The sequence below is a fragment of the Glycine soja genome, chromosome 10 (assembly GCF_004193775.1).
Source record: "Glycine soja cultivar W05 chromosome 10, ASM419377v2, whole genome shotgun sequence".
Classification (NCBI taxonomy): Eukaryota; Viridiplantae; Streptophyta; class Magnoliopsida; order Fabales; family Fabaceae; genus Glycine; species Glycine soja.
Window position 1 is genome coordinate 21,582,919 of NC_041011.1, and position 144,179 is coordinate 21,727,097.

Below are 144,179 nucleotides of genomic sequence, written 5' to 3' on the forward strand. Positions count from 1 at the left end.
AGATGTTGGTGGTCTAACAGAGGAGGACAGAATGTTGGTGTATATAATTATATATATTCTGTCACCAATATCCAACAATCATACTCAGGTTATTGATGACAACTTGCAGATTATATATGGGCTGAAATCAAGTATTCAAATGAATTGGGTACTGTTGATTGAAGATATTATGTTGAAAAGCCGACGACTAATGGATTATGAATTTCCATATGTTGTAGACTTTACCAAAGGCTCTAATGAGATAACTGAAAGGCATCTCAAGAAGCTTGGCATGACATATGTTGATCATGAATGGATCATGGTCAGAGACCAACCAGCAGCAACAAACAACAATCAGATGGAAGAAGAAGCTTAGTAAGAGCTAGCTTCTCAATAAAACCCTTTCGAGTCTCTTATGATTCAAAAGATGGATGCCATCCTTCATCTCCATCAAGAACACCAAGTCGAAGTTCATAGCTCATTAGAAAACATTACAACTAGGCTTGAGAACATAGAAACTAGGCTATCCCTTAGTAGCTTCCTAAACTCGGATGAGTATGAGGCATAGTTATGTTCGTCTGTTTGTTTGTTTGTTGTTTAATGGTCTATCTGTTATGTTAAGTCTTGTTTGTCTTAGTTTTATGATTTAAGTTTGTTTGTTTTTTAATTAATGATCATGTAATGCTTTAATTTAAAGAAATATGGTGTTATTTCTCTTTTTACTTGTGTGTTTTACACTGGTGCATATGCATATGTGCATATTGATTGCATTTCATAGCATGAGCACTGCGTTATTATATAGATAGATAGATAGATAGATAGATAGATGAATTCACATATATGATGATGATGAATTAATCTCTTCTTAAGTGTTAAGAATTTTTCAGGATAAGACTAAGTGATCACAGCTCCAATCTCAAGACTCTCCAATTGCACTCAATGTTGTATTCAAGTTTGGCATCATCATAGCCAAAAAGGGAGAGAATGTTAGAGATAGGGGGAGCAACATGAGCAACATGATGAACAACCTAAGGCTAAAGCTTGAAGCTCAAGGAAAAGTTTGAAGAAGTTTTTGAAGAAGTTTTGGCTTTTACATGCCCAACTACTTTGAGTGGCATTTGTATTGGTTGTTATCTGGATTGATGCATCTTAGTACATTTGATATCTGCTTTGCATCATCATAGTTTGTGAGAAGAAAATTTTCTATAGAGGCAAAAACTCTCTCTTTTAATCGATTACATCCTCGTTGTAATCGATTACAATAAGTTGTCTGAAGCTTGTAGAGTTAAGTCTCGTATCAATTTAATTGATTACCAATATCTGGTATTCGATTACATTGTTGTTTGAGACAAAGACTAATTTAGTCAAGAGTCTCTACTTCAATCGATTACCAAGTGGATTAATCGATTACTTCTTTCTCGTTCAGTTGTTCAGAGGTGAACAATAACACTATAATTGATTACTTAGGTTATCTAATCGATTACATTGTTCTTGAGTTGTTTTCTAGATGTTGGATGAACACTTTAATCGATTATAGACAATTATAATTGTTTTCTCTATAAATAACCAGCTTGTGTTCACATCTACACATCATGAGATCATTAGAAAATACTCAATACGTCTCAAAAATAACTTCTTAGCCTCAAAATGAGCATGATTTCGTGCTTTCATCATTGAATAAGGGAAGAGAAGAAAAGTGCTTTATAGTAACTCACAACTTCTTAATCGTTTTATTATGAAGATCTTTTCTTGAAAGTGAGTTGTGTTTTTGTTTTTATGCGTGAATTGCTTACAACATGCTAGAATAGGGTTTTCTAGTTTGGGCTAAGAGTAGGGTTCTCTTAGGCTTATATTCACAAAGGAATCGACCTCCTTTGTTTGAGGGTGAACATTGCGTGTACTCCTAGGCATCCGACGAGATTTTTCACTGATATGGTACCATATTGCATATAGGATTGAGTGTTAGTCTATATGTTGCATAACGCTTGTGTATTGATCGATATTGATTGATTTAGCGATATTGTGTTTTGATCCTTGAGTACGTGAATGATGTGAAAATGAATGAGACATGTTGTGTTATGATGTGATGTTACGCGACAAAGTGGTGGAATGACATGCGCTATGTTTAAGTAAGTTGTATTTCGTTTATATGATATGTATATCTACATGTTGTCTTATTTCTCTCTATTAGTTAGAAATATGATAACTCACACCCCGTGTGTTGTTTGTGTTTGGATACTGTGATGATCTCGAACTTTGTGTTCGTGGGAGCAGATGACTAGGTGAATTGCTCTAAGGAACCTTGTGCTGAAGGACGTTGGGATACAATGCTCTGATAGGTTGTGACATTGGGGCAAGAATTTTGTTTAATTACACAATGTTTTGAGCAAAAAAATGTTTCTGACAAGTTTTATTTGATAATAGTGAAGTGAATGTGAACCTTTTACCCTTTTCAAATGCTTTTATTTAAATATTTTAAAAAAATATAATTAATTCTGATTTCTTATTCCTTTTAATATTAGTACATATATGTGGGGGGTAAAGGGTGTCACAACGTGGAGGGTTGACACATGTCTCAAAGTGTCATGTAAGTGCCACATGTATTTTGTGAGTCCTGGACAGTACAATTTGTTTTAAAAGATCATTCACTAAAATTATAAAAATTATATATTAATTTTGAAAAAGTAATAAAAAATATATATTATTACTTTTATTTTAACAAAGTGAATACTAGTCATTGTATAGGTATTTAAAATAAAAATATTTAAAATTCATTTAAATATAATATATATTTTTTGTTAAAGAAAATAAAATTAAAATAATCTTCTAAAACTTTTTATTTTTTATTTTTTGTTATTCATTTTCCATAGAAGCTTCACAAGCAAGCTTCCATCACAGAATCCATCATTCACTTGGAAAATTTTGTTTTCCTCACAAATGGTTTTGAAAGAAGGTTTCAAATGGCGACTAGGGAGAGGGGATGATGTTGTTGTATGTGGACAACCTTGGTTATAATTTGAGGCCAACACACTTATATCATTACTCCTACTACTTAAGGTTTAGAACATTTGAAAGTTGTGGATATTATTGATTCGGAGACAGGGACCAGGAATTAAGATTTCATTTGGTGGATATTTTCTCAATGGGATGTTGAGGCTATTACTCAAATTTCTTTATTGGCTTTGAATAATATTGACATTAGACTTTGGAAGGCAGCTAGAAATGAAGTTTACACATTTCAAAGTGCCTATTATCCAATCAAGGACATATTTATTGATTATGATGATTTCAAAATGCCTAGGGATTGGAATCTTATAGTTCCCTTCGTTAAGGGGTGGAAATGGATTGGGCTGGTCAGACCTTACCTAAGCCTGGCCTAACCCGTTTTATATTTCTATAGCCCAAACTCAGGCCTATTACCCATCACAAGCCTATTTTTTAAGCATGATCCCAGCCTTTATAAAAGCTTGTCTAGCCTGTTAGCCGGTTTGAAGGCTTGCTTCATATTAAGAAGTGTAAAAAATATTTTTTTTCTTCAACAAAGCCAAAGATTTTCTTTAAAAATAATAAGGTAATTTTAAACCACAAGATGTGCCCAAAACTTGCCTACATACATTACATGTGACAAGCTACCAAAACCTTTTAAGCCCCTCCAAAAGAAAATTGTCCTTATTTTTGCTATCCATCTATACTTATAGGAATTAGCTTATTTCAAATATCAAAATGATTCAAATTGTTAAACCACTAAAACAATTTTGTAGTTTCATTAAAATAATTATAATATTATATATCTTATTAATAATAATATTTTAATTAAAAAATATTGTTGCTAAATAGACTGGCCATTAGGCTTAATAGACTTTTTTTAAGGCCTGTGACCTAGCCTAGCCTATTTAATTAAAAAGTCTTTTTAAAAAGATTGAGCTTGGTCTTTTTGATAAACGAGTCGAGCCAAGTCAGGCTTAAACGGGTTGGGTCATAGGCTGTCGACGGGCAACCCGGTCTACTTCCACCCCTACGGCCGCGTGTCAAATTGTTGTTGTAGAGATCGTGTAGAGATTGTCTCCCAACCAAAAACAGGTTGTGATCTAGACGGGTGGAATATTTTTTTGATTTGTCCTTTATGAAAATCAAATGTGGAGAATGTGTTTCATGTTTTTTTATAGGCCAATAGGATGAATATATTAATAATAAAAACTCAATATAAGTTGTAACAAGTTAAGTGATAGAACAATAGCCCACCAAAGTATCTTGTATAATTGCTAACATCATAATAACTTCCAACAACAAATCCCCTGTATGCTATCTATAGGTGGTTACAAAGTATTTTATGTTGTTGCCATAAATACTAAGTATCCATCCACATTCCATCAATAATAAGAGTAATAATATAATTTTTATCCCCCACAATAAATACCCTCCTCATCTTGTCCCTTGCACACACACCCATCACCAAAAAGCCATGCATATGTATAGATCCCCCATCAACCACACCAATAAACATGAACATTGAGTCACTATTTCATCATTCACATTTCACCCCAGACCACCTTGTCTCATCCTTGCAATTCCCTTACCTTCACCCTTTCGTCATCCTTAGATAGAAAGTTCGTTCTTTAAACCATTCATAATACAAGAATCCACTTTGCCTTGATCCATGCCCAAGCCCTAAATCTGATATCCTCCACAACCCCATCAAAGTCCAAGAGCTTGTCATCGAAGATCACGCTTTTACACAAGTGCCACAATGACCAAACAATGGTGCTCCACACTACCTTCCAAGCTTTTGTCACCCTTATTCCCAACCAGTGGCAATTATGTTGCAGAAAATTTTGCTTTGGATCATAATGGGAAACCCATTGTTCACACAACTACTTATAGCAATCATCCTAGACTCTTATACCAAACTTACACCAAAAAAAAAAATGCACCATACTTTCCTCCTCCAAACCACAAAAAGTGTAGGACAAATCCATACCAGTGAGCACAATTTGTCTCTGTGCCTGATTTGATTTGGTGGGTAGTTTATCCTTAAAAAAACTCTAGAGAAAGACAACTTCCAATGGCGATACCTTAAGATCCCATACACGAATAAAGTCTTGATGGCCATCTGAAGAAGTTAGTCCTTAAAGCACTCGATAACCTTCCTTAACCAAGTATGAGCCATTGGAGGCTGATATTTCCCAATAAGCCTATCCTCCCGATCCATAGGCAATACCAAATTTTGAAAATTTTGCATGAAGCTTTCCACCAATGATACTTCCCAACAAAACCATTCCCTCTACCACCCTATGCTCCAACATGTCCCACCCAATGTCCCACCTCCCCTATGGAAACATCCTTTTGTGTTGAATTTAGATATAAGCGTGGAAATCATTTTGCCAAGCATTCATCACCCACCCACACACTATGCCACATGCTCACTTTACTTCCACCCCCCACATCCCACAAAAGGTTATTATCTAATCATGAACTTTGACTCCCTCAACCCTCCCCATCAACCTCCCCACAAACCTTGACCAAGTCCCTCCACCACCACGAATCAGTATTTCATACCCTTTTCACAATAAGGAATTTTTTTTTTTCATATTTCGGTTTTAGCACCTTATATCCCAAGCAATCTTGATTGAAATAAATTTTCCACCTCCATTTTCCCAATAAGGCTATATTAAAAGACTTCTCGTTTTTTTATGCCAAGTCTTCTTTTATCCTTATCTAAACAAACATCTTCCCACCTCACCTAAGCTACCTTCCTTTTCTCCTCATTGCCTCCTCGTAAGAAATTCCTTTGTAACCTATGATCTACTTAAGAACACATGATGGAATTTAAACAAGGATGCAAATAACAAGGGTAAGGAGGAAAATACCGAGTTTATGAGAGTTACGCTTCCCTCAAAGGAAAGTTTCTTTTGTTTCCATATTACCAATTTGCTCTTTATTTTATACATCACTGACTCCCACATTGTTTCCTTCTTCGGATTTGCCCCAATAGGAATGCCTAAATATACAAAGGGAATCTTTGTACAATGATAATTAAGAATATCAACAAACTTAGATAAAGTGAGATCATCCACTCCTAACCCCACAAGGTTACTTTTAAAGAAATTAACCTTCAACCCGAAAGCTAGTTCGAAGCACACCAAGATGGCTTTAATACACATAACATTATTTGGAGACACTTCCCCAAAGAAAAGAATGTCATCCGCAAATTGAAGCACAGACACCTCCACCTTATCCTTCCCAACAACCAACCCTTGGAAATTTTTAGATTTGGAAGCTTGCCTCATCAACCCTGATATTCTTTTCGCCACCAAGAGAAACAAGAAAGTTGCAAGAGGGTCACCTTGCCTAAGGCCTTTATGCATAGAAAATTCCTCTATGGGGCTACCATTCATAAGGATTGAAATCGATAATGATATCAACCCCTCTTTTATCCACTTAATCCATTTCTCACTAAACCCCATCCGCCTCATCATGTAACAAAAGGAAATTCCAATCAATAGAGTCATAAGCATCCTCGAAATCCACCTTAAAAATGACCTCCTTTTTTTCCCTCTTCATCTCCTTAACAACCTCATTTGCAACAAGGACCCAGTCCAACATATTTCTTCCTCAAAGGAAAGAACATCGTTGATCATCAATAATTTTACTCAATACGCCCGTCAACCTCATTGACAACACTTTAGCAATGACCTTATATGTGAACCCAATGACAGAGGTAGGTCTATAATCAGCCACCCCTTGGGGCATCTACTTTTTTAGTATCAAAGAAATGAATGAAAATTTCCAACCTCTAGGGATACCCCAAACTCCCAAAATTCAATCATCATCCTCGTAAAATCAAAAAGCATAAAATGCCAACATTTTTTAGGAAATGAAAATTGAACCCATCGGGTCCCGAACTCTAATCTCCACTACACTCCTAAACTGCCTCCTTCACCTCCTCCTCCCTAAAAGGCCAACAAAAAAAGTCATTGTCCTCTTCTCCAACCTTTTCAAACTCCACCATACCTTCATCCATGAATCTATTTTTGAACAATTCATGAATCCTCTTTTTCACCAAGTTTGGATTTTCCACCCATACCCCATCTACCTCCACTCTTTAATCTCATTGAATTTTTCCCTCCATTTACACAAAGAATGAAAGTATTTGTGTTACCATAAGCTTCCTTAAACCATTTTGATCTTGAGTTTGGGTGGGTAATTGATTCTTGTCTTCTTGGTATCCTCCAAAAATTGCCTATGAGATTCCTCCTCCTGCCAATGTCTTTCTCCTCAAGGTCCCCTTCCTCATCTTTCTTATCCAATTCATTAATATTGTCCACCAAAGAATTGATTTGTTTTTGCACATCCCCAAATCTCTCTTTATTCTACTTCTTCAAGTCTTTTTTGAAGCAATTTTAGCTTTTCTTTGAGCATAAAGGCACCCCACCCTCTCACATCATAAGATACCCACATCTTTGCCATCATCTTTACAAATCCTTGCTCCATAAACCATGCATTCATCACCCTAGAGGGCTTCAGACCCCAATCCATAATAATTTTTTTCATGATCCGTAAAGCTCTTATTAATGACATATTGAGCACTCCCCAGCCAACAATCGAACCACTCACATGATATAAAAAATCTATCAAGCCTACTTTTGGAATGCCCATTAGCTCGATACCACATAAACTTTCTACCAAACAACGGTATATCATCCACTTCCATGTCACAAATAATGTCATCAAACTCCACCATATATGCACCACCCACCGGATCATTCCCCAAATTTTGCTTTCGTCCTTCCTCCTTATTACATTAAAGTCCCCAAGCAAACACCAAGCTTTCCCCCACCTCCTCTTCAATGCAAGTAGCTCACTCCACATGGTTCTTTTATCTCCTATATCTCATGAAGGTGTAAACATTAATTATTATGCAATTCACATCCCTTCTTTCAACACCCGCCTTTTAGCCCCAAAAGAACCTTGTCCTCTTACCTCCTCTTTTGCTTCCCATACCCATTTTTTCCACATACTTATAACACCACCAGTTGAATTAATAACTAGAACAAAACTCCACTTAATCTCAAAATTATCAAAAATAGATTGGCATATTGTGTTTGTAATAGCTTCCATGACTTTCTGTAGACATAGGGACTCAACCTCGTGCTTAGCTACCAAGGTTCTCAAAATCCTTCCTTTCACCTTCCCCCCTAACCTCCTCACATTTTGGCTCAACACAATCATAAAGAAACTTTCTCTTGTCCCAACCCAACATCCTCCTTTAGCTTAGTTAGCTTCATCTTGTCTCTACCCTCCAAGTTACCAAAATTGTTTACAATAACCTCCTCCTCCCCTCCAAATGATATCCTAAGCTTCTGCTCCATGTCCCATACTTTTTGGTTCTCCAGCTTCTCATTTTTATGACACATGCCACTTGTGACATCCTAGAATTTCCACCCGGAATTTTGTAAGCGTTACATTTTAAATAATTATATATACATGTATTATTCGGTGTATATAAACATACTCCTGGTACAAGTATGTACATTGGGGAAAAGATACGCGGGTTAGACTAATTAGTGAAGAGTAATCCATAACCGAACGGTTATAGATTAATTCTCAATTAATTAGTCTAAAATTATCGTTTTGTGTGCAACTTAAAAATTTAACAAAACCAACCTCTGAACCACGCTCAGGGTCTCATTTTGAGCATTTTGATATAGATATTGCCTACTTTCGAAAACGGGCCCCGACGGGTGCAAAGAAACGCGAGGAACTGGAACCAGAGAAGCGGCACGCAAACCGAGCCGGGATTTTAGCATTCAAAAGGTCAAATTTTTCTCTCCTTGTGGTTGAGTATGAAGTCACATCAAGGGGAAAAGGTGGGCCCCTTTTGCTCCACTCAAAATGAGACATGTGGCATTGCTTTTAGAAAAAAGAAAGAGAAAATCTTTTTTTGAAAAATAAAAGCCAAAATTCTCTCTCTTCCTTCAGCAAAAATTCAGAATCTTTTCCTCACCTTCCACGTTGGTTTTCTTCTTCCTTTCTCCTCCACCATTGTTGCCCTTTGAAGCTCCAAAATTGCTCATCACTTCTACTCCAAATTGCAAAGGGAAGCCATTTTCGGAGTTGTGAAGCACACCTCTACGTTGTGGGGCTTCGAAATTCAGGTATGGGTGGACTTCTTCTCACATGAAATTCGTGGGTATTGGGTTTTTGGGAGCTATGATGGGTAGTTCTACTAGGTTAATGCCTTATGGTAGTTATTTGTGAAGGAATTTGTTGAAAGCGTGCTAAACTTGACATGTTTGATGTGAGTAAAGATACCCATTCTGTTTTAGGGTTTTATGATGATGCTTTGTGATGTTTGTGTGCTGAGATTGTTGATAGAAAACTGGTAGAGATGATGGGGAAAGTTAACTTAGGGTTAAATGTGAGAATGACAATGTTGTAGGTAGAAAAGTGTGAGATTTTGAGGGTTAGAGAAGCCAAATTTGGGGTTAGTGGAAATTGGAGTCTAAAGTGAGTTGATTCTAGTTTAAAATGTCAATTAGGACTTGTAGGAAAGCTTGGGCAGAGCAAATGAGAAAAATGAGTGACAAATGTGAAAGAGGAGAGCCATTTCTAGGGTAAATTGGGTGTTGAGAGGTCAAATTTTGAATCGCTGGAGTTTTCGCCTTAAAACCAGTTTGAGCAAGTCTAAGTCAATGTTATAGACTTGATTGAGATGAGAGATTACCCCAAAATTAACCAATTCTCATTTTCACTTCTCAAACCTTGAAAATCCATTAAATTGATGGGTTTTGGATACCTAGATTTTGATTTACCTTGATCTGAAGCTTGGTTTTGGTTCAAATATGATTTATACATGATTTAGGACTTGTAGGATCCAATTTGAGCAAAATTGGATGTGGGCAAGATGGATTTCGAAATCTGCCCTATTATGCAGAAAAAGGCTGTCAAAAGTGTGCAGCAGTTTTTTTTTTTTTACATAGTGCAGAAAATGCTTGTGCATTGCTAGCCATGGGAAGAGTAGTACATTTCGGGTTCCAGGCATTTTCTAGTAGATCCCAACGGTCAAAATCTAGATTTATGTACTAGGAATCTCCAGAAAAATGTTTGTTTGTTGACCACAGAGTGGTACCTGGAGATATGTCGTGGGGGTCAAGAGACCTTGGGGACGTCAGGTGGGGTGCTATTGCCCAAAACCAAGCTTGACTAATCCCGACCCAACCTGGGCATAGTCAGTCAGTGAGAACCTGTGACGTACCTAAATAGGCGAGCTCCTGGCAGTCAACCAATAAAAGAACAAAGACCACGAAGCAAGGAGGCTTGTGTGGCGACTGGCCAGCTATGTATCTTACCAGTTTGGTGTAATCGATTACACAGTGCTACCTGCCACTGGTAATCGATTACCATTTAGGTGTAATCGATGACACAGTGTAAATTGTAGATTTCCATGTGCAAAAGCTGTGTAATTTGTGTTTGGGCACTGGTAATCGATTACATACTTTGGTAATTGATTACCAGAGAGGAAATCCCTTGGGAAGGACATTTTGACTATGCGTAGCCGTTATAGGACGCATTGTATTGTTATCTGTAGTTAGATTTCTTGTGAAAGAGTCTACCCTCCTCCTTTTATCTCTTGTAGATCGCGATGGCAGCGCAGTTGATCCATGATCGAGTTGTGATGGAGTGCCTAGAGGGTGTTTGGGAGACCCTCGAAGGCAACGAGAGGTGCCGATTCTGTGGCACAATTCGACTCATTGCTACTTCATTAGTACATCCGGAGGAACCCGCACGCACACTTCAGCAGCCTGTGGAGTGGATACTACCTACACCTACTCCATATCGACTAGTGGAGCTAGTTCAAGTGATAGAGGTGTCATCCTCTAAAGAGGATCCTGAAGAGGACTTAGAGGAGTTACCTCCTGAACCTATTGTGGATGCTCTTGACTTCCTAGAGGATGATGAGGACCCACTCCTTGATGTTGATTCTCCAGAGGATATCATGTCAGCATTTGAGGCAGACTCTACAGAGGAGAGCGGCCCTGGAGGGACAACGAATAGTGAAGACTCTTCATCATAGTAGACGGCTCCTTAGACTGGGTTTACATACTTTTTGTGGGCGGGTGTATGTAGTTCAGACTGCTAGGTTTACTCTTTTGATTTTTGGGTGGGTAGACCTATTGTATAGAAATTTTGATGATTGTATATATGTGGCTGAAGCCACCACAGTTGATACCTTTGCTCTGGATGTCACTATGTCATTTTGCAAACTCCCATATTTTGGACAGTTTTAGATGATGAATGTTATGTTTAATCTTGTTATTTGAAAAGGAAGTGTTAACAAACTTTATTTGAAAAGAGTTTACCGACCGCATTTTATTTTATTATCTTTCACGTGACGACCTAAAGTGATGACTGGTATATTTTTGAAAGAAAAAAATAGTTTCGAGGTTATGATTGATCAGAAAGAAAAGAATCCGAATAGAGTTGTGAACTGGCCATTCAGGACTCTATAGTGATAAGTTTCCTTCTGAATTTAATTACTATGAAATGAATAATAGTACGGAAAAAAAAGAGAGAGAGAAAAAGAAAAAAAAAATTCCCATGGTTTATGCTATTTAATTTATTACTATTAAACCAGTCATTATTTAGGGACGCCACACCGCTACAATGTCCCTCAATGATATTCTCTAACTGTTTCTAATTCACGCCACTTTCTTCTCCCATATTCCTATTTACATCTAACACTTCCCCTTTCTTCTTTTAGATACATGCTTGACTCCCCTACTCCTTTTACTATATAGTTTCTACTACCACCTCAAAAGTCCCTCTTGCATTAAATGTTGGAAGTGCACTTTTCGTACCTCTCGGATCTCCCGCGATCGAGTTTGAAATGTGGGAAGCACCAATGAAAGTTGTAATGCCCCTAATTATTGACATCTAGGCGACTCTCACACTACGACACTTCACATGGTGGCACTTCACTCAACTTCTCGTTTGTCAAAACCCTTTATCGCCAGAACCCTCCGTATGTAGCCTTTTTTGAGACCTCGACAATCATCCGTGACTGCTTTCAGATGAATGACTATCCTTATGATAAATTTCAAATTTACCGGATATTCATATGCATTTTGTGGCATTTATTTGGCATTTTAGTCAACTTTAGGCCTTGTTTTGAATTAAATTAGCTTTAAATTTAGTTGCTACTTTGTCTTAGGTAGGATTTTATGTTTTAGTTATTTTTAATGAATTTAGTTGATACTTTGTCTTAGGTAGGACTTGCACTTTAGTGAGCCTTGTTGAAACTTGAACATGAATCAAATACTTAGTTAGGATTATCTCTAGGGATAGAATAATCTTGGTTAAGTCTCACTAAATCTTGACCATTAATGATGATTGCTTGTGTCGGTATATCCAAGGGGTTGGGTATTAGGCAAGTAGTTTAGAATCCGCGATCATGCGGGACCTGAGGCAGAATACATCAGTGAATTGGGGATGAGCAAGAGAGATGAGTAGAGATTTGTGAAGTTACAAATTCGAAGTCCAAACCTAGACATTCATTCATCAAGATCAACGTCACTATCCAAGTCTAGTATTTCTATCTTTACTTAATTATTTTATTGTCATTTAATTTATATTGCAATTTACTTTATGTTATTTATTTCGTGACAATCACAAAACAAAAATACAAAAACCGAGTTCTTATTTAAATAATTACATGAAATATCTCCTTTATTCCTTTAGCAGACAACCCGAATGATAGCTTAGTTATTACATCATGATTGGGTTACACTTGACCTATAAGTTGAATCTAACGTGTAATAAAACCATAACACATATTGATCACCTCTATATATATAGATCAATTATCAACCATACAAAAAGACTCCAATATTATTCACACAATCTAAAGACAAAAGTGAAATATATATACTAGCTTCAATATAAGAATTTAATTAATTATCAGGTTACACGATCGACTACATTCAATGATTGTTCTATTCATAAATTTCAATCATACAAAACTACAATATATTAATTTATTCATAGTGAATCATACACAAACATATCATTATTTTTATTATTATTTGTTGGACAAGTGGTCTCAGATATCTTAAGAAGGAGGGTTGAATTAAGATATAACAAACTATTCCCCAATTAAAAATTCTACTTTTAATTTAACCCAACAACCCAAGATTCCTTTTAAACAAGAATTCCTAGATAATAATGCAAATTAATCTTACTAAATAAAAATAATAAGCAATAAACAATAAAGGAGTTTAAGGGAAGAAAAAATGCAAACTCAGATTTATACTGGTTCGGCCACACCCTTGTGCCTACGTACAGTCCCCAAGCAACCCGCTTGAGAGCTCCACTATCTTGCAAAATCCCTTTACAAGTTCTGAAACAGACAAGGACAACCCTTCCTTTGTGTTCGATTTCTTTACCACAAGAGACCCTCGGTCTCTTAATCCTTTTTGAGAAATAGAAAGAAGAGAAGAAAAAATCTCTCTTGAAAGAGATAGATTGATCAATTTGAGCACTTAAATAATTCCTTATTGAATTGCAAGTGGATTGGCCAAGGAATTCTTAAGAGGATAAAATGATTTTGCTTTTTGAGAGGATAAGACTTTTTGTTCTGAAAAACTCTAAGCAAATTCGTGTTCCAAGTCACATATAAATAGACCTTTGATGGCCATGTAAAAACCATTTGAAAAGTTGTGACCCTTGGAAATAATTTTCTGAAAATCTCCTCTGGTAATCGATTACAAGACTTGTGTAATCGATTACAGGCTTTAAATTTGAATCAAAATGTTCAGTAACTACTGGTAATAGATTACCATCCATGTGTATTCGATTACACAGTGTAAAATTTGAATTCAAATTTCTAATAGCTGTTATAAATCATTTTGGCCACTGGTAATCGATTACATCCATTGGTAATCGATTACCAGAGAGTAAATCTCTTGAAAAAAAAAACATTTTTGCTTAAATTTCTTGGCCAAACCTTTTATAGTTTGAATTTGGAATTCCCTTCCTAAAACACTAGAGATCTTCTTGATGTTGTATCTTGTATTCTTGGATTTTTGTCTTGAATTAAACTTGAGAAGCGCATTTTCATAAGGCATCAAAACATCACGATCATATGGCATCATCAAAACATCAAAGGCAAAAGTCTTTTGCTTCTACATTATTTTGGTCAAGACCGTGTAGTTTTTGGTTGGTGAATGGCACACCAACTTTGGATAAAATTAAGGGCAAGGCCCAAAACTACAATCAAGAAGGGAACAATGGCCCAAGTGTTGCTAAAATAGGTATTATACCTAAGGGCTAACTAAGTGGGTAAAGTTTTATGGAGATAATGTGTAGGTACCAATAACACAAGAAGGAGGGTTGAATTGTGTTTTTAGAAATTCTTAAACTTTTTCTAGGACTGAAAACACTTTTATTATCGTTTAATATAAATTTAACTGAAAACAAATAAGAGATTTTTAAGATAGGTTTTATTAGACGATGGGAAAATATTTTTCTTAATAGATCAAAAACAAATATAGGATCTAAAAAAAAATTTGAACCTTTTGTTAGTCAACACAGAGAAAAGAAATAACGAATAACACAAGGAAGTTATACTAGTTCATCTCTATATCGAGACTACGTTCAGTTCTTGGCAACCCACCAAGTTTCCACTAACTGATCAAAAGTTACAAGTATTCTTCATTACCACTTTTGACTCTTACAACGACAAGCTCTACTACCCCAAGCTTAACTTAACTGAACACTTTAGTCTTTTCTCTCAAGGTGTACAAGGTGTTTTGAGAGCTTAGTATCTACACAGAAATTTACAAAGATCTTTTTACAAGAAAGAATGAAAGAATAATTCGCAAGTAGATTTGTGTCTTGTATCTACAAAGCTTCTTCTATTTGTAGCCTTCATCTTCAAGTATTTGTTGTCTCTCAACTGATGGATTCTTCACTGTATTCTTTGTCTGAAGTCTTAAGTTCAATGGAGCAGTTAATGCTTTTATTAAATGCACATCCCTTCTCCATGCATAGATTTACAAAGAGTTTAGTGTCTATACAGAGATTTGCAAAACAAGAAACAATAAAAGAACAATTCACTAGTAGATTTGTGTGTAGTATCTTCAAAGCTTCTTCTATTTATAACCTTCATCTTCAAGTATTTGTTGTCTCTTAGTGGATGGATTCTTTACTCTGTTCTTCGTCTAAAGTCTTGAGGTCGTTGGAGCAATTAATGCTTGCATTAAATGCACGTCCTTTCTTCATGCAGAGTCCATGTTGATAGCATGTCTTACACTTCAGTAGGAAAGTCACTTCTTCCATCATAGCAAGCCTACACGAGTAGAGTGTACTTTTTGATGAAGATCAACACTTCCAGATTGTGGATTTCATTTATTATTCAAAAGACTTTGCTGAATCCTAGGAGAATGTTTTATGCAAGAGAGAATCTTAGACACATCTATTAAATGAAAGTCTTAAATGCACTATTTAATGCTATGTTAGACCATCTTACATGGATGTATTGTTTGAAAATTCATATGCAAAAATATAGACCATGATTTGATAGCACATAAAACATAACTGTTATCATTTTTATTTATTTGCATCTAATAATTAGAAAGCCTACTTCGTCTTAAAGTGTCTTTTGACTTACCATAATGCCTCTCAATCTTCACTTTGAGTCTAGCATATCGCCCCATATGAACTGGCACCAAGTAAGAACCCTTGGTAGTGAAGAGGTTGATCACTTCCTCGCCACTCCCAAGTGAAAAAAGATGATGGAACTCAATAAACCAAGAGGGAGGGGGTGAATTGGTTTTCAAACAAAATATACTTTTTAAAAATGTTGCAGAAAAAAAAAATTCTAATCGAATTGTATCACAAAACAAATATGAATCGAATGTAATCAATACTTAAATCAATTTTTCCTTACACATGATCCTTCATTAACTTCCTTTCTTTCATAATCATAAAACTTGAATCTTTAAAACCTTGATAAAACTTGAACGAGTTGATTAAACCTTGAATGAGTGAAAGATATGAACAAAAGAAAAAGACACAATCTTTTATACTTGTTCATTCTGTTTCTAGAGAAGCTAATCTAGTTATCTAATTCACAACTTGAATTAGATTTCCACTATGCATCAATAATTCTTACAAGCAATCACAATCAATTTACAATTCCTTTAACATCCCATTTTTCATGAAATAAATTAAAAAAATATTTTATTTAAAATAAATAGAATTTTAGGAAAATAATGAACTTTTTGTAATTAAATAAATAAGAGAAATAGTTTTATTAATTAAAATAATAGTTTTAAGGTAAATAAAATCAATATACGTTTTTAGAAAGAAAAAAAATATTTTATTTATTCTTTTGGCAGGGACTAAAATAGATTTTCTTTATATAAAATGATAAAATAAAAAAAATAAAGTAGCCTAGAGTATCTTAGCTATAAATAGAGACATAATAGGTCACTTTTTACATTTATGACACGTCTCTACACTCTTTTTTCTTCTCAAATGTGTTTTCTCTTCTTCCTTTCCCAAAACCCTCTCTTTTTCCTGCATACACTCAAAACTGTCTAAGTAAAGCGATGATCCTAGACTCGTTAACCGTTGCATCATTGTGAAATTTGAACACAAGATTTGGAACTCATATTGGCACACACCGACTGTTGGGATTTTCTAGTTAATGTCTATGGTGGAAGAAATATCCCTCGTTAACCGTTGGATCGTCCTAAACTTTGGACACCATCTTTGGAACTAATTTTAACACAATCTCACCTTTGGCATTTGAAAAATAATGTTTTTCAGAGAGAAATTAATCTCGCACGTTGACAGTGAAAAAGGCTACAATCTCTTCTCCTTCTCTGTAATGCCTGGAAATCCTACCAGAACAATCAAAAGAAAAACTTGAGGAGTATCAAGGAATCACTAGAGATGCTGCTATCATTATCGGACTACACCCGTGAGCCCAATTAGAGGTAAAGGATGGGTTTATCACAATTGGAGTTAGAATGAACATGTGTAGGGATCCTTAGGGGATTAAATTGAAGTTTATTTTGGGATGTTTATTTATTATAATTTTTCATGTATGATTATAATTGCGAGATTTTTATATTGGGATCATGAAATTGTGATTGAAATTGTGTGTAAGTGATAAATTAAATATGCAATGAATTTTGAGATGACATGTTGCATTGAGATCATAACATTGTTATTGAGGTTGAGTATAAGGGCAAAGTTGAACATGTGTTAATTTGTGAGATACACGTAAGCATGTGATGGTGGATTGTGACATTATGAGATGTTAAATTGTGAACATGAGATTTGGTTGTGAATAAGTGTGTGGTTAACACTAGATGTGACAATACTTGTGTTATGAGTTATGAATTATACAATAACCCGACTGGTGTTTATCATTAGAAAAGTGTTTGTGCGCAGTGTTAAAGGGAAAGTGTAGGATTCCTAGTTAGGAACCTAAAGTGTTAAATTATAGCACAATGTGTTAAACGTGTTTGAAAAATGAGTGTGAGGTGGTGGGTATTGTATAATTCATGAGCAGCATCTGCGTGCAAAAATTATTTTAGGGGTTGGACCTGAATCAGGAAGGTGAGGCCCTAACGGATCCTTCGGAGTCTAGGCCTTGGGGGTAAAGACACTCGGTTTGAGTGCTCCTTTAAGCCTATGTTGATCCCATATGATTGGAGCATTCTCTCAAAACAGTGTGACCCTGACTGGTCACCTTATGATTTTACTTAGTGAGAGTGACTTGACATACCCATTGTGTGGTGTGTCTTGTTATATACTCCTAAGCGCCTGAGTGTGATTTTTCACTGACATGATGCCACATTGCGTATAGGTTTGAGTCTTAGTATAATTGTTGCATAACTCCTGCTAATTCTTTATTATGAAATAGATGAGTGTTGTTACGTCTTGACCTGAGTGTGTGATTCATGTGTAATGTGATTGGTGATTGAAAAATGAATTTTAAATGATAAAGTGGTGAAGTGGCATGGATTATATTAAGTTGAGCTATGTTATAAATATTTCTATAATTTATTTTGATCATGCCTTGGTTTATTTGTATTTTTTAGAAATGTAATAACTCATTCCTTGTGTGCTATTTGTGTTTGGATCATGTGATGATCTCGAACCTTGTGTTCGTGGGAGCAGATGACTAGGTGGATGACTTTAAAGAACCACGTACTAGAGGACTCTAGGACACAATGCTCAGATAGGATGTGACATTGGGGATGAGTTTTTTTTTAATTGCATGATGTTATTTTATTTTATTTCACCTCTCTGGTTTAATAGAATTTCTTTTGTAAACTTTGACGACCTTGTTCTGAGTTGGATATGTTTTTAATAAGTTTTATTTGGTAACATTAAAGCGAATGTGACCATTTTACTCACATGAGCTCCTTTATGTTAATTGAATAAAATCATTTTAGTTAATTCCACATTTTTATATGTTTTTCTTATTTATATGTATGTCAGGATAGAGGGTGTTACAATCTCCACCCCGGAAAAAGAGACTAAGGCATCCAACACTAAGACCCTCTGTGAATATAAGCCTAAGAGAACCCTACTCTTAGCCAAAACTAGAAAACCATATTCTAGCATGCTGTAAGCAATTCATGCATAAACACAAGATTGTGTAAAAACCATACACATGAAAAAACCAAGTAGGAGAGATACAACCTGACCAATCTTTTCATAAACACCTTGTTGGATTAAGAAGTTGATCTTCTTCTACTAGAAAGAAATAATTCACTTCCAAGAAAACATGTGGGGATCCATGGTTAGGGAAAGAAGGATTCATGGGGATCCTCCAATAGAGTATTGGAATGACTTGAAAAGTGCCCTTAGGAAGAGGCATATCCCCTCTTACTATGAAAGAGAGCTTATGGACACCAAAGGCTTAGACATGGGAGTATGAGTGTTGAAGAGTATAGGCAACAAATGAAACTACTCCTTTTGAGAGTTGGGCTCAGGAAGGAGGAAAGAACAAGTATTGCTAGGTTCCTTAGTGGCCTTAATATGGAAGTGAGGGACAAGGTTGAGCTCCTTCTATATAGGGACCTGGATGACCTAGTCAAACTTTACGTAAGGGTAGAGCAACAACTTAAAAGGAAGCCTACTTCAAAATCTTATGGCTCTCACTCTTATCCAAAGAAAGACCAAGGTCAAGGCATCTTAGGGGCTGCACCTTCTAAGCCCAAAGATGATAAGGGGAAGACAATAGAAAAGCAACCCCTAAGGCTAGTATGCAAGAGAAGACTAGCTTTATAAAGTGCTTTAAATGTCTTGGAAGAGGACACATTGCTTCTCAATACCCCACCAAGAAAACCATGATTATAAGGGGCCAAGACATTTATAGTAGCCAAGATGAGGCTACTACTTCACCTTCCTCTAGTGAAAGTGGAGAAGCAAAAGGAGAATAATCTAGTGAAGAAATCTACCCCCAAGAAGAAGCATACCTTTTAATGGTCAGAAGGATTCTAGGAGGCCAATCTTGTGACTTGACCCAATCTCAAAGAGAGAATATTTTTCACACAAGGTGTAAAATTTTTTATAGCACATGCTCTCTCATTGTAGATAGTGCTTCATGTTGCAATTGTTGCAGCGCAATATTAGTCTCTAAGTTGAGCATTGCTATCACTCCCCATCCAAAGCCTTACAAACTTCAATGGCTCAATGAGCAAGGGGAGATGATTTTTAATCAATAAGTGAAAGCGCCCTTCTCCATTGGAACATATAAGGATTAAGTGATTTATGTAGTTCCTATAGAGGCAGGACACCTTCTCTTAGGTAGGCCATGACAATATGATAGAAAAATCATCTATAATGGCCTAAATAATGAGTTAATCCTCACCCACCTTGGAACAAAGTTTGTGTTGCATCCTCAAACACCTTCACAGGTGGCCAAAGATTAACTAACTATGAAAGATAAGAGGGATGAGGAAGAAAAACTAGAAAAACAAAAGAAAAAGAAGGATAGTAAGGCCTTGTCTTCAAAGGCCAAGGGGAAGGAAAAAGAGGAAAAAGATTCCTCCAAGAAGATTTTTAAGAAGGAAAATCATTTTGCAACAAAAGATTATATCAAAAGAGCACTCCTTCTTAAATAATCCTGCTACCTTCTCCTATCAAGGGAAACCTCCCTTAGCACTGCCACAATTCCTACATTTGAGACCTTACCCCCAAAGGTCCAAGAAATATTACATGAATTTGGTAATATATTTCCCAAAGAGATACCCCTGGGCTAACTCCTCTTAGGGGAATAGAACACCAAATAGACTTAGTCTCAGGAGCAAACCTTTCTAATAGGCCAGCCTATAGCACTAAACCTCAAGAAATAGATTCTTAGGTTAAGGAATTATTGGAGAAGGGATGGGTCCAAGAGAGCCTAAGCCCTTGTGTCGTGCCAGTGTTGTTGGTGCCCAAAAAGGATGGTAAGTGGAGAATGTGTACAAATTGCAGGGCTGTCAACAACATTACTGTAAATTATAGGCACCCCATTTCTAGACTTGATTATTTGCTTGATGAGTTGCATGGTGCCAACATCTTTTCAAAAATTGATCTTAAAAGTGGTTATCACCAAATTAGGATGAAAGAGGGTGATGAGTGGAAAACCGCTTTCAAGATCAAGTTTGGTTTGTATGAATGGCTAGTGATGCCTTTTGGGATCACTAATGCACCAAGCACCTTTAAGAGGCTTATGCATCATGTCTTAAGGGATTTCATAGGTAGATTTGTAGTTATTTATTTTAATGATATTATAGTATACAGTAGGAGCCTGGATGATCACTTGGGACATCTAAGGCAAGTTCTTTCAGTTCTTAGGAAAAACACTCTCTATGCCAATATAAAGAAGTGTACCTTTTGTGTAGATAATATAGTTTTCTTAGGATTTGTAGTTGGTAGAAATGGGGTCCAAGTAGACCCTGAGAAAATCAAGGCCATCCAAGAATGACCCACCCCAAAAAGTGTAGGAGATATTAAGAGCTTCCATAGGTTAGCAAGCTTTTACAGAAGGTTTGTTCCTAATTTCTCTACACTTGCCTCACCTCTCAATGAGCTGGTGAAGAAGAATGTGGCATTCACTTGGGGAGAAAGACAAGAGCAAGCTTTTGCTTTGCTCAAAGAAAAGCTCACCAAGGCACCTGATCTAGCTCTTCCAGACTTTTCTAAAACTTTTGAGCTAGAATGTGATGCCTCTGGAGTGGGTGTGGGAGTTGTATTGTTGCAAGGTGGGCACCCTATTGCTTATGTTAGTGAAAAAATTCATGGTGCCACCCTCAACTACCCCACCTATGATAAAGAGCTTTATGCCTTAATAAGAACCCTCCAAACTTGGGAACATTACCTTGTGTCCAAGGAATTTGTCATTCATAGTGATCATGAATCACTTAAGTACATTAGAGGGCAAAAAAAGTTAAACAAAAGGCATGCAAAATGGGTAGAGTACCTAGAACAATTTCCATATGTTATCAAATATAAAAAGGGAAAAACAAATGTGGTAGCTAATGCCCTCTCTAGGAGGCACACATTGTTTTGCTCCCAAAGAGCTCAAATTTTAGGATTTGATAACATTAGGGAATTGTATGCTTCAGATGAACATTTCTCTCCCATTTATGAGAGTTGTGGGAAAAAGGCCCAAGATGGATTCTATTTGGCTGAGGGGTATTTGTTCAAAGAGGGAAAACTTTGCATACCCCAAGGATCCATCAGGAAATTACTTGTGAAAGAGAGCCATGAGGGTGGGCTCATAAGCCACTTTGGGATAGACAAGACCCTTGTCTTACTCAAAGAAAAGTTCTATTGGTCCCATATGAAGAAAGATGTCCATAAGCATTACACTAGGTGTGTGGCTTGTTTACAAGCCAAGTCTAGGGTGATGCCTCATGGGCTATACACACCTTTATCCATTCCATCTGCACCCTGGGTAGACATCAATATGGACTTTGTCCTTAGGCTTCTTAGAACCCAAAGAGGTGTAGACTCTATCTTTGTGGTGGTAGATAGGTTTAGCAAGATGGCACACTTTATACCTGTTAGACAAGTGGCCTCAGATATCTTAAGAAGGGGGGGTTGAATTAAGATATTCCAAACTGTTTCCCCTAATTAAAAATCTATTTCACTTTTTACTCAAGTTATGAATTCCCTTAATGACAATCTTCTTAAATATTAATTCAAACGAAGCAACTTGAATATGAATATAAAGCAATAATAAATAAAAGAGATTAAGGGAAGAGAAAATGCAAACTCAGTTTTATACTGGTTCGGCCACACCCTTGTGCCTACGTCCAGTCCCCAAGCAACCCGCTTGAGAGTTCCACTAACTTGTAAATTCCTTTTACAAGTTCTAAACACACAAGGACAATCCTTCCTTTGTGTTTAGAGATCCTTTACAACAAGAGACTCACAGTCTCTTAATCCCTTAGAGAATGAGAAGTAGAAGAGGAACAAATCTCTCTTGAAAGAGATGGATTTTACAGATTGAGCACTCAAATAATTCCTTAAAGAATTGCAATCAAGTTGGCCAAGGAATTCTTAAGAGGATAAAATGAATTTGCTCTTTGAGAGGATAAACACTTTGTTGTACAAAAAAAAATCTCTGAGCAATTTCGTGTTTAAGTCACATATATATAGACCATTGGTGGTCATGAGTAAAGCCTTTGAAAAGTTGTGACTCTTGAAATTATTTTTCTGAAATTCCTGTCTGGTAATCGATTACAGTAATTGTGTAATCGATTACAGCTTTTAAAATTTGAATTAAAAAGTTTACTAACTGCTGGTAATCGATTACCAAAATTGTGTAATCGATTACACAGTCTAAAATTTCGAATTCAAATTTTTATAGCTGTTATAAAACGTATTTGGCCACTGGTAATCGATTACATCCTCTGGTAATCGATTACCAGAGAGTAAAACCTTTGAAAAACACTTTTTATTTTAAATCACTTGGCCAAACCTTTGCTAATTCAATTAGGAATTCCCTTCCTAATATTCTAGTGATCATCTTGATGTTGTGCCTTGTAATCTTGAAGTATTGTCTTGAATTTTAATCTTGAAAAGCCCATTTGCATCAATTGCAACACATCATCATGATCATCATCAAAACATCAAAGCCAATTGCATCTACAATACCATGCCACAAGATAGATGATGCTTCTCACATCTCAAAACTCTTCTTCAGGGAAGTTGTGAGACTCCATGGCTTGCCTAGGACCATTGTATCAGATAGAGATGCTAAGTTCCTTAGCCACTTCTGGAAAACCTTATGGGCTAAGCTAGGAACTAAGCTTCTTTTTCTCTAACACTTGTCATCCACAAACTGATGGGCAAATAGAGGTAGTGAATAGGTCTCTATCCATCATTTTAAGGGCTCTTCTGAAAGGCAACCATAAGTCTTGGGATGAGTATCTTCCTCATGTAGAATTTGCCTACAATAGAAGGGTTCATAGAACCACCAAGCGATCCCCTTTTGAGGTTGTCTATGGGTTCAATTCTCTAACACCCTTAGACCTAATTCTCCTCCCACTTGACACTTCTTTTATACATAAAGAAGGGGAATCTAGGTCAGAGTTTGTAAAGAAGTTGCATGAGAAGGTTAGGAACCAAATAGAGAACCAAACAAAGGTGTATGCAACTAAAGGCAATAGAGGAAGAAATGTTCCTCTCTAAGCTTCTTATCCAAGGCACTCTCTTGGTGGTGAAGCTTCTCCTTCCAAGGCTCATTTTCTAGTGGATGGCGCCTCCTCTAACCTCTTCTCCTTTATCTTCTGCTGCAACTCCATGGCTGAAAATCACCATTGAAAGACCTTATTGAAGCTAAAAGATCTAGCCTCCATAGAAGCTTCTCAAGCAAGCTTCCATCAAGTTTGATGCAATCCTACCCTGCAAGGGCATTGGATAGAAGACTCCAAGTAGATTGGGCCATAGATGTAAGAGAAGGCCCTAGGGTTCTCATGAGCCTTAGGGTAGATTTTGGGCCCATGGGCTAAGTATGAACCCACTTATCTTTGTACATATTAGATTAAGGTTTCATTATTTTTGGGTCTTGTATATAGGACTCCATAATGTAGGTAGGGTACCCTAGAAATGTAGGATTTTTCAGCCCTTGTATTTTAGGGCACCTGGACTAGTTTTTGTATTAGGGGTAGTTTTGTAATTTCACATGCATTAAGTGAATATTTGATTGTGTGTTGGAAAATAAATTTAATTGAATTAGGAGAATCCCAATCCAATTAAATTTTAGAGGGGAAGGTGAGCTTTTGCTTGCTACACCCCATTGCCACATCATATAGTTACACTTTGTGCATGTCCTTCATGCTTTACATGCCTCATGACACCTAAGCACACTTAGTGGAGAATCTTGGACTTGATCTTGGATTAGTGGGCTGAACCATAACTAATATTCACTAATCATAATTAGTGAAATTTTGGCTCCACAAATTCAATTTCAAATCCAAGTGAAATTTGAATAGAAATTCAAATTTTCCTCCAATTTTGTGTGACACTTAGACTATAAATAGAGGTCATGTGTGTGCATTTTTTTCAAATTTGATCATTTGAGAATTACACTTCAAAGTTCAAACCTCTTTTGAGGCACTAATTTCGTGCTCCTTCTCTCCCTCTCCCTCCTCTCATCTTTTTCTACCTTCAAGCTCTTATCCATGGCTTCCTATGGTGGTGAGCTTCTTCTTAACTCATCTTCTCCTTGAAGTGGCGTCTCCAACCATTATTCTTTCATCTCTATTCCGCTGCCATTGATCTTCAAGAAGCAAAGGACTCGATTGATGAAGAAGATCCAAGGCCTACACGAGAAGTAAGTACCTACCTCTCCGTCGACCCACGTATACTCAGAAGCATAATGGGATAGGCGAACACTTTTCCTTTAGCAGTGGATGCCTTTTAGGCCTAGAAGACATCCTTGCCAATGGGGTTGCAACGCTCTCCCCCACCTTTTCCACCGCATTAGGTGGCAACTGGCTCGGAAAGGCCAACAAGTCTAGACCCCTCGAATGTGGAGAGGTCAACCAAACTAGAAGAAGCCAATCCCAAGGAGTGGGAGTTAGACGACACATCAAAAACCTCTTCACCAAACCCTTGAACTTATGACTCGCCTCCAACCGACTCCCTCGATGATGAACCTCCAACCAAGACCATTATTACTACTTGACAAATGAATTGATTACACTACTTGGCTGAGAGTGAGAAAGCACTGTTCGACTTAAAACAAAGAAGCAAATATTAGAGGCGAAGAGTGAAGGGGGGACCTCCCCCTATTTATAGGAGTTGAACCTGAAACGAGACCCAACAATAATACTTCCCCACTGTTTCATCAAAACAGATCTACAGCTGAGAACACACGACGTTTGGATGCCCAACATGAGAAGGAAAAGAGACGTGGACAGTAATCGTTACGTCCATGATGTAACTATCACTTCATGGCAATAAAATTGCATAACTGTCAAGGGAAGTAACCGTTCTAACATGTCATAAAGCCCCTCTTTTTGGCCTAGGCTGAAAAGGGGCTTAAGGACTAGTATACCGAATAAGGTACCCAGTGAGGACAAAGGGACACCTGGCACACCCAAACCGAACACACCCTTCGGCCAAACCAAATAAGGTATCCACATATGCCAAACATCTCAACCTTCAGCATGTGCGAGCAACGAGCACAATTCGACCATGATTATCATCACTAAATATTTTTAAGGATAATTAATCAATTAAGGTACTTAAGCCTGATTAAGAGGAGTATTACTCAACTGGTAATCATGATGTGATAGGCCCATAGACTCCAAGCCCAGCAAGGTTAGTATAAAAAGGGGTGAATCCCCCAGATAAAGCATAGATTCATTCTCACCTACTTACTATATATCATTAATAGCTTTGAGCCAAACCCTCACTCGGTCATCGAAGTTCCTTTTACAAGTACCCTCCCCTCCGCTTTGCCAGATACTCATGCATCCAAGTCCTCGGCAAGGAGGAACAAGTACTCAGTCCATTTGTGATAGGAACACTTTTAGTTGTTAAGTGAAGACTCATGTCTGATTTATGTAACAAAAAGGAAACTAAATAACCTCATTCAGGAAAGATTCTAGAAGTTAGTTGGGGGATGGAAGGGTACAATTTCATAAGAAGTAGGATGTCTGCTTATAGCTATTGATGTAGCTCTATGTAGAGCTTGTAGGCCTTGGATCTTCTTCATCAATGAAATCCTTTGCTTCTTGAAGATCAATGGCAGCGGAATGGAGAAGGATGAAAGGTGATTGGAGACGCCACTTCAAGGAGAAGATGAGTCAAAAACAATCTCACCACCATAGGAAGGGGAATTAGTCCAAGGTGAGAGAGGATTGAACCCATAGACATCCTCAAAAGGTGACTGTCTGGTAGTTCTATGAACCCCCCTGTTAGGAAAGCCTTTAACAATATGGATAGAGATCTTTTAACTACCTCTGTCTGCCCATCAGTCTGTGGGTGACAAGTGGTGGAGAAAAAGAGCTTAGTTCCTAGCTTAGCCCATAAATTTTTCTAAAAATGGCTAAGGAACTTAGCATCTCTATTAGACACAATAATCTTAAGAAAACCATGAAGCCTCACAACTTCTCTAAAGAGGAGTCTTGAGATGAGACTAGCATCATCTACCTTGTGGCATGGTATGAAATGTGCCATCTTGCTAAACCTATCCACCACCACCACAAAGATAGAGTCTACACCCCTCTGGGTCCTATGAAGCCCAAGGAAAAATTCCATACTAATATCTACCCAGGGTGCAAATGGAATGAGTAAGGGTGTGTATAGCCCATGAGGCATCACCTTAGACTTGGCTTGTAAACAAGCCACACACCTAGTGCAATACCTGTGGACATCTTTTTTCATATGGGGCCAAATGAATTTTTCCTTGAGGAAGACAAGAGTCTTATCAATTCCAAAATGCCCAATTAGCTCACCCTCATGGCTCTCTTTGACCAACAACTTTCTAATGGATCCTTGGGGTATACAAAGTCTTCCCTCCTTGAACAAATACCCCTTAGCAATGTAGAATATATCTTGGGCCTTATGCCCACAACTAGCATAAATGGGAGAGAAGTACTCATTATAAACATACAATTCCCTTATGTTATCAAATCCTAAAATTTGAGCTCCAATAGAAGAAAGCAATGTGTGTCTCCTAGAAAGAGCATCTGCAATCACATTGGTCTTTCCCTTTTTGTATTTGATAACACATGGAAATTGCTCTAGGAACTCTACCCATTTTGCATGCCTCTTGTTTAACTTGCATTGTCCTCTAATGTACTTAAGTGATTCATGATCACTATGAATAACAAACTCCTTGGAAAATGGCAATGTTCCCAAGTTTAGAGGGCTCTAACTACGGCATAAAGCTCCTTATCATACATGTGGTAGTTAAGACACTCTAGCTCAAAAGTTTTATAAAAGTCAGGGAGAGCTAGAACGAGTGCCTTGGTGAGCTTTTCTTATAGCAAAGCAAAGGCTTGCTCTTCTCTCTCACACCATGTGAATTCCACATTCTTCTTCACCAACTCATTGAGTGGTGTCATACCCTAATTTCGTCTGGGGACCATCCGTTGTTGGGATGCGACCCTCCTTTGACCACTTCGAGGTACTTGGCACCCATCGTTAGGCAATTCGTGAAGTTCCGTGACGTGCCGGAAGTCAAAAGAAAGCATTGTAGCACAATCCATGAAGTTCCGCGACATGCAGGAAATTAAAAGGAAGTGGTAGTGCGCAATCCGTAAAGTTCCGTAACATTCCGGAAGGCAAAAAAGGGATGATTACGTAAGCTGTAAGGTTTCGTAACATTACGGAAAGAAAACAAGCATCGTTACAAAATTCGTAAAGTTTCGTAACGTTACGGAAAAAGAATCACCAAAAAAAGGCAGGGTTGTACTTAGTAAAAATGGGGGTGCAAATAGCAACCAGTCCCACTTGGGCCTTCCAAAAAATTCCTCCAGAAGGCGGTTGCTTCTGGAGGAAGCAACCTAGCTCGCCTGGGCGAGCTGGGTGGCAAGCATCTCCCCCATTTTCCTATAAATAGGGGGAGAGGTGAAAGGGAAAAATATTCAACCCTCCTGGTAATTCGAGAATCACTTGAAATTAGTGAAAAAAATTGTTTCCATGAAGAAAATCCAAGCCAAGGCGCTTCCGTAACGTTTCCGTGGGTGATTTCGCGAAGATTTTCAACCGTTCTTCAACGTTCTTCATCGTCCTTCGGTCTTCAACCGGTAAGTTCCAGAAATCGAACTTTTTAATTCATTCTATGTACCCTTAGTAGTCCTCATTTGTTTTCACGTGCTTTTATTTTCATTGCATTTACTTTTCATACCCCATTTTGACGTGCTTTAGTCATTTGCTTAAGTCATTTTCTTGCCTAATCAAAAAATAAAATAAATTTTCACCGATCATTTGAATTGTAATATCCATTAATTTCTATTAAAATGAAATCCGACCGTTCGGTCGTGACGTAACCACGTTGGAAACCAAAAAGAGGTAAAATAATAATATCATAATAACAAAATATCTTTTAGTAAAATAAACCAAAAAAGCAATCGGACGTTTCTCTTTGGGATTTCTCTTTCTTGATTGAATCGACTAATAACCAAAGCGAAACTAAGGCTAAAATCAATTCATAAACCGAACTTTTGTCATCGCCTAAAAAAAGCCATTTTCAAAGGTCCAACGCCTTGAAATGGTCTTCTACGCTTTTATTTGTTAAGTGTAGATTTCTAAAGGCCTAAAATCAACATGTAACTTTATTACCTCTTTCAAAAATAAAGAGATCATTAATGGTCAATACCTTAATGTCTTCTCTCTTTTCAAAGGAATTGAAAGATTGTTTAATGGTCCAACGCCTTAAATGACCTTTCATTCAATAAAAACATATTTTGCAAAAAAAGATAAAAACAACTTAACCAAACACTTTGTTCACAAAGAACTAGGTAGGTCTTATTTCCTTATCGCAATTAAGGAATACGTAGGAGCAAGGGAAACACCCTCGTCGACCGCAAAAAGATAAAAAATATGAAAAGGAATAAAAACATAAAAGAGAACATAAAATTAAAGTCATGTTTGCACATTTAATTAAAAGGTTTCCGTCTCTTGTGACGGACGTGTGGGGTGCTAATACCTTCCCCGTGCGTAAATACAACTCCCGAACCTTTCACTTAAAGTTCGTAGATCACGTCTTTTCCGGTTTTTCCGACGTTTTCCTCAAATAAACGTTGGTGGTGACTCCGTGCGTATTCCTTTCTTGGAACACGCACCCGCGAGTCACGCGTCGCTCTCCCTTAGGACATGATTCATTAGCCTCATGAAGGTGCTTGGTCCATTAGTGAGCCCAAAAGGCATCACTAGCCACTCATACTACCCAAACTTGGTCTTGAAAGCAATTTTCCACTCATCACTTTCTCTCATCCTTATTTAGTGATTATGGAAAATATGGAAAATATGTTTGCACCATGCAACTCATCAAGCATATCACCAAGCCTAGGAATGGGGTGCCTATACTTCACAGTTATGTTGTTGATGGCCCTACAATTTGTACACATTCTTCACTTACCATCCTTCTTGGGCACCAACAACACAAGCACAACACAAGGACTTAGGCTCTCTTGGACCCAGCCCTTCTCCAACAATTCGTTAACTTGGGATTTAATCTCCTTGGTCTCTTGAGGATTAGTCCTATAAGCTGGCCTATTAGGAAGGCTTGTCCCTGGGACTAAGTCTATTTGGTGTTCTATTCCCCTAAGAAGAGGTAACTTAGGGGGTATCTGTTTGGAAAATACATCACCAAATTCCTGCAAGAGTTCTTGGACCTTTGGCTAATGGTCTCAAGTGGGGGAATTGTGGTAGTGCTAAGGGAAGTCTCCTTTGAGAGGAGAATGTAGAAAGATTGCTTGAGAAGAAGAGCTCTCTTAATATCTCCTTTTGTTTCAAAATGACTCTCATTCTTTACAACTTTCTTAGAGGAACACATTCCCTCTTTTTCCATCTCCTTGACCTTTGGAGTTAAGGCCTTACTATCCTTTTTTTCTTTTGTTTTTCTAACTTTTCCTTATCCTTCTTTTCCTTCATTGTAAGTTGATCCTTAGCTACCTGTGAAGGTTTTTGAGGATGCAACACAAATTTAGTGCCAAGATGGGTGAGGGTAATCTCATTAGTTAGTGTCATACCCTAATTTAATCTAGGGACCATTGTTTGTCGGCATGTGACCTTCGTTTGACCACCTCAAAATGTTTAACACCCAACGTTGTGGAATCCGTAAAGTTTCGAGATGTTTCGAGAAGAAATCGGTCAAAAACACAAAAACGGGAGTGTATTTAGCAAAGTGGGGTGTGTGTAAATAAACTGTTACACTCTAATTTCATCTGAGGACCATTGTTGATCGCTTCAGAATGCTTAACACTCATCGCGGTGGAATCCGTAAAGTTTCGTGAGATTTCGGAAAGAAAACAGCCAAAAACACAAAAACGGGGGGTGAACTTATCAAGATCCTCCACATTTTGTTGAAAAATGGTTATCGGGGCTTCCGTGATGCTTCCATAAAAATTTCCGAAAACCTTGGGTAAGCATATTTCACTTGATATTGGTGAAAGGGAAGAGGAAAAAAGAAGAAAATCAAGTCCTCTATGCTTTCGGGGCTTCCGTAAAATTTCTGAAAACCTTGGGTAAGAATATTTCACTTGATATTGGTGAAAGGGGAGAGGAAAAAGAAGAAAATCAAGTCCTATATGCTTCCATAAGGCTTCCGTGACTTTTCCGTAAATTATGAAAGAGGGGTGAACTTATAAAGATGGGGGTGCAAATAGAAATTTTCAAATTTTCGAATCTAGGCTCTTCCAGAACATTTTGGAAGTTGGGTTACTTAAGGAGGAAGCAACCCAGATCGCCTGGGTGAGCTGGGCGGCAACCTCCTCCCCTCTTTTCCTATAAATAGGCGAAGGGAGGCTGTTCCAAAGGGTCCCTAACCCCTATGCTATGCATTTCAGTTGTTTTGGGTGAAAAAAATGGTTTCCGTGAAGAAAATCCAAGCCGAGGTGCTTGCGTAACTCTTCGGAGACGTTTTCGTGAGCAAATCCGTGAAGGTTTTCCACCATTCTTCACCGTTCTTCATTAGTTCTTCGTTCGTCAACCGATAAGTTTTCGAATCTGAGACTTTCAATTCATTTCTTATTTTGTTGGCTTTCATCTTTATTTCGTTCACTTTTGGTTTTATTTTCTTCCATTTTAAATGAGCTTTAACCGATCGGTTAAGTCGTTATCTCGCCTAATAAATGATAAAATGAATTTCAACCGATCATTTACGTTGTAATCTCATTTAATCATTGTTGCATTGTAATCTCGTTTAATCATTGTTAAAGCAAAATCTAACCGATCGTTCACCTTGTAACCACGGTTAAACCAAAAAAAGGCAAAATAATAATAAAATAATCAAAATATATTGAAAAAATAATAATAAAATAATCAAATTATCTTTGAATAAAATAATCATAAAAATCAATCGGACGTTTTTCTTTGGAAGTTTCCTTGAATGAATTGACTAATAACCAAAGTGAAACTAAAGCTAAAATCAACTCACAAATCAAGCTTTGTCCGCAAAAATCACTAAAAACCATTTAAGGTCCAACGCCTTAAACGGTCCTCTTTGCTTTTATCGGTTAACATGGACTGTTCAAAAGCATAAAATCAACATGTAACTTTACCGCTTTTGCAAGAACTACGTAGGTCTGAGTTACTAATCACGAATCAAGGATACGTAGGAGAAAAAGCCCCGCTTTTGTCGACCACCCCAAGAGATCGTTAATGGTCCAACGCCTTAACTTTTCTCTCCTTTCAAAAACCAAGAGACCGTTAATGGTCCAACGCCTTAACGTTTCTCTCCTTTCAAAAACCAAGAGATCGTTAATGGTCCAACGCCTTAACGTTTCTCTCCTTTCCAAAAAATCAAAAGATCATTTAATGGTCCAATGCCTTAAACGACTTTTTGTTCGGTTAAAATATATCTTGCAAAAAAAGATAAAAACAACTTAACCAACATTCAATTCTCAAAGAACTACGTAGGTCTGATTTCCTCATCGCAATTGAGGATACGTAGGAGCGAGGGAAACACCCTTGTCGACCACAAAAAGATAAAAAATACAAAAGGCATAAAAACGTAAAAAAAGGGAAAATAAAACAAATCGAAGACATGATATTGCACACTTGGTTAAAGGTTGTCGTCCTTTGTGACGGACGCGTAGGGTGCTAATACCTTCCTCGTGCGTAAAAACAACTCCCGAACCTTTCACACTTAAATTTTGTAGACCACACACGTTCTGGTTTTTCCGACCTTTTCCTCGAATAAACGTTGGTAGCGACTCCGCACGCCTTCCTCCCTTGGAAGACGCACCCGTGAGCCCCGCGTCGCCCTCCCGCCAAAGGGTAGGTTGGTGGCAACTCCACTGGGTACTATTTTTAGAGAGTTAGGCCTTCTAATCTCGTGCATTATGATGACTTCCTCTTTTGTTGGTTTCCTTTTATTTGTCTTACATTCTTGTATATAACTCTTTGATGCTTTTAGTGTGTTTTTGAAATGTATGCATGAGATAGATATTTATTCATTTGATGCACACAAACACCAACACTATTTGTACACACGGTGAGTTGAAAATGGGCCATATACCCAGGTCCATGGGAAACATAAGGAGTGGAGGTGAATCTGTGGTCATGCTGGGTCTCCGACTTGCTTGATAACAGTGATCCCTCATCTAGAGTTTTTCTCTTTGATAACATATTGTTGCTGGTAGTCCCTACTGCCGTAATATGTTTTTCCGAAGGGAATGATACCTCTAGAAACCATCAAGAGAGATATGACCACCTTGGGAATTATCACTAAAAGCCTTTTAGTTCCTCCCGTTTAGGTCCCTAAAATAGGGGTACAAAGCGAACATGTTGTGTGCCTTTTAAACACAGCCATGCATATAACTTAAATGTCATGTACGCCTTTGCTGTATGATTATTTGTGGATATTGTCATACTGTGTGCATCCCTATGTTGTGCTTTTGCGTGTCTGCATCATGTCGTCATGCACGCATTGTATGTTGGTCTCATCTTTTGTCACAGGAAGCCGGAAGATCCATATCACCTTCTTAACTGCACACATGGGACACTGCACCCCCAAATGTGCAAGTAAGAAGAGATGATTTTCCGGGCTCTCATGTCTGTAAATGCCTTCATATCATGCATCGCATAAGCATCTCTTCATGGCATCGTAATGGACATCTTGTTCCTGCATTTTTCACTTATCATTTCATGCATTTCATTTTGCATAAGTCATTTCATCACCATGCATCTACATCTTACATGCTTTTTGCATACCTTTTATTTTCATGTTTACTCATGCATGATCCTTGCGTTTTCATCTGCAAAACAAAAACAAAAAAAGGAAGCATGAAAGTTCACACTGCATTCTTAGTTGCATGTGTTAGGTACCATGAGCTAACCATGTTGGGATCATAAACATGTTTCTTTAAAAAAAATGATTGAACTGGTACCTAATGCATGGCTAACTAGCAAATGAGGTTTCTTCGGGCATCTCAATCTCATAATTACATTTGCCATGCATAGCATAAGTATGCCCGAGTCATTCATCTCTAAGAAATGTTGTCAAAGTATTGGCGATCGAAATTGCCATTCCTTGGATTATGGGGTTGAACCAAGCTCATGCTTTTACGAAAAAGGTTCATCAAGTCAAGTTGAAGTATGGAAGTAACCATCTTGCAAAATTGGGGCAAAAGATGGATCGGGTTACATCGCTGCTTCATCTACTGCCAAACACATTTAGGACTGTTGATGTCCTTGTTACTTCTAGTTTCACCTTGACAAAGATGTCATGGACCACGTTGAAAATCTAAATTGATTCAACCCCATGTCCTATGTAAAAATTTGCAATACTTCAATTGTGCATCATTCTCATACATCCATGCTTTTCATTGGTTGTATTGCTCATTACATTCTTTCCTTGAAAAAAAAATGAACTTAATCATTGTTATCAAAAGGAAAGAACACGCTTTACGACGCCCTTACCGAACCCGTGCTAGAGTAATGGGTGAAGTGGAAGAGGTGCAAGAGCAAGTGAAGGCTGACACGGAGGCCTTAAAAGAGCAAATGGCCACAATGATGGAGGCCATGATGAGCATAAAGGAGATAATGGAGGTCAATGCGGTTGCAATAGCCGCTACCAGCACCATTGCCGAGGTGGACCTGACCCCCCATAGGGCCTCAACCAAATAAATCATCCAACCTCAGATATGGTAGGTCTGGAAGGCAAAGAGTTGGGAAGTATGGGGGGGCCCCTTTTAGTGCAAAAACAAGCATGCCTTCCCACCATATGACTTGCCTCCCAACTATACACCACCCAATGTGGCATACACTCCCAGTGAGGATGTCAATAACTCCGCTCCCATACTCTTTGAAAGCCGACAACCTCAAACTGATCATGCACATGTCTCTCAAACCATGGGGGAGACACATGAAATTCCCCACCACAATCTAGCCGACTTCGAGCCTTGCCTCGGATATGCCACTGAAGGGCAAGCAGTTGGTGGTATACCCCTGCAAAACACTTTGGAGAGCCCTTAGTATCACCCTTAACCACACCCCTTGCATTCCACATGGCAGAAATGGGAAAGTTGGATCATATAGAGGAAAGGCTAAAGGTCGTTGAAGAAAGTGGAGGTTATGCCTTTGCTAACCTAGAAGAGTTGTTCCTGGTACCCAATGTCGTCACCCCTCCCAAGTTCAAGGTGTCGGACTTTGACAAGTACAAGGAGACTACTTGCCCCAAGAACCGTCTAAAAGATGTATTGTCGGAAGATGGGGGCATACGCAAAAGATGAGAAAATGCTGATACATTTCTTCCAAGAAAGTCTTACTGGGGCAGCTGCCACCTGGTATGCTAACTTGGAACCTTCCCGAGCCCATTCTTGGAAGAACCTAATGGTTGCCTTTGTTAGGCAGTATCATTACAATTTTGATATGGCTCTGGATAAGATGCAACTATAAAACATGTGCAAAAAGAAGCATGAATCCTTCAAAGAATACACCTAAAGGTGGAGGGATCTGGCAGCCCAAGTGGCACCCCCAATGATGGAAAGGGAGATGATAATCATGATGGTAGACACATTACCAATATTCTACTATGAAAAGATGGTGGGCTACACACCTTCAAGCTTTGATGATTTAGTTTTCACCGACGAAAGGATCGAAGTGGGTATGAAAAGAGGCAAATTTAATCATCTTGCTTGGACGAATGAGAAAACTGGGGCAAATGAAGAGGGCGAGAATGAAGGAGAAACCCATGTTGCGACTGCCATTCCTACATGGAAAATCCCCCACCAACTCAACAACATCATTACTCAGCCAATATCAGCTCTTCTCATTACCCACCACCCAATCATCCACAAAGGCCATCCCTAAATCAACCACAAAGTCTGTCTACCGCACTTCCAATGACGCACACCACCTTTAGCACAAACCAAAACACCAACCAAAAAGGAATTTTGCAGCAAAAATCCTGTAGGATTCACCCCAAATTCTGGTGTCATATGCTAACTTGCTCCCATATCTACTTGATAATGCAATGGTAGCCATAACCCCTGCCAAGGTTCCTCAACCTCCATTTTTCCGAGGATACGACTTGAACGCAACATGTGCATATCATGAGGGAGTTCCAGGACATTCCATTAAGCACTGTATGACCTCGAAGCGTAAGGTGAAAAGTCTAATTGATGCGGGCTGGCTGAAATTTGAGGAGAATCGCTTGTGAATCCTAACATTGACAAGCGACACCACACATGGGGAAATTTTGAAAGCTGTTGTTAGATGTCTCTAATGACTCATCAGGATTTTCAAGTTATGCCATTATTGTAAACCACAGTTACAAGGCTAAATAAAATAGATAAATTTGACATCTTTGTCCCTCATCTTCTCGTAATTACATCTTTGCTTCCACTGGAATGTGGGTACAAGCCTTTGATTTGTTTGCTCAAGCGACCTTTGCTCCTGAGTTTGGACTTCCAAGACCGTTTAATCAGAAATTACCCGTGCTACACATTTGGTGAGGATTCCGTAAACAACAAGTAAAGCAGAAAAGTTCAAAAAGAAAAAGAAAAAAAAAACATTTGATTGACTGTGTTTTCAAGTAAAAATATAGACATTCATGTAACCTCATTTTATCATTCTGGAAAGTTTGTCTTTTTAGAGAGAAGTAAGTTATCAAGAATAGGAGTCATTTGACTTAATCCGTCAACTGAAAAAAATCCTTCCACTATTTCTCATCCTTGAAAAATTCTTTTTGCGAGAATCAACCGCTTATTTCATTCTTCCTTGCTACAAGGTTGTGAAAACAAACAACGATGGATACCTAAAAGCCCTACACTGGGGCAATTAAAGGCACCATGCATAAACCTTAAGCGAACCTAGGGGTAGATTAGAAGTTCTCACCCAATAGGTTCCCTGCTACAAGGTCATGACGAAAGACAACGATTGGTACCTCAAAGCCTTACACTGGGGCAATGAGGGGCACCGTGCATGAGCCTCAAGCGAACCTAGGGGCAGATAAAAAATTTTCACTCGTCGATGTTTTTAAATAGAAAAAGGGGGGCAAACCCTGGGATTTCAATGGATTGATTAAATGTCAAACAGCTCCATTATCGTCACTCCAAAATGGTCAAGTGACTAAATCAAACAAGGAGAGATTTGCAAAAGATAGGATAAGGTTGCATGAATTATCACCTCTTAATGAGTCAATCTCTTGCTTTCTCATAAGGGTGGACCCTTGGGTACTAGTACCTATTACCTTCAGAGGACTACACGTCCTCACCTTCAGAGGGCTACACGCCCCCGCCTTCAAAGGACTACACGTCCTCGCTTTCAGAGAGTTACACGCCCTCGCCTTGCCTTCAAAGGACTACACATCCTCGCCTTCAGAGGACTACACGTCCTCACATTCAGAGGGCAACGCGCCCTCGCCTTCTGAGGACTACACGTCCTCACCTTCAGAGGGCTTCACATCCTCGCCATTAGAGGATTGTACATCCTCGTCTTTGGAGGACTGCACGTCCTCGCCTTCAGAGGGCTACACGCCCTCGCCTTTAGAGGACTACACGTCCTCGCCTTTAGAGGGCTGCAAATCCTTGCCTTTAAAGGACTACTAATACCCTCACCTTTAGAGGATGCCTTCAGAGGACTACACGTCCTCACCATCAGAGTACTACACACGTCCTCCCTTCAGAGGGCTACACACCCTTGCCTTCGTAGTGCTACATGTCCTCGCCTTAAGAGGGCTATATGTCCTCATCTTCAGAGGACTACATGTCCTCGCCTTCAGAGGGCTACACGTCCTCGCCTTCAGAGGGCTACCCATCCTCCCTTTCAGAGGGAAACACGCCCTCGCCTTCAAAGGACTACACGTCCTCCCTTTTAGAGGGTTACACGCCCTCACCTTCGTAGGGCTACATGTCGTCGCCTTCAGAGGACTGCACGTCCTCGCCTTTAGAGGACAACACGTCCTCCCCTTCAGAGGGCTACACGCCCTCGCCTTCAGAGGACTACACGTCCTCGCCTTCAAAGGGCTATAGATGCACCGCCACCACCTCCAAAACCCCTCAGCTCATCTACAAAGACTGGAGCGTTGCCTACGACCCGTGGCTGACCAGCAGGCGACCAAGTCCAAAGCCAAAGGTAAGAAAAAGTACTAGGTCCGTGACCAACAAGTCATCACGCGTCTAGCTCAAGACGTTAAAGAAGCGCTACTAGGAGGCAACCTAGTACCTTTTAAATCTCTGCTTGTTGTTTGATCACCTTTGTTTCTCAAGTCATATTAAGACACACCTAGTTGCTCATGATCATAGGAATTTAAATAAAACAAGCACAAGCTCGGAAGGTAGTCATACCTCACAAAATATATGTATGTGTGTTAAGGTAGCAAAAATACCTTAGATATGCATGTATGTAATTTAGGTAGCAAAAAAATACCTCACAATATATATATATATATATATATGTATGTATGTATGTATGTATATGTATATATATATATATATGTATGTATGTATGTATGTATGTATGTTTAGGTAGCAAGATACCTTGGATACGCATGTATATAGCAAAAATACCTCACAAAAATATACATATGTTTAGGAAGCAAAATACCTCATGAAAAAAACAAAAAAAGTAAAATAAAAATAAAATTGGTTAGCTAAAAAGCCAACATGCTTTTGAAAGGAAATGAACTTGTCATTTAGAACACAAGGTCTTTGAAGAAAAATGTGTATGCACCTGAAGGGTGAATGCTGTGAAAATTTTTCCAAACGCCCAGAATGGGCTCAGATGAATGCATGAATTGATAAAAAGACCATGTTTCGGAAACACTGGGTTAACTTAAATAGGAAAAATGGATCCTGAGCCCTAGTGTCACATGACCATAAAAACTTGATGCTTGAGTGTCCACATGGGTGCATGCATGACCAGTTTTGCATAAAATTTTCAAATCATCATTGTTGTATGTGTGTCATGGAAATAAATGTGGGGCATCCCCTTTATCCCTGAACCACTGGCCAAACCAACACCCTGACATACATCATGTCCGATCGTTCTGCAAGCCTTTTGACCCAAGACCTCAAACCACCATAAACCTTGACCCAGGATGAGAATTTCCATCCCTGTCCTCGGAAGAAGGAACAATGGGATCTCCCAAGAAAAAAAGTCATTCACTATTGAGCTGCTAACACGCTTCCAGAACAAAGAAAGTTCCCGATCAAAGATCGGAAGAAAACAAAAGAAAAAGAGAAATTCCCAATCAAAGATCAAAAGAAAGCAAAAGACAAAGAAAGTTTTCGATCAAAGATCGGAAGAAAACAAAAGATAAAGAGAAATTCCCGATCAAAGATAAGAAGAAAACAAAAGAAAAAGAAAAGTTCTCGATCCAAGATCGGAAGAAAACAAAAGAAATATACAGAAAGGTCTTCAGACCAGACAATATTTGAATTGTCACAAGCAAATAAGAAAAGAAAGGAAACCATGACTTGAAGTGGTCCTCTCCCTTTGATTGCCAACCAAAATCCTGTGCGTCGGTGACTTTTTTGCCTCGCACTAAACAAAAACAGAAAAGGAAAAGGCCAAAACACTCAAAGCCAAATTTCCCACAAAAAAAAAAACACACCATTCCCAAAAAAGTCCTATTGATCCATGATCACGTATGTAATATTTGATTTGATAGGAAATGATTTGCAAAATCAAGTCATGACATATCTATGGTTCGGAATTAGGATAAAACACTTACCTGTGTGAGATTGATACACTTTGAGTGATTTTCTTCTATTTTGTTGGACCCAGTGTTTCCTCTAAATGGTTGTTTATAAATGAAACACTAACATCCAAAATCTCATTTATGGTTATGAGAAAATTTCATCAGTATACTCTTCTTCCCCGATAGACACATTGTTTTTCACCAAAAATTATATGTTTCTCTGATCAGTTGGAGGTTTTGTTTCTTTACTAAAGCATGTTCGCATTTTAGTGAAAGAACGCCGAGACTATTTTTAGTCTCGCACCTTTGTCATCTAGAGACGGCGAGTCCAATGACATGCGGGGGTACCTTATGGTTATCCGCACCTTTTGTCAACCAAAGGCAAGCGAGCCCATTGACACACAGAGACTAACGTCATCATCTGCACCTTTTGTCAACCAGAGGCAAGCGAGCCCGTTGACACGCAGAGACTAACGTCGTCTTCTGCACCTTTCTCATCCAGAGACGGCGAGTCCGATGACATGCAAGGGTACCTCATGGTTATCCGCACCTTTTGTCAACCAGAGGCAAGCGAGCCCATTGACACGCTGAGACTATTTTTAGTCTCGCACCTTTGTCATCTAGAGACGGTGAGTCCGATGACATGCGGGGGTACCTTATGGTTATCTGCACCTTTTGTCAACCAGAGGCAAGCGAGCCCGTTGACACGCAGACACTAACGTCATCTTCTGCACCTTTGTCATCCAGAGATGGCGAGTCCGATGACATACGGGGGTACCTTATGGTTATCTGCACCTTTTGTCAACCAGAGGCAAGCGAGCCCGTTAACACGCCGAGACTATTTTTAGTCTCACACCTTTGTCATCCAGAGACGGCAAATCCAATGACATGCGGGGGTATGTTATGGTTATCCACACCTTTTGTCTACCAGAGGCAAGCGAGCCCGTTAACACGCAGAGACTAACGTCGTCATTTGCACCTTTTGTCAACCAGAGGCAAGCGAGCCCGTTGATACACAGAGACTAACGTCATCTTCTGCACCTTTGTCATCCAGAGACGGCGAGTTCGATGACATGTGGGGGTACCTTATGGTTATACGCACCTTTTGTCAACCAGAGGCAAGCGAGCCCGTTGACACGCAGAGACTAACGTCGTCATCTGTACCTTTGTCATCCAGAGACGGCGAGTTCGATGACATGCGAAGATACCATATGGTTATCCACACCTTTTGTCAAGCAAAGGAAAGCGAGCCCGTTGACACGTAGAGACTAACTTCATCATCTACACCTTTGTCATCCAAAGACGACGAGTCCGATGACATGCCAAGATACCTTATGGTTATCCGCACCTTTTGTCAACCAGAGGCAAGTGAGCCCGTTTACACGCAGAGACTAACATCGTCATCTGCACCTTTGTCATCCAGAGACGGCGAATCCGATGACATGCGGAGACACCCAAGGGTTATCCGTACACATATTTATGCTACCCCAACCTGTCAGAAGTCAAGTAGCATGCGAAGACGCCCTATATGGTAATCCGCACACATTTCGAAGACAAAAATGTCTTCAGTCATTGCATGCCTTCAAAGGCGACAATGACCCTCATTTGCATTTCGAAGATGACAATGTCTTCAGTCATTGCATGCCTTCAATGGCAACAATGTCCTCATCTACATGTCAAAAGCGACAATGTCTTCAGTCATTGCATGCCTTCAAAAGGCGACAATGTCTTCATTTGCATTTCGAAGACGACAATGTCTTCACCTCAAAAACTTCAATATCCTTTTTCCCTATGCTTTGTAGGACTCGACGTCCTTTGTTTGTACGCTTTTAAAAAAGGGGGGGAGAGTGAAAATGAAAATGAAAATGAATTAAACGAGAAAAGAAGGAATTCCAATATCTTCATGCCTTCACGGGTTTTACTGCTTGGATTTGCGCTAGTGGTTGGTCGGGTAAAGATTCAGCTCGAACAAAATTAGTGTCGTATCTTTACTTCCCTTTTATCTACAATAAAAGATAAGTAAATAGGGGCAACTTTCATACCTTAATTTCTTCCGGGGACCATTGTTTGTTGGCATGCGACCTTCGTTTAACCACCTCAAAATGTTTAACATCCATTGTTGTGGAATCCGTAAAGTTTCAAGATGTTTCAGAAAGAAATCGGTCAAAAACACAAAAATGAGAGTGTATTTAGCAAAGTGGGGTGTGTGTAAATAAATTGTTACACTCTAATTTCATTTGAGGACCATTGTTGATCGCTTCGGAAGTCTTAACACTCATCGCGGTGGAATCCATAAAGTTTCGTGAGATTTCAGAAAGAAAGCCAAAACACAAAAACGGGGGGTGAACTTATCAAGATCCTCCACGTTTTGTTGAAAAATGGTTTCCAGCGCTTCCGTAATGCTTCCGTAAAAATTTCTAAAAACCATGGGTAAGCATATTTCACTTGATATTGGTGAAAGGAAAGAGTAAAAAGGAAGAAAATCAAGTCCTATATGCTTCCGGAGCTTCCGTAATGCTTCCATAAAATTTTCGAAAACCTTGGGTAAGCATATTTCACTTGATATTGGTGAAAGGGAAGAGGAAAAAGAAGAAAATCAAGTCTTATATGCTTCCGTAAGGCTTCCGTAACTTTTTTGTAAATTACGAAAAAGAGGGGTGAACTTATCAAGATGGGGGTGCAAATAGAAATTTTCAAATTTTCGAATTTGACCTCTTCCATAACATTTTGGAAGCTAGGTTACTTAAGGAGGAAGCAACCTAGCTCGCCTGGGCGAGCTGGGCAGCAACCTCCTCCCCCTTTTTCCTATAAATAGGCGAAGGGAGGTCGTTCCAAAGGGTCCTTAACCCCTATGTTATGCATTTCAGCTGTTCTGGGTGAAAAAAATTGTTTCCGTGGAGAAAATCCAAGCCGAGGTGCTTCCGTAACATTTTCGAGACGTTTCTATGAGCAAATCCGTGAAGGTTTTCGGCCGTTCTTCATTCGTTCTTCGTTCTTCAATCGATAATTTTCGAATCCAAGACTTTCAATTCATTCCTTGTTTTGTTGGCTTTCATCTTTATTTCGTTCACTTTCGGTTTTCTTTTCTTCCGTTTTTAACGAGCTTTAACCTATCGTTTAAGCTGTTATCTCGCCTAATAAATGATAAAATGAATTTCAACTGATCATTTGCATTGTAATCTCGTTTAATTACAATTAAAGCAAAATGTAACCAATCGTTCACACTGTAACTACGGTTAAACCAAAAAAAGGCAAAATAATAATAAAATAATCAAAATATCTTTGAATAAAATAATCAAAAAAATCAATCGGACGTTTTTCTTTGGAAGTTTCCTTGAATGAATTGACTAATAACCAAAGTGAAACTAAAGCTAAAATCAATTCACAAATCAAGCTTTGTCCGCAAAAATCACTAAAAACCGTTTTAAGGTCCGACGCCTTAAACGGTCCTCTTTGCTTTTATCGGTTAACATGGACCGTTCAAAAGCATAAAATCAACATGTAACTTTACCGCTTTTGCAAGAACTACGTAGGTCTGAGTTCCTCATCACAAATCGAGGATACGTAGGAGCAAAAGCCCCGCTTTTATCGACCACCCCAAGAGATCGTTAATTGTCCAACGCCTTAACGTTTCTCTCCTTTCAAAAACCAAGAGATCGTTAATGGTCCAACGCCTTAACGTTTCTCTCCTTTCAAAACCAAGATATCTTTAATGGTCCAACGCCTTAATGTTTCTCTCCTTTCCAAAAAAATCAAAAGATCCTTTAATGGTCCAACGCCTTAAACGACTTTTTGTTCAGTTAAAATATTTCTTGCAAAAAAAGATAAAAACAACTTAACCAATGTTCAGTTCTCAAAAAACTACGTAGGTCTGATTTCCTCATCGCAATTGAGGATACGTAGGAGCGAGGGAAACACCCTTGTCGACCACAAAAAGATAAAAAATACAAAAGGCATAAAAAGACATAAAAACGTAAAAAAGGGAAAATAAAACAAATCGAAGACATGATATTGCACACTTGGTTAAAGGCTGTCGTCCCTTGTGGCGAACGCATGGGGTGCTAATACCTTCCTCATGCGTAAAAACAACTCCCGAACCTTTCACACTTAAAGTTCGTAGACCACACACGTTCCGGTTTTTTTGACGTTTTCCTCGAATAAACGTTGGTGACGACTCCGTGCGCCTTCCTCCCTTGGAAGACGCTCCCGTGAGCCCCACGTCGCCCTCCCACCGAAGGGTAGGTTGCAATAGTTAGGCCATTGTAAATTATCTTCCTATCAAATTGCCATGGCCTTCCTAAGAGAATATGCCCTACCTCCATGGGAACTATATCACAATTAATTTCATCCTTATATGTTCCAATGGAGAAAGGTACCTTCACTTGTTGGTTAACTATCATTTTCCTTTGCTCATTGAGCCATTGAAGTTTATAAGGTTTTGTGTGGGGAATGATAGTGAGTTTCAACTTGGAAACTAATCTTGTGCTACAAAAATTGCAACAAGATCCACTATCTACAATGAAAGAACAAGTTTTATCTAAAATTTTGCATCTTGTATGAAAGATGTAAGTTTGATGCACATGAGCTTGACCCACGTGGGCTTAACGTAGTGTAAATCCACCGATTCCCCCCTGCACATGCGATAATGGGCCGTGATATTGATTTTATTCATGACAACCACATTAAATTGCATTTATGTCTTTATCCCCAATAATATCTTTTTCTCCCCTATAAATACCGCTTTTCAAACCATGTTTTTGCCCTTGCAATTTTTGAAGCCTCAACACATATGTGAAGTTCCTGTTGTATTTTGGGGGATTTGCGTATGATACCGCAGATAAATCCTTTAGGCCAGTGCTCTCGCATGCCTCGAGAAGACTTGTTTGTGACCTTCATCTCCACCTCCAACAATCTAAATATTTACTATGGTTGAAGCCATAAATATCCATATTGCCACTCTGACCCCGACCCCGATGCAAACTCCTCTAGTGCCAAAAGCTACCTTTGACAAGCCACTCCTAGATGTGTCAAAAATCGGGGGGTTTTCCTTCCAGCATTTCCAACGTTGGCAAGAACATGACACACTGCTTGACATGCATTGGAGTAGCCTTCACTCTTATCACCAAGAAGCCAAACTCTGCAATACTTGCCAAAGAGCTTGAACATCGAAATCATGCGAATAAGGTATGTCATCACACCTTTCAGAGTGCATTATCTGACGAGTTGTTCAATGACTATTGTTCCTACAAGGAAGCAAAGGAGATTTGGGACTCCTTTGTTCTGAAGTACCCTACTAAGGATGTGGTCAGACAATGGTTCATCATCAGCAACTATTATCATTTGACAATGATCGAGGATAAGGACATCAAGGTGCAAATCAACAAATACCACAACTTGTTGGAAAACACAACCCTGCCTGATGAATTTGTTTTCAAGCTTCTGGTCGAGAAACTTCCTGAATCCCAGACTAGTTACAACAATAGCTGAAGCACATGCACAAACAAATGTCCCTGTCAAAACTTATCACTGACATCAACCATTAAGGATACCAACAAAAAGAAGCACACTACTACAAGAGCCAAAGCTTTATTTGCCAAGGAAAACATGGTACAAGACAAACCCACTCAGAATAGGTACGATCACAAAATTGATCACAAAAAGGATAAAAGTAAATTTACTTTCTCACATGCTTCTGCTTCTACACCTTAAGGAAAATGAAAATTATTTTGCTTATGGAAATTCAGGACATTATGCACCATAGTGCAGGAACCGTGTAATGAAAAATGTCAATCCTCCTAAGCCCAGGGCTAACTTGGCTGAAGGAGATGACATGATTGTTGCGGTCATTTCTCAGGTCAATGTTGTGACTAGTGTGACGAAATGGGTGGTAGACTCAAAGGCTATCAATCACATATGTGCTGATAGAAGTGCGCTTACCTCCTACACTGTTGTGGGGAATGGAATAGAACAAGTTTATCTTAGTGATTCCCGGACTACTCTAGTTCTAGGAAAAATAAAGGTTTTTCTCAAGCCCACATCTGGGAAGACACTGGATTTGAGTGATGCGCTACATGTTCCCACCATCAGAGTCAACTTGGTCTCTATATTATCATTGCGGAAGGTTGGGGTGAAAGTGTCATTTAAGTCAAACAAAATTGTTATGACTAAGAATACAAAATTGTTATGACTAAGAATAATGTGTTTGTGGGAAAGAGATATTGTGATCAAGGACTCTTTATACTAAATGCTTCTGAAGTGATTAATGGAAATGCATCTTCTTCTGCTTATATGATTGATTCCTATGATATGTGGCATGCTAGATTAGGACATACAAACTCTGCTTTTGTTTTCAAATTACGACAACTAGGCTTAATCAACATGCATGATAATCAAACTAAAATATGTGATGTATGTGTTGAATCAAAATTAACTAAAACCCTTTGTCCTTCTGTTCAATGTGAAATTGAATTGCTTGGCTTAATTCATTTTGATCATGCTGATTTAAAACAAACTATGCCTAGAGGAGGTAAAAGTTATTTGATTAGAGGTAAAACTATTTGTTTAATGACTTAAGGAAGGTGTAATCCATGAGGTAAACCCACCATATTCACCCAAGTCAAACGGATTAGCTGAGAAGAAAAATAGAACCCTTATGGAAATGATGAATGCTTTGCTTATACCTCCACACCTGATAACCTTTGGGGAGAAGCTCTTTTAACGGCTTGCTTTTTACAAAATAGGATCCCACATAGGAAAACATAAAAAACACCTTATGAGTTATGAAAAGGTTACAAAACAAACCCGAAATATTTGAGAGTGTGGTGGTCCTTAGCCAAAGTAATGTTGCCAAATCTTAAGAAAAGAAAAATAGGACCTAAGACTTTTGATTGTATGTTTCTTGGTTATACGGGACATAGTGTTGCCTATAGGTTTCTGGTCCTCAAGAGTAATGTGCTTGATTGCAATACCGTCATAGAAACATTAAGGGGAATGAGACTTAAGCCAATTGATAACAAACAATGATGGTAACCCAACCTTTGTGATTGGAGATCTCATAAAGAAGGTTCAATGGGAAAAACAAGTCATTTGTTAGTTTTACTAGCAATAAATTGATCCAATCATTTTTCATTTTTAGTCCCTTCCTATAGTGAGAGAAAGTGCTACATGTTAAATTATTGAGAGACTAAGCTTTATAGTTAGGTTTTATAAGGTCATGAGAAAACTTAACAACTTATAAAGCTTTTAATGATTTTCATATCCCTTATGGGTGGTGTATGATTTGTAACATACACTTTATGAAATCACCTTTATGAGTGTTAAGTAATAAACCACTAGCACACACCAAGTGTTTTTAGGTTCAATAGCTTGCTACACCTACTACATTGTGTATCATGTCTTACCAGTCTATGCCTAGTTCAATAGCTTGCTACACCAGGTTTGATGCATTATCCCATTTGAACCCAGGAACTCTTTTCTTCTATCCTTAAAATGTTTTTCTCACAATGGTTTACTTAGCCTTTTGTAATATGTGGGGGATTGTTGTAAAGGATATCACAAAAGGTCAAGTCCCACAATGATTGGGATAACTTTGGCTCATATGTTTATATACCATTTTGTGATATGGGCTTTCAAAGTGACTAGCAAAATATGGAAGCCTTATGCGTATGGGCTTGATCCACATGGGCTTGATTACCAAAAATTTAGGGATTCAAGTTTTCTATTTCCTTAAACACATTTTTTCTAAGTTATCGTTTAATCACAATTAAATTTGTTTTTATTCACGATAATCTCATTGAATTGTATTTATGCCTTTGTTGATGCAATCCTACCCCCAAAGGGCATTGAATAGAAGACTTCAAGAAGATTGGGCCAAAGCTGTTGAAGAAGGCCCTAGGATTCTCATAAGCCTTAGGGTAGATTTTTGGCACATCGGTTAAGTATGAGTCCACTTATCTTTGTACATATTAGATTAGGGTTTCATTATTTTTTGGCCTTGTATTTAGGGTTCCATAGTATAGGGAGAGTACCCTAGTAATGTAGTACTTTTCAGTCCTTGTATTATAGGGCACTTAGACTAGTTTTTATATTAGGGGTAGTTTTGTAATTTTACGTGCATTAGGTGCAGTATTTGATGTGTGTGTATTGGGAGAGAAATTTAATTGAATTGGGAGAAGCTTAATCCAATTAAATTTTGGACCTTCCTTAGGGGAAGGTGAGCATTTGCTTGCTACACCTCAGTGCCACAAAAATAGTCACACTTTATGCATGTCCTTCATGCTTTACATGCCTCATGACACCTAAGTACACTTAGTGGAGAATCTTGGACTTGATCTTGGATTAGTGGGCTGAACCATAGATAAAATTCACTAATCATAATTAGTGAAAATTTGGCTCAACAAATTCAAATTCAAGTGAAATTTGAATAAAAAATCAAATTCAAGTGAAATTTGAATAGCAATTCAATTTTCCCTCCAATTTTGTGTAACACTTAGGCTATAAATAGAGGCCTTGTGTGTACATTGTTTTGAACTTTGATAATTTGAGAATTACACTTCAAAGTTCAGACCTCATTTGAGGCACAAAATTTCGTGCTCCCTTTCTCCCTCTCCCTCCACTCATCTTCTCCTACCTTCAAGCTCTTATCCATGGCTTCCTATGGTGGTGAGCTTCTTCTTGACTCATCTTCTCCTTGAAGTGATGTCTCCAATCATCTTTCTTCCTTCTCCATTTTTCTACCATTGGACCTCAAGAAGCAAAGGACTTCATTGATGAAGAAGATCCAAGGCCTGCAAGCTCCCCATGGAGCTACGTCATGCGGTATCAGAGCATCTTCATCTAGGTGATGTTGCTTTGCGTCCTCTATCTTTTTGTTCGGTCAATTCACTTTAATTCCTTGTTCTTCATCTTCTTCTCTATGTATCTCCTCCATTGTCTTGTGGTTTGGTGTTGTTTAGAGTAGATTAAAAAAAAATAAAACCGATTTATCTTAGTTCTACACTTGTTCTTGCATTTCTATGGTTCAAATTTTATAGATCTACTCTTGAATCATGTTTTTGTGTTGATTTTAGGTTCTATCATTTTTCAGTCATAATATTCTTGTACTAAACCGTTAGATCTAAATTTTATTCCAAAATATTGATTAGAAAAAAAAAACACAAAAATCTAAGTGTCAATCACTTAATCCATGTTGTCTTAGAGTCATGTTTAGTCATAATAATTATCACATTATGTTCTAAGTTTGTGTTGAATTTTGAATTTGGTTGATTGAATTCTAGATACATTTGTTCGCGTTTTCTTGTCATTCTTAGCCTATCTTTTGAATTTTGAGTCTAATTCATGCATGTTATTCAGTTCATAACATGTTCTAAATCAATTCCTAGAAGTAGTCTTATTGTTGAACTTTTTTTTTGTTTTCTAAGTTTCCTATATGATGCCTATGAAGAAATTGAGTTGTGGTGCTGAGTTGTGGCTGGATTTGTGAATCAAAATAAGTCTTAAGCTCTTTTGAATTGTGTTATTCATGACAATCGAGCATAAGCAAACACAAATTGTAACTATCCAAGCCTTAAGCAACATAAACACTACTCTTGATTGCTAGGTTGAAATTGCTGGTGTTGATAGCTTGAACATACAAACTTGTAAAAATTACTAGGAATTGGTCATTATGAATATTTACCTGAAAGTTTTACTGAATTTTCTAGACATTTGGAACAAAATTAGAAAAAAAGAACCAAGTAATTTGGGTAAAAGGAAAAATACTAAAAATCACACAAGTTGGCAGGAAAATCAGTGTCCAGAAAAAATAAAGTGAAAGAGATGTGTGCTTGTTGTTTTGACTCGAAATTTGTTCTATAATTGGTGCCTATTTTTATACCAATCTTAGTTCTAAAATTTAAATTTAAAAGTAGTGTGAAAACAAGTTCCAAAACTAGAGATTTCTTGAGTCTTTTTTTTTTGTTTTTTTGTTTTACTCTACTTTAGAGCCATTCTAGGTTTCTCTTTGAGTCCTAGCTTGCTTTTATGTTCTTTTCATTGTTTTAATTGTTGAATAATCCTTGAAAATTTGTCTTTTTAAAACTTTATTGGTTTAGCTTTCATTTCATTTTTTGGTATTTGATTATTGCTTGTCTCTTTGTTTCCTTGTTTGTGAGTTGCCATATAGGAAATTGGAAAGAAGGATTGGTGTCATCCCTTGAAGAATTTGAGTCAAGAAGCAAGGGGTCGACCACCTTAAGAGCTATTGGACTAAGAAGCACTCCAAAATTGAGTGAAAACCAAAGATAGAACAGCCACAAACATTGAGGACTTTTTTGTAACCTAGTAATTGGCAATTTACTTACCTTCATTGCTTTCAAATTTTGTAACAAAAAAACCTTTCATTGGAAGTGTCTTGGGAGCCTCCAATAGGTTACCAAACTTCCATTTGTGTGTAATAATTTTAGGCAATTATTCCCTTAGGATAGTGAGTGTTTTTTTGGGAACCTTAAATGTGATAATCCAAACACTCTTAGGATCCGCCTAATTTACATTTCTTGCACTTTAATTTCTTGCTTACTTTCATAGCTTATTTTCTTTACTAGTCACGCTTATTTTATCTTGTTATTGCACAATACTTTCTTCTTGCTTATCACACTTATCGTGAGTTCTTTTGAACCCTAGCTTTTACCTTTTGCAAACCCCCAACAAGAAAGAACCACAACTTAGGAACCAACATGAGTCATCATTCATCTAGTGTTAATGGTGGGGGTACTAGTCATAAGGACTCTTTATCTAGAATCTTAGATGAGTTGAGTTCCCTCAAGTTATGGAAAGAAAAACTAAAAAGAAAAGAAAAAGAAAAAGAGAGGGTAGAAATAAATCAAGATGAGAGGGAACAAATAAGGAAAGAAGAAAGAAGGAAAATACTAAAAGAACTAAGAAAAGAAAAACATGCCTCCTATAGTAGTCATGACCCTTGCAAAAGCCTAAGTGAAAAACTTTGTGACTATTATGAAGGAAGGCATAGGTCACATCTTAGACCTCACTCCCATAGGATAGAAAAGGAAAGAAAATCTCAAGAGGCTAACATTAACCTCTCATATTTCCACGGGAAGGAAAATGTAGAGGCCTACTTAGATTGGGAAATAAGGGTAGAGCAACAACTTAAAAGGAAGTCTACTTCAAAATCTTATGGCCCTCACTCTTACCCAAAGAAAGACCAAGGTCAAGGCATCTTAGGGGCGGTCAAGGAAGTCTACATCATTTGTCCCCAACAAATTCTTTTTCTCCCCTACAAATATCACCTTTCAAATTATGTTTTGGACGCACCATGAATTTTCTCTCGTCTCTTCTTTTGTTTTCTTTGTTTCTAGGTTTGAGTTTCCACCTTGCCAATTTTGTAGCCTCAGCACATTTGAGAAGTTCATGTTGTATCCTGGGGGATTTGCCTGGGATACCACAGATAAATACTTTTGGCTTGTGTTCTCACATGCCTCGAAAAGAGTTGTTCATGACCTTTAGCTCCGTCCCAACACTCCCTACTACATGATGATTTTGCATTAATTGATTTTTACATGAATGTTCAAACATCATGAAAGTCTTTTCCTATGGAGACCAAGATTGATTTGGTTGATTTCCCATTGTTGCCATAGTTGATTTTCAAAACAAAGACTTGAGATTGGCTCCTCAAAATTATTTTTCTCCTACTTTTTTCTCTTAAAGCTTTTGAAAACACTTCATGAACCTTTGGAAGTGGCTTGGTTCCAAGGATTCTTCCACATTCTTCATCAAGGTCTTTTTATTAAGCCCAACTAGGAACTAGCAAGTCTTGTCTCTCTCGACTATAGTCGTGTATTGTTTGCTGTCTTCAAGCCACTTCCATTTGATTTCTTCATAAATATCAAGTTGTTGCCGATGGCATGTGATGGCATGAAAATATTCAAAAATTGTGTGGACTCACCTTGTGGAAAATCATGACGTATATTCTTACGAAGATTTCAAAAGTGTTGTTGTCCACGTTTAAATGTCTCTTATGTTGCATCTCATATTTCTTTAGCAATAATGCATGTACATAAATTTTTCTCTAGTTTCATTGCTTGAGCTTCAATTTTGAGATCGGCTCTAGCTTTCCCTGTGACATACTTACTCTCCCTTTCCTTGGAGAAAGATCCAAACAGATCCTGTCCATTGGATGAAATTATGGATATTCAATTTGTGGCTTCAATTATATTCTAGTATGAATGTTTACAAGGGAGATACATAAGAACCTAGGTCAATAATTATACGCTAACAGAAGGTATTCTCCTTTTAAAGATAGCAAACTAAAAAAGGAAAAAAAAAATATACAAGACCTATTCAAAATAATAAAAAGAAAAAGAATGTTCTAGCTATACGAATTAGAATTTTAATGCTAGAAATCTGAAATTAACATCCTAAACTTAAGACTCAATCACTAACATTGAAAACTGAACTCCAGAAGCTTTTGAATGTCTTCAAAAGCAAAACTTTACACTGATATCGTTAGAAGTTTGGTACCATCTAAAGATATTGTGTATAGATCATTAACCAAATGCCACCCATATATGATGAAAAGGGTTTTGCATTTGCATAGTTTGCAAGAAGTTATAGATTCAAAACTCAATAATGCTATGGTATATAAAAAGTACCAACCCTTGTGGCCTTGAATAATAATAACATATAAATGCAACAAAATACTACGAAAAAAAGGCTACATATCTGTCTATTATCAAGGAGTTCACGTGATGTTTATTGATAGGTGCCATGGGTACACAAGGGGTAAACCCTTAAGACAAGGTGGGTACAATTTTTGGTCTAGCTTTCAACTGTACAAGCTTCTAACTCCAGAACCACCAAACTAAAGTGAGTGAGAAACAAGGTGGGGAATATAGGTTGTGTTTGTAAATCTTGGAAAAGTGGGATAGATATATGTTGCATAAAGCTTCAGAAACAAATTCCTATCAGCCACTGCCTTCAACTTGCAGAAGCCCACTGAGGTCTGCTGATGGAGTTAGCTCATGCATTTAGGTACCATCAAAATATTTAAAGGTAACGGGCAAGAAAAAATAATAGCAACTGTGTGTACATTCTCTCAAGCCTTCTGAAATGCGCGGGAAGAAACCCCATGCAGAAGCCTGACAAATCCCAAGAAACTAAGCTTTCCATCTGAGTGCCTTATCCAATCCTGAAGTACTACATGAACAGGTACTGATGGACTAAGCCCAAGTTCCTGAAACGTGTCAATTTTAAAGAGCTCAGTACCATTATACATGTGATGAAGGATTATACTATATGCATCTGATAGAAAATCTCATTAGAGGTATATCTATCATGTTGATAAAATAAAGAGGGCAATTAAAACACAATCAGTTAACAAGCTCTAGGGAATAAACTAATCAGGTTCTTGGTTCTAACTTCTATGTATGCCCCGAAAAGAAGAAAGAAAGTAAAAAAATCATGGCAGCCTAGGCATCATGCACTATATTTAATCATGTAACAACATATTGGTGGTATATTAGACACAATGGGATGTAAAAGTACCGAGGCAAGTTCTTCAATCATAATTGGTCTATTTCCTTCCTTTTTAAAAAGCTCATAGGCATGCCTTGCATGTTGCTCCCAGGTCTCCATTCCCTCGAGTTGGTGCACACTTATAGCAGCAGCACAAAACTCCTCAAAATCTAATTTCCTATATTGGATAGAACTAACCTGCAACATAGATAACAAATTAACTTTTCAGTGAAGCTAATTTGTTAAAACAGTTAATGAGGAGTGATGATCCCTCAAACTTACCATACTGACATAATCTAAGACCCGTGAATCCTTTGAGGCATCTGTAGAGCTCCTCAAAACAGCCTGCCAATATAAACGTCAATGCTTTAAAGAAATTTGAAAAGGAACAATAACTTCTAACTTCAGATATGTGCTGACCGTCTTAAAGTTCTGCATAGAAATTAATCCACTTTTGTTTGGCCCTAACAGAGTAAATTGATCTCTGAGATAAGCTAGCTGAGCTACTGTTAATGTCTTTGCAAGAGCCTGAAAAAATGACAATTGGTATCAATAAACATCCATGTTTCTAAGAGCAATTGCTATAGGTTACTTCAAGAAAGGTAGAATAGTTTATTACACTTGCAAATGGTGACAGGCAAGTTCACAAACTCTTAAACCAGGTGATAAATTAACTTGTTATCAATTGATCAGTGCAGAAATTTCTATGATTCTCTCTCCTTCATTCTTATAATTTGGTCCTTTTGACAGGGGAGGTTTAATCCCTATCTGAAAACATTTAGTTTGAGTTTCTACCAATTTTAGCAATTCATTCATTCTGCTTTCCTTTTATGTTCCTATTGAGCCCTCTCATTATTATCATAATAGCTGGGAATGTTTATTTGGCTTGATCTAAAAAACAAAAAATACAAATATTAAAATTCAAAATAACCCATTTAAATTTGAATGTCTGATTGCACGCATTTTGCTGATGATATAGTTATGATTAAGGAATCAAGGGAAGCAGTTAAGGAGACAAACTTTGGAAAGGTTGTCGCTTACATAGGAACAAGACAAATATGCATAATAATTTTATAAAAAGATGAGGAATATGACGTGGAAATAAAAATGGGAGAAATATCATACCACAGGTTTTGAAGTTTAAATATTTGGATTCCATACTACAAAATGAGGCAAAAATTAATAAGGATGTTACATACATGATACAAGTAGGATGGCTCATGGCTAAAATGGAAAAAAGGCATCAGGGTCTAATTGTGATCACAAAATAACTACCAAATTCAAAAGTAAGTTTTCTCATATTGCTATACATTCAGCCATACTCTATGGAAGTGAATGTTAAGCTTTAAAGGGACAACACAAAAGAAAGGTGGGACAGTGGGAGTAGCAGAAAGGAGAATTTGAAGATGGATGTTTGGCCACACAAGAAAGGACAAGATATGAAATGATTTATGAGTAGAGAATGGTGTAACACCAATTGAGAAAAGATGACAAAAAATCGGTTAAGATGGTTTAGACACGTACAAAGAAGGCCACAAGAGGCACTAGTGAGAAGACTAGATTGCTTAGTTTATAGTTCTGTAAAAAAGAGAAGGGAACCAAGATAGACTTTAGAGGAATTAGTCAAGAGGGATCTCATGGTAAATAATATCTCTAAAACTGTGGTCTTTGTAAGAGTTAATGGTCTACATTTTTTAAGAACTTAGTTGAGTGTCTGAGTGTGTTGGGTTCCCCCACTTGGCCAAAAGAATTTCATATATATAGGCCAAAGGTCTTTGGGTACAAGAGAAGTAAGAGAGAAAAGAAAGATTACATAGGGTAGAAGCCTAAGTCTACTATGTCAGAGTAGATAAACTAAAGCAGTTTATTGTTGTCACTGATATATCAGAAAATATAACACAATCTAACACTCCCCCTCAAGCTGAAGCACATAGATTGTATGCTCCAAGCATGGAACATATGCACTGAAGCATCATAAATGAAAACAACTTCAAGGTAGAGGACTCCAGCATGTGGTAAAGATTCTTCTTCTAAAATGTTACAGTGAAGCTTGACTGAAACCCATGACTAATGCTCAGATGCTGAGTCATGATGAACTTCCTCTAATACTTCCTTAGACCAAAACAAGGAGGGTCCCTCAAACTCAGATAACACAAAGGGACTGGACTTCAAAAAGATTAGCACTGATTGGGAGACACAACCAACACACTCCCCCTCAAGCTAAAGCCTACTATGCTTTTAGCTTGTTACAATAAAAAAAGTGAAAAGACAAGGCCAAAGGAACTAGGGCATTTCTCTAACAGCCCCTTGCAAGAGAGTAAAAATGACTGAAAGCATTCAAAGACAATTGGAATATGGTTAACCATTAAGCAAAAGCCATAACACATGGCTTAACCACTTAACAGAAGCAAACACACTTAACCACCTAAAAAGCAGAAGCAAAACAATGAAAAATGCTTAACCATCCATGGCAGAAGCTTGACACAATGCTTAGCCACCTAAAAGGAAGAAGCGGACCAATGACAAATGCTTAACCACCATATAGGCAGAAGCAACAAAGCTTAACCACAAAAGCAGAAGCTACACATGATGCTTAACCACTCAAGACAAAAGCAAACCAATAACAAGTGCTTAACCATCATATAGGCAGAAGCAACAAAGTTTAACCATCAACAAAAGAAGCTAAACACAATGCTTAACCACTATAAAAGGATCATTGCCCTATCCAACTCTTAGCAAAGTTCGGATGATACTCCATAAGGCCAACCACGGAAAGCAGAAGCTCCATTCTGGGATCACAATCACCGAGACTAGGCAAGCAAAAATTATTGCAACCAGGGGCATTATCCACCTCGACCCAATGAGCAAACACAGACATTGGCCCGTGAAACAAGTTACTGGTCAAATTCACAACTTTGAGCCACAAAAGACCCAACAAAGAAGCTGGAACTGGACCAGTGAGTTTGTTAAGACTCAAGCTCAAAACTTGCAAATCCTTCAGGGCAGAAAAATCAGGCTTGGGAGATTCCTTATACTCTCTGAGAAGCTTCCAAACTTCAGAACTTCTCCGCCAACTCTGCCAACATCATAGGCTCCCTCCCTCCCGGATTTCTTCAATATTATCTCTGGCTTGCACGTTTTGCACTTGGCCTTCAACAACCTCAAGGGAACTTTACCCTTAAGCTTCTCTGTCATGAGGATTAAGTCTTTGTGATTGAATGAACAGAGAAGCAAAGACAGGTTCAGCGGCACTGTTGATGTTTTTGCATAGCATGGCTTACTTGACCGATGTTCTGTTACACTAACGCTTTCACGGGTCCCCTGCCTGATTTTTCTGCCCTGAAGGATTTGGAAGTTCCGAGCTTGAGTCATAACAAGTTCACTGGTTCTGTTCCAGCTTCTTTGTTGGGTCTTCCGTGGCTCAAAATTGTGAACTTGTCTGGTAACTTGTTTCAGGGACTAATGACTGTGTTTGCTCATGGGGTTGAGGTGGATAAAGCCCCCTGGTTCCAATAATTTTCGTTTGCCCAGTTCTGGTGATTGTGATCCTAGAGTGGAGCTTCTGCTTTACGTGATTGGTCTTACGGAGTATCATCCGATCTTTGCTAAGAATTGGAAGGGCAATGATCCTTGTGTTGTTTGGATAGGGATTAGCTATCGTCTTGATAGAATAATCGTCATTGATTTTGCCGACACGAGAAAATTTGAGTAATTTTCATCATTTGTTGATACATGATTGGAAATGGTTGACTTTTCAAGTAGTTGTCATAGTCAAACTCATTTAATGATTTCATGATGCATGATTAGATGATAGCATAAAAAACTTTAACAATATTAAAAGAAAAAATCCAAAACCATAGCCAAATAACACCAGTACCACATACCCGTAAAGCAGATTTGCGCAACGAAGACGAGCAAATGTAAGCTTTAACAAGCTTGTGGATTATCATATCCAAAGGTATCCTCATATCATCATGATGATTCACCAGCCATGGATGACCTATGCATAAAATCTGGCTATAAGCAACAGAATTAATGAGATAAAAAAGTAAGAATATTGATACCATATACACCACCATGGGAAATGGAAAGACATACTTAGTGCCTGAGCCGCAGTCAATCTTTTACGATAATCCTTATTCAACAACCTCTTTACAAAATCTTTGGCATCAACCGATAAAGAAGGCCAAGGAGCCTCATCAAAACTTGGATCTGCCTTCAGTACAGCCCGAAATATACCAGATTCTGTCCGGGCCCAAAAGGGACGGCTTCCGCATAAAAGAATATAAGCAATTACACCAATGCTCCACATATCTGCCTCTGTCCCATAAGATCTATGCAAAACTTCTGGAGCTACATAATAAGCACTTCCCACAATATCATTCAACCTCTCATCTACAAAAAAAAAATTCTGATTGTTAGCACTGGTTGATATATTCTGTCAATAAATAAAGAGAAGTATAGAAAGCAGGCAATATGCCCAACCTGGCTTTACATAGTCAGACAACCCAAAATCAATGGCCTTCAGCGTGGACTTGTCATCCTTAGAAGTGAAAAGAAAATTCTGAAGCATAAAACCAATATTCATGATTAGAAAAACATCAGAACAATCTAAATTGAAGGAATATATACACCCATGTAAAGAAATATTCAGCTGTCCTAAATCCTTTAGAGAGAACACAGCATTCAATTATGAAACAAGTGACTGAATAAGATTGGAATTGTTTCCAGTGATGATGATATCATCAACATAGACTAGGATGTAAACAACAGAATTTTGCTCAGAATAGACAAACAGAGAGGGATCACACCAGCTGGAGGAGAATTTAAACTGGAAAAGAGTGGCTTTAAGTTTGTCAAACCAAGCTCTGGGAGCCTGTTTTAAGCCATAAAGGGCTTTGTTCAACACAAGCTGTTTGTTGGAGGAGTCAAAGCCTGGAGGCTGAGTCATGAATACTTCCTCTTGAAGAGTTCCATTGAGGAAAGCATTGTTGACATCATCCAGCTGTTGTAGAGGCCATTTATATGTGAGGGCAAGAGAGAGAATTAACCTGACTGTGACAAGTTTAATGACAGGGGAAAAGGTTTCATTGTAGTCATACCCAAGCTGCTGGTGGAAGCCCTTGGCAACAAGCCTGGCTTTGTATTTATTGACTGTCCCATCAGGATTTTCCTTAACCCTGAAGACCTACTTGCAGACAATGGCTTTCCTTGAAGGTGGCAAGTCAACTAAGGTGCCAGTTCTGAGTAATGCACCATACTCAGCCTTCACAGCAGCAAACCATGCTGGATTTGAAAGAGCAGATTTGGTTGGGTTCAGGATGGGTGAGAAATCATTTTGGATTGATTCTTGGTTTAACAATGCCAGATTTGGCACGAGTACACATTGAGTGTACATTGCCAGGTTAAACTAGAGAAGGCTGTAAAGGAGGTTCAGAATGAAGAGGGGGTGCTGAAGTTGCAATGAGTGGTGTGGATGATTCAGGTTCGGTAGGTTGGAATGATGGTTCAGGTTCATTAACTTGTAAGGATGGTGAGGTAGGTTGACTTGGTGGTTGGCTGATGGAGTCATGTGTAGTAACAGTGGTGGGAGGAAGCAAAGTATGCTATGAGGGTGAGAGGATAGTAAGGGTTGATGGAAGAAGAGGGTAATTTCTGAAAAGGCCTTTGATACAGAACCTCATGGTTGATGGAAGAAGAGGGAAGCCGGTTGATAAGATAGTCACTTGAAGTGAAGGCATGATCACAATAATTAAGAGGCATGTTAGCTTGAGAGAATAAGGTAGACCAAGTTCCACTATATGTCGATGCTTCCTTTCCACTACCCCATTTTGGTGATGGGTGCGGGGCATAGTAATTCGTGCAGAATTGCCAGGTCATTGAGAAACTAGGTGAAGGGTCTCAACAAAAGTAATGTAATACTTAAAACCTGAGGGAGAAGGAATATGGGCAGGGCCCCACAAATCAGTAAATATAAGTTCAAAAGGTTTTGAATAGACTGATTTAGAGGAAGACGATGGAAGTTTGTGAGACTTGCCAACACAACACGACAATGATTGCAAAAATCAGAAACAGTTTTATTGATTGGTGGAATATTACAAAGTTTAAAGAGAATTCTCATAGCATCCACACTAGGATGACCTAGTCTAGAATGCCAAGTAGAAAAGGAACTTGAAATACAAGCAGCTGTATTTACAATGGAAACAACAGATTTACAGGAAGCTGTATCTACAATGGGAACAACAGAATCAGAAGTGCTAAGAGACTGAGAAGTCCGAGGCACCAAAGATTGTAAGGCAGGAAATTGGTAGAGACCATCATGTCCCACCAACCCTTGAAGAAGTATTTCCTTAGCGTTCTGTGATTTAACAAGACATAAAGAAGAATGAAATTCAAAGAAAACATCATTATCTTTGCAAAATTGACTGACGCTAATGAGATTTTTAGTGATTGAGGGAACAAACAGCAGATTACTTAAGACAAGACAAATTAGGTTTTAAAGGAGAGGGAAATGTAGAGACACTTGAGGAATTGATGTTAAGTCCTTGAGCATAACCAATAGTAATCTGGTCAGGACCTTCAAAAGGAGTTAACTGCTGAATGTTTTGGAACATATTGGTGACATGGTGAGATGCACTGGAATCATGCTCCCATTTGTGACACACCTGGCATTGAACATCAGCAAAACAGCCTCAACCACCACCACCACCACGTCCAAAGCTCCAACCACCGCGATTGTGTCTGCCAAAATCATGGCCACTGCACCCAGCCGTGCAATCATTAGCATTTTGAGAAGTCAGATGAACTTGACCTTGCGAATTGGAATTTGAAGGTTGAGAGGAATCATTAGCCCTAAAATTTCCTTCACTGAGATTAACTGAAACTAGGGAACGCTTTTTGGCCCTGTCAATGCGATATTCATGCTCCAAGAGCATGGTCTCAACCTCATCAGTCGTAAAATTGGCAACACGACTACTAATCAGAAAAATCAATGAATCGTACTCAAGAGAAAGTCCATCAAGCACAAGATCGAGATGCTCAGTGGACATTACGATTGTTAGATTTCAACTTAAAACAATTGACACTAAGTGAAGTTGTCCAATAGATATATAAGTTGCACCCCAAGAACTGAGGCAGGTGATGTGGGACTTCTCAACACCCCCCTTCCACAAATGTCTGCCAAAACAGGCGAGCCTACTAGAATAGGCAAGAACTAAGATAGACTATAGGTTCTGATACTATGTTAGATTTCAGCTTAAAACGAATTGACACTAAGTGAAATTACCTAACAGATATATAAATTGCATCACAAGAACTGAGGCAAGCGATGTAGGACTTCCTAACAACGGTCTCAACTCCATTGTCGCGATCTGCAATCATAAGAAACTTTGGCGGAATCACTGGATTTACAAGAAAATGGAAGAGTTTGTGATATTTGATGATTGGCTCAACTTGTTACACCAAAGGAGATAATTATTGCCAGCCAACTTCTAAGAGATCGAGTGTGAGAATGTTTTCAAAGACGAAGAAGATGAAAAAGACACCAGCAAAGTATTTTTTTTTAATCGGCAAAACTAATAATATATTATATTTAAAACAGTACTGGTAAGTATACAAGTGAAGGCCAAAATGAGCAGAAATGTGGTGCCCTAATACAAGCTTATTACAAAATCTGCATAACATGAATTAGGAAACCAAAAATCTGACAGTATTTTAGGCCCAGTACTACCCTCTACTTATATACTCATCCTCCCTGATTACAAAATGTCTCCCTAAGGTTACTATACCAAAAATCTGACAGTATTTTAGGCCCAGTACTAACAATCACATTACAATGCTGCCAAATATTCCATGTCAAGGATATCCACCAGCATTGTCATCGCTGGAACCAAACACCAAATGTCTTTCCATGCGCATGCGAAAGGAAATGTTATCTCGGACATTGGGAAAATGCTACCAATATGTTTATCCAAGACAAAGCTTCCCACCATAATGGCAGACTATTACTGCAGCTAAAAAATATATGTGCTGCATCTTCTTCGGAACTTCTACAAAATGGGCACATTGGATCACAGATTTCCACATGTCTCTTACGCAGGTTCGCCTTAGTTGGTAGTCCATCTCTCAATAATCTCCAACCAAAAAAGGAAACTTTGCTTGGAACCCTTACTTTCCACAGCACACTAAAAGCTCCATCCTGATTTTCATCTGTATAGTCGCCCATAAGCATCGTATACGCATTCCCCACAGTGTATACACCACTTGAATCTCCCTTCCAAGTCCAGTTGTCTACACGATCAAGATAAATGATGATACCATCCACTTCTTCCAAGAACTTGGATGCCAAATCAATCTCAGCATCAAAAAGTGGTTGCCTCCATTGGAAATTTCACTCCCACCTTGTACCTGTGATACCTCCCATTTGCTGAATGGACTATCGTTGCTGATAGGAGATAGAGTACAGTCTGAAGTATTTCAACATAAGTGGTACACCATCATCCTTCCACCCATCCTCCAGAATCGCACCCATGCTCCACACCCAAGATTCCACTTTATCCCTCTAACAAACCAACTCCCTTCTTTAGTGGAATGAGCTATATGTCTAATATCCTTCCACCATGATGATTCGATGCTGCCCCTCCTCTCCTTGTCCTAATTCCTCCATTCATCATATTTTGAGACCAGCACCCTAGCCCACAAGTCCCCTTGGTTATGGAATAAATTTCATCGCCACTTTCCAAGAAGTGCCTAGTTAAACTTCCTTAGGTCCCTGATTTCCAACCCTCCTTTCTCCTTTGGTAGGCACACTGAGTCCCATTTTACCCAAGCAAACTTCCTCTACTCTAATCCTCCACCCCACAGAAACCTCTGTTCTATCCTCACCAACTTGTCCAATATTTTATTAGGTACCCTAAAAAAAGAAAAGAGATAAATAGGAATGGAATTTAAAACTGATTTTATAAGAGTTACCCTTCCCCCAAATGAAAGTAGTTTTTGTTTCCATTTTGACAACTTTCTCTCACATTTCTTGATAATGGGATCTCAAACCTCAGAACGCCTTGGGTTTGTCCCAATCGGGATACCCAAGTAGAGAAAAGGTATAGCTAGTAGACTGCAATTTAGAAACATAGCGGCATCCTCCTTCCACCTCTCTGAAATCCTAGAAAATTGAATCATAGGCCTTTTCGAAATGAACTTTAAACACCAAGCACGGTTTGTTTCACCTCTTTGCTTCATGAACTACTTCATTAGCAATCAGGGTGTTGTGCAACAAATGTCTCCCCTCTATGAATGCAATTTTTCTTTCATCTATAATTAATGGCATCACCTCCTTCATCCTCCTTGCTAGTACCTTGGCCACAATTTTGTATATGCACCCTACTAAGGAGATAAGCCTAAAATCATTACGGTTTTGTGGATCATGCACCTTAGGAATGAGTGCTAGAAATGAAGCATTGCTCCCTTTTAGGAACACTCCATTGGCAAAGAACTCGTCCATAAATCAAGGCACATCAGCTTTGATCACCTCCCAAAATTCTTTAATAAATTTGAAATTAATGCCATCTGGTCCAAGAGGCTTGTCACTTCCACATTCTCACATAGCTTCCTTAACTTCCTTTTCACTGAATCGCTTCGTCAGTTTAACATTGTAGTGATGATCAATGGCCCATAATCTAACCCTATCAAGTTTGGGTCTCACCCAATCTACCTCCTCAAATCTGTTTTTGAAGAACAAGCGTATCCCCTCTTTCACCATTCCAGGTTCAGCAATCCAAGCACCATCAACAAGCATGCCCCTCAAGGTATTGAACTGCGGTTTGCATTTACAATCCTATGAAAGAAACTAGAGTTGCAATCACTCTCTTTGATCCACCTTGACCTTGCCTTCTGCCTTAGTAAAGATTCATGTGATTGAGCAGTTATCCATAACTGCAGTTTTTTCCGAGTCAACAACTCATCATCCGATAGCAGTCTTTCATCACCTTCACTTTCCAACTTGTTTAGCTCCCTCTCAATACGTTGTATCTTCTTCTGCATATCACCGAATTGTTCCTTATTCCAAACTTTCAACCTTGCCTTGATTGCCTTTAGTTTTTCTTTAAGCACAAATCCACCCCAACCCCTTATGTGATCTGCTGCCCAGCATTCTTGTACAACCTTTTTGAATGATTTATCTTGAAACCAGCAATTCAGAACCCTGAAGGTCTGAAAATGTTTTCAGATTTTAGCAAAACTTGATTGCCCAGTCAATGTTTTCAGATTTTAGCAAAACTGGACAATGGTCTTGAAAATTCCTCTCTATTATAAATTGGATACAGCCTTGCCATTTTTCAAAGCATTCCGCAGAAACAAGGACCCTATCTAACGTACTTTTTGCCGTCCCATTTGGCTTGTACCACGTGAATTTTCTGCCCACACAAGGCACATCTTCAAAATCAAGCTCAGCAATCCAATCACTGAATTCCTCCACATTACTGTCATACACCCCCCTTTGACATATCCCTACTCTCTCAACTAGGTTTCTTACACTATTAAAATCCCTATGTATACACCACAACCCTCCAAAGCTTGAATTTCTCAACTGCCTGATTTGCTCCCACAAATTCCTCTTCTGAGCCACATCGCATGGAGAATATATGTTGACTATGGACATCTTTTGCCCATCAGGAACCCACATGCCTTCTAAATAAATAAAGTCATGATCCCTTGTCTTCCTCTCCATTCTAAAGGAGGATTGTTCACTCCATAAGCAAAGTAACCCCCCTACCCTATTAAGTGTTGGCTGCAACTCCCAACATACCTCCAAATCACCCCACAGTGCTTGGCAAATAGATTTGTCCATTTGCTCCACCTTGGTCTCTTGTAGGCACAGCATATCAGTTATTTCTTTCTTTACCATTTTTCTAATTGCATCCTATTAGAGTATATGCAAATAATTGTCAAAACCGTTTGCAAGGGCAAGCTAACCTCACTAGTATTAGGCTATTAATCTACTAACAGAATTTCCCTCTTATTCTGTTATTTTGTTTCGTACTTAGGCTGAAGGTCTAGAGGCGTATAAATACTCCTTCTAACTTTCAGATTCAATAAAATCAGTTCGCTTTCTCTATATTTCTCTCTCTTTTTTTGTTCGCCAAGTCTAAAATGATATCAAAACATATTTAGTATTAATTCAAAGGGTCACCCACCATATTATCCATGCACCAAGCCCAAGAAGTGTTAGGTGTGAGGGGTGTATTGAAAAAAAACCCAAATCCCACATCGGCTAAAGATAAAGTCAAATTAAAGTACATAAGTGAAGGACAACCCTCACCCTTTGAGCTAGCTTTTGGGGTTGAGTTAGGCCAAAATCCTACATTCTAAGATGGTATCAAAGTCAATTTTTCATAGAAGTTCTTCTCTTCGAATTTTCTAGATCCTTCTTCAACATCCATGGCTTTTGCTTCTTAGAGTTTTGTCTCGCACTCATTTCTGGCCTCCATCGCCGAGAAGCTCGACGATTCCAAATACCTACACTAGCAACAACATGTCGAACCAATAATCAAATCGCACAAACTGCAATGGTTTGTCCTTAATACAATTGTTCCACCTCGATATCTCACAAAGGATGATCAAATAGCAGATCACGTGAATCCGGAGTACGAAGCTTGGGAAGTTCAGGACCAAACACTCCTTTTTTCTGGCTCCAATCCACTCTTTCAAAGATTGTTCTCTCATGTGTTCTTGGCTTGAATCACTCCTATCAAGTTTGGGAGAAGATTCACAAGCATTTCAGCCTTCACACCAATCACGTGCACGTCAGTTGTGAACTGTGATGTGCGCAGTTTCACTCAAAGGTAAATCGATGGATGAATATCTTCGTAAGATCAAAGGCTACATCGATGAACTTGTCAGTGTTGGAGTTCTGGTTCACCATGAGGAATATGTTGATGCACTCTTGGAAGGTCTCCCATCCAATTACGTGCTGGTGATCTCAGTGATCGAAAGCAAGAAACACTCTCCGTCCATCACTGAGATTGAAGCTCTGCTTTACGGACATGAGACTCGTCTTGTTTGCTACAACATAGACACTCAAGTGCTCAGTTCTCCATCCTTGAATTACACTCAAGGTTATTTGCACTCAAATTCATATAAATCTGGTGATTCTGGTGGCTATAGGGGAGCATATGGCCACGACAATGGTGGTCGTGGAAATCCTTCTGACCGAGGTGTTGGCCGCAATGGTTCTGGCAAGGGTCGTGGTGGTGGCCGATTTGCCAACTTCCAATGCCAAATCTGTCTCAAATATGGACATACTGCAAATGTGTCATTTTCGGTCTAACATGAACTTTCAACCCCATGAGTCACTTACTTTCTTTAATCCTGCCACACTTCAACCAATTCCTTATTCGTCTAGTTCGACTAGACCTTCAAACACTTGGATTAATCCTAATTCCAAGACAGTTGCTCAACCATCAAATCAATCCAGTGATATGCTTACAAACTCATCCTCTCATGCCAATGGTAAAGCTAATTCAACCTGGATTCCAGATTCTGGAACTTACTTCCATGTGACTGGTGAATCACAAAATATCAAATAGTTTGCACACTTTGATCAACCTGACCAAATCTTCATAGGAAATGGTGAAGGTTTAAGTATCTCTAGTGTTGGTTCCTTCTTTTTTGTGTCTCCTAATGACTCAACTTTCAAACTTCACAAGTTATTGCATGTTTGTTAAGTGTGAGTCAGTTTGTTAAAGATAACTGTTTTCTTTGAATTTCATCTTCACTTATGTCTTGTGAAATCTCAGGCGATCAATAAGGTCCTTCTTCAGGGTGTTGTTGGTGTTAATGGTCTCTATTCTTTTCATAACATCAAGCTTCAAGATAACTCTCCTCAGCTGTTGTCAACCTCAGTGTAGCTTCCAATTCTGTTATTTCTCCTCCTAGCACTGTTAGTCTTTGGCATGCTAGGTTAGGCCATCCCAATAGTCATGTAATGAAGTTAGTCATCAACCTGTGTAATATTTCCTCATCTAATAAAAAGTTTGGAGACTTTTGTGCTTCGTGTTGCATGGGAAAGTCTCAGGCTACCACCTCATTCTTCTACTTCTATTTACTCTCCCCGAGAACTTATTTTTATAGATATGTGGGGACCATCTCATTTAACTTCCTATTTTGGTTTCAAGTATTATGTATCCTTTATTTATGCCATTTCCAGATACACTTGGATATTTCCTATTAAAACTAAGGCTGAAACTACTTATGTTTTTCAAGCTTTTAAATCCATGGTTAAACTACAGCTTAATACTAAAATTAAAAGTGTCCAATCTGATTAGGGGGGTGAATACAGACCCTTTTTTGCTCTCCTAACCTCCTATGGTATTCCTCACAGACTAATTTGTCCCCACACTCATCATCAAAATGGTGTGGTTGAAAGAAAACATAGACATAGTTGATCTGGGCCTTACCTTGTTACATCATGCATCTTTACCCTTACAGTTTTGGGACTATGCTTTTACTACTATTGTCTATCTAATTAATAGACTTCCTACTGTTTCCCTCAACTTCATCATTTCCTTTGTCACTCTTTTCAACAAAGATCCTAATTTCCAATTCCTTAAAACTTTTGGTTGTACCTGTTTTCCCTTGTTGAGACCTTATCATACTCATAAACTTAATTTTCGTTCTCAAGAGTTTTTGGTTTTGGGGTACTTCTCATCTCATAAGGGTTACAAATGTTTGTCTTTAACTGGCAGAATTTATATTTCCAAAGATGTTTTGTTCAATGAGCTGAGATTTTCTTATTTTGATCTATTTCCCTCTTCTTCTAGCTCAGTATAAAACCTTGATTCCTATTTCAATCTTGATCCTAACCTGTTTCCTCCATCTATAGCTCCTATACCCCAACCTTCTCAACTATTTTCCTCTCACTCACCCTCTGCTCCCTCTGTTCCTCCAGGTCTTTCCTCTGTCTCCAATCAACCCTCATCTGAGTCTACTTCTGTCCATCCTCAATCATCAAATGCAAGGTCTCACAGTGAGTTTGTAACAGCACCAACTTCAATTCCTATTAATACTGATCCTATGCAAACTAGGTCCAAGTCTGGAATACATAATCCTAGACTGCATCCTTCATTGTTCCTTGCTGATTTTGAACCCAAGACTGTCAAACATGCCCTGAAAAATTCAAATTGGTTTGCAGCTATGCAAGAGGAGTATGATGCTTTACTAAAAAACAGAACTTGGGACTTAGTTCCCCTACTTCCTAATAGACAAGTTATTGGGTGCAAATGGGTTTTCAAAGTAAAAGAAAATGTTGATGGTTCTATGAACAAGTTCAAAGTCAGGCTGGTTGCTAAGGGTTTTCATCAGGTTCATGGTTTTGACTTTCATGAGACATTTTCCTCTATGGCCAAGCCTGTCACAATTCGTGTTGTTCTCACTCTTGCTCTTTGTCAAGGGTGGAAGTTATTTCAGCTTGATGTCAACAATGCTTTTCTTAATGGGTTTCTTGAGGAATCTGTATTTATGACTCAACCTCCTGGTTTTGAGGTTATAGATAAATCCCTAGTCTACAAGCTTAACAAGGCTCTCTATGGCTTAAAACTGTTAGGAAGTCCCACATCACCTGCCTCAGTTCTTGGGGTGCAGCTTATATATCTGTTGGACAACTTCACTTAGTGCCAATTGGTTTTAAGTTGAAATCTAACATGGTATCAAAGCCTATAGCCCATCTTAGTTCTTGCCTATTCTAGTAGGCTCGCCGGCAGGCATCTGTGAAGGGGGGATGTTAGGAAGTCCCACATCGTCTACCTCAATTCTTTGGGTGTAGCTTATATATCTGTTGGACAACTTCACTTAGTATCAATTGGTTTTAAGTTGAAATCTAACAAAAACAAGCCCCAAGACAGTGGTTTGACAGGTTAAAATCTACACTACTTCAGTTTGGGTTTGTGGGAAGCAAATGTGATTCTTTTTTGTTCATCCACACACATCAGGAGTATACTATCTATCTTTCAATCTATCTGGATGATATTGTCATCATCACAGGCAGTTCTGTCTCTCTGATTCAGCAGCTAACTTCCAAACTAAACACTGCCTTCTCTCAAGCAGTTGGGTCATTTGGATTATTTTTTGGGACTAGAGATTAAATACCTTCCTAATAATTCTATACTAATGACTCAGCAAATATATTTGTGATTTACTTAACAAAACTCAAATGGCTGAAGCACATTCTATTTCCTCTCCCATGGTTTCTAATTGTAAACTATCCAAACATGGTGCTGATTTGTTTCATGACCCAACTCTCTACAAATCAGTAGTGGGTGCTCTACAGTATGCTACTCTCACTAGACCCTGAAATCAGTTTTGTTGTTAATAAAGTTTGTCAATTTATGGCCAGTCCTCTGGACTCTCATTGGGCAGTAGTTAAAAGGATCTTGAGATATCTCAAGGGTACCTTCTCTCATGGTTTACTTCTTCAATCTGCTCCTATTGTGAAACCTTTGGCTTTTTATGCATTCTGTGATGTTGATTGGGCATCTGATGTGGATGATAGGCGTTCCACCTCAGAAAGTCACAGCCATGTTCAGTACTTAAGCTGAATATCACAACTTGGCTCAAACTTCTACTGAATTGACTTGGATTCGGGCTCTTTTAACAGAATTGTGAGTTTCCTTCACTACTCCTGTTCTTTATTGTGATAATCAAAGTGTTGTTTTCATTGCACATAATCCAGTGTTCCACAGTCGCACGAAACATATGGAAATAGATGTCTTCTTTGTTAGGGAAAAGGTTCTGGCTAAGCAGCTTTCAATCTTGCATATCCCGACTTTAGATCAGTAGATTGATGTACTAACCAAGCCTCTTTCTTCAGCAAGATTTGAAGTTCTTAGGAGAAAACTCAATGTGAAGAGATTTTCCTCTGAAAACTCTTCCCCTTGAGTTTGAGGGGGGGGGGGGGGTATTAGAGTATTTGTAAATAATTGTGAAAACAGTTTGCAAGGGCTGTTAGCTTTTGCTGTTAGCACCTCACTCACTAGTATTAGACTATTAGTCTACTGACAGAATTTTCCTCCTATTCTATTATTCTGTTTTGTACTTAGGCTGAAGGTCTAGAGGCCTATAAATACTCCTTTGTAACTAACTTTCAGATTCAATAATATCAGTTTCCTTTCTCTATATTCTCTCTCTTTTTCTGTTCACTAAGTCTAAAACAACCCACTTTACCCCCCTCCCCAGCCCTCTTATATTGTAAGTGACAATCTTCAGTATTCAGCCATCCTATTTCCCCATCTTATCAGCCTCGATCTTATCCCTTTCCTCCAGATTAATCATCGTAGTGATCAATGATTCCTCTCTTTCCCCACATGTTACTCCCAAATCCTGAGCCATGACCCAATATGATGTTACTTCTTTTATCTGATTACAGGTTTCATTATATTTGCTATCTGGTAGAGCACATGGTTCATGTTGTCCCTTATCTTGTTCTTCCCATTCTGTCACTTCCTTCAAACCACTGCCTCTTGTTACTGGTGAGTATTTATCACAAGTATTTGATGCGCTTCTAGCCTACTTTTGGTCATTTTTGTTTGACTTTGTTGATATCTCATCAACAGGCCCATCTACTCTGATGTGGCCCATTTGCTTACTGCACCCTCTGGTTCTAGAATAAACTTTGGAATAAGCTTTCATCACGCTGCTTTTCCTACCATATTACCATCAGCCCCTTCATTTATACCAGTGTTGGTGTTTTTAGTATGGCCCATTAAAGGCCTATCTCCCTCCTTATCATGTGGACAAGCATGAGACCCTTGCACCTTTATTTCAAAATTGTGACATCAGTGGATCCATTTCCTACCCACTTTCGTTGTTGTTCTTCACCCCGTTCACTGCATCTGACTGCTTCCAATTTTTCCCATTTTTGTCTTCTTTCTCCTTCGATATAGTAGTAATTGTCACCCCTTCTGTGTACTTTTCCCCAAACCTTCTTTGTTGGGTGAAGCTTCGATTGACTCCCGCTTCCGCTCCATCAGCCTCACTTTGTCCCCTTGTGACCTCCCCAATTTTGCTTTTGTCTGCTACGGTTGGTCCGCTTGTACCTTCCAATGCAACTAGGTTCTGACTTCGTGTCAGTAACCTAAGGTTATTACCCAGTGGTCCATGGCAGGAGTTTTGACCGCTGGTTTGCTGTCTCGCATCCTCACCCCTCACCTGCTCATCGCCGTCAGCCAACATTACGCTAAGCGCCGCTAGTGATTCATTTTCCAATATGACTTCGTCATCCAACCATGGGGTCCCGACTTTGCTGTCATCGGAGCTTAGTTCAATTGACACTCCTATCGAGCTTCCTGTCCACCATTTGCATCTGTCGGGGTTGTAGCAGGTTTCTTCGACCATGTATACTGTGTATTCCTCCCCGTTGATCAACGCTGAGACAGCGTGTTGGATTAGGGGTTGTCATGATGTCTTAATTAGCACCCGCGCCATATCCATTCTCTTAAATCGTTGACATCGTCATCTACTACCACCACTTCTCCTGCCACCAACACAATCTGCTTAATATATTCCAAATCTCATGCATGTGGAGGGATTCCCCAGCACAACACCCAAACCAGTTTATTTCAGGTTCGCATCTGCGGGTTCCACTTTTCCAGCGAATGGAACAAGGATGACCCCTCGTCTATTTCTTCCTTTACCAGTTGTACAGCTCTATCATCTGTGAGTCCCACTAGCAGTACCATGTCATCTCCTTAAGTATTTTGACTTGATGTCTTCTCCCCCTTTCCACAAGAGTTCGCCTCGCCATATCCATTCTCTTAAATCGTTGACATTGTCATCTACTACCACCACTTCTCCTGCCACCAACACAATCTGCTTAATATATTCCAAATCTCATGCATGTGGAGGGATTCCCCAGCACAACACCCAAACCAGTTTATTTCAGGTTCGCATCTGCGGGTTCCACTTTTCCAGCGAATGGAACAAGGATGACCCCTCGTCTATTTCTTCCTTTACCAGTTATACAGCTCTATCATCTGTGAGTCCCACTAGCAGTACCATGTCATCTCCTTAAGTATTTTGACTTGATGTCTTCTCCCCCTTTCCACAAGAGTTCGTCTCCCACTCTATTGAACATCGCCGGGTTTTTCAGTCTTCCAACCCAAGAATTACTGAGTCATGTCCATTTCTCTGCAAGTATGTTCAGATGCACTGACGAGTAAGAGCTTGTTCCCATTGGGCTCGCACGCATTAAGTTCGGACTTTACCCCATGCTTTGTTGCCTGACACCACCGCTCTCGCATACGAGGTTGTCATTTGCCTTCGTTGGGGCTGCTGTTCCGTTACACCTTCCAGGTTACCTTGTTATTTCCCCCCATCGCATGGTTTATCTAAGGTTACCCCAATCCTGTACTTGACATTTGCGTTTGTTTCTCCCCTTAACATCCTCACTCTTCCGTGCTTTGGTATGTTAACGTGTAGTTTCAACCCCCTTACTATCAGGTTATCCAATTGTCTTTCAAGTCTCCTCACATCGCCCACCCCCTTGAATCTCACGAAGCCATATCTCTTGCCAATCCTGTTCCTAGTTCTTGCAATGAACACCCTACGCACATCCCCCCATTTCTTAAACTCATACCATAGCTCCTTTTCACTCATCTCTTCTAGGAATCTTGTGAAGTAGAAAGATTGGACATTGGATACATCCCTTCAGTTTGTTCGTCTCTTCTCAGCTTGCTGGCCATACCCAGTGTCGACATTTTGATGTCGGGATCCCATTCTCTATTTCTCTCCCCCCCCCCCCCCCAACTCACTGTTTTTCTCTCTACCTTTCTCTCTCATACTCTCTCCTCAGTCACACTTATATTACACCAGCAAAGTATGCCGCTGTGGGGACGGAAGAGGAGAATTGATTGTGGAAGCAGAAGCCATAAATGAAAATCAGACCAGAATTGAGCTTTGTATACCATAATAGAGTTTGAGAGAGAGGAAGATATTATTACTCAACCCAGTTTAGAATCATTACATGCTCTGTTTATATAAGAGCTAACTAGCATAACAGAACAAACAGAGTAACAAACTAACAGTAGTTAGTTACTACAGCTGTCTACAGCTGTAATGACAGCTGTCAGCAGTTATACTAATGAAAGAAAAATAAATCCATCAGAGTAGGTATACTCTATTAGGAGCATCACTCCCTATGAGTGAGTTAAAAGGGAGCTGAGAATAAATTTGTTAGGTTTATGTTAGCACTAACTATGAAGTAATTAACAAAATTATTGAACATTCTAAAAAGATCACTGAATGGGATAAGGCTTTTGTTGTTGTTGTTGACTGTTGTTGTCATTGAAAATTCTAAAAAGAGGCTAACAAAAACATTCTTAATCCTTAGTTATAACTAACATGTTGGGATATAAATGCTACATAGTAACAGATAAGAAAATGCATCGAGTAATTACATGGCGTGGAAACTTGCAGGAGAATTGTGTTCATTTTTGTCCAGTATTCAAGTACAGCAAAAAATTTCCAGGACTGGCTGTAACATCCCAATTTTTCGTAAATAAATTTAAAAAGTTTTTTAGTAAAAATAAATAAATAAATAAATATAGAGCAAATAATAGGCTGAGTACCCTAGGTATAAATAGTTATGTTAAGTCAGCTGCCTCATTTTGACCTCATTTTCGTTTTTCCTCTCCTCCTCTCAAAACCCTTTCTTTTTCTCGCAGCCCACCAAACCTGTCTCAGTAAAACGACGATCTCGAACTCGTTCACCGTTGGATCGTCATGAAATTTGAGTATCATGTTTGCAACCCAATTCCGAACATTCTCACCGTTGGGAATTTCAAAATCATATCTGAGCTTAGAGAAAAGCCCTTCGCATTTTAACATTTTAATTTCCCGCAGAAACCCAAAACTGTCTCGGTAAAACTACGATCCCGGTTTCGTTAGCCGTTGGATTTTCATGAAATTTGGATATGTTGTTCGAAATTCAATTATGCACGCTTCCACCGTTGGGATTTGCGAGACAATATTCGTGGAGGAAGAAAAAGGAATCGCATGAAGACAGTACAAGTGGAAGTTTCAATCTCTTCTCCGTCTCTCTGACGTTTGGGAATTCTATCGGAGCAGTCAGAGGAATAATTGAAAAAATTTCAGGGAACCGCTAGAGATGTTGCTATCGCTGGCTGAAGACACGTGAGTCCGCTCAGAGGTAAGGGATGAGTTATTCACAATTGGGAATTAGTGAGAACATGTGTAGGGATCCTTAGAGGATTAAATTGGGGTTTTATTTTGGGATGTTTGTTAAATTACAATTTTTCCCTTTATGATTATAAATAAAATATTGATGTCCTAATGAAGATTGCTTGATAAATTGTGCTCTTGATATTTGTATGTTTCGACCTATGATTTTGATATAATTGTGTAATATTATTTGAGGGGTTTTAGTCCTCATGTTGTGATGGTCTTATATATAAATTGTTATATTGAGGATATGAAATGATGATTCAAATTGTGAGTATGTGATGAATTGTAGAATAACATGTTGCTTTGAGATTATAATATTGTTATTGAGATTGAGTATAAGTGTAAAGTTGAACATGTGTTAATTTGTGAGATACGTGTAAACATGTGATGGTGGATTGTCACACTATGAGATGTGAAATTGTGAATGAGTTCTAGTTGTGGATAAGTGTGTAGTTAACACTTGATGTGAAATTACTTGTGTTGTAAGCTATGAATTGTACAATAACCCGACCAGTGTTATCTTGAGAAAAGCGTTGATGCGCAGTGTTAAAGAGAAAATGTAGGTTTCCTATTTAGGAACCAGTGTTAAATCGTAGCGCAATTGTGTTGAACGTGTTTAAAACACGAGTGTAAGGTCGTGGGTGTTGTATAATTCATGAGCAGTGTCTGCATGCAAAAATTATTTTAGGGGTTGGACCTGAATCAGGAGGGAGAGGCCCTGACGGACTCTTCGGACTGTAGACCTTGGGGGTCACCGGGTTTGAGTGCTCCTTTAAGCCTATGCTGATCTCATATGGTTGGAGCATTCTTGCAAAACATCGTGACCCTGACTGGTCTCCATATGATCTTACTTAGTGAGAGTGACCTGACAAACCCATGGTGTGATGTGTCTTGTTATGTACTCCTAAGCGCCCCAGGGTGGTTTTTCACTGACATGGTACCACATTGCATATAGGATTAAGTCTTAGCATAACTATTGCATATGCTTGCTAATTGATGTGTTATTATATCTTGATCGAAGTGTGGGATTCTTGTGTAATGTGATTGATAATTGAAAAGTGAATTTTGAATGACGAAGTGGTAAAGTTACGTGAGCTATGTTTAAGCAAGTGGTATCTCATTTATATAATATGTATATTTAATTGTCTTGTTTCTCTATTAGCTAGGAATGTGATAACTCACTCCCTGTGTGTTGTTGTGTTTGGATCCTGTGATGATCTTGAACTTGTGTTCGAGGGAGCAGATGAATATAGGTGGATGACTATGAAGAACCTCATGCTAGAGGACACGGGAACACAACGCTCTGATAGGATGTGACATTAAGATATAGGTTCTATATTAATTGTATGAAGCTTAGACGACCTTGTTGAGTCGAGAATACTTTATTATTTATTTGGACAAGTTTAAATATGATGTAGAAGAAAATGAATGTGAGCCTTTTTCCCCTTTGAAAGACTTGTTTAAAAAAAATGTTTTAAAAATACTTTTAATTAATATTTAAATTTTTTTTTTATTCCTTATTAGTATGTATGTGAGGGGTAGAGGGTGTCACACTGGCTAGTGCAGTATCCATATTAAATGAGAAACATAGTGGAAATGTAGTTCTATGATGTAATTAATCCCAAAAACAAGAAAACCTCAATGCCTAAGTTTCTCAGCTACCAAAAAAAATAAAAGTTAATTAGCTTTATAACTTAATCACCTCTGGCTTGAGATCACGGTGAACAACACCCTGCAGATGACAAAAAGCTACCACACTCAATATTTGGATCATAACTACTCTGGCATCCTCTTCTGAGTACTTTCCACCCCTACACACCACAATTGAACTTGTTCGTGGTTAAAATGTTAATATAGGCATGGGTGAAATAATTAAATCAGAATGTCTTCGGACATTTTCCTACGCTTGTAGCACAGGAAAAGCAAATTGATGAAAATTGTTACCTGGAAAGAATCCTATCTAGCAATTCCCCTCCTTTGCACAACCTGAATCGCATAAGATACATAAGAATGTAAGATCTTTAATGGGTTAACTTCAATTAACCTCTTCAAGTTTCCTGCTCAATAAACCCAATATATATATATATATTTTTTTTTAAAAAAAACAGCATAATTGTTTTACTGCTTTGGGAGTAAATTCCTTATGTAAAAGAAGTCTGCTTTTCCCCAGAAAACTCATTCAGATTGAGATTATAATACCAATTGTTCAACAGCATGAAAGCTGGTAAAGGGGATTCACAACATGGTTAAAAGAAGAGTACTAGTATCAACTTACTCCATAACTATATAAACATTGTCATCATCTTCATAGGCTTCATAGAATTGCACCAGATTCTTATGTCCTGTTAAAGCCCTCAATATCTTCACTTCTCTCCTTACATCCTCTATAGCAATTGCTGTGGTCATCTGCCAATCATCACAATTTTTATAAGACATAAAAGAGCACACTACAGGATTCCATAATCAACAGACACAAGGAGAAAAATGATCATAGTTGTGACACTTGCACTTCATCCACAAGTCACCAAGAGAAAATAGATCCTTGGAAGGTACTTCATTAAGGGGGTGGGGAATGATTGTAGTAGAGTCAATAAAAACATCAAAATCCTATATATTAATGGTTCCAGATTTAGCCAATTAAACCTGATCATACAAGCAAAGGAAAAAAAAAAGGAACCAAATTGTCATACACACATGGACAGTTTTAAATTAGAGTTCAAAATACTTTGAATGTATTCCCAAAACAACTATTCCCACCAACTTTACAAAATGGTATTTTCCCTATAAAGACAAATCTTGCAATCATGAGAGCAGTGATGGTGAAAAGAACCAACAAATTCCTGATACCTGGCTTTAACTAACACACAACCAAGGTTTTAAATTACACTCACGGACAATGTAGAAGTTTCATCGCAATCCTTAATATTTATGGACAAGGGTTAGTGCGGTCACAATTGCAGTTAAAAAAAATCCAAAAATCTTGGTATTGCAACCTTAATTACTCCAAAAATCATGGTAATCCAAGCTTAATTACTTCAAAAATCTTGACATTGCAACCTTAATTATAGTTGCCAACAGTTTTTTAAAACCTTTCAGTATGCACACAACTGTTATATCTTTACGTGTGAAATACAAAAAATATACTAAACAAAAATATCCAAAAAAAAAAAGAGACTCAAAATGTGTTTCCTTAAAATATAAAAATTATTAAGTCATTCAAGAGATTAAAAATTACGTGTTTCCTTAAAAATATTTTTTTAACCGCTAGTTATCTGAGATTTTTATTTGGCATCCAACCAATTGCCTTTATCGGGTCGGCCTAAATGATACCTCCTCCAATCATGACTCGAGGTGTACTTTCAATTGCGACTCCATTTTCAAGCCAAGCCAGCAATGGAACCTCATACCCAAATATTGAACAGTGATCACAACTTTTTAAAATTTTATAAAAATTAAAACTAAATTTCAAAATATTTTAAATAATCAAAATATGTTTAAGCTCTTTAATCAAATTTTGTTTCAAATTCTTTTCTTTTTTTTTCGTTTCATGTGAGTCTCGATATATTGAAATTGAAATTTTTGTTTTTGAGATCCTGCCATCAATTAAGATGAGAGGACTCAAAACAAAAATTATAATACACTCACAACACACAACACACAACAGTGAAAAAAATTATTAAAAATCCAAAATAAAATTATTGTCATTTATCATAAACCTAAAATGAAAGTAGTAAAGAGAATAATTATTATAATGAGACCTTGGCTTTAGGAATGACTTTGACAGCAACATTTAAGCCCTTGAACGCCCCTTTCTTGCCTTTAGCGGAGCAGGTATACCCAAAATGCCCCCGGCCGACTTCGTCACTGAGCTCATAATGAGCCGAAAACTGCTTAGCAAAGCCAAAGCTCTTGTCGAGGCCGAGCTCACACTCGCTGGCCTCCGGTATGGAGGCTTCGTTCGGCTTGACGGAACCGTGGCGGCGGGCGAGCAGCGCGCGAATGTGCTTGGCCGGAGAGGGCGGAGGGAAGGGGCGCTTGAAGATCCGCAAGGGTGTTGAGCTGACGCTGCTAGGGTTTGAGTTTGAGGAAGGGGAGTTTTTGAACCAGCTGGGAAGGGGGCTTGGGCTGTAGAATGGGAATTTTGATGAGGATTTGGGGGTTTTTGTGGGAGTTTGGAGTTCACTTGGGAATTCTGATGGGGTGTTGGTCTCTCTTTGACTTTGTTGGGTTTCAATGGGTTTTCCATGGCAGATTCCCATCAAATCAGCTACAAGAATTGTAGTAATAAGAACAAGGAGGAGGAGGAGGAAAAGTGAAGTTTGAGATTAGGGAAGTGCCAAATTCAGAGGATTTTGAGTTTTGAAGCTCAGATATAGAGAATTAGGAAAATTGAAAAGACAAAAAAGTGAGCTGTGTACTAGAGAGAGGAAGGACCGTTTGGAGGAATTGAAGAAGAAAAAAAGGAAGAAGAAGGATGAGGAGAGATTTCACCAGTTCAAAACTTGAGACCAGGGAACTGTCCAATTCAAAGGCTTTTGAAGCTCAAAAATATTGAAAATTAAGAAGAAGAAAAAAGTGAGGTATGTACTAGAGAGAGAGAATGAACTTTTAAAAAAAAAAATTGGGGGTGAGAGGGGTTTATCAATGAAACCCAGAAAATAGGAGGGAGGGAAAATTCCTGAATGAAAATCAAGGAAATTTTTTAGGCTTTTTCAGGGTTGAAAATTGGAAATCTGATAGAATTGATCTACAGGAGAATCTTCTTTGGTCGGAACAAGGGATAGAATAACTTAAAAATAAAAAAACAAAAAAAGAATGATGGGTGGAACCAAAAGAAGAACACTAGAAAGAAAAAGGTAAGGGAAAGGAAAGATGCTGGCTTTGCAGAAGCCGTAAGGAAAAGAAAACAAGTCTCTTTTTTCTGCTTTTTGTAAGGCTTTATTTTATTTTATTCTCTAGCTGTTAGTACTTCCTTGGTAAACAGTTTCTATGTAGAAACACACTTTATCAAAGAGAGAGGGTGTATTGTGCCTTGTCTGACAATAATGGTGAGTGAGTGGGGTTGGCTTTGGATCCTTCCAGTCTGTCCTTATTAATCCCACAAAAACTGAGATGATGTATTACTATCCATTTCATATGGGAACAATGTAATTACAAGAAATTATGAAATTCAAGTTTTTATGCAAAAATAATACTACTAAGATTTTGCTAATATAAGTTTTTAAGATTTTAAGTATTTAAAATAACAAATGATTGAAAAAAAAATATTTATTACACTCTATATTTTAATGTAGTAAATATTTTAATAAAAAAATATTATTTTTATATATTTAATTTAACTCTAAAGATAAATGTTGATAATTTTTAGTATTACTAATTACTAATACTTATTATTAATACGATAAAAAAAATAATGAGAATAAAAAAAGAGAAAACTAAAGCTTTCATTATCCGTGCATAGTTAAACTCTTGACTTTGACCTTATCTTATTATTGGCTTTGAAAGGCTGTCTTTTTCTACTTTATTTATTTTTTGAATTTTTGCATGGTGGGTCTATTTGTTTGTTTTGCCAAATAAGTGGCTTGAGATCAGAAACACATTTCAATTGAGGGGAAAACTAAAGCTGAAAGCACATTTTTTTGGTCGTTTGACTCTCCTAAGAATTATTTTTCGTTGTCGTCGAAAGTTTTGTAATTTCTTTTAGAAATTATTCAGTGAATGAGGTGGGTTTTTTTTAATTGATGGTCAAATCTGGAAGTTAAATTATGTATACTATGCAAGAGGCAACAAAGGAAATGTTGTAAACAGTGAGTCAAACTTAATGCCAAAATATTTCAAAGCAACCATTTCATGACATAAAAAAAGCATTTCATCAAACCTTCAATTGTCTTGGGTACATTATTGCACTTCTTTAGTGTCATCTTGAACACAAGAAAAACAATTTTGACATAACTAGTAGAATTTATTCTTCATTAATTACTGATCTAAAATACTATTGACTAATTAAATTTTATTCAATGAATAATTTTGAAAATACTTAGTTAAGAAATTAGTATTTTTTATGTATGCATTGTATAGAATCTATTTATTTGTATATCATTTTATTTACAATTTACAAAAAATAAGTATTTTTAAATTTATAAATTATATTATAATTAAAATTCATAATAAGTAAATATTTTTAATAATATTAATAATGCTTTAAATTATTCTAAAAATAATTCAAACATTATTTTGTTGATTAAAAAAATTAACCTAAATTCACTCTTTTGATATTGAAATTTTTTATTATTTTAATTTCTCACTGTACATTATCCATTTATTTTATCCTGTAAAGCGTATATGATATTTTTCGATGACATATTCAATTATTATGTAGAATAAATATATTAAAAAGTTAGAAATTTTTTATATAAAAAATAGAAAACACTCTCACACATTTTTTTTAATAAACTATAATTTATTTGTTGAAATTTTTTAAAATCAAGAAATTTTGTAGATCTCGTGTTTTATGTAATGAGTTTTTCTTCTAATTTTATAATTTTTATCAAATTAATTAATAATTGAATATATATATATATATATATATATATTAGAAATAAAAAGTGTGAGTTAAAGAATATATTCTTATCACTATTTTTTATATTTTTTAATAAAATTAAAATTATGACTCATTAAATTAATATTTCTAAAGAAACATCTGTAGGACGTAGGTCAGAAAATTCCTATTATTATATTCATTTGAATGTTTACAGAGTTTGTGCTCTAATATTTTATTTAATCCTAAACTCTAGCGTTAAGCTGCAAAAGAAAATAGCTTCATAAAAAAATAGGTTCGCACATGGAGGGTCCCAATGGATCACTCATGAAAAAGGATAACACAGTTCGTTACGATCAAACAAAAAAGCACTTACATCACATAATTCGTTAAATATGATAATCTTGATTTTTTTTATTAATCCCAAACCAAACGAATTGAAAATTGATAATGATTAAATCAGGTATTGGATTCACATTTTCTTAATCCAAATCAACCCTCAAATTAATTATATATTTATTATAATTTTTTATTATTTAACTTACATGCTATTATGCTATTATGTGTCCTTTAAATTGTTTTCACTTACATACTATTATTGTTAGAGTGTGTGGTCTTAGTTCCTTTGTCCCACATCGCTTGGTCTGTAAAATTTGTGTGGGCTTAGTCCCACATCGCTTGGTTTGTAAAAACTTGTCTCACAAGTGTTATATATAGAGACACCTTGTAAGCTTTTATGTGCAAGTAATAAAAAGTTCTCCTAGTGTAGCCGTGGACGTAGGCACATACATTGTGTGTTGAACCACGTTAAACTGTGTGTCTTTTTCTTTCTTCCCTTTATTTATTTCTCTTCTTTTATTGCTCTATACTAACAACTGGTATCAGAGCTTTTGGTTACTCCACGGGATTTCCTTAGTTTAAAGGAATTAGTGGGAGTCTTCTCAGTTTAGAGGAGGCAGTGGGAGCAATGGCATTAGAAGAGGGGAAGGTGAAGATCGAGAAGTTCGATGGCAGAGATTCCAGCTTTTGGAAGATGCAGATAGAGGATTATCTATATCAGAAGAAGCTGTATCAGCCCTTATCAGGGGTTAAGCCAGAAGACATGAAGCAAGAAGAATGGAACTTGCTAGATCAACAGGCTCTTGGCGTGATCAGATTGACATTAGCCAAGAACGTCGCGTTCAACATCGTGAACGAGAAGACTACTGCAGGCTTAATGAAGGCATTATCAGATATGTACGAGAAGCCATCAGCAGCCAACAAAGTATACTTGATGCGCCGGTTGTTCAACCTCAAGATGGGAGAAGGTATCTCTATAACTGATCATATTAATGAGTTTAATACTATTCTTGCCCAATTGGAATCTGTGCAGATTAAATTTGAGGATGAGGTGAAGGCATTGATTCTATTGTCATCACTACCGGATAGTTGGGCTGCAACTGTTACTGCAGTTAGTAGTTCTACAAGGGAGAACACATTAAAGCTTAGTGACATCCGTGACTTGATCTTGAGCGAAGATGTTCGCAAGAGAGATTCAGGAGAATCTTCCAGTCATGTTTCCAATTCAGCATTGAATACTGAAGGCAAGGGAAGGACTACCCAGAAGGGTCAGAATGGTCGAGGCAGATCAAAGTCAAGAGGGAAAGGTCAGAGAAAATTTCAAAGTGACGTTACTTGTTGGAATTGTGACAAGAGAGGTCACTTTAGCAATCAGTGCAAGGCACCAAAGAAGAACAAGTCGCACAAAAACAAGAAGCGCGATGATGATGAATCCGCAAATGCAGCAACTGATGAACTTGATGATGCATTAATTTGCAGTTTGGATAGTCCTGTTGATTCATGGATCATGGACTCAGGTGCATCGTTCCACACTACTCCCTCTAAAGATTTATTGTCTAACTATGTTTCTGGAAGATTTGGAAAAGTTTACCTTGCAGATGGAAAATCTCTTGACATTGTCGGAAGAGGTGATATCAACATCAAGACCTCTAGTGGATCCCTATGGACATTGCACAATGTCAGACATATTCCTACCTTAAAGAGAAATTTAATATCTATAGGGCAGTTGGATGATGAGGGACATCACACCACTTTTGGAGATGGAGCTTGGAAAGTAACAAAAGGCAATCTCATTGTGGCTCGTGGAAAGAAGCGAGGATCTCTTTACATGATTGCAGATGAGGATATGGTAGCAGTTACTGAGGTTGTCAATAATTCAACCATGTGGCATCAAAGACTTGGACATATGAGTGAAAAAGGAATGAAGCTTATGGCGGCAAAGGGTAAGCTATCAAGCCTCAAGCATGTTGATGTTGGTGCTTGTGAACATTGTATCCTTGGAAAGCAGAAAAAGGTCAGTTTCTCAAGGGCAGGGAAGACTCTGAAAGCTGAAAAGCTAGAATTGGTGCACACAGATGTTTGGGGGCCAGCCCCAGTGAAATCTGTTGGAAACTCACGCTATTATGTCACCTTTATCGACGACTCTACCAGAAAGGTATGGGTTTATTTTCTTAAAAATAAATCTGATGTGTTTTCTGTGTTTAAAAGGTGGAAAGCAAAAGTTGAAAATCAGACAGGTCTAAAGGTTAAAAGTCTAAAATCTGACAATGGTGGGGAGTATGATAGTCAAAAGTTTAAAGACTTCTGTTCAGAACATGGGATCAGAATGATCAAGACAATACCAGGAACACCTGAGCAAAACGGTGTTGCAGAAAGGATGAATAGAACCTTGAATGAGAGAGCAAGGTGTATGCGGATCCAATCTGGCTTGCCTAAAGCATTCTGGGCAGAAGCAATAAACACAGCAGCATATCTCATCAATAGAGGACCATCAGTTCCTTTGAATTATCAGTTGCCTGAAGAAGTATGGTCTGGAAAGGAGGTAAAACTTTCACATTTGAGAATTTTTGGTTGTGTTTCATATATACTAACAGACTCTAATAGTAGAGATAAATTGGATCCGAAGGCGAGGAAGTGTTATTTTATTGGTTATGGATCTGAATGGTATGGCTACAGGTTTTAGGATGACCAAACCAAGAAAGTTATCAGAAGCAGAAATGTTACTTTTAATGAGAACTTATTTTATAAGGACAAATTTTCTGCAGAATCTACATGTGCAGGTAAACTGTCAGAAATTTCTGAGAAAGCAACACTTGAAGAAATTTCAGAAAGTGATGTAGCCAACAAAAACCAGAGTACAGGCATAGAGGTTGAGTCAGAACCAGAACCATCAACTCCTCCAAGAAAATCTAGCAGAATTTCAGTACCACCAGATAGGTATTCCCTTTGATTGCATTATTTGTTGTTAACTAATGCTGGTGAGCCAGAATGTTTCAATGAGGCTACACAGGGGAATGACACTATTGAGTGGGAGCTAGCGATGAAAGATGAGATGACATCCCTTCAGAAGAATAAGACATGGTCTTTAACTAAATTGCCAGAAGGAAAGAAGGCGTTACAGAATAGGTGGGTCTATAGGCTAAAGGAAGAATCTGACGGTAGAAGAAGATACAAGGCGAGACTTGTGGTGAAAGGGTTTCAGCAGAAATAAGGAATTGATTTCACAGAGATCTTCTCTCCAGTTGTAAAGATGACTACCATCAGAGTTATTCTGAGCATAGTAGCTGCAGAGAATCTTCACTTGGAGCAGTTAGATGTTAAAACTGCATTCTTGCATAGGGATTTAGAGGAAGACATCTATATGACCCAACCTGAAGGTTTTGAAGTGTCAGGCAAGGAGAATCTTGTATGCAAGCTTCACAAAAGTTTGTATGGCTTGAAACAAGCACCGAGGCAGTGGTACAAGAAGTTTAATGAGTTTATGAGCAACTCAGGATTCAAAAGATGTGACATGGACCATTGCTGCTATGTAAAAAAATATACTAATAGTTATGTTATCCTTGTTGTGTATGTTAATGACATGTTGATTGCAGGATCTAGTATGGCAGAAATTAACAGGTTGAAGCAGCAGTTGGCAGAAAACTTTGAAATGAAGGATCTTGGTCCAGCTAAACAAATCCTTGGTATGAGAATTCTTAGAAACAGATCAGAAGGAATTTTGAAGCTGTCTCAGGAGAAATATATACACAAGTTGCTTGACAGGTTTTACCTTGGAGATTCTAAGACCAGGAATACCCCTTTGGGATCTCATTTGAAGTTTTCAAAGAAGCAATCTTTGCAGACAGATGAAGAAAAATGTTACATGTCAAGAGTACCATATGCATCAGCAGTTGGGAGTTTGATGTATGCTATGGTGTGTACCAGACCTGACATAGCACATGCAGTGGGAGTTGTCAGTAGGTTCCTATCAAATCCAACAAAGGAGCATTGGGAAGGTGTAAAGTGGATACTCAGATATCTGAAGGGTACTTTAGAGATGTGTTTGTGCTTCAGAAAAGGCAATCTCACTTTACAGGGATTTTCAGATGCAGACTTGGGAGGAGATTTTGATACCAAGAAGAGCACCACAGACTACATTTTTACCTTGGGAGGTACTGCTGTGAGTTGGAAGTCTAAACTTCAAGATAGAGTTGCTCTCTCAACCACGGAAGCCGAGTACATAGCTATCTCAGAAGCAGCTAAGGAGATGATTTGGCTAAAGAATTTTCTCAATGAAATAGGGAAAGAACAAGATAATGCTCCAATGTTTAGTGACAGTCAAAGTGCTATAAGTCTTGCTAAGAATCCAGTCTTCCATTCTAGATGCAAGCATATTCAATTAAGATACCATTTTATCAGGGAGTTGATAAATGATGGAAACTTATCTTTATTGAAGATCTTAGGATCAGAGAATCCAACAGATATGTTGACTAAAGCTGTTACAACTGACAAACTGAGGCTTTGCATTGTCTCAGTTGGCCTTCAAGGATAATTGAAGATGAAGGCGCTACACTAGGTAAAGAGTCGATGAACTCGTTGCTTACAAGGAGCTGCTAGAGTTTGGAACTTAGACCCCAAGTGGGAGAATTGTTAGAGTTTGTGGTCTTAGTTCCTTTGTCCCACATCGCTTGGTCTGTAAAACTTGTGTGGGCTTAGTCCCACATCGCTTGGTTTGTAAAAACTTGTGTCTCACTAGTGTTATATATAGAGACACCTTGTAAGCTTTTATGTGCAAGTAATAAAAAGTTCTCCTAGTGTAGCCGTGGACGTAGGCACATACATTGTGTGCTGAACCACGTTAAACTGTGTGTCTTTTTCTTTCTTCCCTTTATTTCTTTCTCTTCTTTTATTGCTCTATACTAACAATTATATGTCTTGAATTATTTTTATTGTCCTTCACCTCTAAAATCAAGATTTATATTGTATAATTTAATTTATTTTTTTATTATCATATATAGATGTAATTTTATGATTTAATCAATCATCATGTGTTATTTTTTATAATTTATAATATTACTTAGTTGGTTAAGGTAATTTCATTTAAATATGTTGCTCACATTGTTTTATGACAACATTCTTTATTAAATTTGGATAAAATCATATTATTTTTTTAAAAAAAAATATTTTATTTTTTTTGTTGGATATCTAATGAGCAAATTGGAACCTACTCGTTTTTCTCAGTTTGAATTGGTTCGAGTTAGAAAAAAAATCAATATTCAAACCAACTAAAATCAATTGTTTCAAATTTTATTTCCTCCTAAATTCAAACTAAATTGGCTCATGAACACTCATACTGAAGAGAAAACTACTTAATTGGTCAAACTATATTCGAAATTGGATATATAAGGTGGGTTAAGTGATTAAGGGAGGAAGAAAGAGAAAAAAATCATAAGTTTAATCTCCTCTAATAACAAAAATTAACAATATTAACAATTAATATTTTTTAAGAAAAAACTATATTGAAAATTAGGGATTAATAAGAACCGAATTGGGACATGGACAATGCACAAAAGGATAAAATAAATTATTCTTTATACTTATACTTATGTAATTAACAAGAATGGTTTTAATTTTTAATAGAATATTTATAAGTAAATTAAATATATAAATATAAGGAATTTTTAATATTTAAAATAAAAAACATGAAGATCAATATTACAATATTGTTGCTAATTGAATGTAATTCTAAAACATCAATTAAAAAATAATTGTTAATTATTAAATAAAATTTTAATAAATTTTACAAAGTATTATACAAATATTTTTAATATGTACTATTATAAATAAACAAATACTTTTATTAATAATTTCAAGGCTAAAATATGTTTTCTGTCCTCATAAATATGAAAATGTTTGAAATGCGTTCCAACAAAATTTTTAGTATGTTTTTCATCCTCACAAAATTGAAATATATTGTTTTTTGGCCCAGACATAAAGTTTGGATAAATTCAAACCTACGATGATGACATTTTTTGCATCGGTTATACATATAATTAATGTAAATGTGATATTTTTTGCATCGATTATGCATATAACCAATGTAAATGTGACTTTTTTTACATCGATTGTGTAGATAATTAATGTAAAAAGTCATGCTTGTAGGTTATGATGTTCGAACCTTATTCCGAGTAAAAAAATAACACATTTCAGTTTTGTGAGGACAAAAAATGTATTGAAAATTTTGCAAGGACCAATATTGAACATTTTATTTTACCAAAATTTAAAATACAAGTTTTGCAATTTAAAGCCAATGATCTCTATAACAAAAAAAAAGTTATTTCCCTTCAGCCATGCTCCCTTCCTTTTTCCCTTCCCTTCTTTCTTCTCTCCCCATCTGAATCTCTTTTGCCCTAACACCCATGCTCTTTTCCATTCCACTACAAGAATTTCATATTTTAGCATTAGCCAAAAGTCAACGCTAAAAAGTGAACTATGTAAAATCCCAAAAATAATCCAATAATTATTTAGATCAAGGTTATATGAATATATCTTTTAGTAAAGGAAAAGATATATTAAATTGTTTTAATATATTAGATTATTATTATATTTTTTGAAAAGATGTTAGTATAATAATATATTAGATTGGTTAAAGATAATAATAAATAAAGATAATGAAAAGTAAGAGATAAAGAAAGATTGGTCAAACAAATCTCAAAAGATATAATTTCAAATTACGTACAATGCTTATATAACGATAGACAGTTTCTTTTCCTAGAAACACACAAATAAACGGTCTTTCTTGGCATTAGTGGGTTGTTCAAGGGTTGATAAGAAGTAAGAAAGCGGAAAAATTTTGTTGAGGCAAAGATAACGAAGAATTCGAATTACTTGTTGTGTCTTGTGCTTAAACTAGTTTATATAAACATGTATATTTACATTTATGTATGACTTTAATTTAATTATGCACAAGTAATATATACACGTTATGTAAATTGATGTTCCTCTATGATATTTTCTCACAGGCATGTTGTGTCTTGTGATTGAGTGATTACATTGGTAGTTGTATAATTGTATGTATGATTGTGAATGATGCATTGTTCATATCATAAATTGATAATTTTGAATTTCAAGATAGATACCTCCATCTGGGATAGAGATGAAATTATAAATACCTCTATTTGGGATGGAGAAGAAATTCTAAATACCTATATCTATGAAAGGAAAGGTAGCGGGACACCATTGCATGAAATATGAGCTTATAGACCCTTTGACGAATCTGAGATTCACACTAGTTTTGGGAACCAAAGAATTGAGTCTAATGATTTTGAGAATCATTAAATTGTATTTGTTATATTTATTTGAATGTGTTGAGGTGTCATCATTTATTTAAATATTTTATTTATTCAGAATGTCATGAATTATGATTGTTTTAATTTGATTTTTATTGGACTTTATATATACCTATAAAATCTTATTTAAAATTCATTGTGGATACCTGTCAAACCCTAATTTCGTTTGGGGACTATCATTCAACGATGTTTTGATTCTCGCTAGCCCAACTGCGCTATTCGACACCAGTTACCGCACAAAATTAGAGATCGTTCAGCGTTTTGATTAGGAACACAAAAGATACCCAAAAGGAGGGGCAAAAGGGTCTTTTGGCTAAGTTTTGTGGGGCCTTGGCTCGCCCAGGCTAGCCTCTGGCTCGCTTAGGCCCCCAAATTGCTTAAGGCTGAAGGAACCAACTCGCCTGGGCGAGCCAGTTACTTTAGGATGAAGCATTAGCTTGCCTGGGAGAGCTCCAACTCGCTTAGGCGTGAAGGAGGCTGAGTAAAGGGTTCCAACATTGTGTAGTGAAGGAATTGAGAGAAATAAGAGAGAAAAAGAAGAAAGAAGAGAAAAATGAAGTCGAAGCGCTACAAAATCGTGACTGTGATCAATCTCTACATCGTTCTTTGTTCGGTGTTCTTCGTTCATCATTTGGTTAATGTTTGTTCTTAGAGATTTGAACGTGATCTATGCACCCTTAGGGGGTCCTCCTTGTTCTTTTGGTGCATATTTATCTCCTTCTTCTATCATCAGTAATCTCTTTTCTTTTGTAAAGTAAATTTTAACCGATCATTAGTGTCGTAAGTCATCTTTTAAAGAGGTTGAAAGTTAATAAACAAAATCGAGATAAAACCGACATATAACTGAATTTCTCTCCATTTAAGCCACTTGAGATCATTTAAGGTCCAACGACTTAACGACCTCTCTTTTGTTTTTGTCAATTAAAATGAATCTTTTAAAAGCCTAAAACCAATTCAACACACAACTTTTTCACTTTAAAGAACTACGTAGGTTTGAATTCCTCATCGCACCTGAGGATACGTAGGAGCAAGGGCAACACCCTTGTCGACCCCAAGAAAAAATATAAAAAGGGGAAAATAAACGATTTTGAAGTCACGTTATGCACACTCGATTAAAGGTTGTCACCCCTTGTGGCGGGTGCGTGGGGTGCTAATACCTTCCCTATGCGTAAACGACTCTCGAACCCTTATTTTCAAAATCCACAAACCTTCTTTTTGGTTTTTCTAATGTTTTCCTCGAATAAACATTGGTGGTGACTCCCATGCATTTTCCTTTTTTTCGAAGACGCACTTTTATTTCGCCTCGCCTTCCCATCGAAGGGTAGGTTGCGATAGTTGGCAACTACACTGGGGACTCATTAGAGAGTTAAGTCATTTGATCGGTGTGTAATGTTTTATCGTGACTTCTTCTTTATTTATGTTCCCTTTCCCCTTTTATGTTTTGTTTTTTCCATATTTGTATATAACCCTTGCTGTGTTACAATGTTTTTTTATGTGTCTATCTATCTATTACATTCATAGTTAGGAATATTTGTTTGTTCTATGCACGCATGACACCTACACCTTTGCACACACATTGAGGTTATAGGCCCTATACCCGGGTTTGTGTGAGACATAGGAAGTGGAGGTCGATCTGTGGTCATGTTGGGTCTCTGACTCGCTTAATAACAGTGAAGCCTCATCTAGAGTTTTCCTCTTTTGATTGTCGTTGGTAGTCCCTACCGCCACGATGTTGTTACCAAAGAGGAAGATATCTGTAGAAACCTTGAAAGTTACATACAACTACCCTTAGGGGTTATCATCGGATAAAGAACTTTTGATCTCTTCCATTAGGTTCCTAAACTAGGGACACATAACAAACTCATTTTTGCACTTTTTCAGACCCCTGGCTCGCCTGGGCCACCAAATAACTTCATGGTGACAATGTCTTCAGTCATTTATGCTTTCAATAGGCGACAATGCCTTCATTTACATTTCGAATACGACAATGTCTTCAGTCATTTATGCTTTCAAAAGGCGACAATGCCTTCATTTACATTTCGAAGACGACAATGTCTTCAGTCATTTATGCTTTCAAAAGGCAACAATGCCTTCATTTACATTTCAAAGACAACAATGTCTTCAGCCATATATGCTTTCAAAGATGATAATGTCCTCATCTCAAAGACTTCAATGTCTTTTGTCCTTGTGCTTCATAAGACTCGACGTCCTCTATTTTTATGCTTTTAAAAAGAAAAAAAAGAAAAAGAAAAGAAAAAAGAAAAATAAAAAAAAGAAGAACTTTGATGTCCTTATGTTTCCTCGGTTTCACTTCTTTGGTTTTCGCCAGTTGCCCGGTCGAATAGCAAGATCGCTCGAACGAAAACAATGTCTTTATCTTTACTTCCCATTTATTTCCAATAAAAGATAAGTAAAGAAGGGCAACTGTCATACCCTAATTTCGTTCGGGGACCTTCATCTGCTAACATTTTGATTCTTGCTAGCTGAATTGAGTTGCTTAACGCTAGTTGCCGCGCAATTCGTAAGGTTTTTTGACGTTTCAGAAAAGTACGAAAAATACTCAAAAGAGAGGGCAAAAAGGTCATCTGTACACTTTTTCAGACCCCTGGCTCGCCCAGGCTAGCCTCTGGCTCGCCTGGGCCACCAAATTACTTCATGGTGAAGTAACCAGCTGTGGAAGCAATGCCTTCCAAGGTTATTTTGATGATGCCAAAGAATCTAGAATTAAGCAAATTCCAAAGATTCAAGAATCAAGTTCTCAAGAATCAAGAATCAAGATTCAAGATTCAAGATTCAAGAATCAAGTTTCAAGAATCAAGATTCAAGGATAATCAAGATCAAAATTTAAGACACAAGATTCAAGAATCAAGAGAAGACTCAATCAAAATAAGTACTAAAAAAGTTTTCCAAAACATTGAGTAGCACAAGAAGTTTTCACAAAATCACTACCAAAGTGTTTTACTCTCTGGTAATCGATTACCAGAAGGTAGTAATCGATTACTAGTGTTTTAAAACGTTAAGATTTCAAATTTCAAGAGTTACAACTTGTGTTTAACAGTTTTAAATCATTTTAAACTAGTGTAATCGATTACACAACACTTGTAATCAATTACCAGAGCTTCTAAACATTTTAATTTTCAAAATTCAAAATGAAGAGTCACATATATTGATGTGTAATTGATTACACCTTAATGGTAATCGATTACCAGTGACTGATTTCGAAAAATGCATTTCCAAAAGTCACAATTCTTCAAGTGACTTGTTTCTGAAGATTTTTTCAAAAGTCACAAATTTTTTAAGTGACTAGTTTTAAAGAAATTGCCAAAAGTCACAAACTTTGACTTGAGTCATCAAGAGATTATAAATATGTGACCATGGCATGAATTTGAAAATGATCTATGATCTATATCATCTATCTTTCAATATCTTTTTTCATCTCTTTCAACACTTTCAACAGAACTTTCTAATTCATTTCTCTTCATCTTTCTAAAAAGTTTTGTTCAACACTTTCTCTTTCAAGAAAAGTTCTTTGTTCAAAAACTTGTGCTATTCATCTTTTTCATTCTCTTCTCCTTTTGCCAAAATAACGAAGGACTAACTGCCTGAATTCTTTTGTGTCTCTCTTCTCCCTTACAAAAGATTCAAAGGACTAACCTCCTGAGAATTCTTTTGATTCTTCCCTTCCCCTTAAGCAAAAGATTTCAAAGGACTAACCGCCTGAGATATCTTTTGTTTCCCCTTACAAAGATTCAAAGGACTAACCGCCTGAGAATTCTTTGTGCCAACACATTGGAGGGTACATCCTTTGTGGTACAAGTAGAGGGTACATCTACTTGGGGATTGTTATACTGAGAATAAGAGATGGTACATCTCTTGTGGATCAGTTTAAGTGGAGGGTACATCCACTTGGTTTTTTAAAGAGAACAAGGGAGGGTACATCCCTTGTGGATCTTTGGCTTGTAAAGGATTTTACAAGGTTGAAAGAAATCTCAAGAACCGTAGGTTGCTTGGGGACTGGATGTAGGCACGGTTTGTGGCCGAACCAGTATAAATCTTGTGTTTGTCTTCTTCTTCCCTACACTCTTTAATTTCCGCTATGTACTTTTAATTATCCCTTTTACTTTTGGTTAAGTTTCTATTTCCGTTCTTTACTCTCTTAACTTAGTAGTAAAAGCCTAATTGAATCTAGTAACATTAGGAAGAATAGATTTTTAATTAGTGAAGACACGTTCATAATTAATTCAACCCCCCTTCTTAATTATTCCGAGGCCACTTGATCCAACACCAGCTTGCTTGGGCGAGCTGAGCTCGCCTGGGCGAGCAAGGTTACTTCAAAATGAAGTAACAGCTCTCCTAGGCGAGCTACCTTCATCCCAAATGCCTTGTTTTGCCATAAATAGGCGTGAAGGGAGGATGAGGAAGGGGTTCCTAGGTCCAGAGGTCCAGAATTGCGAAGAAAGAAGAGAAAAAGAAGCTAAAATGTCGTCGAATTGCGACTGCAATCAATTTCTACATCGTTCTTCAATCATTCTTTGTCCGATTAGTTTTCATTTTTTAGTTTTGAATTCACTCTATGGACCCTTAGGGGGTCCTCTTTATTGTTTTGTGCATCTTCATCTCCTTCTCCTATCATCGGTAATCGCTTTTCTTTTGTAAAGTAAGTTTCAATTGATCGTTAGTACCACAATTTATCTTTAAGGGATTGAAGGTTAATAAACAAAAAACCAAAATAAAACCAACTGATAAACTTCTTCATTTCATCTAAAATCAAGAGATCATTTCAAGGTCCAACGCCTTAACGATTCTCTCCGCTTTTCAAAAGTTTAAAATATCGTTTCGAGGTCCAATGCCTTAAACGACTTTCATTCGCAATTAAAATCAATCTTTCAAAAAAGATAAAATCAATGTAACACACAAAATTTCAGACTTAAAGAACTACGTAGGTTTGATTTCCTCATCGCACCCGAAGATACGTAGGAGCAAGGGCAACACCCTTGTTGACCCCAAAAAATATAAAAGAAACATAAAAAGGGAAAATACATTAAAAAAACATAAAAATGGAAAATACATAATTTTGAAGTCATATCTTGCACACTCGATTAAAGGCTGATGTCCCTTGTGATGGGTGTGTGGGGTGCTAATACCTTGCCCGTGCGTAAACAACTCTTGAACCCTCATTTTCAAAATACGCAGACCTTCATATTTTTTATTTTTCTAGCCTTTTCCTCGAATAAACATTGGTGGCGACTCCGCGTATTTTCCTTCCGTGAAGACGCACCATCGAGTCTCGCGTTGCCTTCCCGCCGAAGGGTAGGTTGCGACAGTTGGCGACTCCATTGGGGACTGTTAAAGAGTTAGGCCATTCAATCACTATGCAATGCTTTTATCATGACTTTTTTTCCCTTTTCTCTTTTGTTTTCTCCATATTTGTATATAACCTTTGCTATGTTGTTGTATTTGGTGTGTGTTTGTCTATCGATTACATTCATAGTTAGAAATATTTTTTCTACACACACATGACACCTACACCTTGCACACACATTGAGATATTAGGCCCTATACTCGGGTCTATGTGAGCCATAAGGAGTGGAAGTCGATCTATGGTCATGCTGGGTCTCCGACTCGCTTGATGACAATGAAGCCTCATCTAGAGTTTTCCTCTTCTAGTGATGCATTGTCGTTGATAGTCCCTATCGCCACAATGTATTACCTAAGAGGATGATATCTCTAGAAGCCAGTAAAGTTACTTGAGACCACCCTTTGGGGTTGTCACTAGAAAGGGACTTTTGGATCCTTTCCATTAGATTCTTGAATTAGCGGCACATAGCAAACTCACTTTGGCATGTTCCTTGATTGCATCATGCATCTCTTCATGGCATCATAATGGACATATCATTCCTGCATTCATCCTTTATCACATTCATGCATTGCATTTGCATAAATCACTGCATTATCATACCCTTTTCATTTTGCATGCTTTTGTTCTGCCAACTGCATATATTCCATTTCCATTGTATGCATGATCCTTGCATTTTCCTCTACCAAAAAAAAAGAAGGGGAAAACAAAACAAAAAAAAAACAAAAACAAAAAAAGAAGAGAACAAAAAGAAGTCACACCACATTCTTAGATACATGTGTTGGGTACCATGATAATGACTATAGACTAACCTTGTTGGGATTATACAACCATTTCTCTAGAAAAAAATGATTGAAAATCATGTGAATGTGGTACCTAATGCATGGTTAACTAGGAAAATGATGGTTCTTCGGGCATCTCAATCTCATAATTACATTTGCCATGCATATCCTGAGTATGCCCTAATCATTCATCTCTATGATAGGTTGCTGAAGTATTGCCAATCAAAATTTCTTTTCCTTGGATTATGGGGTTGAACCAAGCACAGGTTTTAAGAAAAGGTTCATCAAGTCAAGGTCAAGTATGGAAGTAACCAACTTGCGAAAGATGGGGCAGAAGATGGATCGAGTTACATCATTTCTTTGTCTACTGCCAACACATAATTGTGCTAATTTACAAAAAAATTTGAGGACTATTGACGTCCATGTGTTCTTTCCAGCTTCACTTTGACAAGATGTGACGGTCCATGTTATTTTAATTGATCAGTTTCCCAAGCTGATCATGCACATGTCTCTCAACCCATGGGGGAGACACATAAAGTACCCTACCACAATCTAGCCAACTTCGAGCCTTGCCTCGGATACGCCACTGAGGGGCAAGCAGCTGGTGGTATACCCCTGCCAAACACTTTGGAGAGCCCTCAGTTTCACCCACAACCATAACCCTTGCATTTTGTGGCAGGGAGAGTCCCTCCTGCTATGGTGGAAAAAGGGAAATTGGATCATATAGAAGAAAGGTTGAAGGCCATTGAAGGAGGCATAGATCATGCTTTTGCTGACATGGCAGAGTTGTGCCTAGTGCCTGACGTCGTCATCCCTCCGAAGTTCAAGGTGCCAAATTTCGATAAATGCAAGGGGACTACTTGCCCCAATAATCACCTGAAGATGTACTGTAGGAAAATGGGAGGATATGCGAAAGATGAAAATTGATGCATTTCTTCCAGGAAAGTCTTACTAGGGCAGCCGTCACCTAGTACACTAGTCTGGAACCTTCCCGAGTTCATTCTTGGAAGGACCTAATGGTTGCCTTCATTAGGTAGTATCAGTACAATTCTGATATGGCTCCGGATAGAATGCAGCTACAGAACATGTGCAAGAAGGAGCATGAATCCTTCAAAGAATACGCCCAAAGGTGGAGGGACCTGGCAGCTCAAGTAGCGCCCCCAATGACGGAGAAGGAGATGATAACAATGATAGTAGATACATTACCAGTGTTCTACTATGAAAAGATGGTGGGTTACATGCCTTCAAGCTTTGCCGATTTAGTTTTTGCTGGCGAAAAGATCGAAGTGGGTTTGAAAAGAGGCAAATTTGATCATCCTGCTTTGATGAATAGGAAGCCTGGGGAAAATAGAGAGGATGAGAAAGAGGGAAGAACCCATGTTGTGACTGTCGTTCCTACATGGCCAAATTCCCCACCAGCTTAACAATGTCATTATTCAGCCAATATCAACCCTTCTCATTACCCACCACCTTATCAGCCAAGAATACCCAATCAACCACAAAGGCCACCCATAAATCAGCCACAAGGCCCGCCGGTCGCACATCGAATACCAAACACCACCCTTAACACAAACCAAAACACCAACCAGGGAAGGAGTTTTCCAGCAAAAAAGCCTACAGAATTCACCCCAATTCCGGTGTCATATGCTAACTTGCTCCCATATCTACTCGATAATGCAATGGTAGCCATAACCCTAGCCAAGGTTCCTCAACCTCCATTTTTTCGAGGATACGACTCGAATGCAACATGTGATTATCATGGAGGAGTTCCGGGGCATTCCCTTGAGCCTTGTATGACCCTGAAGCATAAGGTGCAAAGTCTAATTGATGCAGGTTGGCTAAAATTTGAGGAGGATAATCGCTTGTAAATTCTGACATTGGCAAGCAACACTGTGCATGGGGCAATTTGAAGGTTGTTGTTAGATGTCTCCAATGACTCATTAGGATTTTCAAGTTTATGTCATTACTGTAAATAACAGTCACAATGCTAATAATATGGATAATTTTGATATCCATGTCTCTCATTCTCTCACAATTATATCTTTGCTTATTCAACTTCCACTGAAATGTGAGTGTAAGTTGTTGGTTTGTTTCCTCAAGTGACTTGCGCTCCTGCATTTATCTCAAAGTCTGTTCAATAAGAAATTGCTCGTTCTCCATGTTTGGTGAGAGTTGTTAGTCGGTTAATACGACTAACTTTTGTGTAAAAAAACTGTGTAAATTGTATTCGACTCCTTCCATTTACAATTCTTTTTGTAGTATTGTAATTACTTTTTGTAAATTTAGGTAATAAGTACTTAGTATCCCACTTTTGTGTATTTAATAACCTTTCCATTTCAATTTTTGGTAAAATAAGCAAGTTTGTGGAAGTGCTGATTTTGAGCCGCTCGCTAAGCCAATTCTCTGGCTTAGTGAACCATCCGCTAAGCGCAACAGTTCATGGCTAAGCGCGTAGAAGATCCTGGAAGCAGATGAGCTGTCATGATGCGCTCAGCGAGAATCAATTCGCAAAGCACACCTTTTGAACCTCCAGGCTGAGCGAGCATTACTGGCGCTAAGCCAGATGTCACTTACATGAGCTAAGCGAGCCTATCTCCCGCTAAGCGCACGCCTCCCAACATAATTGCCTATTTAAAGCTGAATCTTGAAATTGAGAGGGTTGTTGAGTTTTGAGAGTTTCTGGTTATGGAGAGACTGGAGAGAACCGAGCTTGAAGAGGAAGCTATCTTGTAGAGCATTGGATGAGATTTTGAGTGATTATGAGGTTTCTAGAGGTGGAGGAGACATCCCCACTACCTGTAATTCTTAAATATTTCACTTTCTCTTCTCTTTGTTGTAAAAGAAGCCTCCCTGCTATGGAGAGCTAAATCCTCAGTTGGTTCTTCCTATGGGGTACTTGATGAAAATACTTCTATATCTATCTAATGGTGTTTTATGTGTTCTCTATACTATCAGTATTTCATGTTAGTATGCTTTTACCTTGATCACGTAGATGCATGCTCAGTTAGGGTCACTCAACATTGGGAAATGGTTTGATCCTTAGAACTTGACAGGACGGGGCTAGTTTATCGTATTGTCACGAGGGATCAGGGTACAGTAACCTAGTTGTTGGTATGTATGTCTTAATGCAGTTCTAGTCAAGTTTAGTCCAACAAGAAGGATCTGAGGATGACGCTTGGCTAGTGTGGAAGCAATGCCTTCCATGGTTATTTTGATGATGCCAAAGAATCAAGAGTTAAGCAAAGTTTCAAGCAAAGATTCAAGAATCAAGTTTCAAGTTTCAAGATTCAAGAATCAAGTTTCAAGAATCAAGAATCAAGAATAATCAAGATCAAGATTCAAGAGTCAAGATTCAAGAATCAAGAGAAGACTTAATCAAGATAAGTATTAAAAAGTTTTTCAAAACATTGAGTAGCACATGAAGTTTTCACAAAATCTTTTACCAAAGAGTTTTTACTCTGTGGTAATCGATTACTAGAAGGTAGTAATCGATTACCAATAGCCATCATTGTTTTTCAAATTGATTTACAAGGCTGTAATCGATTACCATAATCATGTAATCAATTACCAGAGGTTTTAAAACGTTAAGATTTTCAAAATTCAAAATGAAGAGTCACATCTGTTGATGTGTAATCGATTACACCTTAATAGTAATTGATTACCAGTGACTGTTTTCAAAAAATTCATTTCCAAAAGTCACAATTCTTCGAGTGACTTGTTTCTGAAGATTCTTTCAAAAGTCACAACTTTTCTAAGTGACTAGTTTTAAAAGAAATTGCCAAGAGTCACAAACTTTGACTTGAGTCATCAAAAGATTATAAATATGTGACCATGGTTTGAATTTGAAAATGATCCATCATCTCTTTCAATCATTCTATCTTTCAATCTATCTTCTTGGTTTCTTTCTACAGAATTTTTCTGATTCTTTTCTCTTCATCTTTCTAAAAGTTTTTGTTCAAAACTTTCTCTTCCAAGAAAAGTTCTTTGTTCAAAAACTTGTGCTATTCATCTTTTTCATTCTCTTCTCCCTTTGCCAAAAAGAATTCGCCAAGGACTAACCGCCTGAATTCTTTTTGTGTCTCTCTTCTCCCTTTTCCGAAAGAACGAAGGACTAACTGCCTGAATTCTTTTGTGTCTCTCTTCTCCCTTTGCCAAAAAGAATTCGACAAGGACTAACCGCCTGAATTCTTTTTGTGTCTCTCTTCTCCCTTTTCCAAAAGAACAAAGGACTAACTGCCTGAATTCTTTTGTGTCTCCCTTCTCCCTTGTCAAAGAATTCAAAACGACACAGTCTAAGAATTCTTTTGATTCTTCCCTTTCCCATAAACAAAAGATTTCAAAGGACTAACCGCCTGAGAATTCTTTTGTTTCCCCCTTCACAAAGTTTCTAAGGACTAACCGCCTGAGAACTTTGTCTTAACACATTGGAGGGTACATCCTTTGTGGTACAATTAGAGGGTACATCTACTTGGGTTGTTGTAACTGAGAATAAGAGAGGGTACATCTCTTGTGGATCAGTTCTAGTGGAGGGTACATCCACTAGGTTGTTCAAAGAGAACAAGGGAGGGTACATCCCTTGTGGATCTTTGCTTGTGAAGGATTTTACAAGATTGAAAAGAAATCTCTCAAGGACCACAGGTCGCTTGGGGACTGGATGTAGGCACGGGTTGTTGCCGAACCCGTATAAAACTCTTGTGTTTGTCTTCTTCTTCCCTACACTCTTTAATTTCCGCTGTGCATTTTAATTATCGCTTTTACTTTTGGTTAAGTTTCTATTTCTGTTATTCACTTTCTTAACATTATAGTAAAAGCCTAAGAAGGGTAGATTTTTAATTAGTAAAGTTTCATTAATAATTAATTCAACCCCCCCTTCTTAATTATTCCAAGGCCACTTGATCCAATAGCTAGGATTAGGCTAAACATGCATGAGACATCAGGGTTTAGCAGTCTAGGAGACATCATAGAACACAGAAACATTGTTAGGTAGAGAACATCTTTAATAACATCATTCATCCAGTAGGAAGACCAACACGTTCTTTATCTGTCTTCACACACCACTACTCATGTGATTTACTGTTGAATAGTTTAGTTTACATACCTGTCCATACCACGCACCAAACTTTCATCCAAAGGCACTTATTTACTGAACCAAAGCTTTACCAAGTAAAACAAGTTCCCTGAGAGCTCGATACTCGATATTCACTTACTGTTTTATATTACTTGCGCGATCCGGTGCACTTGCCGGCTGTCGAACAAGTTTTTGGCACCGTTGCTGGGGAACTTCTTTCTATTTGGATCCATTTACTCACGCTGAGTGCGAGGGTGGTGCTAAGCGCAACATCACGAATTGAGAGCCTATTTAAAGTCTGTCTGGTGCAGAATTAGGGTACAACTTGAAGAAAGGCCATGGCTCAAAATTCCACAGCACACCATAGTGCCTATTTCGGGAAAAAAGCTCTGGAGGCAGCAAGAGGAGAAACTTTTGCAGAGATACCTAGGTTTTGTAAGCTTATTATTGTTAGGGTTTCATCTGTAATGGTTGGCTAAACACCCTAGTTGGGGATTTCTAATGAACAACTGATGTAAATACTTAATATCTAATTGATTATGTTTTCAGTGTTCAATGCTTCTTCAATGCTTAATGTTTTTATGCTTTTGGTCTGATAATCTATTTGTGTGCATAGTTAGGTGACTTTAGCATTGGGAAATGTACTGTTGCCTTAGAACTTGATTGAAGCAGGATCGAAACTTAGTCTTACAAGAGGGATCTACGGATTAAGTTTTGGTTTTAATTATGTTGTTACAATAATGTTGTTTAGTCTAGGTCTAGTCTTACAAGAGGGATCTGCGGATGAAGCTTATGCTAAATTAGGCTAAACTTTCATAAGCTGCTTGAGCTGAGTCTAGTCTTACAAGAGGGATCTGCGGACGAAACTTAGTTTAAGTTAGTCTAAACCTAAGAGGGTCGTCTAAATTGGGCCTAGTCCAATAAGACGGATCTGAAGACGAAGCTTGGGTTGATTCGGTCTTACGAGGGATCGAGGTTTAGTAATTTAGGCTACAACATGGAACACAAGAGTATGATTGATTAGAGAAATATATTTATATGCATTAGCTTGTTTGTTAGAAAGACCCAACATTTCTACCTACTGCTATCACTTTTACTTACCTTGCATTTTATAGTTTTAGCATAAGGGTTTAGTTTAAATTCTGTTTGAAATTATCAATCATACATGTTCTCTCAATAATGCTTCATTTCTGAACTTAACTCAGGCTAACATTAGTTCCCTGTGTTCGATACTCGGATTCATCTATTTTAATTTTTAAATACTTGAGGATCCGGTGCGCTTTCCGGCAAATTAGATTTCCCTTGAATATATTTGTACGAAGAAAAAGTGGAACAAAAAGTAACCGCAGGGGAAATGCAACAAAGTATTTATGGCGCCGTTGCCGGGGAACTAAGTTGTTAGTAGAGTTTAGTTTAGTTTTGCAGCATTGCTTTATTTTTGCTTTCTTTGATTTATTGATTCTTTTGACTAACATATTAGTTATAGCACATTCATTGTTCTTTTGAACTGGATAACTATTGTTCTGTTTTCTTGTATGCAAAGAAGATCTACTGCAGGTGATTTGATCCCCATTGATTTGGAGATTAACACCACTTGTAGAAGGCATAATCAAGAGAGAATTAGAATTTTTTTGCAGGATTTAGAAGCAACAACAATTTCAGAGGAAGAACCTCAATCTTCTAAGGCATCTTCTAGTTTTCCTATTGCAGGACATTCTCATTTAGATCCTATCGAAGACCACATCATGGTTGAAGAGCCAAGAAGAGTAACCCTGGAGGATTATTCAAGTTCTAATGTGCCACAATTTTTCACCAGCATTGCTCAACCAGAAGTTCAAGCCCAAACCATTACATATCCACCATCGTTGATTCAGTTGATTCAAAATAATTTGTTTCATGGATTACCAAATGAAGACCCATATGCACACTTAGCCACCTACATAGAAATATGCAATACTATTAGGTTGGCTGAAGTGCCTGAAGATGCAATCCGATTGAGCTTGTTTTCATTTTCTTTATCAGGAGAAGCTAAGAGGTGGCTTCATTCATTCAAAGGCAATAGTCTTAAGACATGGGATGAGGTTGTGGAGAAATTTCTCACGAAATATTTTCCTGAGTCTATGCTATAGAAGGCAAAGCCGCCATCTCTTCTTTTCACCAATTTCCTGATGAATCTTTGAGTGAGGCCTTGGAAAGATTCCATGGTTTATTGAGAAAGACTCTCACTCATGGATTCTCAGAACCGATACAGCTCAACATTTTTATAGATGGGTTAAGACCGCAGTCCAAGCAGCTATTGGACGCTTCTGCAGGTGGGAAAATCAAATTGAAGACCCCTGAAGAAGCCATAGATCTCATTGAAAATATGGCTGCAAGTGACATTGCTATTTTGAGAGATAGAGCTCACATTCCTACCAAAAAATGTTTATTGGAGTTAACCTCCCAAGAGGCATTGTTGGCACAAAACATATTGTTGTCTAAGCAACTGGAAACCTTAACTGAAACACTAAGTAAGGCGCCAACTCAAATTCATTCTGCACATACTTCACATGCTTTTGTTTTGCAGGTTGCAGGATGTACCATCCGTGGGAGAGCTCATGAATTTGGATGTTGTATCCCTATTGAAGAACAAACCACACATGAAGTCAATTACATGGGAAATCAGCCCAGAAATAATTTTAATGCAAGAGGATTTTTTGGATTCCAACATGGCCAACAATATAATCAACAGTAGGGACAATGGAGGAACCACCCTGGAAATAAATTCAATAGAGATCAAGGTGGACCATCCACAAGGTCACAACAACAAGGGCCTAGTCTTTATGATCGCACAATGAAGCTAGAAAAGACTCTAGCTCAGTTCATGCAGGTTTCTATGTCCAACCAGAAGAGCACAGAGTCTGCCATAAAGAATCTAGAGGTCCAAGTGGGATAGCTTGCAAAACAATTGGTAGATAGATCATCAAGCAGTTTTACAACTAATACAGAGAAAAATCCCAAGGAGGACTGTAAAGTCGTGATGACTAGAAGCAGAATGGCAATCCATGTGGATAAGAGTGAAGCTAAGAAGAAGATGGAGGAACATAAACAATAACTAGCACATAAGCCAGCACTTGAACTCGTTTCTGATTTTGTAGAACTTGAAAACATGAATGAGGAGGCTAAAGATGATAAGGAATAAGAGACACCAATAAAAGAGAAAGAAAAAGAAAGAATAAAAGAAGAAGAAAAAGAAAAAGAAAAAAAAGTTGAAAAATGAAAAACAAAAAGAGAAAGTTGTTGATGATGAGATAAGGAGAGTCAAGTGTGAGGCAAACACTGAAAGGAAGAAGGATACTACTCCAAATGAAGGCAAGGAAGTACCTTATCCTTTGGTACCTTCCCGGAAAGAGAAAGAAAGACATTTGGCCAGATTCCTTGATATCTTCAAGAAACTAGAAATTACTTTGCCACACAGATGGTACATTCTTTATTCAACACCCACATTCAACAATTATTCATCATACACATTCAACAATTATTCATCATCCATCCATGGATCCAATCAAGACTGCTCAGAATGATGCATGCACTTGACCTCAACTCTCAGATGCAATGCGGTACGTACCGTATCCAATACCAAGGAAATAGCCCTAAGCGTGTCTACACGACACCTCACTTAGGAAACCATATAGTATTTGTCGAGGCCACCCAGTCGTGCACCATTACTCCCCCTTAGGTGATCAACCTGGGGCCACAAGGAGTTCCCTACCAGGTGACACACCCCTTAGTACAAAGTACATACTGCTAGATTTTATATTATTTGAAGATGATCCAATGGTTAAGGAATCCGGTATCGTGATTTCATTGAACTAGGTTTTGGTAAAATCTAAAATATCATACTTTCAACTTAGCTCAACAAAACTCCACATAATTCAACATCCATATCAAGAAATTCACACATGACTAGTTCAAGGCATACTTCAACTCATTCAAGTCTATCATATAGTCAAATAACACAATAAATACAATTAAACATCGATATATAACTTATAATATCTCAGGGTGTTACAACTCTCCTACCCTTTTAGAAATTTCGTCCCCGAAATTTACCTGACTCAAACAAGGATGGATAGGCGGCTTGCATCTGACTCTCTAATTCCCACGTGGCATCTTCTCCTGATGTACCTCCCCAGGTCACCTTGACCAATGGAACCTCCTTCCTTCTTAGGTGCTTTGTTCGTCTATCCTCGATCCTCAAAGGCAGTGATGGAAGCTTGCTTGTGGGGCTTCTATGGAGGCTGGATCTTTGAGCTTCAATGAGGTCCTTTAATGGTGATTTTCCACCATGGAGATGCAGCGGAAGACAAAGGAGAAGAGGTGAGAGGAGGTGCCATCCACTAGGGAATAAGTCATGGAAGAAGGAGCTTCACCACCAAGATGAGCCTTGGATAAGAAGCTTGGAGAGGATGTTTCAATGGAGGAAAATAAAGAGGGAGAGAAAGAGAGAGGGGGGAGCACGAAATTGAAGGAAGAAAAAGGGAGAGAAGTTGAACTTTGAGTTGTGTCTCACAAGAGTCTCATTCATCAAAGTTACAACAAGTGTTACACATGCTTCTATTTATAGACTAGGTAGCTTCCTTGAGAAGCTTTCTTGAGAAAACTTCCTTGAGAAACTTCTTTGAGAAAACTTCCTTGAGAAGCTAGAGCTTAGCAACACACACCTCTCTCATAACTAAGCTCACCTCCTTGAGAAGCTTCCTTAAGAAGATTCCTAAAGAAGCTAGAGCTTAGCTACACATACCTCTCTAATAGCTAAGCTCACCTCCTTGAGATGAGAAGCTAGAGCTTAGCTACACACCTCCTATAATAGCTAAGCTCACCCCTATGAAAAAATACATGAAAATACAAAAAAAAAATCCCTACTACAAAGAGTACTCAAAATGCCTCGAAATACAAGGCTAAAACCCTATATTACTAGAATGGCCAAAATACAAGGCCCAAACGAAGGAAAAACCTATTCTAATATTTACAAAGATAAGCGGGCTCATACTTAGCCCATGGGCTCGAAATCTACCCTAAGAGTCATTGATCGAGGCCGTACCCGAATCAAATAAACATTAAAATGCAGTAACTAGGAAGTGATCCTAGGTCGTTTCCCAACGAGCAATGATAAACCAAATGTTCATAATATACTTGCAGTAACAATAACAATGGGGGGGGTGATGTGTCATCATTTTCTTCTATTTCTTAAACCCTTTTTGCATCATTTTAATTATTGATTAGTCTTAATTGTCAAATTAATTAGGCAGTTTTATTATTTGGGCTCATTAAGCTAATTTGATGTTTTTAATCTAATTTCAGGAATTAATGAAACATTGGGCTTAATCCGGATTTTGGTTGTGGACTTGAGAGGGCAAATAAAGCAGTGCTTACTTTAGTTAATTTCTAATTAGGAGATTGCAATTTTATTTTATGTGGTTCAGTGTTTATTTCGTTTTGGGCCAGAATAATGTAATAGGGCCCAGTTACTTTGAGTAACTCTTTTTAAATACCAGCCTTGGGATTCGTGCAAGGCTATTTTTTTTTCTGTTAGGCTATTCAGTATTCAGAGCATTGTTTAGGGTTTTACGTTTTGCTGTTCTAATGCTACTATTCACGTAATGCAATTTTCCATTTTCTGCTTCTAATTACAATTTCGTTCTTGTTTCTTCTTCTGCTTTCATTAACGTTTCTGTTTCATTTACGTTTCTGTTTCATTTATGTTTCTGCTTCATTTACATTTCTGCTTCATTTACGTTTCTGCTTTCAGTTTGATTTACGTTTTCTGTTTGAATCTATGGAAGGCTAAATATTCTGGTGTTGTTTCCTTTTGAGGACGATGCTCAAGTCTCTTCGAGGTTTTGTTTATAATGTGGCTTCCTGACAGTTTTCCCTTCACCAGTTAACCCACATTCGTTAATATTAATCTGTGCACACTTCGTGTTCGATTAATTACCTCTGAGCCTAACTCTCTTTCATGCTTAATGGATGAAGGGTAAACTGGTGTATGTGTTGCCTAATCATGTATTGACAACCCTAAGTTGATTTTCGCTTAGTAAATTGAAATAGAGTTGGATTAAGTGGTTAGCTGTTAGGGATGAATTCTCCATAACCCAGGACAAGAGAATGACTTCTGAATCAGAGGAAACAGCCCGTTTTTAATATTATTAGTTTCGTATTCCAATTTACTTGTTCTGTTCTTTAAATCACAAAACAAACAAACCCCCCCCCCCAATCGTAACTGTTACTGCAAGTGTATTATGAACATTTGGTTTATCATTGCTCTTTGGGAAACAACCTAGGATCACTTCCTAGTTACTGCATTTTCATGTTTATTTGATTCGGGTACGGCCTCGATCAGGGGGTTGTTTGTTGTGTGAATTAAAGAACACACGAACTGGAATACGAAATCAATAATAGTAAAAACGTGTCGTTTCCTCTGATTCAGAAGCCAATCTCTTGTCCTAGGTTATGAAGAATTCGTCCCTAACAGTTAACCACTTAATCCAACCCTATTTTAATTTACTAAGCGAAAATCAATTTAGGATTGTCAATATGTGATTAAGCAACACATACACCAATTAACCCCTTGTTCATTAAGCACAAATGCAATTTAAGCACAGAGACAATTAATCGAACACAAAGCGTGCACAGATTAACAGAACGCATGTGGGTTAATTGGTGAAGGGAAAACTGCCAGGAAGCTACATTATAAACAGAACCTCGAAGAGAGTTAAGCTTCATCCTCAAAAGGAAACAACACCAGAAATTTAGCCTTCCATAATTTCAACCAAAAATAGAAAATGCAATTGAAACAAAAGACAGAAACATAAATGAAATTGGAAATAGAAACGAGAATGAAACTAAAGCAGAAACGTAAATGAAACTAAATGCAGAAGAAGAAATAAAAAAACGAAATTGCAATTAGAAGCAGAGAATGGAAAAGTGCATTGCGTGAACAGTAACAATAAGCTCCAAAAACGTAAAACCCTAAACCCTATGCTCTGAATAATAGTCTCACAGAATAGCCCCCCTTTACACGAATCCCAAGGCTGTTATTTATAAGGGTCTGGGCCCTATTACATTATTCTGGCCCAAAATGAAATAAACACTCAACAACATAAAATAAAATTGCAATCTCCTAATTAAAAATTAACTAAGGTAAACGTTGCTTTATTTCCCCTCGTTAAGTCCACGACCAAAAATCCGGATTAAGCCCAATGCTTCATTAATTCCTGAAATTAGATTGAAAACATCAAGTTAGCTGAATGAGCCCAAGTAATAAAACTGTCTAATTAATTTGACAATTAAGACTAATCAGTAATTAAAATGGTGCAAAAAGGGTTAAGAAATAGGAGAAAATAATGACACATCAAAACCCCCCATACTTAGCCTTTTGCACTCCTGGGCAAAATGAAACAAAGAACAAAATCCAAGGATATCAAAGAGAGGCAAATAAAAACATTCACATATTTCTCAATGAACATCAAGGAATGAAAGGAATGGGTAACATCTAACATCTAACATGAAGAGATCCGAAGAATCAAGACATTCATGAAAATCATCCAAGCAACCCAATCATGGCAAAATAGTTAATCAACTCAAGAATGAAAAGTGATAAAGCCTCACAAGATATACACTCTATCTCTCAAGTGTCTAGGCTACTATTTACCCTCAAAGCACCCATGAAAACCAACACCACATAAACTTGGCAAGATTCTAAAATTGACAATCAACCCATAAACACATGCACATGAGGATCAAAAGGTCTTTTAAGGTTGTAATGGGGCCAAGGACAAGGTAGGGAAAAATATGGAATAAGTAGCTAAGTCCCAAAGGAATAGAGGAGCAATGGGGAATACGTGCACATTAAGAAAAAAAATAAGAAAATCTAAAGATAAAATTTAAACACAAAGAGTAAAACCAAGAGTCTCATCATTCTTTTTCCATTTAAGATCTTATTCACTCAACTTTATTGCTTTTCTTTTTCTTTTTCAAATTGATTCAACTGAATTTTTTATTTGCTCTATAGCATTTGAGAAATAGCATCTCATTCAGCATGTCCACCATTTAACCAATATACAATGTACATCAAGTATGGCCCAAAATACATCATGAAGCATAGCCAACAAAACATGTTATCCAATGAAACAAAAACCCCCCACACTTATTCCCAAAACAATTCCAAAGCTCCAAAATTCCTTAAGGGTAAGGTGATATCATGGTTTTTCACTTAAGGCTTGTAGTGAACTTCAAAACAAGGAAAGGGAAACAAGGCTCAAAAGGGCTATCAAAGGAATTAATTCAAGGTAAGTCCATTTGGCTAGAGGCTTATAAGAACAAAATTGCCTAAATCATTTCCAAATATGCATGTGAATTAGGAAGCGTCAACAAGAATCAAGCCAAGGCTATTGTGCAAGCAATCAATGGGGCAAAACACACCAAATGATTATGATGATGGATGACTCAAATTCTCACAAAGGTAAACTTATCACTTTCAAATTGAGCTTTCAAAACTATCATGACATGTAGAGGAAAATCAAGGATTTCAAATCACAAAATGTCAAGAGACTTTCAAAACAATTGCCCATTTCTTGAACATATCCTATAATTCAAAGAAAAGCATGCAAAGTTATACATGCAAACAAAATTGACGTAAAATATTAAACTAGAAACCCAACAAAACTAACAAAATTAACAAATTTAACACAACTAACAAAATTAACAAAACCGACAAAACTAGCAAAACCAAAGAACACTCCCCCCCATACTTAAACAACACATTGTCCTCAATGTAGCACAATTAAAAGATTAAAAACAATTAAACCATCAAATAGAATCAGACAAGTGTAATAAAAGCAAAGAAGGAGATAGGAAAAGAAGAACTCCCTAAGTCATGGTGAAGGAAGAGTAGGGTGGAGTAAGGAAGTCTCTTCCACCACTACGTCCACTAAAGAAGGGTTTGTGAGGAATGGCTTAAGTCGGTGTTCGTTGACCTTGAAGCTCTTGTTTGTGGAGTCGCTTTTGATCTCAATTGTACCATAAGGAAAAACATTAGTAACAACAAAAGGACCAATCCACTTAGACCTCAACTTACCACTCATGATCCCAAGCCTAGAATTATACAATAACACTTTTTGCCCAACCATGAAGTCCTTCTTAATTATCATGCTATCATGGAACTTCTTGGTCTTTTCTTTGTAGAACTTGGCATTCTCGTTGGCTTCTAGGCGGATCTCATCTAACTCACTCAGTTGCAACTTTCTTTCCTCACCAGCTTGATCCATAGAGAAGTTGTAGGTCTTCACTTCCCAGTATGCTTTATGCTCAATCTCCACTGGAAGATGACATGCCTTTCCAAAGACAACCCGATAAGGAGACATTCCTATGGGTTCTTTGTAGGCAGTCCGATGTGCCCAAAGAGCATCATCAAGCCTGGTACTCCAATCTTTCCTGCTTAGCTGCACAATCTTCTCTAAAATTCTCTTGATCTCCCTGTTAGAAATTTCTGCCTATCCATTGGTTTGGGGGTGGTATGGTGTGGATACTCTGCATACAACCCCGTAATTTTTAAGCAAGGCATGCATTGATTTGTTGCAAAAATGGGTTCCTTGATCACTAACGATTGCTTTAGGTACTCCAAACCTGCAAAACAGATTAGATCTGACAAAATATGCAACAACCTTAGCATCATTAGTTCTAGTGGGCTTGGCTTCCACCCATTTTGAAACATAATCAACTGCAAGGAGAATGTAAACATGACCAAAAGAGACAGGAAAAGGGCCTATGAAATCTATGTCCCAGACATCAAACACCTCACAGAATAGCATAGGTTGCTGAGGCATTTGTTGTCGCCATGTAAGTGCACTTCCTGCTCTCTGACACTGCTCATAAGTGCTACAGATCTTCCACGCATCTTTAAAGATGGTGGGCAAATAAAAGCCACAGTCAAGCACTTTGCGAGCAGATGCAATCCTACCTCGTAAGGGCATTGGATAGAAGACTCCAAGTAAATTGGGTCAGAGATCCAAGGGAAGGCCCTAGGGTTCTCATGAGCCTTAGGGTAGATTTCGGGCCCATGGGCTAAGTATGAGCCTACTTATCTTTGTAATTATTAGAATAGGTTTTTCCTTCTTTTGGGCCTTGTATTTTGGCCATTCTTGTAGTATGGGGTTTTAGCCTTGTATTTCAGGGCATTTTTGGTAGTCTTTGTAGTAGGGACTTTTTTGTATTTTCATGTATTTTTGGCATGGGGTGAGCTTAGCTATTAGAGAGGTGTGTGTAGCTAAGCTCAAGCTTTTCTAGGAATCTTATCAAGGAAGCTTCTCAAGGAGGTGAGCTTAGTTATTAGAGGGGTGTGTGTAGCTAAGCTCTAGCTTCTCTAGGAATCTTCTCAAAGAAGCTTCTCAAGGAAGTTTCTCAAGGAAGTGAGCTTAGTTATTAAAGGGCTATGTGTAGCTATGCTCTAGCTTATCAAGGAAGTTTTCTCAAAGAAGCTTCTCAAGGAAGTTTTCTAAGAAAGATTCTCAAGGAAGCTACCTAGTCTATAAATAGAAGCATGTGTAACACTTGTTGTATCTTTGATGAATGAGAGTCTTGTGAGACACAACTCAATGTTCAACTTCTCTCCCTTTTTCTTCCTTCAATTTCGTGCTCCCCCCTCTCTTTCTCTCCCTCTTTCTTTTCCTCCATTAAAGCATCCTCTCCAAGCTTCTTATCCAAGGCTCATCTTGGTGGTGAAGCTCCTTCTTCCATGGCTTATTCCCTAGTGGATGGCGCCTCCTCTCACCTCTTCTCATTTGTCTTCCACTGCATCTCTATGTTGGAAAATCACCATTAAAGGACCTCATTGAAGCTCAAAGATCCAACCTCCATAGAAGCCCCACAAGCAAGCTTCCATCACGAGCTGTCCTTTGAACACCCAGATGACCTCCCGGTGTGGAAGAATGATAGAACTGCAGGACTGAGTCTGTCTCATGATCTGGAATGCATCGTCTAATGACTTGATCACTGCACAATTTCCACAAGTAGGGGTCATCCCAAATAAAATGCTTAGCATCACTTTTAATTTTATCTTTTTGGGCCTTAGATGCTAAGGGAGGAAAAACAGAAGCAACTAAATAATTGACAATGTTAGCAAACCAGGGAGTAGAAAAAGAATCAGAAATACTATACAGTATATACAAATGATCATCCGAGAAATCATCCCGAATGGGTGAATTCTCATCAGACACATGTTCGATCCGACTCAAATGATCAACAACTAAATTTTGTGCTCCGCTCCTATCACGGATCTCCAAGTCAAACTCTTGGAGCCAGAGCATCCATCGGATCATCCTAGGCTTAGAATCAGCCTTCTTCAACAAGTACTTTAGAGCTGCATGGTCAGTATAAACAATAATGAGAGTACCAAGCAAATAAGAACAAAATTTTTCAAGAGCAAAAACTATGGCTAGTAGCTCTTTCTCAGTAGTAGTATAATTCGCTTGGGCAGCATCTAAAGTCCTAGAAGCATAATATATCACCCTGGGTAATTTATCAATTTTCTGAGCAAGGACAACCCCTAATGCATAATTTGATGCATCACACATAAGCTCAAAAGGGGCTGTCCAGTCGGGTGCCTGGATGATGGGGGTGGTAGTCAGTGCTCTTTTGAGGCAATCAAAAGTCTCTTTGCATTTATCATTAAAGTCAAACTCCACCTCCTTTTGCAACAAGTTGGACAGTGGAATGGCAACTTTGCTAAAATCTCTTATAAAGCGCTTGTAGAATCCTGCATGACCAAGAAAAGATTGCACCTCTCGCACGCAAGAGGGGTAAGGCAATTGTGAAATAACAAATTTTTTTGCAGGATCTACTTCAATGCCCTTATTGGAAATAATGTGGCCTAAAACTATACCTTGCTCAACCATAAAATGACATTTTTCAAAATTTAGAACAAGGTTAGTTTTAATGCATCTATTCAAAACCTTTTCCAGACTATCCAAACAAACATCAAAAGAGGATCCATATACAGTGAAATCATCCATAAACACCTCTATGCAATTTTCTAAAAAATCACTGAAAATACTAATCATGCACCGCTGGAAGGTACCAGGGGCATTGCACAGGCCGAAAGGCATCCTCCTATAGGCAAAAGTGCCGAAGGGGCAGGTGAATGTGGTCTTTTCCTGATCCTCAAGAGCAATAGTGATTTGCATATAACCAGAAAAACCATCAAGGAAACAGTAGTGAGATTTACCTGCTAGGCGTTCAAGAATCTGGTCAATGAATGGCAGGGGAATATGGTCCTTTTTGGTAACCTGGTTCAGCCTCTTATAGTCAATGCAGACTCTCCAACTATTCTGCACCCGAGTAGGAATCAGCTCCTCCTTCTCATTTTTGATCACGATGAGGCCGGTTTTCTTCGGGACTACCTGGACGGGACTCACCCATTGGCTGTCGGAGATAGGATAAATGATTCCAGTTTGCAAAAGCTTGGTTACCTCCTTCTTCACTACACCAAGAATCATTGGGTTGAGTCTTCTCTGTGGCTGTCTTACTGGTTTAGCCCCATCCTCTAAATTTATTCGATGCATACATGTGGATGGGCTAATGCCAGGAATGTCCGCCAAGGTCCAGCCTATGGCCTTCTTATGCTTCTTGAGAAAAGATAACAACTTCTCTTCTTGCTCATCAGCAAGGGAGGCATATATAATTACTGGAAAACTTTTCCTATCATCCAAGTAAGCATATTTTAAATTCGATGGCAGAGGTTTCAATTCTGGTGTGGCCGGCTGGATAGTGGTAGAAAGAGATGGTTTCTCAGCCTGTACCTCATAAAGAAAGTCAGAGGTATGTGTACTTCCTGAAACATGGTTAGTTCTATCTAACTCTATAAAATCAATCTCAAGAGGTAAAACATCACCAGACATGTAATCAATATTAATTTTAGATTCACTCTCAGCATCAAATTCAGACATATGATCAAGTACAATTTCAGACTCAATTTCCTCTGATTCAGAAGCCAATCTCTTGTCCTAGGTTATGAAGAATTCATCCCTAACAGTTAACCACTTAATCCAATCCTATTTTAATTTAATATGCAAAAATCAATTTAGGACTGTCAATATGTGATTAAGCAACACATACACCAATTAACCCCTTGTTCATTAAGCACGAACGCAATTTAAGCACAGAGGCAATTAATCGAACACAAAACGTGCATAGATTAACAGAACACATGTGGGTTAATTGGTGAAGGGAAAACTGCCAGGAAGCTACATTATAAATAGAACCTCGAAGAGAGTTAAGCTTCGTCCTCAAAAGGAAACAACACCAGAAATTTAGCCTTCCATAATTTCAACGAAAAAAAGAAAACGCAATTGAAACTAAAGACAAAAACGTAAATGAAATTGGAAATAGAAACGAGAATGAAACTAAAGCAGAAACGTAAATGAAACTAAATGCAGAAGAAGAAATAAAAAAAAATGAAATTGCAATTAGAAGTAGAGAATGGAAAAGTGCATTACGTGAACAGTAACAATAAGCTCCAAAAACGTAAAACCATAAACCTTATGCTCTGAATAATAGTCTCATAGAATAGCCCCCCTTTACACGAATCCCAAGGCTACTATTTATAAGGGTCACTCAGAGTCACTGGGCCCTATTACATTATTCTGGCCCAAAACGAAATAAACATTGAACAACATAAAATAAAATTGCAATCTCCTAATTAAAAATTAACTAACGTAAACGTTGCTTTATTTGCCCTCTTTAAGTCCACGATCAAAAATCCGGATTAAGCCCAATGCTTCATTAATTCCTGAAATTAGATTGAAAATATCAAATTAGCTGAATGAGCCCATATAATAAAACTACCTAATTAATTTGACAATTAAGACTAATCAGTAATTAAAATTGTGCAAAAAGGGTTAAGAAATAGGAGAAAATAATGGCACATCACTCATGAGAACCCTAGGGCCTTCCCTTGGATCTCTGGCCCAATCTACTTGGAGTTTTCTATCCAATGCTCTTGTGGGGTAGGATTGCATCAGGCAGTGTTTCATATGTCAAGTTCTCCTTCACTTTTACATCATCCAATTCGACCACATGTGATGGATGAGATGGATATACTTATGGAGTTGAGACACATGAAAGACATTGTGAAGATTAGAAAGTGATGGGGGTAATGCAATTTGGTATGCCACAGGACTGACTCTTTTAAGAATTTGGAAAGGACCGATAAAGCGAGGTGTGAGTTTTTGGGATTTCAATGCTTGACCAACCCCAGTCCATGGAGTGACTCTCAAGAATACATGATCACCAACCTCGAATTCCAGATCTTTCCTCCTCTAATCCTGATAACTTTTCTGTCTACTTTGAGCAGTCCTCATCCTTTCTTGGATCAACTTCACCTTCTCGGTGGTTTGCTGTACCACTTCAGGTCCTAAGGTGAGGTTTTCTCTGGGCTCTAGCCAACATAGAGGTGTCCTACACCTTTTACCATATAAAGCTTCATAGGGAGCCATGCCAGTGGTAAAGTGAAAACTGTTGTTGTAAGTGAACTCTATGAATGGCAGGAAACTCTCCCAACTTCCCTTTTGCTCTAAGACACACGCCCTCAAAAGATCCTCCAGGGACTGAATGGTCTGTTCAGTTTGGCCATTAGTCTGAGGATGGTAGGCTGAACTTAGTCTAAGCTTGGTTCCAACTGCTCTGTTCAGGTGATCGGAGCCGTACCCGAATCAAATAAACATTAAAATGCAGTATCTTTGAAGTGATCCTAAGTCGTCTCCCAGTGAGTAATGATCAAACAAACGTTCATAACATATAATAATAAAACAATAACGAAATGGAGGGGTTGTTTGTTTTTGTAATTTAAACAACAAGCAAACTTGAATTAAAAAAATAACAGAACTAAAGCATGTTGTTTCCCTTTGATTCAAAAGCAAGTCTCTTATCCTAGGTTACGAGAATTTATCCCTAATCAATTCAACCACTTAATCCAACCCGAAATTAATTTACTAAGCAAAAATTAACACAAGGCTGTCATTATGTGATTAAGCAACACATACACCAATTAATCCCTCTCACATGTTCATTAAGCATGAACATTAATTAAGCACAAAGACAATTAATCAAGCATTAAACATGCATGGATTAATATCAGCAACAAATACAAAATAATTGGTGAAGGGGAAAAACTGATCAGAATATAATATTAATAACAAAACCTCAAAGAGAGCTATCCTTAATCCTTAAGAGAAAACAACACTAGAGATTCAGCCTTCCATTAACAGCAGAAACGAAAAGGAAATCATAGGCAAAAAAAAAAACTAAAATTAGGAGACAAAAATGAAAACGAAATTGGAATTTGAAGCAAAAAACAAAAATGGAGTTGCTACGTGAACAGTACCTTGCGTGTGAACAGTAACACCGAAAAACTGAAAATGAAACCCTCAAATCTCCTTACGTGAACTGTGGCGTCCCTAAATTAATGACTGGTTTAATAGTAATAATTTAAATAACAAAACCCATGGTAAATTTTTTTTTTCTTTTTCTTTCTCATTTCTTTCTCTTTTCACCATAACTAGGTTTAGAAGGAAAATCCTCACTATAAAGTCCTGAATGGCCAGTTCACAACTCTATTCGGAGTCATTTCTTTCTTACCGCTCATAATCTCTAAACTATTTTGCTTTTTCAAAAGGAAGAATGTACCAGCCATTACTTTAGGTCGTCACGTGAAAACAAAAGAATATAATACGGTCGATAAACTCTTTTACAAATAAAGTTGCTAATGCTTTCTTTTCAAATAACAAGATCGATCATAAATGCATTCATCATTTAAAGATGTCCAAAATATGGGAGTTTTACAAAATACATAGTGTCATCCAGAGCAAAGGTGTTCATAGTGGTGGCTTCAGCCACATGTATACAATCATCAAATTCCTATACATCAGGTCTACCCATACAAAAACAAAAGAGTAAACCTAACAGTTAGTCCTAGATACACCCACCCTCAAAAAGTATACAAAACTAGTCCGAAGAGCTGTCCACTAGGATGAAGAGCCTCCGCTGATCGCCATCTCCCCCGGGCCACTATCCTCCGTAGAATCTGCCTCAGATGCCGACATGACTTCCTCGGGAGAATCCACCTCAAGAAGTGGATCCTCATCACCCTCTAGAAAGTCAAGAGCATCCACAACAGGCTCAGGAGGTAGCTCCTCGGGATCCTCCTCAGGGTCTTCCTCGGACGACGTTACCTCAATCAATTGGACTGGCTCCACTAGACGATATGGTGTAGGCGTGGGTAGTATCCACTCCACCGTGCGCTGAAGCGTTCGTGCAGGTTCATCTGGATGCACCAAAGAAGTAGCCGTGAATCGAATGGTGCCCCGAAATTGGCACCTCGTGTTGCCTTCGAGGGTCTCCCAATCTCCCTCTAGGCACTCCATCTCCACTCGATCATGGATTAGCTGTGCCGCCATCACGATCTACAAGAAGGAAAAGAAAGGGGTAGACTCTTTCACAAGAATCTAACTATGCCGCAACATAATGCGTCTCATAACCACTACATGCAATTAAAAGGGGTATCTTAAGGATTTTCATCTCTGGTAATCGATTACACAGCCTTGGTAATCGATTACCAGAGGCTAAACTCGAATTACACAGCCTCAGGACATGAAATATGTAAAAAATGCACTGTGTAATCGATTACACATACCTGGTAATCGATTACCAGTGACCCATTTCTCTGTGTAATCGATTACACAGGCTGGTAATCGATTACCAGAGGCCTCCACAATGTTCCAGTCCCCTTTCTAAGCCTGGTAATCGATTACACCCCCTTGGTAATCGATTACCAAAAGCCCTCATGGCTTCCTGACCTCGTTTTCAAGCCTGGTAATCGATTACACCCCTTGGTAATCGATTACCAGAGACCATCTTAGCCTCCTGTCTTCATTTTTAAGCCTTGTAATCGATTACACCCCCTTGGTAATCGATTACCAGAAGCCACAACCCATATATCACACAAAATTCACAGTTGGCCAGCTACCACAAGCCTCCTTGCTTTGTGGTCTTTGTTCCTTTTATCTGTTGACTGCCAGGAGCTCGCCTGCTTAGGTACATCACAGGTTCTCACTGACCGACTATGCCCGGGTTGGGTCGGGATTGGTCAAGCTTGGTTTTGGGCAATAGCACCCCACCTGACGTCCCCAAGGTCTCCTGACCCTCGCGACATATCTCCAGGTACCACTCTGTGGTCAACAATAAAAGTAGGAAGTTTCACCCTTCAACACTTCCTCATCTCAAGCTTGTAGGATTATGGGGTACCCATCACATGTGGTACTAGGTGGCGGTCGGGCGATGGTGCACAACAAGTTTTCCACATCCACAATGCGCGCATAAACCCACCATCCCCTGTTGCCCACCTCCAACTGAGCTCACGTACTCCCACATAGCCCATATCCTCGTTTCTCTCAACACCGGGTCCCCATCAATCCTCCCAAGCTTCCACAACATCCAAGCAAAACAACATTCAAACAGCACAGCTATCACAGTCAAGCAAAACAGAGCAAAGGCAGAAAACTCTGCCAAAACACCAACCAAATCACAGTTTTTCTCACTTAAAGACCCCAGTAACAATTCATTCGATCCAATTCGTTAACCGTTGGATCAACTCCAAAATTTTACTGGAAGTCTATAGTACATAAGCCTACACTTTGACCGTTGGGATCTACTAGGAAACATTCAGAACTCATTATGCACTACTCTTTCCACAGCCAACCACACACAAGCATTTTTCTGCACAAAGCCAAAATCCTGCTGCACCTATTTTGACAGCAAAATTCTGCATAAGTGCAGATTTCGAAAATTACACTTCCTCTCATCCAATCTTGCCCAAATCAATTCCTACAAGTCCCAAATCATGTATCAATCATGTCTAACCCAAAACCAAGCTTCAAAACACAACAACACAGAATCTAGGTGTCCAACACCCCTCCATTCAATGGGTTTTCTAGGTTTGAGAAGTGAAATTTAGAATGAGGTAAATTTGAAGCAAACTCTCACCTCACACAAGTCCATAACATGAATCTAAACTTGCTCAAACTGAATTTACACCTAAAATTCCACCGAATCAAAATTTGACTCCTCAACACCCAATTTTGCCCTAGAAATGGCTCTTGGCTCACTTTGGTCATTTGTTTTTCTCTCTAGCACAACCTAACCTTTCTCACGTGTTCTAAATGGCATTTCAAGCTAAGATTAACTCACTTTAACCTCCATTTACTATAGAATCCAGATTTAACCTTCCAACTCTCAAAGCCTCACTCTTTTTCCACTCACAACACCACATTCTCACTTTCTAACCCTAGGTTAACTCTACCCTTCATCTCTAACAGTTTCCATAAGCAATTTCAGCACATGAACATCACAAGCATCATCATAAAAACCATAAAACAGAATGGGTATGTTTAACTCATCCAAACATGGTAATTTCGACAAACTTTCAACAAGAGTCTTCACAAATAACTACCATGAAGCAGAAAACTAACAAAACTACCCATCATATCTCCCAAAATCCCATACCCACGAAAATTAAGAGAGAAAGAAGTCCACCCAAACCTGAAATTTCGAAGTCTCACTCGTAGACACGCACTTCACGACCCCGAAAATGCCCTCATTTCGCGATTTGGATCAGAAATGGGCACCAAAGGTTGAAGCTTTGTTTGGAGCTTCAATGGAGAATGAGGGAGAAAGAAAGGCAACGTGAGGGAGAGGGAGAGAGAAGGCTTCTGCAATTTTTTCTGCTGAGTGAAGAGAGAGAGAATTGCTTTTTGGTTTTTAAAAGGCTTTTTCCTCTTTTCTTATTATTTTATTTAAGCTATGCCACATGTCTCCATTTGAGTGGAGCAAGAAGGGCCCACTTTCCCTTTTGATTGTGACTCATACTCAGCCACAAACAGTGAGAAAAATCTGACCTTGATACGCTAAAATCCTGCCTCGGTTTGCGTGCCGTTTCTCTGGTTCCAGTTCCTCGCGTTTCTCTGCATCCGTCGGGGCCAGTTTTCGAAAGTAAGCAATATATATATCAAAACGCTCAGAATAAAACCCCGAGCGTGGTTCAGAGGTTGGTTTTGTTAAATTTTAAGTCGCACGCAAAATGATGATTTTTAACTAATTAATTAAGAATTAACCCATAACCTCCCAGTTATGGATTTCTCTTCCTTAATTAGCCTAACCCGCATATCTTGCCCCCACTATTCCTACCCTTACCAAGAACATATATGCATATACACTGAATAATACTTATATATATATAATCATTCAAAATACATCGTTTTCAAAAATTCCGGGGAGAAATTTCCAGGATGTTACATGAACAGTAACCGGACCACCCTTAAAACCCTAGCAGCCGGGCTCACTAAAGGTCACTAGTCCCCAAAGCTTACAAATCTAATTTTTTTGGGCCCAATAAGGTCTGGGGCCCCAATTACAAAAATACAGCCCAAAAACGAAATAAAATAAAACTGGACCACAAATAAAATTGTCTGCTCTCTTTAAGTCCAAGCCGGTTCAACCCAATTCTGGATCGATGCCCAATTGCTTATAATTCTCCTGAAATTAAATTAAAACACAAAATTAGTCAAGTAGGCCCAAATGATAAAATTGCATAATTAATTTGACAATTAAGGCTAATCAGTAATTAAAATGGTGACAGAAAGGGGTAAGAAATAGGAGAAAATAATGACACATCAAATTCCCCCACACTTTGCCTTTTGCACTCTTGGGCAAAATCAAAAAGCAGAGTAAGGAACAAATCCAGAGACATTAAAGAAAGACACAAAAACACAATAACATTTACATATTTCTCAATGAATCTCAAGGAATTGGCAACATCCAACACGTAAAGATTTATAGAATCAAGACAGTCATGAAAATCATCCAAGCACCTCAAACATGGCAAGGTAGTCAATCAGCTCAAGAATTGAATGAAAAGTGATAAAGCCTCACAAGATATGCACTCTATCTCTCAAGTGTCTAGGCTACTGTTTACTCTCAGAGCACCCATGAAAAAAAAAACACCACATAGACTTGGCAAGACTCTAAAATCGACAACCAAACACCACAAACACATGCACATGAGGATCAAAAGGTCTTTTAAGGTTGTAATGGGGCCAGGGACAAGGTAGAGGAAAGTATGGGATAAGTAGCTAAAACCCAAAGGAATAGAGGATCAATGGGGAATAAGTGGAAATTAAGCAAAAGTAGTAAACCCAAAACCAAAATTAAAAATTAAGCATAAAAAGTAAACCCAAAACCTCCAATATCAACAAAATCAACCAAGTCTTCAAACCAGTCCAAGTCCTTAAAGAAGACCTCATTTATTCAACTTCATTCTTTTTCTGTTTTTCTCTTTTTTTTTTCTTTTTTTATTGAACATTAGCATTTGAAAGCATTTTGAATATTTGAAAAATAAAGCAACAATTAGGCAATATATGTATATACATCAAGCATGGCAAAAATACATCAGCAAGCATGGCCAAAAATAAACATATCTTCCAATGAAACATACGCCCCACACTTATTCCCAAAACAATTTCAAAGCTCCAAAATTCCTTAAGGGTAGGGTGAGATAATGGTTTTTCACTTAAGGCTTGTGTCATACCCTTATTTCGTTCGGGGACCATTGTTTGACGGCATGCAACCTTCGCTCGACCGCCTCGAGATACTTAACATCCATCATTAGGTAATCCGCAAAGTTCCGCGACATTCCAGAAGTAAAAAAGAAGCATTGTTGCGTAATCTGTAAAGTTCCGCAACATTTCAGAAGTCAAGAAGATCCTTGTTGCGTAATTCATAAAGTTTCGCAACATTCCAGAAAGGAAATGGGTGTCGTTATGTAATCTGTAAAGTTCTGTAACATTTCGGGAAGAAACCGGTAAAAAATACGAAAATAGGAGTGTATTTAGCAAAATGGGGTGTGTAAATAAAAAGGAGTGCATTTAGCAAAGGGGGGGGGGGGAGATGAACTTATCAAGATCCTACACGTTTTGTTGGAAAATGGTTTCTGGAGCTTCCAACGCTTTCGTAATACTTCCGTAAAATTCCTAAAACTTTGAGTAAGCCTATTTCACTTAATATTGGTGAAAGAGAAGAGGAAAAAGAGGGAAATCAAGTCCTATATGCTTTCGTAAGGCTTCAGTAACTTTTCCGTAAATTATGAAAGAAGGGGGTGAACTTATCAAAAGGGAGGTGAAAATAGAAATTTTCAAATTTTCGAATCAGGGCCCTTCCAAAATATTTTCGAAGCAGGGTTGCTTCTAGAGGAAACAACCTAGCTCACCTGAGCGAGTTGGGCGGCAACCTCCTCCCCCTTTTTCCTATAAATAGGCAAAATGGGGCTGTTCCATACATCCCTAACCCCCCTGGCTATGCATTTCAGCTGTTTTGGGTGAAAAAAATTGTTTCCGTTAAGAAAATTCAAGCCAAGGTGCTTTCATAACGCTTCTGAGATATTTCCGTGAGCAAATTCGCGAAGGTTTTCCGTCGTTCTTCATCGTTCTTCATCCGTTCTTCATTCGTTCTTCTTTCTTCAACGGGTAAGTTTTTGAATCCGAGACTTTCAATTCATTTCTTGTTTTTTTAGTTTTCATCTTCATTTCGTTCATTTTCGATTTTCTTTTCTTCCATTTTTAACGAGCTTTAACCGATCGTTTAAGCCGTTTTCTCACCTAATAAATGATAAAATGAATTTCAACTGATCATTTGCGTTGTAATCTCGTTTAATCACTGTTAAAACAAAATCTAACCAATCGTTCACACTGTAACCACGGTTAAACCAAAAAAGGCAAAATAATAATAAAATAATCAAAATATCTTGAAAAATAATAATAAAATAATCAAAATATCTTTGAATAAAATAATAAAAAAAATCAATCGGACGTTTTTCTTTGGAAGTTTCCTTGGATCAATTGACTAATAACCAAAGTGAAACTAAAGCTAAAATCAACTCACAAATCAAGCTTTGTCCGCAAAAATCACTAAAAACCATTTTAAGGTTCAACGCCTTAAACAGTCTTTTTGGCTTTTATCGGTTAACATGGACCGTTCAAAAGTATAAAATCAACATGTAACTTTACCGCTTTTGCAACAACTACGTAGATCTGATTTCCCAACATGCATGTGAACCAAGAAGTATCAACAAGAGTCAAGCCAAGGTTATTGTGCAAGCAATCAATGGGGCTAAACACACCGAATAAAGTAGATGATGATGGCTCAAAATCTCACCAAGGGTGAATCTATCACTTTTAATTCAACCTTTCAAAACTAACTTGACATGTAGAGAAAAACAAGGATTTCAATTCACAAAATGCCAAGAAACTCCTATTTAAAAAACAATTACCCATTACCTGTAACTTCCAGCTTTTCTTTGAAAAACAAAAGGGGGGGGGGGGGTTAACTAATCATAACCAGTTTCTGAAAAAAAAATGTGTATACACCTGAAGGGTGAATGCTGTGAAAATTTTCCCGAACGCCCAAAATGGACTCGGATGAATGCATGAATTGATAAAAAAACATATTTTGGAAACATTGGGTTGACTTAAATAGGAAAAATTAATCCTGAGCCCTAATGTCACATGACCATAAAAACTTGATGTTTGAGTGTCCACATGGGTGCATGCATGACCAGTTTTGTATAAAATTTCCTAATCATCGTTGTTACATGTGTATCATGGAAATAATGTGGGACATCCCCTTTATCCCTGAACCACTGGCCAGACCAACACCCTGACATATATCATGTCCATATGTTCTACAAGCCTTGAGCCAAAGTCCCAACTCACCATAAACCTTGCCCTCAAAAGAAAACAAAAAAAGGAGAAAATTCCCGATCAAAAGAATCGGAAGAAAGCAAAAAGAGAAAATGCCCAATCAAAAAAGTGGGAGAAAGCAAAAAAAAGAAAGAAAATTCCCGATCAAGAATCGGAAGAAAACAGAAAAAATATGCAGAAAAGGTCTTTTGACCAGACAATATCTGAACAACACATAATTGTCACTAAGTAAACAAGAAAAGAAAGGAAACCACGACCTAAAGTGGTCCTCTCCCTTTGATTGCCAACCAAAATCCTGTGCGCCGGTGACTTGTTCAACTCACACTAAACAAAAACAGAAAAGGAAAAGGCCAAGAACACTCAAAGCCAAATTTCCAACAAAAAAACCATTCCCAAGAAGAAGTCCTATTGATCCATGATCACGCATGTAATCTTTGATTTGATAGGAAATGATTTGCAAAATCAAGTCATGACATATCTATGGTTCAGAATTAGGATAAAACACTTACCTATGTGAGGTTGATACACTTTGAGTGATTTTCTTCTATTTTTTGTTGAACCCAGTGTTTCCTCTAAATGGTCATTTAGAAACGAAATGCTAACATCCAAAATCTCATTTATGGTTATGAGAAAATTTCATCAGCATGCTCTCCTTCCCCCAATAGACACATTGTTTTTCATAAAAAAAATCATATGTTGCTCTGATCAGTTGGAGGTTTTGTTTCTTTACTAAAGCATCTTCGCATTTTAGTGAAGAAAACACCGAGACTATTTTAGTCTCACAGTTATCAAGAACTACGTAGGTCTGAGTTTCTCATCACAAATTGAGGATACGTATGAGCAAAAGCCCTGCTTTTGTCGACCACCCCACCTTTGTTACCGTGACCCAAGAGTCCGGTGGCAGGCGGAAATACCCAAGTGGTTATCCGTATAAACATTATTTTGCTATCTCTAAGACTCAACGCATGATAGCATGCAGAGACTAAGGTCGTCTTCTGCACCCTTTGTCAATCGCGACCAACAAGCCCGTTGACCCGTGGAGATTTACGTTGTCTTCCGCACAGACTACCTCTGCCAAGCACTAACCCGTGAAGTTAGGGGGCAGGCGAAAATACCCAAGTGGTTATCCGTATAAACTTTCTTTTGCTATCTCAAAGACTCAACGCATGATAGCATGCAGAGACTAACGTCGTCTTCTGCACCCTTTGTCAATCGCGGCCAACAAGCCCGTTGACACGTGGAGATTTATGTCGTCTTCTGCGCAGACTACCTCTGTCAAGCACTAACCCGTGAAGTTAGGGGGCTGGCGGAAATACCCAAGTCATTATCCATATAAATTTTTTTTGCTATCTCTAAGACTCAATGCATGATAGCATGCAGAGACTAACGTCGTCTTCTGCACCCTTTGTCAATCGCGGCCAACAAGCCCGTTGACACGCGGAGATTTACGTCATCTTTCGCACATACTACCTCACTCAAGCACTAACCCGTGAAGTTAAGGGGCAGGAGGAAATACCCAAGTGGTTATTCGTATAAACATTCTTTTGCTATCTCTAAGACTCAACGCATGATAGCATACATAGACTAACGTCATCTTCTGCACCTTTTGTCAATCGCGGCCAACAAGCCCGTTGACACGCGGAGATTTATGTCATCCTCAGTGCAGACTACCTTTGTCAAGCACTAACCCGTGAAGTTAGGGGGCAGGCGGAAATACCCAAGTGGTTATCCGTATAAACTTTCTTTTTCTATCTCTAAGACTCAATGCATGATAGCATGCAAAGACTAACATCATCTTCTGCACCCTTTGTCAATCGCGGCCAACAAGCCCGTTGACATGCAGAGATTTATGTCGTCTTCCACGCAGACTACCTCTGTCAAGCACTAACCCGTGAAGTTCGGGGGCAGGCGGAAATACCAAAGTGGTTATCCGTATAAACATTCTTTTGCTATCTCTAAGACTCAACGCATGATAGCATGCAGAGACTAACGTCATCTTCTGCACCCTTTGTCAATCACGGCCAACAAGCCCGTTGACACGCGAAGATTTACGTCGTCTTCCGGATAGACTACCTCTGTCAAGCACTAACCCGTGAAGTTAGGGGGTAGGCGGAAATACCCAAGTGGTTATCCGTATAAACTTTCTTTTGCTATATCTAAGACTCAACGCATGATAGCATGCAGAGACTAACGTCATCTTCTGCACCCTTTGTCAATCGCGACCAACAAGCCCGTTGACACGCGGAGATTTACGTCGTCTTTCGCGCAGACTACCTCTGTCAGTACTAACTCGTGAAGTTAGGGGGGCATGAGCAAATACCCAAGTGGTTATCCGTATAAACATTCTTTTGCTATCCATAAGACTCAAAGCACGATAGCATGCAGAGACTGACATCGTCTCCTGCACCTTTTGTCGTCCTGACCTGTGAAGTCAGGTGACATGTGGGGTTACCCTATGGTTACCCGCACCTTTTGTCAACCAGGGGCAAGCGAGTCCGTTGACGCGCAGAGACTAACATCGTCTCCTACACCTTTTGTCGTCCTGACCCGTGAAGTCAGGTGACATGCGGGGTTACCCTATAGTTACCTGCACCTTTCGTCAACCAGGGGCCAACGAGCCTGTTGACGCGCAGAGACTAACATCGTCTCTTGCACCTTTTGTCGTCTTGACCCGTGAAGTCAGGTGACACGCGGGGTTACCTTATGGTTACCCGCACCTTTCGTCAACCAGGGGCAAATGAGCCCGTTGACGTGCAGAGACTAACATTGTCTCCTGTACCTTTTGTCGTCCTGACTTGTGAAGTCAAGTGACACGCAGGATTACCTTATGGTTACCCGCACCTTTCGTCAACCAGGGGGCAAACGAGCCCGTTGACGCGAAGAGACGGACATCGTCTTTTGCACCTTTTGTCATCCAGGGACAACGAGTCAGGTGGTAGGCTGAGATACCTTATGGTCATCTGCGCCTTTCGTCAACCGAGGGGAACGAATTCGACGGTATCAGGATGATGTTGGTTGTTCGGTGCTGATCATTTTCAAAATTTTTGCAGGTTTTTACTCTCGTTGTCCGGAAACATTCAAACCCAACGACGCGCGAGATTCTTCTCTGCTAAGCAGGGACGATCGAGTGCAATGGCAAAGGGAAATGTCGTGGTTGTCCAACTTTGTCGTTTTCAAGACACTGAAGTTTGTTGACGCTTCTTATGCCTTTTCTTTTCTTTCTGAATGACAGGTTTCGTTGGCGGGGATATGGACCGGCCGAATGATATTCCGCTCGAACGAAATTAGTGTCTTATCTTTACTTCGCTTTTATCACCAATAAAAGACAAGTAAAGAGGGGCAACTGTCATACCCTAATTTCGTCCGGGGACCATTGTTTGATGGCATGCAACCTTCGCTCGACTGCCTCGAGGTACTTAAAATCCATCGTTAGGTAATCCGCAAAGTTCCCCGACATTCCGAAAGTAAAAAAGAAGCATTGTTGCACAATCCGTAAAGTTCCGCAATATTTCGGAAGTCAAGAAGAGCCTTGTTGCGTAATTCGTAAAGTTTCGCAACATTCCAGAAAGGAAATGGGTGTCATTACGTAATCCGTAAAGTTCCGTAACGTTTTGGGAAGAAACTGGTAAAAAATACCAAAATGGGAGTGTATTTAGCAAAATGGGGTGTGTAAATAAAAAGAAGTGCATTTAGCAAAGGGGGGAGGTGAACTTATCAAGATCCTCCACGTTTTGTTGGAAAATGGTTTCTGGAGCTTTCGACGCTTTCATAATGCTTCCGTAAAATTCCTAAAACTTTGAGTAAGCCTATTTCACTTAATATTGGTGAAAGAGAAGAGGAAAAAGAGGGAAATCAAGTCTTATATGCTTCCATAAAATTCCCATAACCCTAAATAAGAATATTTCACCTAATATGGATGAGAAGGAATAGAAAAAAAGAAGAAATTCAAGTCCTATATGCTTCCGTAACTTTTCCGTAATTTACAAAAGAAGGGGGTGAACTTATCAAAAGGGAGGTGCAAATAGCAATTTTCAAATTTTCGAATCTGGGCCCTTCCAGAATATTTTCAAAGTAGGGTTGCTTCCTCTGGAAGCAACCCAGGCGAGCTGGGCGGCAACCTCCTCCCCCTTTTTCCTATAAATAGGCGAAAGAGGGTTGTTCCAAAGATCCCTAACCCCCCTGGCTATGCATTTCAGCTGTTTTTGGTGAAAAAAATTGTTTTCGTGAAGAAAATCCAAGCTGAGGTTCTTCCGTAACGCTTCCGAGATGTTTCCGTGAGCAAATCCGTGAAGGTTTTCCGTCATTCTTCACCGTTCTTCATTCGTTCTTCGTTCTTCAATAGGTAAGTTTTCAAATCCGAGACTTTCAATTCATTTCTTGTTTTTTTAGCTTTCATCTTCATTTCGTTCATTTTCGGTTTTCTTTTCTTCTGTTTTTAACGAGCTTTAACCGATCGTTTAAGCCATTTTCTCACCTAATAAATGATAAAATGAATTTCAACCGATCATTTGCGTTGTAATCTCGTTTAATCACTGTTAAAACAAAATCTAACCGATCGTTCACACTGTAACCACGGTTAAACCAAAAAAGGCAAAATAATAATAAAATAATCAAAATATCTTGAAAAATAATAATAAAAAAATCAATCGGACGTTTTTCTTTGGAAGTTTCCTTGGATCAATTGACTAATAACCAAAGTGAAACTAAAGCTAAAATCAACTCACAAATCAAGCTTTGTCCACAAAAATCACTAAAAACCGTTTTAAGGTCCAACACCTTAAACGGTCTTCTTGGCTTTTATCGGTTAACATGGACCGTTCAAAAGTATAAAATCAACATGTAACTGTACCGCTTTTGCAAGAACTACGTAGGTCTGATTTCCCAACATGCATGTGAACCAAGAAGTATCAACAAGAGTCAAGCCAAGGTTATTGTGCAAGCAATCAATGGGGCTAAACACACCGAATAAAATAGATGATGATGGCTCAATATCTCACCAAGGGTGAATCTATCACTTTTAATTCAACCTTTCAAAACTAACTTGACATGTAGAGAAAAACAAGGATTTCAATTCACAAAATGCCAAGAAACTCCTATTTAAAAAACAATTACCCATTACCTGTACATAACCTAGGATTCAGAGAGAAACATGCAATGTTGAATACAAAACATAAGACCAAAATAACAAAATTAACCTAGAAAACCCCAAACAAAGAACAATCTCCCCCCCACACTTAAACAACACATTGTCCTCAATGTAGCACAATCATAAGATCAAGAGCAATCAGAACAATCAATAAATTTGGACAAGTGCAATAAAAGTAAAGAAGGAGACAGAAAAATAAAACTCCCTAAGTCATGGCGGAAGAGAAGTAGGGTGAAGTAAGGTGTCCAAATTGTGAGGAATGGTTTCAGCCGGTGTCCATAGACCTTGAAGCTCTTATTTGTGGATTCACTTTTGATCTCAATTGTACCATAAGGAAAAACATTCTCACCACAAAAGGACCAATCCACTTTGACCTCAACTTACCACTCATGAGTCTGAGCCTAGAGTTATACAATAAAACTTTCTGTCCAACCATGAAGTCCTTCTTAGCTATCAAGCTGTCATGGAACTTCTTGGTCTTCTCCTTGTAGAATTTGGAATTCTCATAGGCTTCTAAACGGATCTCATCTAGCTCACTTAGTTGCAACTTCCTTTCCTCTCCAGCTTGATCAATAGAGAAGTTGCAGGTCTTTACACTCCGGTAGGCTCTATGCTCTATTTCTACAGGAAGATGACATGCCTTGCCAAATACAACCCGATAAGGAGACATTACTATGGGTGCTTTGTAGGTAGTCGTATGCGCCCAAAGAGCATCATCCATCCTGGTGCTCCAATCCTTTCTGTTCGGTTGCACAATCTTCTCCAAGATCCTTTTTATCTCCCTGTTTGAAATCTCAGCCTGCCCATTAGTTTGGGGGTGGTAAGGTGTGGAAATTTTGTGCACGACCCCATACTTTTTGAGCAAGGCATACATGGATCTGTTACAAAAATGGGTGCCTTGATCACTAACGATGGCTCTAGGGACTCCAAACTTGCAAAATAGATTAGATCTAACAAAATCCACAACAACCTTAGCTTCGTTAGTTCTGGTGGCTTTGGCTTCCACCCATTTTGAAACATAATCAACAGCAAGGAGAATATAAACAAAACCAAAAGAGACAGGGAAAGGCCCCATAAAGTCTATACCCAGACATCAAACACCTCATAGAATAACATGGGTTGTTGAGGCATTTGTTGTCTCCATGAAAGTGAGCCGCCTTCTCTCTGACAAGGCTCACAAGTGCTACAGATTCTCCATGCATCCTTGAAGATGGTGGGCTAATAGAAACCGCAGCAAGCACCTTGCGAGCTGTCCTCTATATGCCAAGACGACCACCTGGTGTGGAAGAATGAGAGAATTGCAGGACCGAGTCAATCTCATGGTCTGGAGTGCATCTTCTAATAACCTGGTCACTGCACAACTTCCACAAATAGGGGTCATCCCAAATATAATGCTTAGCATCGCTCTTAATTTTATCAGTTTGAGCTTTAGATACTAAGGGAGGAAAAACAGAAGCAACCAAATAATTCACAGTATTAGCAAACCAAGGAGTGGGGAAGGAATCAGAAATATTATACAGAATGTACAAATGGTCATCCGGAAAATCATCCCGAATGGGTGAGTCCTCAGACGCATGCTCAATCCTACTCATGTGGTCAACCACGAGGTTCTGTGCACTACTCCGATCATGGATCTCCAATCAAACTCTTGAAGCCAAAGCATCCACCTGATCAATCTAGGCTTTGATTTAGCCTTCTTCAATAGGCGCTTCAGAGCTGCATGGTCAGTATAAACAATAACACGAGTACCAAGCAAATATGAATGAAATTTCTCATGAGCAAAAACTATCGCTAATAGCTCCTTCTCTGTGGTAGTGTAATTTTCTTGGGAAGCATCCAAAGTTCTGGAAGCGTAGTAGATCACCCGAGACAGCTTGTCAATCTTTTGAGCAAGGACAACCCCCAATGCATAATTGGATGTATCGCACATCAGCTCAAATGGGGCTGTCCAATTAGGTGCCTGAATGATAGGGATGGTAGTCAACGCACGCTTGAGGCAATCAAAAGCCTCTTTGCACCGGTCATCAAAATCAAACTCCACCTCCTTTTGCAACAGATTGGATAGTGGAAGGGCCACTTTGCTAAAGTCCTTGATAAAGCGCCTATAAAATCCTGCATGGCCAAGAAAAGAACGAACCTCTCACACACAAGAGGGGTAAAGCAATTGTGAAATAACAACTATCTTTGCAGAGTCTACCTCTATGCCCCTACTGGAAATTATATGCCCTAAAACTATACCTTGTTCTACCATGAAGTGACATTTTTCAAAATTCAGCACAAGGTTAGTTTCAATGCATCTATTAAGAACTCTATCCAGACTATCCAAACATGCATCAAAAGAGGATCCATAAACAGTAAAATCATCCATAAACACCTCTATGCAACTCTCTAAAAAGTCACTGAAAATGCTAAGCATACACCGCTGGAAGGTACCAGGGGCATTGCATAGGCCAAAGGGCATCTTCCTATAGGCAAAAGTGCCAAAGGGACAGGTGAATGTGATCTTTTCTTGATCCTCAGGAGCAATATGAATTTGTAAATAACCAGAAAAACCATCAAGAAAACAATGATGAGAATCATGAAACTGGCCAAATACAGGCTAAAGGCCCAAGTGGAGAAGGACGAAGGCCTAAGTGGAGAAGGACAAAGCCCCCGAGTGGAGAAGGATGAAGGCCCAAGTGGAGAAAGATGAAGGCCCAGAGGCAGAGGCACTATCAAGACAATTAATGTTGCTGAAGGCCCAAACTAATTTGAAGGCCCAAGTTAAATATGTTTTTAGTTATAATTTTTATTTATTGTAGTCTTGGCCCAACCTATTTAGAAGGCCCATGTCTATTTTTATCTTTTAGTTCAGATACACTATAAGTATTGGTTTTTGTTTTGAATAAAAAAACTTTTGGCATTTTGATAAAATTGGGTGAGAGTTTCTCTCTAGGTTCCTTGTTGAACCAATTATCAGACTTATCAAGGTAATCCTTGTGGCGTCTACCCTGACTTATCTTCCTTCATTGGAAGTGGCGTCTACCCAGACTTATCTTCCTTAACCGGAAGTGGCGTCCACCCAGACTTATCTTCCTTCACTGGAAGTGGCGTCTACCATGACTTATCTTCCTTCACTGGAAGTGGCGTCATCCAAACCTTCGTAGCCTGTATCAAACGATCCACTCCTACTCAGGTTCACATCATCTGGTATCAGAGCTTCGGCTCTTGATACAGGTTCTATCCTATCCTATCCTATTTTTTTTTCTTTGTAATTTGTCTAGGTTCGTGTTTTTGTCCTTGTTCTGTTATTTGCGTTCTTGTTTACATCTTGTTTCGTTTTTGTTTGCGTCTTGTGTTCTGTTATTTGCGTTCTTGTTCTTGTCACATCCTTGTTCTTGTTTCTTGTGTCTTTCACACTGTGTCAAAAAAAAAATTGCAAAAAAAAAAATTTGAAAAAAAAAAAAGTGGGTGTTTGATCTTTGAACACGAAATTGAGGCATTTAGAGGTGTTTTTTATTTGAAAGAAAATCGTGGAACAAATCCCCTTATCTAGATTCTCCTCTGAATTTTGAGCGTTTTGATATATAGTGGGCCTCAAACAGACAATCGTAGCAAAAGTTATGAGCATTTGAATTTTAGTTGTCATATCTGTTATCTTATCTGTTATCCTATCTGTTATCTTATTTGTTATCATATCTGTTATCCAAATTAAATCTAATTTGTTATCCCAAATCTGATCTATTATCCAAATTAAATCAAATCAAAAAAAATTATCCAAATCAGATTTGTTATCCAAATCTAATCTGCTATCCAAATCAAGTCCAAGTTGTTATCCCAAATCAAATCTGTTACTCTGATAATTCTATTGTCTTTCCTTTTATTTTATATTACCTTGTGTGTCTAATTCGGTCTATCCAGGAACTTAAGAGGGAGTGAGTGGTAAAAGGCAAGAGTGAAAACATCACACAAAAGCCTATATTGAGAGCATCAAACACGAGTGAACTACCATTAAAGAGAGAAACACGTGAGTAGAGTGTGGTGAGGTCCTGAATTTTTTTTTAATTTACTGCAAAATTCTTTGTTCCTTAATCATGGCAAGAGCTGGTGACAATGGTGGTGTATATCATCAACTGGATGAATCTCAACGCTTATTTCTGGACGCGTGGACTACACAAATGCAACGTTTGTTGACCAAATCTTCCTTGTTTACTCTTAAACCTCTATCCCCTAGAGAAGTGTGTGATGACCAAATCAGAATGAGAGAAAAAAGAGAACAAGAGAAAGAAAATAGTGAGGCTCCACAAAGGAATATGAAAAAGAAGAGTGATACACCCGAGGAAAAGAGTGATACACAAAAGAGAGAGAGTGATAATTCTAATCAGTTAACTATTTATGTTTCTCCTAGTGTTCAACCCTTATTGCAGGAATTTAAAGATGTCTTTTCCAAGGAGATTCCTCATGGACTGCCACCTTCAAGAAGCATAGAACATCAAGTTGATCTCCTTCTAGAAGCTTCATTGCCTAACAGGCCAACTTACAACAGCAAGCCCCAAGAGACTCAGCATAAGGATGCACAGACCAAAGTTGCGTATGTAAAAAAATTGTATGACCAAGTGAAGGTGCAAATTGCAAAGAAGAATGAAAGCTATGCCAAGCAAGCCCACAAGGAAAGGAAGGAAGTGGTACTTGAACACGGTGATGATCCTGAACATTTGAGGACAAATGTTTTCCAAGAAGGAGGGAATGATGAGAATCATGAAACTGGCCAAATACAGGCTAAAGGCCCAAGTGGAGAAGGACGAAGGCCTAAGTGGAGAAGGACAAAGCCCCCGAGTGGAGAAGGATGAAGGCCCAAGTGGAGAAAGATGAAGGCCCAGAGGCAGAGGCACTATCAAGACAATTAATGTTGCTGAAGGCCCAAACTAATTTGAAGGCCCAAGTTAAATATGTTTTTAGTTATAATTTTTATTTATTGTAGTTTTGGCCCAACCTATTTAGAAGGCCCATGTCTATTTTTATCTTTTAGTTCAGATACACTATAAGTATTGGTTTTTGTTTTGAATAAAAAAAAAAACTTTTGGCATTTTGATAAAATTTGGTGAGAGTTTCTCTCTGGGTTCCTTGTTGAACCAATTATCAGACTTATCAAGGTAATCCTTGTGGCGTCTACCCAGACTTATCTTCCTTCATTGGAAGTGGCGTCTAACCTGACTTATCTTCCTTCATCGGAAGTGGCGTCTATCCTGACTTATCTTCCTTCACCGGAAGTGGCGTCATCCAAACCTTCGTAGCCTGTATCAAACGATCCGCCCCGTAAGATTCACATCAAACAATAATGAGACTTACCTGCCAAGCGCTCAAGCATTTGATAAATGAATGGCAGGGGAAAATGATCTTTTCTGGTTTCCTGGTTCAGCCTCCTATAATCAATGCAGACTCGCCAACTGTTCTGCAATCTTGTGGGGATAAGCTCATCCTTCTCATTCTTGATCACTGTGAGGCCTGTCTTTTTAGGAACCACTTGGACTGGACTTACCCACTGGCTGTCAGAAATGGGGTAGATGATTCCAGCTTGCAAGAGCTTGGTCACCTTCTTTTTCACCACATCTAGAATGATGGGGTTGAGTCGCCATTGTTGCTGCCTCACTGGCTTAGCTCCATCCTCTAAAAGTATCCTATGCATGCAGGTAGATGGGCTAATACCAGGAATGTCTATCCATCCAATGGCTTTCTTGTGCTTCTTGAGCACTAGCAACAACTTCTCCTCTTGCTCAGCAGCAAGGGAGGCAGAGATGATCACTGGAAAATTTTCCTTGTCCTCCAAGTAAGCATACTTGAGGTTTACTGGGAAGAGCTTCAACTCTGGTGTGGGTGGTGGCTGAACAGTGGGAGGAACCAGGGTAGGAGAAGAAGAGGAGGGTTCCTCAGCCTGTACCTCATAAAGCAAGTCAGAAGTATATGTACTTCTTGCAACATGGTTAGTGCATTTTGACTCTAAAAAATCAACATCAAGAGGTACAACACCCAGAAAATCAGAACCAGACTCAAATTCAAATTTACTCTCAGCATAAAAATCAGATACATGATCAAATTCAAACTCAGATTCAGATTCAATGCATGAGGAATGACAAGTATGCAGATCAGAAAAAAATGGATGTTTCCTACCATGAAGAGAATCAAAATCAAACATATATAATCATCAACAATCTGATCAAGTATCTCATCACGAAAAATAGAATGATCCTCAAATGGATGTTTCATGGCATCAAGAATGTTAAAATGAACAACAATATCACCAAATTCCATAGACAATGTGCCAACATAAACATCTATCTTGGTTCGGCCTGTTTTCATAAATGGCCTGCCTAAAATAATTGGAACTGAACCACGGGAAAATCCCTCTTCCATATCAAGAAGATAAAAATCAGCAGGAAAAATAAGTTCACCAACCCGAACCAACACATCCTCTATGAAACCTAGGGGGTGAGCAACACTTCTATTTGCCAATTGAATCACCACACCCGTAGGTTGCAAAGGTCTAAAAGATAAAGAATTGAAAATGGACAGAGGCATGACACTAACTGATGCTCCTAGATCTAGCATGGCATTCTCAAATTTGATGTTCCCAATAATGCAAGGTATACAAAAAGTACCTGGGTCCTTACATTTCTTAGGAATGTGAGGAACAGATTTACCTATCAATGCTGACACATTTCTGCCCATGCTAATCCTTTCATTTCCTTTGAGCCTCCTTTTGTGGGTGCACAGTTCCTTTAGAAACTTGGCATATCTTGGAATTTGCTTGATGGCATCTAGTAGAGGTATGTTCACCTCTACTTTCCTGAAGGTCTCTAAGATCTCCTTATCCACTTCTTCCATCTTTTTGTTTGGAATTGCTCTAGGTGGAAATGGAAGAGGGATAGGAGGCTGCTGCAAGTCAGAACTGCTAGAAGAAGGTCCACCTGCATGAAAATTTTTGTTAGCTCCCTTATGATCAGGAAGCTTTCTCTTTTGTGCAGCTAGCTCATCCTCTTTTTCAGGTGTAGAATGAAGCTTGACAGGTTAAGGTGCAGGTGCTGCTACTGGTGGAGGGACTTCAATTTGCTTGCCAGACCTCAAGGTGATGGTAGTCACATTCTTCGGATTCTGCACAGTTTGTGAAGGCAATTTGTCAGAATTTTGGGACTGAGCTTGGTTCAACTGAGTAGCCATCTGCCCCATCTAATTTGTCAGACTCTGAATGGAGGCTCTTGTCTCTTGTTGAAATTGCATATTTTGGATGGTCATTTGCCTCACTAACTCCTCTAAGGAAGGTTGAGAAGGGGCCTTAGTTGCTTGTTGTCTTTGTTGTTGCTCCTGCATCGAAGGAGGAACATATGGCCTGCTTGGACCAGCAGCATTCTGGAAAGGAGGGACAGGCTGTTGTTGCTGCTGTTGTTGTTGTTGTGGAGGATTTACCCATCTCAGATTTGGATGATTCCGCCAACCTGGATTGTATCTGTTGCTTGAAAGATCATAATTATTATGCTGTTGTTGGTTTTGCTGCTGAGGGGGTCTATTATAAATGTTTGCAGCATAGGCTTCAGGTTGCTCATTGACTCCAGATTGCTGCAAAGAAGGACAGAGATCTGTATGGTGATCAGCAAAAGAACATAGACCATAGACTCTTGCAACAGTAACAGGTGCAGATGCAGATTTCTGATTTATGGCAAGCCAAGTTACTAGGTTGACCAAGGCATCAAGTTTTCCCTCAAGCTTCTTATTTTCAGCAGATAAAGATGAATTCGTGGCCACATCATGGACTCCTCTCAGGACAATAGCATCATTTCTTGCACTGAATTGTTGGGAGTTGGAAGCCATCTTCTCAATCAGATTCCTAGCCTCAACAAAAGTCATATCACTAAGAGCTCCACCACTGGCAACATCAATTATACTCCTCTCCATGTTGCTAAGTCCCTCATAGAAATATTGCAGAAGGAGTTGCTCAGAAATCTGGTGGTGAGGACAGCTTGCACACAATTTCTTGAATCTTTCCCAGTACTCATACAAGCTCTCTCCACTAAGTTTCCTGATGCCTGAAATGTCTTTTCTGATGGCAGTGGTCCTAGATGCAGGGAAGAATTTCTCCAAGAACACCCTCTTAAGGTCATCCCAGCTGGAAATGGATCTGGGAGCAAGGTAGTGTTGGATCAAGTGGCCTCAGAATAATTAAGAAGGGGGGGTTGAATTAATTATTCATATACCTTTACTAATTAAAAATTACTCTTCTAAGGCTTTTACTATGTTGTTAAGTGAATAAAGAGTAGAAGAGAAACTTAACCAAAAGTAAAAGCGGGAATTAAAATGCATAGCGGAAATTAAAAGAGTAGGGAAGAAGGAGACAAACACACAAGAGTTTTTATACTGGTTCGACAACAACCCGTGCCTACATCCAATCCCTAAGCGACTTGCAGTCCTTGAGATTTCTTTTCCAGCCTTGTAAAATTCATTTACAAGCAAAGATCCACAAGGGATGTACCCTCCCTTGTTCTCTTTGAACAACCTAGTGGATGTACCCTCCACTAGAACTGATCCATAAGAGATGTACCCTCTCTTGTTCTCAGTCAAACCCAAGTAGATGTACCCTCTACTTGTACCATAAAGGATGTACCCTTCAATGTGTTAAGACAAAGATCTCAGGCAGTTAAACCTTTGAAACTTTGTGAATGGGGATACAAAAGAATTCTCAGGCAGTTAGTCCTTTGAAATCTTTTGTATATGGGAAATGGAAGAATCAAAAGAATTCTCAGACTGTGTCGTTTTGAATTCTTTGACAAGGGAGAATGGAGACACAAAAGAATTCAGGCGGTTAGTCCTTTGTTCTTTTGGAAAAGGGAGAAGAGAGACACAAAAAGAATTCAGGCGGTTAGTCATTGGCGAATGTTTTTTGGCAAAGGGAGAAGAGATGAAAAGAATGAATAGCACAAGTTTTCAAGGTTTGGAAAACCAAAAAACTTTGGAAAGCTTTTGGCAAAAGGAAGAAGAAGAAGAAGTTCAAAGAGACTCAGAAATCAATGTGGAAAAGTTGCTTGTATAAAGAATGAATTGGAAAAGATTGATTGATAGATTGGATAGTTGTAAAATGCAAAACGAAGCCTTGCTTTTATAGACTCTTCATGTCTGGTCAAGAGAACCATTTAAATGAGTTATGACTTTTAGAAAGACTCAAAACCAATTTGAAAAAGTCAAAAACCATTTGAAGAGTTACATCTTTTGGTAATCGATTACCAAATCAGTGTAATCGATTACACAAAGCTTTTATGTGAAAGGATGTGACTCTTCACATTTGAATTTGAATTTCAACGTTCAAACACACTGGTAATCGATTACCAAAACATTGTAATCGATTACAACTTTTTGAAATCAATTGGAACGTTGTAAATTCAGTTGAAAGGTTTTTGAAAAACATTTTTGCTACTGGTAATCGATTACAATAATCTGGTAATTGATTACCAGAGAGTAAAAACTCTTTGGTAAACATGTTTTGAGAAAAATCCATGTGCTACTCAATTTTTGAAAAATCCTTTTCATACTTATCTTGATTAAGTCTTCTCTTGATTCTTGAATCTTGAGTCTTGAATCTTGATCTTGATTCTTGGAAGCTTGAACCTTGAATCTTGATTCTTGATTCAATCTTGAGCATCTTTAACATCTTGAACTCATTCTTTGATTATCATGAATTGACCTTTGAGCTTTTTTTCATCACCTTTGTTATCATCAAAACATCTTTGAATCAATCTTGATTCATCATGAAGCTTGCTTCTACAGGTAGTACAACCAATCTTTTGCCACTCCCTTCAGAGAATGAGGAAAAGCCTTTAGAAAGATATGATCTTCCTGGACATCAGGGGGTTTCATGGTGGAACAGACAATATGGAACTCCTTAAGATGCTTATGAGGATCTTCAACTGCAAGACCATGAAACTTGGGCAGCAAATGTATTAGTCCAGTCTTGAGAACATATGGAACATCCTCATCAGGATATTGAATGCACAAGCTTTCATAAGTGTAGTCAGGTGCAGCCATCTCCCTAAGAGTCCTCTCATGAGATGGAGATTGAGCCATGTTCTCAGTATGAAAATTAGCAGCCGAATGCTCAAAATCAGAATGTTCAAAATCAACAACAACAGAATGCACAAAATGCTCAGAATGCTCAAAATGCACATAATGATCAGGATGCACACTATGCCTAACTAATATATGAAAGATTCTATCTATTTCAGGATCAAAGGGTTGTAAATCACCTAGATTGCCCCTAGTCATGCACTATATGCAGCAAATCATGTATTTCTCAAACAAGCACCAATGGTAAAAAGCTAGGGGTAAAACTACAACTATACTCAAACGATATCCAAATGAGCTGAAAATTTGTGAGCAACACCCTAAAATCATGAAAAGATAGCACAAAAATTTTCAGACAAAAATTCAAAGTCTAACTATGAATACTGCCTAAGAAAAGTTTAGAAAAATAGGACAATAATACTTAAAAAAAAAAAAAAACTTAGTAAACAGCTGATTTCTTAAGCGCTGAGAACCACAATCAGTGCTAATTGGTTGAGGCTGCATGGGAAATTTTTTTCTACCCCAAATGCATATATAATAATAGTCATTCTGATAACCGGAGCAAAAGTTATGGCCGTTTTGAGTCTTGCTAAAAACAAGTTCCCAAATTTTTTGTTTCTCTCAAATTCAGCCACACCAAGTGCTTCTGGTATTTTTCACACAAAATATGGATCAAAAGAAACTACCACACAAAAAATTAGCCAAAAATAACAACTATAGCTATCAAAACAAAAATCACCAATTAATTAGCAAAATCCGACATTGTTCATAGCACTATTCACAACACTCTTCACCTCTGAACAGGGGGGAACCATGAAATTTCACCACTAAATAGGGGACACCTAAAACACACACAAACAACACTAAACAACACTAAACAACATAACTACGCACAAAACAACTAAACACTGCAAATTAATCACATAACACAAATTTTATAAAAACACACAGAAACAAACACAAAGACACAAAAACATAATTATGAACCTTTGGACCACTACTCCTCGGCAACGACGCTAAATTTGATCGGAGCCGTGCCCAAATCAAATAAACATTAAAATGCAGTATTTAGGAAGTGATCCTAGGTTGTCTCCCAGTGAGCAATGATCAAACAAACGTTCATAACATATAATAATAAAACAATAACGAAATGGGGGGGGGGGTTGTTTGTTTTTGTAATTTAAACAGCAAACAAACTTGAATTAAAAAAATAATAGAACTAAAGTATGTTGTTTCCCCCTGATTCAAAAGCAAGTCTCTTATCCTAGGTTACGAGAATTTATCCCTAATCAGTTCAACCACTTAATCCAACCCGAAATTAATTTACTAAGCAAAAATTAACACAAGGCTGTCATTATGTGATTAAGCAACACATACACCAATTAATCCCTATCACATGTTCATTAAGCATGAACGTTAATTAAGCACAGAGACAATTAATCAAACATGGATTAATATCAGCAAAAAATACAAAATAATTGGTGAAGGGGAAAAACTGATCAGAATATAATATTAATAACAAAACCTCAAAGAGAGCTATGCTTAATCCTCAAGAGAAAACAACATTAGAGATTCAGCCTTCCATTAACAACAGAAATGAAAAGGAAATCAAAGGCAGAAAACAAATTGAAATTAGAAGACAAAAATGAAAACGAAACTGGAATTTGAAGTAGAAAACGAAAATGGAGTTGCTACGTGAACAATACCATGCGCGTGAACAATAACACCGAAAAACTGAAAATGAAACCCTCAAATCTCCTTACGTGAACAGTAATCGGACCACCCTTAAAACCCTAGCAGTTGGGCTCACTAAAGGTCACTTGGCCCCAAAGCTTACATATCTAATTTTTTTGGGCCCAATAAGGTCTGGTGGCCTAATTACAAAAATACAGCCCAAAAACGAAATAAAATAAAACTGGATGACAAATAAAATTGTCTGCTCTCTTCAAGTCCAAGACGGTTCAGCCCAATTCCGGATCGATGCCTAATTGCTTATAATTCTCCTGAAATTAAATTAAAACACAGAATTAGTCAAGTAGGCCCAAATGATAAAACTACATAATTAATTTGACAATTAAGGCTAATCAGTAATTAAAATGGTGACAGAAAGGGGTAAGAAATAGGAGAAAATAATGACACATCATCAGGCTCTCCCAAAATCTAGAGGTAAACCTAGGATCTCTATCAGACACTATGCTGGATGGCACACCATGTAACCTGACAATCTCACTAATATACAAGGAGGTCAACTTCTCCAAGGAAAATATGATATTAATGGGAATAAAGTGAGCAGACTTGGTCAACCTGTCAATAATTACCAAGATAGAATCAAAACCTTTGGGGGTTCTAGGTAGTCTTATGATAAAATCCATGGAAATACTGTCCATTTCCACTGGGGTATCTCCAAGGGTTGTAACTTCTCGGAAGGTCTTTGGTGTTCTATCTTAACCTTCTGACAAACTAAACATGCATACACAAACTCACTAACCTCTCTCTTCATGTTGGGCCACCAAAACATCATCTTCAAATCTTGATACATCTTGGTAGCACCAGGATGTATGCTCAAGTTACTCCTATGTCCTTCCTCTATGATCATCTTACTAAGTTCAAGCACATTGGGAACACAAATCCTATCTTGAAGTCTTAAGACTCCATCCGATCCAACCTTGAAACTACTGCCCCTTCCTGACTCTATAGCCTCTAACTGAGTCCTTAGAAAAGGATCAATCTTCTGGCCCTCCTTGATATCACCTAGTAATTCACTAGTGATCCTCAAAGTTCCTAATCTCACACTATTAGGAGTAACCTCACATGCAAGACTAAGGTCTTTAAACTATTCTAGGAGATCCATCTCTCTAATCATCAAGGCAGACATATGTAGAGATTTCCTACGCAAGGCATCAGCTACTACATTGGCTTTACCGGGATGGTAGCTAAGATCAAAATCATAATCTTTAAGAAACTCTAACCATCTCCTTTGACGCATGTTTAACTCTTTCTGACTAAACAAGTACTTAAGGCTCTTATGATCACTAAACACCTCAAACTTAGAGCCAAACAGATAATGCCTCCACATCTTAAGGGCAAAAACCACAACAGCCAACTCCAGATCATGGGTGGGATAATTCCTCTCATGAGTCTTAAGTTGTCTAGAAGCATAGGCCACTACTTGGCCATTTTGCATCAACACTCCTTTGAAACCCATCTTTTATGCATCACAATACACCTCAAATGGTTTTCTTGGGTTAGGCAAAACTAGCACTGGAGCGGTCGTCAATCTTTCCTTAAGGGTTTGGAAACTATGTTCACATTGGGTATCCCACACAAAAGCTTGACTCGTAAAGGTAGAGCCAACTTGGAGAAACCTTCTATGAATCTCCGGTAGTATCCTACCAAACCCAACAAACTCCTAATCTCAAAAATAGATTTGGGACTCTCCCACTCAAGAGCGACTTCTATCTTAGATGGATTTACAACTATTCCCCTTTGAGATATCACATGCCCTAGGAAACTAACTTTCTCTAACCAAAACTCACACTTGGACAACTTAGCATAGAGTTGTCGGTCCCTAAGGGTATGCAACACAATCTTCAAATGTTCTTCATGTTCCTCTCTAGTCTTGGAGTATACCAAAATATCATCTATGAATACCACTACAAAACTATCAAGGTAAGGGTGAAAAACTCTATTCAAGTAGTCCATAAACACACCTGGAGCATTAGTCACACCAAAGGGCATGATTAGATACTCATAGTGACCATAATGGGTCCTAAAAGAAGTCTTAGGTATGTCCTCAGACTTCACTCGAATCTGATGGTAACCTGACCTAAGGTCTATCTTACTGAACACACAAGCTCCTACCAGTTGGTCCATAAGGTCATCTATTCTAGGCAAAGGGTACTTATTCTTAACCATCACCTTATTCAACTGGTGGTAGTCTACACACAACCTCATGGTCCCATCTTTCTTCTTCACTAACAACACTGGTGCTCCCCATGGAGACACACTGGGTCTCATAAACCGCTTCTCCAACAACTCCTCTAACTGCTTCTTAAGCTCGACTAACTCTATAGGAGACATCCTATAATGGGCTATGGATACGGGTCCAGCACCACGTACTCGGTCTATGGAAAACTCTATCTCTCTCTCGGGTGGCAAACCAGATATATCCTCAGGAAACACTTCAGGAAACTCTTTGACAACAGGGAGGTCACACATAGAAACCTTTGTCTTTATTTCTAGGCTATACAAGATCATGTACACTTGAGCATCTTCTTTTAAAGATGTCATAACTTGGTTGGCAGAGATAAACATCATATCCTTCCTCCAGAACCATCAAACACCACACTTTTATCAAAACAGTTTAACAAGACATGGTTGGAAGATAACTAGTCTATACCAAGAATAACATCAATCTGGCTCAAAGACAAACAAATCAAATCAATCAAGAATGTTTTACCAGAAATTTCCACAGGACAATCCAAACACACATAAGAAGTTAACACAGAACCACTAGTTGGGGTTTCTACAATCAGATTTTTATTTAAAGAAGACATGGGTAGCTTAAATTTCCTTACACACAAATGGGATATAAACGAGTGGGTTGCACCAGAATCGAATAGTACAAGTAAAGGAATCCTATTTATGAAGCACTTACCTTGGATTAGATCCTTGGATTTTGAAGCTTCAATACCATTAAGGGTAAAGACTCTTCCCGTGGCCTTTGGATGCCCAGTGTGACCATTCGGGCCTCCACCATTTTGCTCTTTCTTGAGTCGTGAACAATCTCTTTGAGTGTGTCGCTTTTGTCCACAATTAAAATAGATAATATCTTTATCTGAACAATTTAAGGAGATGTGCCCTGGCTTTCTACATCTGTAGCAAGTGATCTGAGTGGGGAAAGTATTGGGTTTGCTACCACTACCCCCCCGCAAATCCCACTACTTGAGAATCTTCATCCTAAATCTGACACATGTTAACCAAGAGTGGAAACTGACGAACACCTTGGTAATTCATAACTTGCTTCACTTCAAGTCGCAAGCCATTTAGAAACTTTACACACTTGGAACTTTCACCATCTCTCCCTTGATAATGGGGAAAGTATCTCACCAACTCCTTGAACTTGGCTGCATATTCAGCCACAGTCATGTTTCCCTGCTTGAGCTCCAAGAACTCCATCTCTTTCTTGTTCCTAACATTCTCAGGAAAGTATTTCTCCAAAAATACCCTCTTGAAGACATCCTAGGTCACATCTTGACCTTCAGCCTCTAGGCATTGGTGAGTATTCTCCCACCAATACTCAGCATCTTCCACTAGAGTATGTGTACCAAAAGCAACCTTTTGCCCCTCCGGACATGCCATAACTCAAAAAATTTTCTCAATTTCCCTTATCCAGTTATGAGCACCATCAAGGTTGTATCCTCCATTAAAAGAAGGAGGGTTGTTTTGTTGGAAGAGGTCTAACCCACGGTACTCAATAGCTCCACCAGCTTCTCCCCTATTTGGATTCCCTATAGCCTGACCTAAGGCTTAAAGGGCATCAGCTATCGCACGATCATTCCGTCCAGCCATCACTCCCTATACACACTAGGGAGTTAGACTTGTAAGGAATACACACAAACAAAGAACCATACAAAATCACAACCATCACATGTTCCTACTTGGTTACTTTTGAGAATTGATGCCTCAATACATTAACACCCACTTTCCATCATTTGTATTTTCTGATCGCCAGTTTGATAACCCATGTCTCGACATTGAAACTCATGGTATAGCAGACATAAAAAAACAAATCCAATATGACTACAACAATGAAATCTTTATAACTTATGGACATAGAATGCACAGAAAAATATAGCAGACTCACAACTCATTGACCGAAATATTCGACCTGCTCTGATACCACAAATGTAACGACCCGCCTCGTCGCTACGATATCACCACTCTAATAACTGGAAAATTAAATTCTTTTTCTTTCTTTTATGAAAACTCCATTATTTTGCTTATGAAAATCATAGTAAATTTGAATTTCACAAATATATATATATATATATATATATATATATATATATATATATATATATATATATGTTCCCAAACATGCACCAATGTTTAACCAAATACATGAATATTAATATAGTAGTTTAGTACACATCATACAGATAATGAAGATTAAATCAATTCGTAGATATAATTAAATCAGTGATTTACATCCTTAATCCAACAAAAGAAATCATGAACCACTATGGAAGAGTTGATTAACAAAACACAACTCTCTCCCCAAAATAATCCCAATGTCATCACGTCGGCTTGGCGGCTCCTCAACAAAATCTTATCCCTGCACCCTACTGCTGTCATTCTGCTCCCACGAACAAGGTTCGCGATCATCACAGGTATCAACCACACGATACAAAATTGCAAGGGTGAGTTCATTATAAAAAGAACCAATGATAAATCCAAATAATCCCAATTAGCAAGAAAACATAAACAAACATCATGAGCTTACTGTTCGGCTTCCGGCAAGTGCACCGGATCGTGTAGAAGCAAGCTTCATGATGATGAATCAAGTTGTTTTGATGATGACAAAAAGAAGCCCAAAAGAATGATGTCAAGATTGAGTCAACAAGTTCAAGATCAAGATTAAATAAAAGACATCAAGAAGAATCAAGATTCAAGAGAAGATGAATTCAAGATTCAAGAGAAGAAACCAAAAAGCAACAAGTCAAGACTTCACAAGGGAAGTATTGAAAAAGATTTTTCAAAAACCAAACATAGCACAATTTTGTTTTACAAGAAAAGTTTTTCCAAATTTTCCAAAGTTACCAGAGTATTTACTCTCTGGTAATCGATTACCAATTACCTGTAATCAATTACCAGTGGTAAAGTTTAATTTCAAAAGCTTTTAACTAAATTTGCAACGCTCCAAATGTTTTTTAAATGGTGTAATCGATTACAATATATTGGTTATCGATTACCAGTGTATCTGAACGTTGAAATTCAAATTCAATTGTGAAGAGTCACATCTTTTCATAAAATGCTTCATGTAATCAATTACATGGTTATGGTAATCGATTACCAGTGACAAGTTCTGAATAAAAAGTCAAGAGATGTAACTCTTCCAATGGTTTTATCAAGATTTTCTCAAGGTTATAACTCTTCCAATGGTTTTCTTGACTAGACATGAAGAGTCTATAAAAGCAAGACCTTCACTTGCATTCAAAGAACGTTTACAACCTTTAGAACTTCTTTGAACAACTTTTGAGAAACCTTGAAACCTTTCCTACTCATCTTTCTTCTTCTTCTTCCTTTGCCAAAAAGCTTTCTAAGTTTTCTGTTTTCCAAACCATGTTCTTTGGCAGAAAACAAAAGTGTGCTATATCTTTTCATTCTCTTCTCCCTTTGCCAAAAAGAATTCAACAAGGACTACTTGATGGAAGCTTGCTTGTGGGGCTTCTATAGAGGCTGGATCTTTGAGCTTCAATGAAGTCCTTTAATGGTGATTTTCCAACATGGAGATGCAGCGGAAGACAAAGGAGAAGAGGTGAAAGGAGGCGCCATCCACTAGGGAATAAGCCATGGAAGAAGGAGTTTCACCACATAGATGAGCCTTGGATAAGAAGCTTAGAGAGGATGCTTCAATGGAGG

At 38.2% G+C, this 144,179-nt stretch overlaps 1 protein-coding gene across 1 annotated transcript; it reads right to left on the bottom strand.

Moving 5' to 3' along the window:
* Window positions 1-51,814: 51,814 nt before the first annotated feature.
* On the bottom strand, window positions 51,815-78,028 carry LOC114369477 (CDPK-related kinase 1-like). The gene is made up of 11 exons (XM_028326709.1): window positions 76,813-78,028; window positions 75,330-75,460; window positions 74,999-75,040; window positions 74,757-74,865; window positions 57,311-57,389; window positions 56,924-57,220; window positions 56,710-56,825; window positions 53,246-53,353; window positions 53,108-53,170; window positions 52,856-53,023; window positions 51,815-52,544 (listed from the first exon to the last, which is right to left on the bottom strand). The coding sequence occupies exons 1-11, from the start codon at window positions 77,311-77,313 to the stop codon at window positions 52,407-52,409; spliced, it is 1,752 nt and encodes a 583-aa protein (XP_028182510.1). The 5' UTR covers window positions 77,314-78,028; the 3' UTR covers window positions 51,815-52,406.
* Between the last annotated feature and the right edge of the window lie 66,151 nt (window positions 78,029-144,179).

What these genes read in the sequence shown, in the direction of transcription:
- LOC114369477 (XM_028326709.1), bottom strand. Translation starts at nt 77,313, where the DNA reads ATGGGAATCTGCCATGGAAAACCCATTGAAACCCAACAAAGTCAAAGA. An exon ending in AAGTCATTCCTAAAGCCAAG is followed by an intron (nt 75,461 to 76,812) that starts GTCTCATTATAA and finishes GATGATTGGCAG; the next exon opens with ATGACCACAGCAATTGCTAT. An exon ending in TGATTGAAGAACTTGCCTCG is followed by an intron (nt 52,545 to 52,855) that starts GTACTTTTACAT and finishes GACACGTTTCAG; the next exon opens with GAACTTGGGCTTAGTCCATC.